At 33.9% G+C, this 144,179-nt stretch overlaps 5 protein-coding genes, 2 long non-coding RNA genes and 1 pseudogene across 14 annotated transcripts; 3 read left to right on the top strand and 5 right to left on the bottom strand.

The window, feature by feature from the left end:
• The window catches only part of LOC123705372, a 22,506-nt pseudogene extending 8,268 nt beyond the window's left edge, over positions 1-14,238 (bottom strand).
• A 14,344-nt stretch (positions 14,239-28,582) lies between these two features.
• On the top strand, positions 28,583-32,903 carry LOC123705377. The gene is made up of 2 exons (XM_045654121.1): positions 28,583-29,420; positions 32,216-32,903. Exons 1-2 carry the CDS (start codon positions 28,583-28,585, stop codon positions 32,227-32,229), a joined length of 852 nt encoding a protein of 283 aa, XP_045510077.1. The 3' UTR covers positions 32,230-32,903.
• An 8,664-nt stretch (positions 32,904-41,567) lies between these two features.
• On the bottom strand, positions 41,568-53,732 carry LOC123705596 (peptidoglycan-recognition protein LE-like). 3 transcript variants are annotated; one of them, XM_045654460.1, is made up of 5 exons: positions 53,251-53,732; positions 52,301-52,456; positions 50,710-50,904; positions 48,710-48,861; positions 41,568-42,749 (listed from the first exon to the last, which is right to left on the bottom strand). In XM_045654460.1, exons 1-5 carry the CDS (start codon positions 53,630-53,632, stop codon positions 42,339-42,341), a joined length of 1,296 nt encoding a protein of 431 aa, XP_045510416.1. In that variant the 5' UTR covers positions 53,633-53,732; the 3' UTR covers positions 41,568-42,338. The 3 variants fall into 3 exon arrangements, with proteins under 3 accessions (XP_045510416.1, XP_045510415.1, XP_045510417.1); XM_045654459.1 differs by having other exon boundaries at positions 53,242-53,732; XM_045654461.1 differs by lacking the exon at positions 50,710-50,904 and having other exon boundaries at positions 53,242-53,732.
• On the bottom strand, positions 44,370-45,774 carry LOC123705602. The gene is made up of 2 exons (XR_006753319.1): positions 45,556-45,774; positions 44,370-45,281 (listed from the first exon to the last, which is right to left on the bottom strand). It is a non-coding gene; the product is annotated as an uncharacterized LOC123705602 (long non-coding RNA).
• Positions 53,733-56,565: 2,833 nt separating the features above from the next.
• LOC123705600 lies at positions 56,566-57,526 on the top strand. The gene is made up of 2 exons (XR_006753317.1): positions 56,566-56,926; positions 57,347-57,526. It is a non-coding gene; the product is annotated as an uncharacterized LOC123705600 (long non-coding RNA).
• A 309-nt stretch (positions 57,527-57,835) lies between these two features.
• Positions 57,836-74,607, top strand: LOC123705594 (RUS family member 1). Of its 4 annotated transcripts, none has more exons than XM_045654457.1 (11): positions 57,842-57,892; positions 58,304-58,367; positions 58,491-58,580; positions 58,710-58,871; positions 59,265-59,403; positions 66,577-66,734; positions 67,112-67,253; positions 68,281-68,483; positions 69,200-69,456; positions 69,730-69,895; positions 70,339-74,607. In XM_045654457.1, the coding sequence occupies exons 3-11, from the start codon at positions 58,514-58,516 to the stop codon at positions 70,689-70,691; spliced, it is 1,647 nt and encodes a 548-aa protein (XP_045510413.1). In that variant the 5' UTR covers positions 57,842-57,892; positions 58,304-58,367; positions 58,491-58,513; the 3' UTR covers positions 70,692-74,607. The 4 variants fall into 4 exon arrangements, with proteins under 4 accessions (XP_045510412.1, XP_045510413.1, XP_045510410.1 ...); XM_045654454.1 differs by having other exon boundaries at positions 57,845-57,892; positions 58,304-58,417; XM_045654455.1 differs by having other exon boundaries at positions 57,845-57,892; positions 58,304-58,417; positions 66,580-66,734.
• An 811-nt stretch (positions 74,608-75,418) lies between these two features.
• On the bottom strand, positions 75,419-109,470 carry LOC123705595 (probable citrate synthase 2, mitochondrial). The gene is made up of 9 exons (XM_045654458.1): positions 109,312-109,470; positions 92,943-93,104; positions 91,911-92,140; positions 91,304-91,460; positions 90,771-90,970; positions 82,421-82,553; positions 81,301-81,446; positions 80,333-80,495; positions 75,419-77,147 (listed from the first exon to the last, which is right to left on the bottom strand). The coding sequence occupies exons 1-9, from the start codon at positions 109,354-109,356 to the stop codon at positions 76,986-76,988; spliced, it is 1,398 nt and encodes a 465-aa protein (XP_045510414.1). The 5' UTR covers positions 109,357-109,470; the 3' UTR covers positions 75,419-76,985.
• Positions 109,471-114,487: 5,017 nt separating this feature from the next.
• LOC123705598 (m7GpppN-mRNA hydrolase-like) lies at positions 114,488-126,048 on the bottom strand. 3 transcript variants are annotated; one of them, XM_045654465.1, is made up of 5 exons: positions 125,936-126,048; positions 125,216-125,311; positions 123,868-124,030; positions 116,416-116,634; positions 114,488-115,282 (listed from the first exon to the last, which is right to left on the bottom strand). In XM_045654465.1, exons 2-5 carry the CDS (start codon positions 125,284-125,286, stop codon positions 114,956-114,958), a joined length of 780 nt encoding a protein of 259 aa, XP_045510421.1. In that variant the 5' UTR covers positions 125,287-125,311; positions 125,936-126,048; the 3' UTR covers positions 114,488-114,955. The 3 variants fall into 3 exon arrangements, with proteins under 3 accessions (XP_045510421.1, XP_045510422.1, XP_045510423.1); XM_045654466.1 differs by lacking the exon at positions 125,936-126,048 and adding an exon at positions 125,761-125,765; XM_045654467.1 differs by lacking the exon at positions 125,936-126,048 and adding an exon at positions 125,440-125,451.
• Positions 126,049-144,179: the final 18,131 nt, after the last annotated feature.

Raw genomic sequence — 144,179 nt, forward strand, 5'->3', positions numbered from 1 at the left:
ATTTTATGTTTTGAATCCCGCCGAAAATATAATTGCGTTATTAGAATAATTAATTACTATACCCACGATCAATTATTACAATATAGTCTCAAATGCATACTAGAGAAATATTGCAATTTGATTCAATTAAAATGCATAGCATACAAAAATAAATTCACAACACAAGAAATTCATCAAAATAACACGGTAGAAGGTCACCTTGCTCTCGAGGTCGCTGAGCCTGTGCTGAAACTCGCGCTGGCGCGTCTCGTGGCACGTGCACCACGAGCTAGAAGGAATGGAATGCTCTAGAACACGGTAGAAGGTCACCTTGCTCTCGAGGTCGCTGAGCCTGTGCTGAAACTCGCGCTGGCGCGTCTCGTGGCACGTGCACCACGAGCTAGAAGGAATGGAATGCTCTAGAACACGGTAGAAGGTCACCTTGCTCTCGAGGTCGCTGAGCCTGTGCTGAAACTCGCGCTGGCGCGTCTCGTGGCACGTGCACCACGAGCTAGAAGGAATGGAATGCTCTAGAACACGGTAGAAGGTCACCTTGCTCTCGAGGTCGCTGAGCCTGTGCTGAAACTCGCGCTGGCGCGTCTCGTGGCACGTGCACCACGAGCTAGAAGGAATGGAATGCTCTAGAACACGGTAGAAGGTCACCTTGCTCTCGAGGTCGCTGAGCCTGTGCTGAAACTCGCGCTGGCGCGTCTCGTGGCACGTGCACCACGAGCTAGAAGGAATGGAATGCTCTAGAACACGGTAGAAGGTCACCTTGCTCTCGAGGTCGCTGAGCCTGTGCTGAAACTCGCGCTGGCGCGTCTCGTGGCACGTGCACCACGAGCTAGAAGGAATGGAATGCTCTAGAACACGGTAGAAGGTCACCTTGCTCTCGAGGTCGCTGAGCCTGTGCTGAAACTCGCGCTGGCGCGTCTCGTGGCACGTGCACCACGAGCTAGAAGGAATGGAATGCTCTAGAACACGGTAGAAGGTCACCTTGCTCTCGAGGTCGCTGAGCCTGTGCTGAAACTCGCGCTGGCGCGTCTGCAGCGCGCGCTCCTCGTCCTGCCGCCGCAGCTGGTTTGTCGAAACTTGCACCTGGGTGCGAAGATCCATTTCCTTTGCAAACGGAATTACTGCCCGATGAATAAAATGAAAGATACGAAAACGACAGAAAATGTTTTGAACATATAGGTTATATTTTGGAAATACAAATACGTTCTGTATGAAATGTACATTCTGAGCTTTCTATGAGACCACTTTCACATTTAAGCCGCTATAGCATTGACAGCTGCGTGAGAACGACGATGTCAAAATTTCATAGTATAAACAAAAGCGCGGCAATCGCGCGCTGCCACCGCAGCCACCGCGTGCGCACGAGACAGTATTGTAATGCACGTAAATATAATAGTACTGCAAAATGAGCGAGTGGGATACCAATGTATTTATTTCAGAAATTCACATACATCCTGCTTTCTGGGACTCAAGGATCAACGTGAGACAATTATAACCCTGAATAACAAAAAAATACCGGCCGAATTGAGAACCTCCTCCTTTTATTATTCGAAATAAAGAATAAACAATTCGCATGAATTCTTTATTTCGAAAAATCTAATGAGTACTCATGTTGTGAAAAAGTAGGAGCAACAATGGAAATTTTGAAATTAAATGTGTCAATGAAGTTTGAAGGGATATGTTTCTGGCGCGGTACCTACTTAGGAAATGCATACATACACATACTACATTCAAGCTATAAAGGTGGCTTGCCTTCAGCCTAAGCTCCTTCAGTTCAGAGAGCGCCTCCGCCTCCCGGATCCTGGTGGTCATCAGCTCCTCCTCCAGCTTCTGCGTCTCATTGGTCCTGCCTTCCCAGGCTCGGAGCAGCTTCTTGGGCGTCGCCATTATATCGGATACCATGTTCGACTGCACCGGCGTAGAGGGTGCTTCTTGACGATGCTCCTATTAAACATAATATTCATACATTCTTCAATTGACACTTAATATTTTTTAAGGATGCATTACTCTTATCGATGGATACATTACACTTATTTTTATTCATATACTAGCATTCCGCCTGCGGCTTCACCCGCGTTTTCAAAGAAAAACCCGCATAGTTCCCGTTCCCGTGGGATTTCCTGGATAAAACCTAGCCTATATTACTCGTGGATAACGTAGCTTTCGAATGGTAAAAGAATTTTTAAAATCGGTCCAGTAGTTTATGAGCCTATTCATTACAATCTAACAAACAAACAAAGTTTTCCTCTTTTTAATATTAGTGTAGATTTACAGTACTCCAAAATTAATAATGCGCATGCAGATCTTCGCTAATTGTTGTATTTCCAGAAACACCCGAATCATTGAATCGTAAGAGCCCTAAGCAATGATATTCCATTTTGCACCTTGTCCGAAAGGAATAGGAGTCAATTCACAGTCATAAACAATCAAAAACAATTCGGGCGGTAGGCGGTGGTAACCTGTCAATCAAAAATCTGTCAGTCGTCTTTATATAGGTGACTGCATTTTTTATTTATGTCAGATGTCATTCATTTAAAATGATGCATATTAGTCCATTGAAAAGTTACATTTGGGGTCGCATTTTTTAGCGGACGCAATTTTATTTTTTTGATGTGTAGGTGCTTCTATGTGGGTGTTATGTTACCAGATATTGAAAATTTTCCCAAATTTTTCCCCGACTACGGAAGAAAGAGGGTTATGTTTTTCGAGTGTATCTATGTATAATATTTCTTGTCATTATATGCAGACGACACGTGTCTCTTTTACTTTGATAAATCCTTACATAACATTATATCATTCGCTCAAAAAGATTTAGACTTACTTTCTACATGGCTTAAATTCAATCTACTCACAATCAATATTAAAAAAACTTCATTCATGATATTTGCAGCAAAAAATAAACCTCTTCCAAATTCTACCCCAATTATTACCATAGATAACGAAATCATACAGCATTCCAACTGTGAAAAATACCTTGGACTCTGGCTAGACGATAAACTCATATGGACAGAACATATAAATCATATCAAAAATAAACTTACATCATTACTAAAATCACTCCATCGAGTAACACATTGTATTCCGAAAAAAGAACGTTTAATGATTTATAACTCCTTAGTTAAGACACATCTAGACTACTTAATTGAGATATGGGGATCAGCTTCCAGAACAAATTTAGAAACACTACAAAGAACTCAGAACAAAATTATAAAAACGCTTTTTAATTATCCGTACTTAACTCCCACAAAAACACTGTATTCATCAACAAAATTACTTAAACTCTCACAAATCTACGCATATTCCACATGCATCCTTATAAAAAAAATAACAACAAACGCAACAAAATCAAACTTACAGCTACATAAAAAATCAACAAAGTATAACCTGAGAAGCCAAAATAATTTACAACCTATCTCAACTCGAACTAACTACGGGAAAAAAACCATACTCTTTGAAGGAGCACAAATGTTTAATAAATTGCCAAACAAGTTAAAAAATTGTGAAAGTCTCAATGTATTTAAAAAATTACTTAAAAATCACATTTACTGTAATTTATAATAGTAAAGTAGAATTTATGCTTATTTTGTATAAATATTACATGATATTAACTAAAACTAGAGAAATAAGTTAGGTAATTTAACTTAAGATAGCATGTAACTCATTTTAAGTGAACAAACTGTTCTTATGAGTAATAAAGTCTTTAAACCTAAACCTAATATTTCTTTGGCACGCCCTGCAGTATAAACCGCTGAACCGATTTTGATTTATGAGGTGACATTGCAATCATCTGAATTATTATGGTAGTGGTGTTAGTGACGTTGGCTACATAAATTAGCTGTCAGGGTTTAATTTTAATTTTAATATAAATATTTGTTTATGAATTTTTTTTTAATATTGTAAAAATTTTTTTGTTACATATACGATAAATTTTTAATTAAATAAATTACATAAAAAAATGTTTCAAAATTACAATGATTACCTATATTATTTTTTATTTTCAAAATATGTATATGAATGCGGATAGCGGTAGTTTTTAGTCTGGAATACGGAACATTTTATTTTTAGAAAGAAAGAAGGAAAAACCATTTATTCCAATACGAACAAACACACAACAATAGCATTGTAAATTATGAATAATAGGTAATAGAAAACATAAATTTATGTATGGTTGCTTGCGCCACTCAGGATACCTGAGGCATAATACCTTAAAACTGATTTTCAGTGACATCTTACGACACCACATTGTCAGCTGCTTTACTGGATAATAAATAAGTAGATATAATTCCTGAATAATAATAATTTTGTCATATCCATCACGGAGTTCAAATGAATTAAATCGCGGGCGAAAACGACTCTGACGTTTATCAGCTATATAAAAGTAACAAAAAAAAAGTATTATGCTTATTAAAATTATCTTATAATGATCATGCACTACCTCGAAATTCTTTTAACCATTTTACCGTTTTACCCATAAAAATGGCAAATTCATTTTCAAAATACTGGCAACATACGTTGAAGTTTTGTATTCCTTCGTATATGTAAAATTATTATTTGTATACAAAATTAAATAAGCCAAATAATCTACAGAGAACCTGTAAAACGATATTTTATCTTTTTGTTTGTTTTCGGGAACAAATTTTACAGCGTTTTAATATCACAAGCAAGAAGCTTATATCTAATACACTGGAGATTTCGGTATGAACATTTGACGTGTAACAAGAAAATTGTTGTGTTTTATCACTTTCACACCTAACTTGGTATTGCCACTGTTAATACGAAGTTTTCCCAAGGCTACTATGTATGCCGTAATATTCTGTGCAAAAGGTTAGTTTTGTACACGAGTTTGTTGATAAATTGCCAACAACGTCATTCAGAAGCATTGTTGGATGAGACAATTATTATTTATGCTAAATAAAATAAGTATCTGGACCAATTATTAAAAAGCGATACTCCCTGATTATGGGTAGTTACCATAATAAAATTGTAGCAACTCTCACTTTGACAATATGGCATAAGTGTCAAAAAAATTGCGTCGCTTCGAATATTTAAGTTAATATTGTTGCGTATTTAATAAATATTTTCCGAATATAAATAATGTATTGCATTGTGAAAAATTGCAGAAGTGTTTGGACACCAAATTCTGGCATAGAATTTCACAGGCAAGTGTATATTTACGTTATTTACAATATTCCTCAATACTCCTGCATTTACCTGTTTAGAATCATTTCAATGGCAAAAATTGTAAAATTTTGCATCATTTTAGAAAGCAGTCATAATAAATTTGTTATTTTCCTAATACTTTATCATTTTTCAACAAGCTTTCAATAAACAAAATTAACAAGTAAGGTAACCATGATGACGAGTTTTTATGGATAGTGAAGAGAATATAATATTGTAATAACAATATTATGATGAAATTTAGAACACCATTTTCAAGATTTTTACTAGTAATGAAACAACACTCGACATCGGTATTGCACTCACATGTAGTTATAAGATTTTTCGTTTTTACATTGAAATTTATACTTTTTTAACTTACCTCATATTTTTTGTTTTAGGTATTTCAGCTTTCCAAAAAGTAAAATAAAAAGAAATATATGTGCCCATCAAGGGTAAAATTACTGAGGATTACGACCCAGAAAAAAATACCTTTTGAAAAATAAACTTTGTAAAGTTAGCTGAAATTTGTGCAAGGCGTTTATTATAAACAGTTTTTCTTTGATGATTTTGGCTTGAAATTGACCCGTCGAAGCAACGCGTTTAAAAAGAAGATCTGAGTAGCTTACAATTTGGTAAACAGCATCTGATGCAAAACACAACTTTCCTCTATTTACAAAGGATGTTAATGCTATATATCGGTTCATATCCAGGCTTTGTAGCCAAGAGTTATTTAAAACTATCATTCTATACCAATTAAAATTGTATGCACCATGAGATGTATAGACCATGATTTTTATTTTTTTCTTTTTCGAAAAATCCTGAATATACAAACCAGTGTGGTCACCCACAGAAAGAGACAAAAAACAACACTGACGTCATTCAAGGTTATATTTTCTTGTGACAAGTCAATGGTCATAGTGCAATCTCCAGTGTATTAGATATAAGCTTCTTGATCACAAGACATCATTTTTTTACTAAAATAACCCCAAACCCCTTTTGACGTATTGCATGACACTAGAATCGCTATAGCACTGGTGCAGCGACGTATTTGCTTTTGATTTCGTATTTTCTTTGACAAGGGCGACGGGCGGTTGTCGTGCTCCATCTGTATTTTATTTTGTAATCTAAGGGGGGGTCAGTGTGAAGCTATCACCAAGTTTGTGGGGTCGCCACCCTTGTCCCACGGCCGCCATCTTGAAAATAGCGGTTTAAATGGTTTTTACGGTATATCTCATAAACTATTTATCTGATAAAAAAAAATTGTAAGCATTATTTCTTGCAAATTAAATTCTCTACAACTTTGGTCCCGTAACTTTTTGTCGAAGAACTATAAATAAAAAAGTTATGAGCGAAAATGTTCAGAAATTAGAGCTATTTATATTTTTCAATAAAACTTTTTTTTTTATCATTTTACAAGAAATGATATCAGACCATTTTTACCCGACTACGGCAAAGCAAAAGGAGGGTTATGATTTTGACAGGCTATGTATGTATGTATGTTCATCTGTTCCCTCGTAACGTCTAAACTACTTATCAGAATTTGACAAATGACATATCATTAGAAGCGTCTTAATTGTCCGCTGGTTATAGGCTATATGGGGTTTCACAAAATCTAATGTGGCGTCCTCTATCGGACAAAACATACAGAGTAAAAAAAATAAAGTTAAGATAAATATCCCGTGTTTGGTATCATTTGAAAGCGCTTTCCTTGTACATTTTGAATATATATATATTACTAGCATTTGCTCGTGACTTTACCTGTATTCATGGGCTGATTGCATATAATTCACATCTTTTGTTCATAGCTTCTTTATTAGTTCATCAGTTTAACTTTTGTTAATATTATGCCCCCAAATACACTTTAACACCAAAATAGTACAAATAATATAAAGTGAAAAAACTAAAACCCAACTACGACAATAACCGGCGCTGAAAAAGTATAAAACAAGATTTCAGAATACTGAACTGAACAAAGTTGCTAATGTAGTTGCAAGTAAATGGACACAGTAGACTCTACCAAGATGCCTTCGTTGTAAATTGACAATAATGTCATACAATACTATTCTGAAGTATGCAATATTCCACTATGTAAAGATAAATTTTCATGTTTGGAAAGGCGTAGTCACACGTTGTTGAAGTGCTACGTATATATATAGGTATATTATGTAACGTGTGACTAACGTGCGCCGGTTATTGTCGTAGTTGGGTTTTAGTTTTTTCACTTTATATTATTGTAGATTGTTTTTCGAGGAACAACTTATAGCTACAACATTTTTTCATTAAGTAAATGGCTAAGGTTTTACAGCGCTCCGAAGTGAGTACTATTTTTCAGTACTCTTAACTATACAGTATATATATATTATGTGTGTACTAATCATAATTTGTCATCAGTAATTGTTTTTTTGTTTTGTTATTATAATATTTTTAATAATTAATTTTGCAATATTATTAACAATTAATTATTGACTCTTTTCCCGACCACCGAGGAGGAAGAGTCTGGAAGCGCGTTTTTTTTTTATGTCGAAAAGCAGGGCTGAAATGTTCTGCAGTGTTCTTCCATTGTTCTGGAGTCTGGGAAAAGAGCCAATAGCCAATATATTATGTATACTGTATAGTTAGAACTGAAAAATAGTACTCACTTTAGAGCGCTGTAAAACCTTAGCTATTGACGTAATGGAAAAATGTTGTACATAAAGTTGTTCCTCGAAAAACAATCTACAAAAATGGTCTGATACCATTTCTTCGTAAAATGATAAAAACAGTTTTATTGAAAAATATAAATAGCTCTACTTTCTGAACATTTTCGCTTATAACTTTTTTATTTATAGTTCTACGACAAAAAGTTACTGGACTAAAGTTGTAGAGAATTTAATTTGCAACAAATAATGCTTACAGTTTTTTTTTATCAGATAAATAGTTTCAGAGATATATCGTAAAAACCATTTCAACCGCTATTTTCAAGATGGCGGCCGCGGGACAAGGGTGGCGACCCCACAAACTTGGCGATAGCTTTACACTGACCCCCCCTACACATCAAAAAAATAAAATTGCGTCCTCTAAAAAACGCAAAGTTAGGCCTAAAAAATGTAACATTTCAATGGACTATATATAGATAGCATGCGCTAATTGCCGCTCCCCCGCACCCTGCATGTTGTCTGAAACGTATCTTCGTAAAAAAATAAGACATTAGATGTCTATTAGGTTATGACGTCGTTGTTAAGGATCAATCTAAGCTTGTTCCAGTTAATGATAGCAAGGGGCGAACAAACTGTCTATTTACGAAGTATTTTAATGTTTAACGTTGCAATTATTTTTGTTTAACTATAAATCAGTATCCGTTTTTCGGATTGACATTTTTCAACGAATTTTTTAATTTGTGGAATAGCGTAGTTAAATCACCAAGTTTAGTTTCCAAGTATTGAAAAGTTTTTTAAATAAAATATAAAATGATATTTAGACTAAAAAGATAATTAACTTACTTGCAAATGTCTTTGCCAACACTCAGACAACTCGGCTACGCGTTGGCCTAAATCCTTTAAGGAAAGGTTTGCTTCGGCTTCTCGTAGTTTGACAGCTATTAATTCATCCTGTTTACAACCAAATACATTAAATTTAACGTAACATCAAAGTGGATTTAAATATTGTATAATTACTACGAGCGTTTTACACCTTTTTATTATATTAAAAAACATAATCATGTAAAACGCTGATTCCCCATAACTTTCAAGAGAACATTGAATACAACTAATACGAAAACTGAGAAATGATTTAATCCACTTAGGTACATATTCCAATACTACTATAATTCTCCCATAAAAGACTAAAATTAATTATCATGAATAAATCCTTGGAAAGTAATTCAGAAGTTTGGTCAATTCGATAACAATAATTTTCAGCTACAAACACTGGTTATTTTGAATGCAACATTCGAATTATTGCAAGTGAGCCACATTGTTGTTGCCAGATTGCTTTCTGAGCATTTTGTTGTCACTTTCCAACTCGGCTATTTTAGCAGCGAACTCGCGCTGCTTAAGCAGGCGATTCTCTTGATGGAGACACATCAGTGTCTCCGTCAAGAGAATCAGGACAACAATATCGTTACGACCCGTTGCCGTCAACACGGTTATGTAGCAAGGGCGTGCGGCTAACTTCATGCGCCGTGTTGTTAGTGGTGTAGTGCACGCATGTTTTTCACGACCGGCAGTCTCCACACCAGTCAGCGTATCGCGCAAATGCGTGATCTATTATACTGTACTAGTAAAGTAAATAAGAAATAATCACATTTTTGTACGTATAGGTAAACCAGAATCTGATGGCAATTAGGGAAATCAAAATTTTGAGTGTGCAACCCTAGGGAAAATGGACTGAACGATCTTGATACTGCTTATTTTTTATTTTGTCCTCAATATCATTAGTCGTACATTACATAAGTGGACAATACTGTACATACGTAAATATTATGTAGGTACATACTTACATGTATACCTAATATACAATTATACATATAACTTTTATACAAGTAATACTAGTTCAGGATACATCCCCCATTTTTGCAAGTGACTACTATCAAGCTGATTTTCCGTTTGTAGCTTTATTTTGATGAGACACCGAACAATTTCGTGTACGAAACTCTCGATTGTGGTTTTTGAAATTTTGTTGAACGTGGAATAATATTATATTATATAATATAAATAACACAATAATGATAATGCGATAAAGCAATTATCGGTTACTATCTCGTTATTATGATTTGTATGATAAGCTGTATAAATGTGAAATATAGACTGAAGCATCTGGACATTTGGATTTGAGACAAAAAAAAAAAAAGATTGATAGAATGAACTAAAAGTACATATTTTATTATTCAGGATAATAAGATAAATTCATGGTTGTTTTGATGATAAAAAAAGCTGCTATAGTAGAGCCATTTTAATAGGCAACATTTGACAGTTCAACATAATTCAACAACGTAACCTAGTAACGACGACATAGGATAACATGATATTTCGTTTTGTTAGAACTGCACATTTGCTTAATTTTTTTCAATTACGATTACATATTTATAATAATAATGACCGATACAAGTTATTTTAAGATTTCATTTTACTGATAAACCATCCTAAACATAATAAACAATTTCTGAATTGAAGAACTGACGTCGCTACAATTTTGTGTCAATAAACCTTTTTTCTTTTTAAATACTAGAGAAGTTACTCTAAAAATCGAAATCTGACATCTAGAATCGAATGCATTGATTACTTGTGAATAAAAATCATCATAAATTAATAAATTCGATTGACAAATGTTTCAAATTCGTATCGATTAATACACTTTAATCGATGTTTTTAAGCAGGTTACCTCTCTTCGAAGATAAAATTGATAGACGTCAAATGTTGCCTATTAAATTGGCTCGACTATAGATTGTCGAGAAGTGTAATTTGACACCTGACAATTTTTAAGTTGTTTCTTTATTCTGTTTATAGAAAAAAATTGCTGTTTGATTAGACTTTTGTTTTTATAATATTATAAAGAAGTTAAATTTTCAAGAAGTGTATCAATACTACCCTTGCTATCAATACATTGCTCTTTTATTAAGTTATAGTATCCTTATTTGTACTTTTTTTGAGGTAGACAAAAAATAAATTTAGATTTTTGTTGTTTTTCACCTTCAAAATATTCTCCATATCCATAGACAGCATGTCATCTTTGCCCAGGGTGAGCATGGCTAGGGCCACCTTAAACACAATCTCTATCCCTTCAGACAGGAACACGTTCACAGCTGCTGGCGTACATTGATGTGCTGAAATTCTGTGGAATGATAACCAATTAAAAAGGAGATTCTCAATTTGACTGGGGAGATATTTGGAAAGGAATAGAAGCAGGATCTCAATTTGACGGGATGTGGTGAAATTCTGTGGAAACATTTACAAATCGACTTCAAAAAAGGCAGGATGTTCTCAATTAGAACATATTTCTTTCGATACCCACAGCGCCTGAGAAAAGAGCCGTAGGTTATGATTACAGTAATGGCACAGAATACATAATAGTAGCTAAACGCTACAGAACGGACACTCTCCGCCTCCCGCCAAAATTAAACACTTACCTCACCCCGCACGATCAGACATGTTATGGTACCCATTTCCCCGCAAGGACGATACCAACGACGTCTTAGACGAAACGCAACGAAGATTGACAACATTAATCAAATTGACATAAAGTAATTTTATTATTTTGGATTTGTGATTATCGTTTTTCGTAGAAAATGGTTAAATATTGTGCTGTTTACGGATGTATTTCATCAGAAAAACGCGAATTTTTTTTTACGCTAGTCACAAATGTGCCAACCATAAAGCGTTAACACACACATTTGCAGTCTCTACAGTGTGACTGTCAAAACAATCATTTTGTATGGAGTGTCCGGGGTGTGGTAATGGCTTAGTTCCGAAGCTAAATAACAATCATTTTTCATATAATGTTTAGTATTATGGAAGTGACATATATTCGACTTACAAAACGGACAAATTTTTATCTCTTTTAAAAAAGCAGTTCAAAACGTATATCCCATACCTGTGACTGGAAGTGCATATACAGATCCGGCAAAAGTTCCTGTACCAAGTTCTCCAGTTGGAACATTGCACAGCCCCAGCTCCGCCATGCTTGGCTTGAACATATCTCGCATTCTGTGCTGCTGCATTATCTTAACAAGTACTGCAAACGCTTCTTCTTCTGGCATCTGTAAACAATATATTTTGTTGCAAGTCTTGAATTTGATTTTATTACAAGTTAAAGATTTTAATTAATTTTTATATTATTTCTTTCCTTTGCTGTGCACAATAAAGCATTCATTCATTCAGTCATTTAACGAGAACTATGTGTCTCTTCTTCTGGCATTTGTATACATATATTTATTCTTGTTATATGTGTCTTTAGTTTGATTTAGGAAAAGACCTTAGAAGTTAAAGATCTCTATAAATAGAGCACCAAGTGTCTCCTCTTCCGGAATCTGTATACAACATTGCCTTGAGTTTGATTTTACGGAAGATCTTACGATATTTATGCTTGATCACATCGTATATTGTTTCACAATCGACAGCTATTGAGCTATATTTTATACAAGAAAAAAAGTAAAGCGCGAGCTATACGTTTACAAGCACAGATAACAAAAATAGATTTAATCTGTAAATGACGCGCGAGCTTCGTTTCACACACCAACACTTGTAATGTGTCTTGAGTTGGTCTTGAGTTTGATTTGACAACATAACATAAAAGTTAAAGATTTTAACGCACTCTGTGTCTGTCCATGACTACGCTTGTTGTGTAGTATTTGAAACATCCACAAAAATGAAACAGTACCACAGAATATATACTTAATAGTAGCTAACGCTAACAGTACATAAACATCGTCAAATACCCATTCATTTGCAATCTTTATTTTTATTTAATTATTGTTGCTGTTTATTGGCATCATAAGTAAGCGACTATTTAAGATATATATTATATGACCCATAATTCCGACTTTTATCTTAATGTCTCATTTTCTTTATAAAAATAATTTCCTTTATGTTTTAATTTATTGCTGTCTATATAACACATTAAAAGATGATTTACCTGCATCAACAGCAGGCCAACAATGAACCCGGACCCTTGGCAGTACCCAACTTCCCTGTCGTGCAGCTTACTTACTTACTTACGTTGAAGAGAGACTCCTGTCCCAAGCCATCTTTCTCTTTGAAGAAATCATGCTCCGGATACGTGCATGCTATGTCTCGACGTATCATCGCACGCTGATTTGACCTTCTCGCACGCTGATTTGGCCTGTTGAATTAAATTATATTGACTTTAAAAAAAAACATGCTTTAATAAGATAAACTCATTAAATTATTGTATCGTCATTCGTCACCAATTCTCGATAGGTGTACCTATAAAGTTTGAATTAAATATGTCCTTTGCAAGTGGATCAGTAGATTCAATTAACTCTTAAAGGAGTCGGTTACAAACAAACATACAGCTAATATAAACGTGTTAAAAATAGTAAAAAAGACAAATTTAAGAGGGTTGTGTTTTGCTATTTACTTATATTATCTATTCAATCATTATAACCCACAAGATCAAAGCAAGACCTTCGGAATATCAGATCAAGATAATTACCTTAATATACGAAGCATACAACTTCTTCTCTGGCGAGGAGTCCACTCCCGCCAGCAGCTGCCACACGATGCCTCTAAAATGATGTGGCACTCCCTGCCTCACGAGATCACACACGAACTGGTTGCGTTTCCTCCACTCTGTCTCCCAGTTGGTGACCAGCCGGCCCCAGAGGCCCCAGAGATCCTCCTCTCCATTGCTCCCAACTCTGGCCTCTTCATGGCTTGAACTCGTCGCTTTAATGGTCGTAAAATATAGGTATAGTTTATGTAATTTATGTCGATAAAAACTGATTGAAGTAATCGCAATTTTCAGAAGAGAAAATATAATAATTATATTAGAAGAAAATCAACTTTCAAACACTTAAGAACAATAAAAATATATTAATTTTTTATGTACATATAAATTTAGAGAGCAGGGCAATATCAGTCCATGACACAAGCAAGAGCAAAAACATGACAACATGACGTGTATGTTCCCATCTGCATCCGTATGGATTTAGAATAGTACCTAGAAAACTTATTTGATGGGAACCAAGCTGTGGGAACTAAGGCATTTCAATTAAAACAACTTCATACCTAAGACATTATTAATAACATTAGATATATAAAATTCAAGCACACTAAATAGTATTAAACCCGTAGTTATTGTCACTCATGCATCATCAATACATCAACAATCACATTTCTTATATCTTTATAAATGGATGAATCAGGATTCGCTTTCATAATAAGACTAATCAATTCAAATAATATCCAGAATAAAAATACTAAAATAGATAAATTTTTAATATACATTATATTAAACTTCACTCAACAGTCAAACAACAAACAACAAATCACTCATCACTGGCACAATATAATTAATAATATGACATTTACAATTGCTAGCTACAGCTAAAAACTAAAACTTATCGTTCGAATTACCTCTATTGTTCATAGCAACAAGTGCATTTGAATTGAAACGTTTCGTAATTCGTTGATTGATTTTGAGTTTGATTGATTTTGAGTAGTCGAATGCTTTAAACTTTATAGATTTATTGATACTAGAAAAATGTGTATCTCGTAATAAGGCTTCGCATTTAGAACGCATAAAACCCCTTAATTGATCATAAGACGGCAAGAATATTTTTCCTCAAAATCGCGGCGTAAATTCCTGTCTAATTTTGATAAAATATGGTAAACTAAAACGAAATCCCAACGATCTATTGGCAACTTCTTGATCATTTCACGAAATGGTCGCATTTCATGAAATGGCCAACATAAACTCAAAACAAACTCAAACATTTATTTATTCAATTAAACTTCTTCGAGAAGCACTTTTGAAACGTCAATACATATTATTTTTTAATATTTACCTACCACCGATTCGGAAATCAGTATCTATGGAGAAGAATCGGCAAGAAACTCCATAGTTGCTCTTTTAAATCATTTCAGTATTACAATTTAATTTTACAAAATATGTAAGTAAGTAAGTGTACGTATAATATTATATTATCATAATATAATCATAATAATTAGGTATGCCATAGTTTGATCATCGTTTTAATCGTCAATGTTTCACCATTTGGCCAGATCGTATAAAATATAGCGAGTCCATAAAATATTAAAAAATTCAGAATATTTTAAGAACTTGTTTATTATCATTTAAGTTAGTGCCGCGGCAGCGGCCGGCGAATGCCAGAAGCGAATGGTTTTTGCAATAGTAAACATTAGGTTAGGTTAGACTTTAATAAAATAATAATAGTAAACAAACTAAAAAACACGCTTTTTATAGAAAACCGAACTAAAAAATAGAAAATTTTATCAAATTAGTGTATTGTCATCAGTCCTCAATAAATCTACAGTTTGAACGAAATCCGGCCGTTTAGTGGGTCAAAATCGCGCCCAAAGAAGTCGGTTACAAACATTCAAACATACAGGTGAAGCTTTAAAGCGTGTAAAAACGCACGAGCTGAGCGAGCAAAGCGAGCGTGCCGCGGCAGCGGCCGGCGAGTGCTGTCAGCTGTGGCGAGTGCCAGAAGCGAATCGCTTTAAAAATGAAACAATTATAAATATAGTAGGATATTACGTAGGTACCTAAATATAGTTATGTGTGGGATTTTAGACGCATTTTTTCTTCAATATAAGATATCCGCATTTTCCATAGTACTCGAACCTCTTCGAAGTAAATTCTTTGCTATGACTTTCTTCATATTGTAATTAAACGAATTATGAAGTTTTTAACTGGGAATAATTAAATTTTCGCCAACGGCCGCCATCTTATCACATAAACACAGCGCTTGCAGCGCCTCTACAAATAATAATTAATGTAACTATTTTACGATAAGTAATATGATCAAATAATTTTGATAATTTCATGAATAAACCTCGCGTTTAGTTGGCCATATCGAGAAACGATTTCTTATCATTGATCTGCTCAAACCACTTCATGATGTGGCCAATAGACATTCGATCATTTCATGAAATGCGACCCTTTCACGAAATGATCGATCATAATATTTATTAGATAGATATAGATCATATCGTTTTTACAGTGTGTTTATGAAATTGAAACACAGGGCATGGTTGTTTTAAATTTTGATTCCATATCCAAATCTATTTTTAATAATTTTTATACCTACGTACTTTTACTACGGTAGATTCGCGCCGGTCCCCCGATCCCGCCTTGTAAATCACCTAGCAAGGTCGCTAGCCCCTATTAAGGCCTTAATCTTCGATGTAATTTTTCAAATAATGAAATAAAATGAAACAATGAAAATATTATTTCACCTTTACGCATATGAAGTTAAGGATGAAAATCGCGTGAAACGGTAATGTGAATGAATACAAATTATAATTTGCAATAACAAGTTATGTACCTATCTATGATGATGCGCTGCGCGGGCCGCTAGAATGTTCGACGTTCGATTTTTAATTTACCCCCGCGAGTATTAATATAAAATAAAATCATTTTTTATTAGGATTTAACCTAATATTAATTACGTTTTAATATTAGTTATGTGGTTAGGATAAACTGTAACGTGAATTAATTATCTTTTGGAATGTGAAATTACTATAGGCCGATGTAAAATAATTTAAGCACCGATGAAATATGTGATTGCTTAACTAGTTCCTACAATAATTAAACACTTTGAAGTTTGACTTGTACTTCTGAATATATATTAAGTTTTAGAATATGAAATTGTTTTAAGCCGATTGAATTTAAGCACCGATAAAATAAGCGTTATAACAATTTCCTACTTTGTTAAACAAAGAACCTACATAATACGAACGGATTTGATTTTAGATTATGAATTACGTGTGACCAGTAATACCATAAGCTTTAATTATATGATAATTGATAGGTACGCAAATTGCCGGGTTTCGGAACCAAAAATAATGTAGAATCGCACCAAGCCGAAAAGCGGGTGGCTCAGGGTGGCTTCTACTACATTAGGGAAAATTACGTTAACACAAAATATCGATGTTCAGTAATAGTGAGCAGCAAAACAATGCACCACGTACCTTAGAGATGCTGCAGCACTCGATGAATTTACGCCAATTATTCGATTTGCTATACACGTGTTTTCAAGGGCTCATCTGCCGTGCGCAAGCGCCGGCGCACGGCAGACGAGCGACCATGTCGAAGGCGGAAGTACAAGTTGAAGTGCACTGTGCAGTGTGCACATACAAGTGTCAAGTAGGGATGGCGATCTGAGATCGATTAATCGAAGAATCGATTTTTCAAGCAGAAAATATTGATTTTTTAAAGGCCGCTGCATACGTGACGGGATTTTACCCGGACGGGACGTGACGGGAAGTTTTGGAAACATCGTTGCATACAAAATGTATCCAAATACGCATATGTCACGGGAACAGCGACGGGACGGGAACGTGGACGGGAAAAATATCGTCGCCGACGATGTTTAGCACGTCCCGTCCCGCACGTGCCCCGTCCCGTCCGTGATTTCGCTACGTATGCACAGTCGCTCCGTTCGTGCCGGAGAGATTAATAGTGACGCCTTCCAAGTATCGAAAATGGACGACGAAAAACTGATCGAATGTGTTCGCTCATATCCAGCGTTGTATAGTATAGCGAACCCACAATATTTAGACACAAAGTATAAAAATTATTTACGGCGTAAAATTGCTGTGAAATTGTCATACAGTTAGTGTTATTTAATGAATATATTGTGGTATTCCTAACTATACTTAGTCCTTTTCACCTATGATGATTCCTGTGACACTTCATCGTGTTCTGAATTACGTATTTTATGTTTAAAATGCCAAAATAATTTTAGTGCATAATATTTTTGTTTTATGGCGGCATTATTACCAAAAATATAAAAATGAAACATCTTAAGCTTATAAATCAAAAACAGTATTGTTTAGTTTAAATTAATAAATAAATAATTAATAAAAAAATAAATAATAATTAAAGCCAATTCTTGAATTGAAAAATCCATCTTTCGTTGTTAACAACACTAGCACGTTAGATCCGAATCAATGCCACGGTACGTATGCGTTAGCACCACGTTCCCGTTTTGAACGTGGCAATCACGTGCCCGTCCCGCTCACGTCCCGTCCGAGGTATTTTCCCGTCACGTATGCAGCGGCCTTAAATCGATATGAAGTACTGTGTCGATTCACTGAATCGATATATTATATCACCCTTGAAAATCGACATTCGATTTTTTCAAACCATACAATTATTTGCATTTAGTTGAATGTGCCTGAATTATAAGAGTGCTGCCGGTTAAAGATTTAACTACTCATAAACTCGCGAGATGGCTGTATGTTTAGTATCCTTTACTCGCCTCTCTTTAATAAAAAAGTTACGTTTGTAGTCTTTGACTTTATGTATCTATAATCTGTGACGATTGATATTGCATTATTCATTTGTGTCTCTTACCTTATTTTTTACTTTTTTGCAATCAATAAAAACATTCAGTATATAAATACTTATTTTTTTTATAGTTGACCTTATAGTTTGATACGGTAATAAAAATAATTGTTATTTTTGAATTCCCTGATTTTATTGATAAGTTATCGTTAATTGCAATATTAATCTTGTTTTTAGTAAAATTGATACAAATTTACATTGTAAATGCAAACTTGAAAAAAGATCGATTTTTTAAGAATCGATTTTGTAAGCCTCGATTTTTTAACCGACTTCAAAAAAAAGGAGGAGGTTATCAATTCGGCCGGTATGTTTTTTTTTTATGTATGTACACCGATTACTCCGAGGTTTCTGAACCAATTTACGTGATTCTTTTTTTGTTCGATGCGGGATGGTGTCGAATTGGTCCCATAAAAATTTTATTCGGATAGGCCCAGTAGTTTTTATTTTATGAGCATTTTTGTCTGTAGGTATTTGTAAATTTTGCAAGTGCAAGTTTGAAGTCGGTTGTTTTTAACGCAGTTATTACTTGTAAACCGTTCAACTTCGTTCAATCTAAATGAAAACTTTTACGCATCGTGTTTTTATGTTTTATAAAGAATAATTATTATGTATAATATATTATACACAGTGTTGTGTTGTGTAATACATTATAATATCAAATTTTATCGTAAATTCATAAATTTATACGAAGCTACGCGACCTGACCACTGCGTCAGGAACACCTACTATTTCTCGTAGTTTCTATAAATCGTATTCTTACAACACAATAATATTATCACGTATTTTACTTTGTTTATCTCAATGAGGTAAATTCATGTTCAACTTTGTTCGCATCTTATCGAGCCCATTATAACTCACAAAACTTACGATTCACTATTGATTGACGTAACAAAGATAGTGAATTTAAGCACCTATAACAAAATAGTAGTATGTAGTACACCTTGAAATTCTGATAACCACAGGATAGTTCCACGTTCTTCTAGCAGCTACAAAATTTCTTGCCGGCTCTTCTCTGAAAAAAGTGATTTCTGGACCTATGGTATTTTTTTTTCTTTTTGACGATTCAATAGCGCTTATAAAATAGGTCTAGTTGAACAAATATATGAGTTGTTAGTCACCAGGAGATGTGATGAGATGCCCTGTACGTGCCTTTATGCACCTTTTCAAACTTATCGGTTTTAGTTAACCGAAATGGTAAGATATAATCTTTTTATTGAAAGAAGTAATTACGGTGAAAATAGATTACAGAAAGACAGTGAGCAAACATAAGAAGATTATGTTGGTAGACCATTTCACCCCTTTTCTAATCGGATTATATGAATATATAATATTTAAGTATTTACTATTGTACTACGGTAAATACTAATCCTAAGTGCGTGCATAATACTAGACATAAGGAATACAAGCCAATTTAGTTTCTTATTCGTGAATCGATTCATTAGACTACGATTCGAATCGATTTAAAAATCGATCTTTTTCGTAAAGAATCGCCATCCCTAGTGTCAAGTCCCGTCATGTAAGCAGGGGGGGGGGGGACACCTAGAACCTAAGAGCAATAAACCTATAGAGTTCTTATATTAAGACAGAACAAAATACATATTTTCTAATCTACTTACTCTTAGTCAATAACAGCATAAGCCAGATTGAGATAGCGATAGAGCATCTGCACTGTCTTCAAACGTAGCGCGCCGGCAGTCAGTTTGTTTTCCAACCAGCTGGTGGGCTCAGTGCGTCAAGTGTTTTTAACGAAATATTTAGAAAATATAAAGTGTACAGTGTTTCTTTTTATTTGTCAGTGTGCTAAAATAACTATTGTATGTTTAGCAACCGGCTATCACTAGTCGAATGGGAGTTTTGGATAAAAACAATGTAAAAATATCTTTCCATCGGTAAGTGATTTTCAGCAAATTGATAAATATTTATGTTTTAAGCCTATTTGAAGGTTTTATCAAGCGCTTTTTTGTAATTTTATGTTGTAACTGTAACATTTACCCACTTTATGGGGTTGTGGAATATAAAATAATGAATTAATTTTTAAAAAACGTCACAATAATATCACGTTTGGCATTTTGTTTACCACCGTAGTGTTGTAACACATCTAGCGTATATTATCGATTTATGACAAAAAATCTATTTCATATTAACGTTGATTTATTTATTTTGTTTCATAAATCAGATTTATATGTAGTTGTTGTTGCAAATAATAGATGTAAATTTTTTACCGCAGGAAAATAAAACATACCACGTGGTTGTTTTATTTGCCCTATGTGTTTTAGTTTTCGTTTGTTGTTTATTAATTTCTCTTTCAGATTATTAATAAATTCATTTTGTTTTAGATTTCCAGAGCTAAATAAAAAATGGGTATAAAACGTGAGACATGAGTTGATTGGACGCCGCCACAATTTGCAATATTGTGTTCACTACATTTCGAGCCTACGTGTTATCAAGATGGATACTCTAGAAGAATTGTGCAATCTTACGCTTACGTTTTTTTTTTGTTCCTGTAGATAATAAATACATTTGATTAAAGAGAGTGAATTTTTATTTTGAAATTTTTTACACATAAGTTACCTACTTTAAATGTGTAACTATGTGAAAATTAAACGGTTGATTAAATGACAGTTCTCATAGATGAGAAACTACTATTGAAATACATACTTAATATACATGCGTTTTCAAAGAAAAACCCGCATAGTTCCCATTCCTGTTGGATTTACGGGATCAAAAGTAATTTTTCCAAATTTCATTGTAATCGGTTTAGTAGTATTCGCGTGAAAGAGTAACAAACATCCATCCTCACAAACTTTCGCTTTTAGTAGGATGTTAGGAAAATGTTTTCATTAAGACTGTCCTTTTATTAACTTGTTAAAATGCTGCATGATTCCTTCATGCTGACTGTGCCTTTCTCCTCACTCCTTTAACTTTATCATCATTTCCTTCTTTATTTTAAATTACATTTCGAGTTTTAAAATTTCTTTTATAATGTACTAACTTTCCGCCCGCGTTTTTAAAGAAAATCCTGCACAGTTCCCGTTCACGTGGGATTTCCGGGATAAAACCTAACCTATGTGTGTATGTACAAAATTTCATTGTAATCGGTTCCGCAGTGAAAGAGTAACATCCCTTCTCACATAATGTCGCATTTATTATATACGTAGGATTAAACAAATAATGTATTCAACTGAAATTAATTATAAGTTTTGTTTTTTTATTATTTATTATTTCACGAAACCGTAAATGCAAAATACATTCACGATTTTATCGATTGAAGCACATCCCATCACTACCATCTTCTATCTATCTAAATACGTACCTATAGTAAAAATGGTGCCATGACTATGTTGAAACGTAGCTTGTTGTCTATAGCTGTCTCATTCTTTCATACGACGTTTTCTTTAGATAGAGAGAAACAAATATATGTAAATTGTATACGCTCGATACAAGTACTCTATAGGTTTATTGCTCTTAGCCTAGAACAAACTGACATTTATTAAAGAAAGCGACGCCATATACACTTTGGCGAGTAAAAACGTATTAAATCAGTTTATATTAAATCCCCAAAAGATGGCATCGCACATTCTAAAGTTATCAGAAATTGTATAAAGACATTTAAAATAAATGGCAGTTATTCTTGAAACATTATTTTATTTTGATAGATCGAATGCGAAGCTTACCTTATTTTTTAAATTCCATTAAATAATTTTGCGATTTTAATCGTTTCATATTTTCATATGGTACCTAACAAATTAATAAACTTGCAACATTTTCTGAAAGCTTCTCAGTGTTGTCGAAATCAATGTAGTAAAGACAAATGAAAACCTTTCTATATTCTTTATTTTCAAAGTTTAAATGAATTAGAACAATTATCTCAGATTTTTAATTCACTATCATATAGAACTATAATTCAGGAAAATATTTTACATAAAAAAATACTGCGTCTGATTTAATAATTACCTATATTGAAAACATTTTATTTATTGACATGAAAAGTGTAAAATATAATTTATTAATTGGTAACATTGACTAACTGAAAATATTTTGTTTACATCGCAATTCGCAGATCACAAAATATTATTTTGTTAATTCTATCCACAGACATCCAAATATAAGTCCTTCAAGTAATGTTTATATAACTGTGATTCTATCATAAAATGGCGGCTACTATAGGTCTACCCAAGAAGCTTAAGTATATCCTCTAATACACTGGAGATTGCACTATGACCATTAACTTGAAACAAGAAACTATGACATTCAATGACGTCAGTCATGTTATTTGTCTCTTTCTGTCGAGTGACCACGCTGGTTTGTAAATTCAGGATTTTTCAAAATAGAAAAAAACTAAAAATCATTTTCTATAAATAATAACGACATATATTTTTAACAGTTTTTATATTAAAATATTATGGTCATACTTTATAGGTAGGTACATACAATTTTAATTGGTATAGAATGATAGTTATAAATAACTTTTGGCTACAAAGCTTGGATATGAATATTATATAGCATTAACATCCTTTGTAAATAGAGGAAAGTTGTGTTTTGCATCAGATGCTGTTTACCAAATTGTTAGCTACTCAGATCTTCTTTTTAAACGCGTTGCTTCGACGGGTCAATTTCAAGCCAGAATCATCAAAGAAAAACTGTTTATAGCAGCCTTGCACAAATTTCAGCTAACTTTACAAAGTTTATTTTTCAAAAGGTATTTTTTTCTGGGTCGTAATCCTCAGTAACCTTGATGGGCACATATATTTCTTTTTATTTTACTTTTTGGAAAGCTGAAATACGTAAAACAAAAAAATATGAGGTAAGTTAAAAAAGTATAAATTTCAATGTAAAAACGAACAATCTTATAACTACATGTGAGTGCAATACCGATGTCATGTGTTGTTTCATTACTAGTAACAATCTTTAAAATGGTGTTCTAAATTTTCATCATAATATTGTTATTACAATATATTCTCTTCGCTATCCATAAAAACTCGTCATCATGGTTACCTTACTTGTTAAATCTGTTTATTGAAAACTTGTTGAAAAGTGATAAAGTATTAGGGAAATAACAAATTTAACATGACTGCTTACTAAAATGATGCTAAATTAGACAATTTTTGCCATTGAAATGATTCTAAACAGGTAAATGCAGGAGTATTGAGGAATATTGTAAATAACGTAAATATACACTTGCCTGTGAAATTCTATGCCAGAATTTGGTGTCCAAACACTTCTGCAATTTTGCACAATACAATGCATTCTGTGTGTGAGAGTTGCTACAATTTTATTATGGTGACTACCCATAATCAGGGAGTATCGCTTTTTAATAATTGGTTCAGATACTTAGTTTATTTAGCATAAATAATAATTGTCTCATCCAACAATGCTTCTGAATGACGTTGTTGGCAATTTATCAACAAACTCATGTACAAAAACTAACCTTTTGCACAGAATATTACAGCATACATAGTAGCCTTGGGAAAACTTCGTACTATTAACAGTGGCAATACCAAGTTAAGTGTGAAAGTGATAAAAAACATGAACTGGGCAATATTTTCTTGTTACACGTCAATGTTCATACCGAAATCTCCAGTGTATTAGATATAAGCTTCTTGGGTCTACCAGAATCTGATGGCATATTTATATTTAAGAAATAAAAGATTTTCATGTGGCAACTTATTTGACAACTATCAAATTGGTTGTCAAATTATTTGTCTTTTTTGCAATTGATGAATAATTTTTAGGATTTTGCCTAAAAATTCTTCGAAAATGTCGAAAAAACCGCTGCGATCACAAGCAAGAGGTGTTGTTTATAATGTGTATAGAAAAACATTCGATGAAGAAGGGTCAAACACATCACAATTTTCAATTTTGAAGATTTTATTGGTAAATTGGACTTACCCGTTTTGATACTTTAAATTAAAAAAGATTATAAGTAATATTTAGGTAACTATAATATTGTTTGTTGATTAGAATATAATTTTATGAAACTTATTAAAGGAGTTTCCAATACGGCTATTCGTCAAGTCCAAGCTGTCCAAGTCAATTTTTTTATGTGTGTATAAGTTAATGCTTTCGAAAATAAACATAGTTTTATTTTATTTTTATTTTATTTTATTAAAAATTATAAGCAGTTTTGATCTACATTAACATTATATCGATATTTTCACATGGCATACTGGTAATGAATATACAAATATAGGTATGTGTAAATAATAATATGTATTACCTGTTTAATAGTAATATGTATGTTAGAGCGTGGTTGTATTACGTAATTAAATACTGATATAATATTTCTTAGACATCTTTACTCGACCAAAGTCAAGACAAGAATGACTCGCAACTGCAGACGACCGTTATTTATAGGACGATCAAAACAACTATTCGAGTGGCGTGACAGTGTGAGTCAGCGCAGGTGTTATTTGTGTTGTTTTGATCGTTATTTTGAATACGACATGAAATATTATTATTACTCGATAATTAAATGATTGTTAATACTTTTATCCAATTGGTTATTGTTAAAATAATTAATGAAGTTAATCAATTGATTTACTTTTAAAATATAATTTTATGTTTAAATTAAACGCGCTAACATGTATAATTGTATATTATACATGTAAGTATGTACCTATATAATATTAAGCGGATATCTCATTATTAAGTACAGTATTGTCCACTTATGTAATGTGACTAATGATATTGACTGAGGACAAAATAAAAAATAAGCAGTATCAAGATCGTTCAGTCCATTTTCCCCAGGGTTGCACACTCAAAATTTTGATTTCCCTAATTGCCATCAGATTCTGGTTTACCTATATAGGTACGTGAAGTTTATTAACTTATTATTTAGTTCATTTTGTTGATAATCGTGTGAAGTAAGGCACGGACAGTTTTGTTTTAGGTAGGTATAGAAAATGTAATATTACAGTGAAAGCATTTAAAAAATAAAGTATTTATTTCTTTTAATGTCGTTTTCTTCATTATTCTTAGTAAGTACATACCTACTTCAATATGTTTTAAGAAATTTGACTGAATACAGAATAATATTTAGCACTTCCAAATATTTAGCACTTTTTATAGACTCCATAGGTAATATTCATTTAGTGAAACTAATTTATATACAAATGATCTTGTAATTATTATTATAAGTGAAAAGTTTTTTTTAAATCACCTAAATCTTTAAAACACCATCCATTTCGTAATCATTTAGATCTTGAGTCTTATTTCTTAAATGTTGAAAATAAATGATATTTCAGTTAGCTCTCCTATTTCATTAACGACGCAAATATATGTGAGCAGGCACATATTTTGAAGTTTGATTTCAATTTTCAACTATCAACATATTATCAAGTAAAAAAAAATAGGTAGGTAGGTATATAGTTATTAGTATTACGTATATGTATACGTAGGTATATAGAATTAGTTTTAACCCCAAAATCCAGAGGGCGCATTGTCGCATGTCAAAGTCTAATAGGTTTGCCTTCATATGTTTCAAGAGGGCTCTCTATGCCCTTTATATAGGTACATTATACTCTTTGCTAATGTGTCTGGTGTCAGTAAAAATATATTGATGATTTATGCAACGTTTTTTTTACTTATGTTTTGTGTTAGAGCGTTTTCACATTATCCGATCCGATATCGGATATCGGACGCCGATAGCCGATATCCGATATCGGAGGGAAGTAAAATGTATGAAATATGTACCTGTCTTTCACTTTCGGAGCCGACATCGATATGCCAGCGGCTATCGGACGATAATGTTCAGTGTTGCCAACTCAATTTTCGAAAAGGCAGTATACCAACAGCAAAAAAGCACTAGTTTGTGTATTTTCAGTCTTATAGGGCGCTAAATCTTTAAAAAAAAATCTTTACTTTAACCTAAAACCATTAAAAGAAACCTTTTTTTATTAAGAAAACACACATTTAAGTATTTATAGGCGTTAAAAATACGATTTATACGGCAGCTATTTTAATTACCGTATTAAAATATACGGCAATTGGCTGAACAGAAGTAAACAAAAATATATTGCGTTCTAAAATTCAAATATCTATCTTCGAAAACATTAGTGTCTATCATCTTTATTTTAACTCATTCTGCCTCGCTCCTCCTCCTACTCGGATGTTGGTTGTGCTGTATAATGTATTGTTATCATTGAGTGCTTTGTTTTTAACCGACTTCAAAAGAAGGAGGAATTTCACACCGACTTTATTTTTATTTTGAATTTACAACAAATAATACAAAGTTTGAAAACTCTTAATTCTACAATAATTGCTTATGACAATAAAATAATTTATGTACCTACCTTTACTTATACAACAATCATATTACAAATATATTTGAACGAAGTGAACGGGTGACAATATTATTTTAGGATATTACAGTGTAATAAGAAAAAGAAAAGAAAATGTGAACAAAGATTGTATCACTTAATAAATTTATCATAGGTAGGTACCTACTACATGAACTTTTATAAATGTATATAGTGAAAAAATGGCTAAATGACTAGGTAAAATGTCATTTAACATATTTTGAAAGGTATTTACTAATAATATGTATTACTAAAACTATTCACTAACTAATACTAGTAGACCGGGAGATACTGACACAAAATTTCGAGTCATTTGTAACAGGATGGCGGTTCTACAGGGGTCTTAGTACGCAATGACAAAATAACTGCGTTAAAAACAACCGACTTCAAAAACGGAAAAGTAAGAAATAAAAAAGATTTGATATTATTAATTACTACATATTATTTTTATGTGCTATTTACTAAAAAGGTTTGATGTCGGTGCATGGGCTTAATACTAAGTGCTTAGTGTTTGGCACCGACTTCAAACCTATTTAATAAATAGCACATAAAAATAATATGTAGTAATTAATAATATCAAATCTTTTTTATTTCTTACTTTTCCGTTTTTGAAGTCGGTTGTTTTTAACGCAGTTATTTTTATTTAATACTTTTTAGTGTATTTTTCAACACGAATCAAACGAGCCCAAACTCGATAAAGTTGAGTCAATATATTACTGAGTTCCTATGGCCACCTTCCGATTCCATCATCAGATCAGCTCCATGTCATGATAATGTTTCATCGCTATCCAATTTACATTCGTATACAAAATTTCAGCTCAATCGGTTACCGGGAAGTGAATCAAAGTTACTTGCTACATTGAAATTAAGTCATCGAGTACAGACAAAAATGCTCATAAAATAAAAACTACTAGGCCTAGCCGAATAAAATTTTTATGGGACCAATTCGACACCATCCCGCATCGAACAAAAAAAGAATCACGTAAATCGGTTCAGAAACCTCGGTGTAATCGGTGTACATACATAAAAAAAAAAAAAAAAAAAAAAAATATACCGGCCGAATTGATAACCTCCTCCTTTTTTTTGAAGTCGGTTAAAAAAGAAAAACGATGGTGTGAACGCTGGTACCGGCGGCTTAGTCGCGTGGGCGTTAGTCGAACTCGTCGGAAAATAGCGAAAGTCAAACGATTTGTAACAGTATGGCACTTATTTTTCCTGTAAGTTTGAGGATCAACGAATATAAATACAAAATTTCAAAGATCTAGGTGTTGGAAATCTTCACTTATATAAATTAATACTAAATTAATTTTTCAAGTATGACAGCACTTTTTCCCCCTACTAGAAGTATGGCAAATATAATAATGGTCACATTTTATCAAATACTCTCCAAAAATCCAAATGCAATACTGGTACAAAAAGTTTGGCGTAATAAAAATTTTTTGCAGATTTTCGGCGGTATGGCGACCATTTGGAATCGTCCGAAAAGTATGGCATGGCGATTTTCGTAAATGGCTGCACGACGATGGTTACCTGTGCAAAAGTTAGCCTGATACAAATGGTTGAATAATTGTTTTATTTAAATCAACACATTCGCGTCGGTATGGCGGGCTGTAAGTCACACCGGAAAAGTATGGCATGACACTACCGCCTACTTCTTTTTTATGGGCTATGGGTAAATTCTAAAATTTTTGTGTTACAAATCGTTTGACTTTCGCTATTTTTCCGACGAGTTCGACTAACGCCCACGCGACTAAGCCGCCGGTACCAGCGTTCACACCATCGTTTTTCTTTTTGTCATTGCTTATCAAATCTTTTTTACATTTTACTTTTCTTTTTTTGAAGTTGTTTTTTTTAACGTTGTTATTTTTAATGTATGTACAACTATGATCTATCATTTGATTTTTTTTTAATTTGTAGTATATTAGTCATATTAGTGAGGGTAGACACAAATAATGTCACCGATCGTGTGTCAGTTTGTTGCCGGTGAATAAAAGTGATTGCATCATCCTTGTGTTTCAATCTAAATTAAGCCTCAAATACCATAATTGGCGACGAGGAAATAGTAATTCACACGTGAAAAAGTGCAAAGAATACAGTGAAATATGTCGTTTGTTGGAAATGCGTCATTTGGCAGCAATCTCACGTTCGACCACCGCGCGCAAGAATGGAGTATATTCATTAGTCGTTTTAAGCAGTATTGCACGGCTAACAGCATTGATGACAATTCAGACAAAGCCGGGGTGAAGCGCCGCGCGTTGTTGTTGACAGCGTTGGTAGAAGACACTTATCGCGTCGCTAAAGATTTAGTATTTCCTTCGGATTTAGAAAACATCGAGTACGCTACACTCATACAGAAGTTAAACGATCATTTTATCTCGAAGAGAAGTACTTTTGCTGAAAGATATTTGTTTTATAAGGCTGAACAAAGACCGGGGGAAGTTTTAACTGAATGGGCGGCGCGAGTACGACATTTAGCGCAACATTGTGGCTTTAAGAGCGAATTGGACACAGCACTACGTGATAGATTCGTATTGGGTCTAGTAAATGCCAAAGAAAAAGAAAAGTTATTCGCGGAGAATATCGATAATTTGTCTTTCAACAAGGCGTTGGAGATGGCATTAAGCGTGCAGTGTGCCCGCTTGGCATTGCAAAGTGCTGATTCGGCATCATCGGCGAGTTTGCAGCCGGGAGTCGAACGCGGTCCGGTTGGTGTGTTCGCCGTCCGTCCCGGCGCCCCCGGGAGGGCGGCCCGGGGCTCCAACTTCAGTGAGAAAGTGTTATGTGTAGTGTGCGGTGGTAAAGGCCATTCAAAAGAGCAGTGTCGTTTTAAAAGTTATAATTGTAATAAGTGCGGTAAACAAGGGCATTTACAACGAGTTTGTAACGTTAATGTTAAGCGTAATAATTATGTAGAAATGCACGGCGAGGACTCTGAAGTTGGTGAGTTATTTAATATTAAATGTTTAAATGGAGAACCTATGCGTCTTTCGGTATTGTTGGATTCGATAAAGTTTATTTGTGAAATCGACAGCGGTAGTGCAGTATCCGTTTTGCCATATCTTATTTATGAAAAATATTTTAAACGTAAACGGTTGTTACAACCGAGTAGTGTGGTGTTTAATTGTTATAACGGGACTAGAATTAACCCATTAGGTTATATTTGTATGAACGTTACCTATGATAATATCATTAAACCGATTAAATTTTTTATTGTTAATACACACAAAAACCAACCGATACTTTTAGGCCGTGATTTTATTTCTATTTTTAGTTTGGAGTTTATTAGTTCGTGTAACTACAACAGTTTAGAATCAAACGGACTTGCAGATAATATTGTAAATAAATATTCTGTCCTTTTTAGTGATACCTTAGGTACGTTTAATAAATATAAAGTGACTTTAAAAATCAAACCAGGGAGTCAATTGAAATTTTTTAAACCTAGACCGGTGCCGATTCCATTGAAATCTAAAGTGGAGGCGGAATTAAATCGTTTACTTGATTTAGGTATTTTGGAAAAGGTTGATTACTCTGATTTTGCAACACCTATCGTTCCCGTTTTAAAACCCGACGGTAATATAAGAATTTGTGGGGATTTTTCAGTAACTTTAAACAAAGTGTTGTATATCGATAATTATCCTCTGCCTAGGATCGAAGATATTTTTTCTAAATTACACGGAGGGTTAGAATTTTCTAAGCTAGATCTTTCTAGGGCTTACAATCAATTATTATTAGATAATTCCAAAGAATTGACATGTATCAACACTCATTTGGGTCTCTTTCGATACAATAGACTGGTTTTTGGTTTATCGAATGCTCCTTGCATTTTTCAGCGTACTATGGATCAGTTATTGGTGGGTATTGAGGGAGTTTGCGTCTTTTTGGATGATATTTTGATAACGGGTCCTACAAAAGCATTGCATTTGCAGAGATTGGAGTTGGTTTTGAGTAGATTGCAGGATGCGGGTTTACGTGTAAAACGAGAAAAATGTAAATTATTTCAGACGTCTATCGAATATCTCGGTTTCATCATAGATAAAAACGGTCTACATAAATCAAAACAAAAGGTCGAAGCTATTGTAAATGCAAGTTGCCCAAAGAATGTTAGTGAGTTGAAATCTTTTCTAGGTATGGTAAATTATTATAGATGTTTCATACCAAACACGTCGAGTGTTTTGGATCCGTTACATCTGTTACTAAAAAAAGATACAAAATGGTTTTGGGGCCGTGAACAGAATGAGGCGTTTTGTAGAATTAAACAAGAATTATCATCGGATCGGGTGCTGGCCCACTTCGACCCCGAGCTGTGTACGATAGTGACGGCGGATGCGGGGCCGGCAGGGCTGGGCGCCGTGCTGGCACAGCGGCAGCCGGACGGCGCTGAGCGGGTCGTGGCGTATGCGTCGCGGTCGTTGTCGCCCGCGGAGCGTAATTATGCGCAGATTCAGAAAGAGGCATCTGCTATAGTTTTTGCAATAAAAAAATTCCATCATTATTTGTACGGTCGTACTGTTCCTTTCACTTTACGAACTGATCATAAGCCTTTGTTGTCGATATTTGCATCAAAAAAGGGTATTCCCGAACTCGCTGCGAACCGTTTGCAGCGTTACGCGTTGTTTTTATCGGCATACAATTTTAATATCGAATATATTAAAAGCAATAACAATGTTGCAGATTTTTTGTCTCGATCGGTTCTAGAAACTCCGTCTGAATCTGAATGTGATTTAAATACAACCGACTCGTGTTCATACGTTAATTTTATTGCGAATTTATTTTTAAAACCTATATCTTTTAACGAAATTAAGAGCGCCACTGAAAATGATAATATTTTCCTTAAAATTATAAATTTCATTAAGCACGGTTGGCCTAAAAAGCTTGCAGATGTAGATTTAAAACCGTATTTTATGTGTAGAAATGAACTTTCATATGAAGATGGTTGCATTATGCGCGGCCATAAAATTGTAATTCCTACCATTTTACGTGAACGTTTATTGAATGAATTGCATAGTTCTCATTTTGGAATCGTTAAAATTAAGAATGAAGCGCGCACTCGTATGTGGTGGCCTAACATCGACAAGCATATTGAGCAGAAAATTGGTTCATGTAGTATTTGCAATGTTTTTCGTAGCAGCCCCCCGCGCGCGCCCCTCGCTCATTGGTCCTACCCCGAGCGTCCTTGGGAGCGCATTCATTTAGATATGTTTTCGTTGAACAATAAAAATTTTTTAGTAGCAGTTGATGCATATTCTAAATGGGTAGAATGTTTTATTATGTCAACGACAGATAGTGAAGCTGTGGTATTGAGAGTCAGTGAAATGTTTAGTAGATTTGGTTTAGTTAAAGTTATAGTGACGGATAATGGAACTAATTTTTGTTCAGCTTATTTTGAAAATTTTTGTCAACGCAATGGAGTAAAACATGTAACGATTGCACCGTACCACCCAGCGTCTAACGGTCAGGCCGAAAATACTGTGAAAACATTTAAACGCAGCATTCAGGTGATTTTAAACGAAGGCAGCTCCAAAATGTTGGTTGATAAATTATACGAATATTTATTTAATTATAGAAATTCGGCTCACTGCACTACCGGTGTCTCTCCCGCAGAGTTGATGTTTGGCCGTAAGTTACGTTGCCGTTTAGATTTACTTTGTGAACGTAGTACGGTGGCTGGTGGCAATTCACCAACCTCAGAGTCTTTGTCAAGACGTGTTGTTATGGATAATGTTAATGCTAAACAGATTTCACAAAGTAACGCCTATGGGGGTCATCGTAAAATTATATTTAAAACCGGAGATGAAGTTTTGTTTAAACACTATTATAAAAATGGAACCAAACATACATATAAATTTGGTATAATTAAAAAAAACATTGGCTCAAGGATGTATTTGGTTTATGTACCAGAACAAAATGTCTACGTTCGCAAACATATAGATCAAATTTTGATTTTTAAGGGTTCTAAAAAATACAATGAACATGTGTCTGATGATGTGAGTTGCTTCGGGGACTACACTACTAATGGGGTGACTGAATCTTCAGTTCCTGTGGATACGGAACAAGATTCACCGCAATTGCAGGGGGTTCCTCATGACTCAAACGTCTTGTCATCGCCAGCTCCTCAACAAGAGCAGGTAGAGGAGGAGAGGAGTGAATCGGTACCAGTTGGCTCAGATTCTGAAGGAAGTTCTGTCGCTACTGGCGTGAGTTCTCCTTCCGCCGCTATAGACCCTCGGAGTGACGATCAGTTGACACCTCGTAGATATCCCTTGCGTATACGTAAAAAACGTAAATTTTTGTAATACCTAGTCATTAAGTTGTAACTAAAGGTGGAGGGATTGTAGTATATTAGTCATATTAGTGAGGGTAGACACAAATAATGTCACCGATCGTGTGTCAGTTTGTTGCCGGTGAATAAAAGTGATTGCATCATCCTTGTGTTTCAATCTAAATTAAGCCTCAAATACCATATAATTATACCTTTTTTATCAACTGGCAATTTAAGTTAGTTTTCTCTAAAAATTTCTGGCAACACTCATGATGATATCGGAACGATTTTATCGGACAATGTGAAAGGGCAAATTGTATCCGATATCGGATATCGGCTATCGGCGTCCGATATCCGATATCGGATCGGATAATGTGAAAACGCTCTTACTTTTACTTCAAACCGAAGCGTTTTATGAATTCGTTATAAAAAAGGCACTAGTAACTTTAACCAACTACTTAGACTAGAAAATTTAAAATAATGATGAGAAATATCTTTAAATTTAACAAGTAGGTACACCTGCAGGGCTATTGCGTATCTCATTTGACATTTCATAGTGATGATAACTTTGCACGGTGCTCAACGATTTCTTCACACATAGGTATTCATTACATTACTTACATTTTTATGTAATGTATGTATGTTTTTATGTAATGAATCTACCTACTTTCTTCCAATAAACTGTTATTTACCTCCAAATATCTCGGTAATGTGACGCTTTAGGGTAATGTTATTAGACATTTTTTGTTCGTCTATGTGTCCTCTATCCATACATACCACTTTAATCGTGCGCCGCGATTTTGAAAAAAAATCAAAATGGCGGCGGGTTTGATATGCCAGAAAGTTTCAATGCCCTTTATGTAGGCTTATTAGCTGTGAAGCGCTTCTGCGCGCTTCCAAAGACTCCATTTTAAAAAAGTTTAGCTTTTCCCTATAATTTGTAAGAGTATTCTTTTTGGTGATATAACTTAAGGCTCGTTTACACAGTGCGTGCTGCTGCCTGGCCAGTAGACAGCTACTCGGTTTGTCTACTCGTTCGTCACCGTCAGTAGCTCGGCTCGCCTTTGCTGTCTACACCACACCTAGCTACTGCTCAGTCCGAGTCGAGTCGCGATGTCGAGTGAACTTGTTTTAATAAAAAAAAAAAAAATGTTGTTTGGTTTTATGAAACCACGGTAAAAGTGAAACTTTTTTCACACTATAGACATTTTACTAAAAATTATCGTATTTGTACGATAATTATCGTACGTATCGTGCGTCACGCGACATGCGCTACACAGACCAAAAAGTTTGAGACGATGTAATAAAAACTTCACTTTAAAAACGGTGATACGCTCTATGACAGCTACTGCCGAACGCGTCCAAACGATGCGAGCGACGCACGAGCCGCTGTCATGTGCGAGTTGCTGCCGGGCGAGCAGGCGAGTGAAAACAAAAAATGTTGAAGTAACTCGGATGCGAGCTACTGACCAACTCGCACACGTACGAGTTACTCGTAAGTTACGTAGTCCATTGAAATGTTACATTTTTTTAGCCTAACCTTGCGTTTTTTAGAGGACGCAATTTTATTTTTTGGGTAAGTAAGGTTCAATGTAAAGCTAAAACCAAGTTTGTGGGGACGCCACCCTTGTCCCACGGCCGCCATCTTGAAAATAGTGGTTGAAATGGTTTTTACGATATATCTGATAAAAAAAATTCGTTAACATTATTTGTTGCAAATTCAATTCTCTACAACTTTGGTCCAGTAACTTTTTGTCGTCCAACTATAAATAAAAAATTTATAAGCGAAAATGTTCAGAAATTAGAGCTATTTAAATGTTTCGATAAAATTGTTTTTTATCATTTTACGAAGAAATGCTATCAGACCATTTTTGTAGATTGTTTTTCGAGGAACAACTTTTACATACAACATTCTTTCATTACGTCAATAGCTAAGGTTTTACAGCGCTCTGAAGTGAGTACTATTTTTCAGTACTCTTAACTATACATATATTGGCTATTGGCTCTTTTCCCATGCAGCACTGCAAGAACAGAACATTTCAGCCCTGCTTTTCGACGTAAAAAAAAGGTGCTTCCAGACTCTAACCTCCTGGGTGGTGGGGAAAAGAGTCAATAATTAATCAATGACCTATTATACTAGTAGACGCGGCATACGCCAACATCATTGCACTAAAAAACAGCGTAATTAATACATACCTACTTACTAACGCATTATCACCAATACAGTTGTTCTCTCTTTCACTCTCACGCACGAGACATAATACCTACATGTCTCACTCATGTACTTCGTAATAACAACTGCCGATTAAAATACAAAAAGAACGTCCAGCCACGACGCTGAATGGTGCGTGACTAAGTGAAACTCGGGCACTTACCTGAGTTTTTTCTTGCCAAAATAGAGAGCGGGTAACGTATCTAGCTCTTTTATAATTATATCATAGTAATTAATTATTAATAATATTGCAAAATTAATTATTAAAAATATTATAATAACAAAAAAAAAACAATCACTGATGACAAATAATTATTAGTACACACATAATATGTATAATATTTGTAATTTTTTTTATGTAAACACTTAATCTCTTTATTATAAATATTTTTTAAATGTATACTAATACATACGTAAGATTAAACATTCACATATTCTTGACATAATTCGTACATTTTAATCACAATAATATCTAATTTGTATAAAATACTTCTCACGAATATCACAGGCTTGTTTTGGTCCCAGGCGAAAATATTCTTTTAGAAAAAATTTTTTTTGTCCTTGTCTGCCCGAGGGCTTTATTGGCCGATTAAGGAAAGCTGGCATCTTCACAGTACTCACACTTATGCAATTTTACTATACAGTATGTTCAAAAATAAATACGATTCTAGTGACTTGAATTGTAAAATGGGTGCATTGTAGATAATATGAAAGCTCTGCTCTCATTATTAATATATAATAAAACGGGCCCATTTCGCCAGAGTCCGTATATTTACGACCAAAATATCACTGCTCGTTTAATCAGCTTTTTTATTTAATTACGCTGTATTCTACCAAAAATATGTTTATATTAGGCAAATAGTTAACTAAGTAATCATTTACAGTTTAATACACTTTATTCTCTTAATTAGAATTCCTAAAAATAATGTCCTAATTTAGATGAATTACTACCTAACATTATTTTTAGAAAATTGTATTGATGTGCAACGCCCATGACGACAAAATCCGACATGAGGGACGGGACATATGCCAAGATTTTTCGATACAAAAATAAACATAAATCAAAATATTTCTCGTTATACTGACTAATTAACTTTAAAACAAATACAGCAATTGTTAATAAAACATTTTTTTACAAATATTTGTGAGTATTTCATTTAATTCCTTTAAAATTAAGTAAATTTACATATGAAAATGTCAGCGATTCAATTGATGGTTCCCATCCCTAGCCTACACGTTCCGAAACTTACTTTGTTAGTACGCCCTGCTGCGCCCTGCGCTACGGTCGGATAAAGACGACCGCTTCTTACGTCATAAACGAGTGCCGACTTCTGGAATTTTCCATCAGTGTTGTGCTTGTGCATGAAGTTTTACGTTCGTATGTCGATAAATGTACATGATAGAAATGTATCATGACGAATACTGAAGAGTTAATACGAATTCTAGAAAGGCGATGAAAACAATTAATAAATCGTTCAAATTTTTAAACACTTTTTGTTTTACTGACTTGCGAAAAATGTCGAATAATTTCGTAAGGTACCTAAGTAGTATTCAAGTAGGTAGGTACCTATATCTCCACCAAGCTAAGTTTACACCTCGCTGGAATGCGGCATGTACCCGTATAATATAATGTTAAAAACAACAAATGCAAAGTAAAATCTAACAAACATTTGTTTACTTTTTTAAAGTCATAGCGAATCCTTTTTTACAGCCCGTACCTACCTAAGCCTCAGTGTGACGTAAACGACGCGAGGTGCAAACTTAGCTTGGTGAGATGTAGTTGTTAGTTAACGCTCGCAAATGCAAATGTCGTTATTAAAACGAAATATCGACATCACAAAGTTAAGTATTGCACATCCCTCTTTCTTTTAGGTATGTATTTAATTTTCGATTCACTGTGCCGGGCGCTAGGGACACGCCAACTGTTCTGAAGTCGGGCGGTTAAAAGGTTAAATTACATCACCCTGTATTTATAAACAATTGCAAAATAAAAACAATAATTGTCCCCTTCACTCTCATAAGCTAGTCTGCGCGCGAGAGAGACTGGCAGACTTTTCATGATGCGTATGCAATATGACGTCACGCCACGCGCGTCTTCACAGATACTACACGAGTGCAATATGTAAATGTGTTTACGTTCCAGCTCATCTTAATCGGCCAATACGTCTATAAATATTTGCTATCTCATACAATTTACATAAGTACCTTAAACCTAAACAGAAAATTCTCAATGACGTATCAAAATTTCTATTTAAAAAACATAAAACAAACATATAATTAATCAATAATTGTGTACATACATAGTTAAGTATTTATTTGCTGTCTTCAAATAATTCAAAATTACAGAAATGCTGTAAAAATCTACATAATATTATTGTTCATACTAATCTCATCGGAAACATTAAACAATAAAATACATAATTATAAGTAGATTTACAAATCATACAACAGTAGGCTATACTAATATTTAAAACTATGTATGAATGAATGAATGAAAACGCTTTATTGTATAACGCATTTCATTGCAGAAACGAATCCGCCATCCGCATCCGCCATTTAGGCGGCGCTTATCATTCCCTCTCTCTTACACACAAATTAAAAATAGGGAAAAAAATAGGGAAAAGTAAAATCACTAAAATGTATTTGATTTTCCCTATAATAGTTTTTATCATAAACTAGCTTTCCACCCGCGGCATCGCCCGCGCAGTCAAAGAAAAACCCGCATATTTCCCGTTCCCGTGGGATTTTCGGGATAAAACCTATCCTATGTCCTTTCTCGGGTATCAAAATATCTCTGTACCAAATTTCATGCAAATTGGTTCAGTAGTTAAGGCGTGATTGAGTAACAGACAGACAGACAGACAGAGTTACTTTCGCATTTATAATATTAGTATGGATTTACAATGACAATTATGTATTTGCGGATAGTAAATAATGTTTTATTGGGATTTGACATAATACTGACAATAAAGAACACTTTGGGAAAAGTTGTTCAGTTTTATGGGCTCATTACGAGTCGAGTATTATGGGGATTTTCTTGCATTCTATATAGGTACGTAAATATGATAATTCATATAAATACACAAATACCATAACAAAATAGTTTGACAACAAAAAAATTGAAATAATTTATAAAATAATTATCCATTTACGTTATTTTTATTTTCTTTTTTGTTGACCATAGCATAGTCAATGTAAGCTTTGGCCGCTCTTGAAGATACGTTTCTTTAATGAAACGTGTTATACACCATTACAAACAGGAAAAAGACATACATATTCAGAAGAGTGACATGCACAAATGACGGTTTTATGGCTTTAGTAGCCATCTCTTCCAGACAACCAAACGCAAGATAAAAAACATTAGAGGGCGGTGGTAAAGCTGTATTAGATTTATAATTAAAAAACAAATATTCAAACAACAATATACATAAACCAAGAAGCTTATATCTAATACACTGGAGATTGCACTATGACCATTAACTTGTAACAAGAAAATATGACCTTGAATGACGTCAGTTATGTTTTTTGTCTCTTTCTGTGGAGTCTCCACACTGGTTTGTAAATTCAGGATTTTGCGAAATAGAAAAAACTAAAAATCATGGTCTATTAATAATAACGACTTATATTTTTAGCAGTATTTATATTATAATATTACTGGTCATACTTTATAGGTACATACAATTTTAATTGGTATAGAATGATAGTTTTAAATAACTTTCGGCTACAAAGCCTGGATATGAACCGATATATAGCATTAACATCCTTTGTAAATAGAGGAAAGTTGTGTTTTGCATCAGATGCTGTTTACCAAATTGTAAGCTACTCAGATCTTCTTTTTAAACGCGTTGCTTTGACGGGTCAATTTCAAGCCAAAATCATCAAAGAAAAACTGTTTATAGCAGCCTTGCACAAATTTCAGCTAACTTTACATTTTTCAACAGGTATTTTTTCTGGGTCGTAACCCTCAGTAATTTTACCCTTGATGGGCACATAATATATTTCTTTTTATTTTACTTTTTGGAAAGCTGAAATACGTGAAACAAAAAAATATGAGGTAAGTTAAAAAAGTATAAATTTCAATGTAAAAACGAACAATCTTATAACTACATGTGAGTGCAATACCGATATCGTGTGTTGTTTCCACAGAACAGTAAGAACATAATAGAAGTGCTATAATGTCATAATTAGTATGAAAACCAGTGTCGCCAAACCCACACATTTAAACCGATAGTTATACAGTACACTACAAGTAAACTATGCCTTTGATTGGACAGCTTAATTTGAGTAAAAACCGACTAAGGTTATAAATTCAGCATTTCAATATGTACCCTAAATCACTATGTTACGGTTTATTTTAGTATAACATCCCTAGGTATATTAGCTGTTTTGTTTCTCTTTGCTCAGAAATTCCAAATTCGAAAACATTCAGCTACTCCACAACAGAGGGCGTTAATTTTCGATAGATATAACTTTGAACCTCAACACATAGAAATAAGGTTGAAATTTGTGTCACTCTAAATTAATGACATTAACTTGACATTAACCTGATGCTATGCTCTAAGGGATGTCAGCCTTGTTATCGATAATTCACAAATAAATATATTTTTGTGCATTTTTTTTTCTTTCTATTATATGAGTATAGGATAATGTGTCACATTTTGGAGTATGTTTATTACTACTAAGTACGTCTTTTCATATTATTATATTTAAATAAAAAACGGAATAGAATAGTATAAATCTATATTTACAAAACAAACAGAAAATATGCATTATTTTATCTTGGAACTGCCGTAGGTTTGATGTATCGGTGGCCTTTGTTAGACTGCTTATTGCTGTTCGGCATCCAGTTAACTCGTCACGTTGCATTTATTATCCATTTCTCTTTTAAATTAGGCTCTTTCGAAAATCTATAAATAAATAGGACAAATGAAAGCTAAGGAAAAATAGAATAAAATTTAATATTTATAATGTTTGTCTTTTCTAAAGTATCGATACTGTCGATATGCGCCACATGCATCACTAATCCAACATTCGTTTGTTTATTGCAATAATATTCCAGAAAGTCTTGTTTGCTGTTCAATCTATATTAGTACTTATTTCTTATGGATTAAGGTTAATTTTGACTTAATATTTTTATAAATTTTTGACAAATTATGACGAGCGAAGTTGTAACGTAAAATATATTTAAAATAAATTAAAATAAGACTTACCGATGGTATGAAATGCCTCGATTGCTGATATTATTTCGTCTGCTATCATTTTTCCACTCTAATACCGAACAACACGCTCTAAATAATGAATAAATATGGAAATAAGGTTTGACAGCTGACAACCGACTCGAATATTTTTCTGCGCACAACTGAGAGCGAGTTAGGTGATCTTACCTTACTAGTGACACGTGGGCCACGCCCACATCGCACTTCTATTATGTTCTTACTGTTCTGTGGTTGTTTCATTACTAGTAACAATCTTTAAAATGGTGTTCTAAATTTCATCATAATATTGTTATAACAATATATTCTCTTCGCTATCCATAAAAACTCGTCATCATGGTTACCTTACTTGTTAAATTTGTTTATTGAAAACTTGTTGAAAAAAAAATGATAAAGTATTAGGAAAATAACAAATTTAACATGACTGCTTACTAAAATGATGCAAATTTTTACAATTTTTGCTATTGAAATGATTCTAAACAGGTAAATGCAGGAGTATTGAGGAATATTGTAAATAACGTAAATTATTATACACTTGCCTGTGAAATTATATGCCAGAATTTGGTGTCCAAACACTTCTGCAATTTTGCAAAATACATTACATTCTTTATATTTGGAAAATATTTATTAAATAAGCAACAATATTAACTTAAATATTCGAAGCGACGTAATTTTTTTGACAAACATGCCATATTGACAAAGTGAGAGTTGCTACAATTTTATTATGGTGACTACCCATAATCAGGGAGTATCGCTTTTTAATAATTGGTTCAGATATTTATTTTATTTAGCATAAGTAATTATTAATTGTCTCATCCAACAATGCTACTGAATGACGTTGTTGGCAATTTATCAACAAACTCATGTACAAAAACTAACCTTTTGCACAGAATATTACAGCATACAGCCTTGGGAAAACTTCGTATTAACAGTGACAATACCAAGTTAGGTGTGAAAGTGATAAAAACATGAAATGGGCAATATTTTCTTGTTACAGTCAATGTTCATACCGAAATCTCCAGTGTATTAGATATAAGCTTCTTGACATAAACATACACATACATAAGTTCATAAAAATTAATATAAATAAAAACATACCTACACACATACATACAAAACTATTATGATAAGATTCTTAAGAATTTATTTTAAAAGAAGTATAGAGTTAAGTGGTACCAGAATTATTGATAAGCTATATTTTATAGGTAGGTTAATAATTATCGTCCCAAATTTAAAGCATTACCTTCTTGATATTTATGGTTTTATGGCATTCAAATCCATACTAATATTATAAATGCGAAAGTAACTCTGTCTGTCTGTTACTCAATGAACCAATTTGCATGAAATTTGGTATAGATATTTTGATACCCGAGAAAGGGCATAGGCTACTTTTTACCCCGGGTTTTATCCCGGAAATCCCACGGGAACGGGAACTATGAGGGTTTTTCTTTGACTGCGCGGGAGATGCCGCGGGTGGAAAGCTAATGATTTATAAATAGATAAAACTAGACCACGAGGCGGAATTCGAACCCGCATCTTTCACTCTAATCCTGGACGGATATTAAACCTTTTTGAATTACTTATGTAAATCCAACAGTATACTTTATAAACTTCATACACAAGTTCAATCTGTACCTATATTTTTATACATTTTTATAACGTTTTTATAATTAAAATACGTTATGAATTTAAACATTGAAATTGATTATTTGCTTATTATAATATGAAAACATAGCTAAAAACACAATTGGTTACGAACGTATTTATAATTAAAACAATAAAAATCTTAACAGAAGCCATAGCAGCTTTCTATAATTATGTATAATGTGGCACATTTTTGTTTTAAATACATTAATTATTTCATGTTAAATTATACATCGCTATGCTATATAAGCATAATATACTCATAATTATTTTTATTACTTCTAAAGAAGTAGAAAGTAGAAACTAGAAACTATAGTATACAAAAACGAATCTAATTACGTATATATTATATTCGTCATTTTATGCAAAGAGATAACAATAATTTCAAGTCTTAATAATCGTAAACATTTCTACAACAAAGCACCATCACAGAAAACAATATCTTCCACACAAGCATATCTTCTAGCTTGCTCATCACTGTACAGTTATCATTTACAATAACATTATATAGGTAACAAAAAAGTCCATAATCAATAATCCGGCAGCAGATCTTTAACATTTGTGAAATTACTAACAAAATGCGGCCACGTCTTAATAATATCGTAAAGTTTATCACCAGGGCTGAGGGTCGACATCAATTGTCTATGGGCGAGTAGTTTGTAGTCTTTGGCGAGTTTTCCCATTTGGACACCCCTAGCTATAAGTTTCTGGCATGCTTCGATCTGTTGTTTCGCGGGTTGGTAGTTATTGAATGTGCCTATGAAAGCTATGCCGATGGAGTATTTGTTGTAGCCCTGTGTATGGGCACCAATGTAGTCCCAACCTCGGCCATAGTACACGGAACCATCTCCTCCGACTAGGAAGTTGTATCCAATGTCATCCCAACCTCGCGATTCTATGTGAAATGTTTGTATTACGCGCACGCGTAGAACGCATTGACTCTGTAATGTAAAACATATTTATTGTAAATTAGGCATGTTTTTATAGATGGAGATAGGAGGTGGATTTGTTTATAATTTTCATATAGATTATGTCATATATGTACATTATGGAAAAGTTTAACCGGATAATTTGGGAGTAACTTCGCTCTTTCGCGCTTCGTAACTTTGGAATGATTTCTTAAAAATTGAAAAGACTGAAAATGGTAAAAGTCGGCCTCGGCTTTGGAAAACAATAATTTTACCTTTATAATAGAATGACATAGGTACAGCTATTTTACATCTACTAGAAATAGACAACTAAAGAATAAATATCGAAAAGATTTTTTTTAATCCACATATTACAATGAAATTGAACTGACGAGTGACCTCATAACCTTCCGCGGGCAGAAACTTTCCATATCCATCCCCTTGTATGTGCCTTGTATGATATAAGTAAAAACCTGTTTTGTTTTGCTCTTGTAGAAAGAATACGGATATTCGTAAATCAGTATAAGGAATAATTATTTCACTACGAAGGAAATAACAAGAACTGACCGTAAAGTGAAGTCCCATGTCCCCAAGTGGGGTAAGAGGCAGAGGTCGATTATCTTTAGGGACAAGTAGATGATCAGCCTTCTGTGTCCTGCCAGACCGAGACATTTTTTTTTTGACTCCACCGGGAATCGAACCCAGGACCCCTCGGTTCTTCACTCGCGCGTCAACCACTGTACCAAGGAGGCGGTCATGAACTGACCGTACGCAACGTTATTTAGTTTATAACATGTCACATGATGAATTAAAATTAATTATTTACTAACATTACTGCAAATTTTATATTGAAATAAATATACATGTATAAACTAATTGTTTCATTAGTTGCATTTAATTCCCCTTATACTCTGCACAGAGCCTTATCAAGGGCAATGTTTTTAAGTGACTCATTGTGTTAAGTAGCGCTATCAAATAAGTCCCTTGTAGAAATCCCCGAATTATTATTTATTATTTAATTATGAAATGTATAAATCGCAAATTATGCACCCGACAGATAACGCAACACTTTTTAAGTGTTTACGTTAGTTTTCCCGAAAATGTTAAAATACTTTTTATTATTAGTATATTAAGTACAAAAATTCGCAAATTATGCATTCGACAGATAACGCGATACATTGAATGTGTCTGTTTGTTTTATTAATTATTGAAATTTGAACACTCTTGTTCACCAATTCACAATTTTTAGAAATTAAAAGCTTAAGCTATAGTCAATTTTATTATGAAATTAGCACAAATTTTTGTAGATCTATGGTCGAAACCGGAATAAAGTTAAGTATGGGAGATTCCAAACAACAACGAAGAGAATCAGCAATTTATCATTCCGAAAAACGCAGTATATTAGGGGCGTTAAACCAACTAATAACCTAGTAAAATATAAAAAGCACGTATGCCTGTGTAACAAAGTCGAATATCCAATGGCATTCACGATACTGACCTATTCCACTTATCTCTGATGTTATATAACTGCATATTAATAGAAACTATACCTTAACCCTTAAATTGTCACCCCTAGATAACTTGTGTTTATAATGTCCAAATTTGGAGGACGTATTGGAATTAGGATAGAAAAGAGGAAAATGAAAAAAAAAATTAAAAATTTTAATTTTTTCTATTGTTTTCACTATGTCACATAAAACGGACATTGCCAATTATATGTACATGTTCGAACCGTCACATATAACGGACATTGTACATTATTCCTGCAACCGTGGTACATGACTACAATGCACATTTTCAACTCTGTAATTCAAAATTATTATCAAATTATAATTATGGAGGATCTAGAATAAGCTTTTCAAACGTCTGTCTTAAAATGTTGGTTAAAACTTTAACGATATCGTTAAAAATAATGGATTTTAAAAAACGACAGTACTAAAAATCACAGCCTAAGAATATGCTAAGAATTGGAATAGAAATAGTATTACATAGCCTGAGAACTTATCTAATACACCAAGAAAGTCCTCTTCCCATTCACTAAATTGTACAGTTTGAAATGTGTTTGCTTCATCGTATGCAAAGAAGTCGTATACCATGCCTGAAGTACCAAAACGAACAGGAAATTTAAATCGCTTTTTTTGGATTCTTTGGCATATATTATATCCATTGTCTGCCTGTTTTTTAATTTGTAAGGTATTATATTATTTAAATTTTCAAACATTGGGTGGTATTTCTGGTAAGTAACATGATGCTGTGGCTGAAGAACTACTGAGAAGTAGGGAAGATTCATCTCACACCTCATGTAATGGCTGTAATTCTGCAGCAATAATATTTTGTTGATGGTAAAAATTCTGACTTTTTGAATCTTCATTGTGTCTCAAATCAATATGTCGTATAATTCCGAAGGTATGGTGCTGGGGGTAAATGATTGACACTGTTATCATAGTGAAATCACTCCTGTAGGTCTACATTTCCTTCGAAATCGACATCTCAACTCAACGCCAGACTCTTCAGCTTCCGCCAGAGGTAGTGAGGGAATTTTTTATTGATTGCCAAGTCATGCTCCTGTAAAATATAATAAAAATAGAGAAAAATATATCAAAATTATTCCGTTGAAAATGGAGGGCCTTATTGGCAACGTCCGTTACATAGGACATGTGAAGAATACCCTAGTATATACTCCAAGTTGTCAACGTCCGTTTTATGGGACATCGTATATAAACGAATATTTGTATACCAAATATTGTAAAATATGTCAAAATTATGTCAAAATACTATACTTACAATCGTATTCTAACTAATAATATAACATTATAAGCAAAATAGCCAAAATACTTACAGATATTATCAATTTTATCAAAAGAGTCAAGAGATCCGTTTTTTGCAATTTTCAAATGGTCACCATTCGCGACTGTACATGGCTTTGGTAAAAAAACCTGCATGTACGCGAAGGACATAGCTAGTCTCTTCCCAATATACCGATTAGCGAAGCTTAGGTCTGCCATAACAGCGCCAGCATGTGTGTAAATACTATGTCTTTTAAAACGGACGAAATCAATTTAAGGGTTAATGGCACTTTATACAAACAAATAGATACTAAAGAAATAGATAAAAACAAATGGATGTTACAGATGAGGACATAATTATATTTAAGGAAAATTGTTATATGCTACAATTTAAATATTTTTCATTCACAATTATTTAATTTTATATGATTATCTAATCACTTTTTGACATTTTTTTTGTGTGGTGTCGCGGACGCGGGGTTGAACTGAAGGTTCACCCTAGTAGCGACATGCGCAAGGGAGTCCCCTCTTGACGGGGATCTCGAACCCTTTTTCACAAAGTTTTCACAAGTGACTACTTGTAAAGTAAGTATACTTTAATTATTTCAAAGTGTGTCTAAATCAACCTGCGAACCTTAACCTTATTTATAGATCCACACTAGAACTAGTATGATCCTACTAATCTTACTATCCTATCCTACAAATATTATAAATGCGAATGTTTGTGAGGATGTGTATGTGTGTGTTTTTTTTTTATTATAAATAGGTAGACGTTTGACCGCTATCCTGCCTGATGTAAAGCAGTGATGCGATCTATTTATTAGCACGTCTACCCAGAAGAAGCCTATTCACTCTGGACTTGAAGAGCTGGATATTGTAGTCCACGGGGAACACCGACGATGGAAGAGAATTCCATTCCTTCGCAGTTCGGATGAAAAAAGAATTTGCATAACGCTGCGTACCTACGTACATGTGTGTGTTTAATACTCTTTCACGCAAATATTACTGAATCGATAACAATGAAATTTAGCACATACCTATATAGAGGGTAACTTGTATTAACACATAGGATAGGTTTTATCCCGGAAATCTCACGGGAACGGGAACTATGCGAGTTTTTCTTTAAATACGCGGGCGAAGCCGCGGGCGGAAGGCTAGTCACTACATAGTATAAAACAAAGTCGCTTTCTCGGTCCCTATTTCCCTTTGTATGCTTAAATCTTTAAAACTACGCAACAGATTTTGTTACGGTTTTTTTTAATAGATAGAGTGATTCAAGAGGAATGTTTTAGCATACAGGGTGGAAGGTTAAGATGGGGCATGAAGGGCCCGTTAACCTTAACCGTTGTATCTACATGAAAACGTTCTTAGGAGACTATCCTTAAATTCTTGAGAAATTTTAAACTGCTTTCACAGATTTTTGAAAAAATGTACGGTCAGCAAGGAAATCGGCAGTTTTCAAAAAAAAAATTTTTGATGCCAAACGATCCAGTTTCTCATGGGGATCAAAACACTCTAAAAGACCAACTGAGGTATGAGTACTAGAAAAGTCAGAAATCGCGAAAAACTATTTTCATTCATGAACAAGTAAAAAGACAAAGGCACAGCAGTATAACATGCCAGCGACGCGGGGCGTGAGCGGGCAGTGGCTGGCAGCTCGTGCACGAGATGAAAAATTATTTAAATTTGAATATCGAACGAACACGTCACATTTTTATGGCTTATGTAAACAATAACACATAGAAAACAAAAGTTACCTACCAAAAGTTACTCTGTCTTCACTAAAAATTTCCTTAAATAATTTGGAACATTTAGATCTGTTAGAGGCTTACTTTTTAAATAATAAAAACCCAACAGTTGCATTGGAATGGTACAGGAATAAATACCCAATGCGACAGGTACCGACGCGAAAGGTAATTGCGAATCTAATAAAAAATCTAGCAGAAAGTGGCTCATTTAAGAGAAGCTTGACACTTGTTCACGCGTATTGAATGAGAATACGGTGATAGCAATTTTAGCACTTGTGGAAGCATATCCCGAAATTTCTTCAAGACAAGTTGCCGTCGAAGTTGGTTGTTCGCACTGGATAGTTTTAAAAACATGGAAGAAATACGGCTACAAATGCTACCGCCATGGGCGATTAGTCCAAGCATTGCAATCTGGGGACTATGCACGCAGAGTTGCATTTTGCAGATGGTTACGGGGCAAATTTAGTAGAGATAATGATTTTTTTTAAACTTTTTAAAACTTTTGTTTTCTATGTGTTATTGTTTACATAAGCTATAAAAATGTGACGTGTTCGTTCGATATTCAAATTTAAATAATTTTTCATCTCGTGCACGAGCTGCCAGCCACTGCCCGCTCACGCCCCGCGTCGCTGGCATGTTATGCTGCTGTGCCTTTGTCTTGTTACTTGTTCATGAATGAAAATAGTTTTTCGCGATTTCTGACTTTTCTAGTACTCATACCTCACTTGGTCTTTTAGAGTGTTTTGATCCCCATGAGAAACTGGATCGATTGGCATCAAAAAATTTTTTTTTGAAAACTGCCGATTTCCTTCCTGACCGTACATTTTTTCAAAAATCTGTGAATGCAGATTAATATTTCTCAAGAATTTAAGGATAGTCTCCTAAGAACGTTTTCATGTAGCTACAACGATTAAGGTACCTGCCCTTCATGCCCCATCTTAACCTTCCACCCTGTATACTTTATTAGGTTTTAGACAAAGCGGGCGCAGCCACGGGCGGTAAGCTAGAACATTGTAATGTGTCACGTTGTTTTGTCAAATAAATGTTTTTCGTCTTTATTTCTTACATTATAAAGTCTTTCTAACTATTAGTCTGTTCCGCTTTCACAGCTTAACGACAGGACTGATTTGCATGAAATTTGTATTTCATAATAATAGGTGACCGAAAGTAAAACATGGGGTACTTTTTCTGAAATCAACCCTAAGGAGATGCACTAGTGGTTGGTAGTTTTTGAAGTGAGACTTCTTTAGGCTCTTAGGCTTTATTTCAAGGTTGCGTCATGGCAATACCGTCACTTCATGGAGCAAGGCGACGAAAGAAGTAGAGAGTGTAAAGAAGTTACACTCCTGACACGTGTGCTCAGCACACACATTTTGTATTATTCATAGTTTTATCCATTCTTGCCACAGTTCTTACTCTAATGTCTCACAAATATCACTGTTATTACTTAGTCTTATACCTGTGTTTCACACGTTTCCGTGGCCGTATGGGTGATAATCACCCAAGGAATGGGTCGGCGTATTTTATCCAAAACCGCTTCCACGGGTTGGGCCAACCAATCCGACCGTGACACTATCCTGAGGTAGTCAGGAGATATGAGCAATGGATCCGCTGAAAATTGAGGTAAGGTTATTATAATATATTATATTAAGTAGAAAAATTCGCAAAATACATAATGTTTTCTTGGACAAATATTAGTAAATCGCAATGCTCACTAGTTGTTTTATAAGTTTTTGTAGCGGGAATTTATATACCATAATAAAATAGCCTAAAATGAACAGAAAATATACTTAGTATAAGAGATTGCTCAAATCGCTCTGCAATTTTAATGAGAAAAAATAAACTAAAGTTGACAAAGTATTGTAGAAAACCCTATTTATCTAATGATTCGACCCAGATTATACTTATTGCACCAAATTAATGGCCATGGTATACCGGAACTGATTATATCATTCGCATCGCATGCATTGCAGCCTTTCATTAGCATGACCTTAGACCTATAATTTTACAGTAATGTACACATGTAATATTCATTCGCAGCTGTATGGGTGGTAAATGGTAATGTTATATTTATTGGAAGTTTCCCAAACTTTTAAATTACACAGAAATTGAGAATTTATGAATTGTTTTTAAAGCTTAGAAATCTTGAAAAAACTTTAAGTTCCAATCTTGAATAGTTACTAAAGTGAAAAACTTTTCACTTAGCCAAATTGCAATTTAAGTTATAAATAAAAGTTAGTTAGGTAGGTAGGTATCTATAACTTCGAGTAATAATTGTCATTTTAAAATCTCGCAATTGCAAATGTAGATTATTAAATCACTAGGTTTCCGCCCGCATGATAATGATCGAGAACAGACAGACAGACAGAGTTACTTTCGCATTTATAATATTAATAATATAATAATAAGTATATAAGTATGGATTTTTGATAAGTGTTCGCATTAATAACTGCCAAGCATTACTTACAAGTTTCAATGATAAGTATGAAAATAGCTTTCGCAGCAGACTATATCACGCATCAAATCATAATTTCGAAGACACATAGGTACATACATATTTTAAAAGACAAATTGATCAGGATAACGTTTACAATTTACTAATATACCCAAAAACTTTTTTTCTTTGACATTTTTATGCACATCGACGTAACCATATCATGACCTGATCATTTGCAATGAAAGCGTCTGATTCACACGACCTATTTTAATCCCTTATGCATGTCTGTCAACTCCCAACGTTAAATGAATTAAAGTATAGGAAATCGCTACAATAATCTTCCTCACTAGCTATAAATGACGACACCAAAATTATCGTATCAAAATAAATATAGGTATGTACTTGTAGGAATTCGCTACAATAATCATAGTTCATACATACTATAAATGACGACACCTAGAACATCAAAGTGTCTCAACTCTCAAATCGGAAACATTATAGTTTCCCAAAGCCCAGAATAATCTACATTATAAAATCGATATGTGTATGTTATTTACACCTACACTTCTATGAACCGCACTTAGGGCGTCTATTTTTTATTTAATAATGCATAGCCGGGAATTCCGAGATATGTTGCACTGCGCGTTGCCAGGTAACTTCGTTTGTTAACAATTAACATGCATTTAGAACATAAACGCGTATTAGCGGATTTTAAACGCGATTTATTCATTAAATTATCAACAATAGATTTTCTATTGTGTCTGTGGTTGCGAGGCATGAGTTACTACCAATGCTATTGAAGATATCTGGAACTTCATCAATTATCAGTTGCTGTTAATTTTGTATTAATTAGATAATAAATAAAAAATTACCTCAACATAACACAAACATTAAGTATAAATAAAGTACTGGAAACCATATAAAAGCATGCAAAACATATAAGCATTTTACTCACAATACAATAGTTAATTATTCTGTTTTTTTCCCAAAACACAAATATGCAACAAAATCCCAAAACATACCTGTACCAGAACATATCTTGATAGCTTGCTTTTTATTCAGCCTATCATGCATTCTCACAATCTTCATGTTGTCAAGACCAATGTCCCTTGTTAGTAATGAATGAGAAATCAATAGAGATGTTAATAACAACATTATGACTGATATAACGATAACTTGAATGTTCTCATTACAAAATCCCACCACCGTAGCGTTAACTGAAAAAAAGTTTCACTATCAAGTTGATCGGCCGATTGAAGAACAATAGAACACCAATTATCCAAATTAACTGGGATCAGGTTCAATACGGATAACCAAAAATTCGGATAAATGGACATAGACTTGTATTTAAACCACACACACATACAATGCATTTTTTACGTTTAACAAACACAGTTTTACAAAAAGCTATGAAATTATCTATACATATAATAAATCTGTAGAAGGGTCAATTCTGTACATTGAAAATATTGAAAAAATAAATACCAGGGGGTGTTACTGGATCGATACCAAACCCAAATATGTGATTAAAAAAATTTTTGTCTGTCTGTCTGTCTGTATGTGAAGGCATAACGTGAAAACTAACAGTTCGATTTCGATGAAACTTGGTATAATTATACCTTATTATCCTGGGCGTAAAATAGGATACTTTTTATCCTGGAAACGTACGTAGAAAAAATTAATCTTAATTTTTTAGTTTTATCCATAGACGTTGTTCTGTAGAACCGCGAACACACGTTGCGCATTATTATAGGCCTAGCCGTATTTGGGTCCAATAGATATTTATAAGATGTCATTGTCAGTTACTCAAAATGGAGAAATAAACCATCCACGCGAAGACCGACATCCGCGCGGACGGAGTCGCGGGCGGAAGCTAGTACTATAAATAACATAAACGAAAAAGACTTGTACATGTTTAATTTTTGTTTCAAATAGTTAGAAATATTTATGCTTTTACTTTCTGCCTATACTTTTTTGTATTTTATTCCTTCCTGTTACTATGGAGTAACGAATTAACTAACTGTGTGCCTAGTGCGAGTTTTCATCGAGTACGAAACGTTACTATCGCGTTTGCGTCACAGCCGAATTAGTATGGGAAATCGAACAGCGCCCCTAGCGGACGTATGGGGAAGCTTTGAGCCGCTCATTCGCCTGAGCATGCTCAAGTGGAAACAAGGCTTTAGACAGTGTATAGTCATATAGTGTATGGAGTTATGATGACCTTATTTATGTACACAAATTAAAACTTGATAAGTGTCAAGGGTAACCCAAATGGAACGAAGTTTCTTTCTCTAAGAGAGAGAGAGAGTCAGACAGAGAAACACGCTACAACTTTTTGCGTTACTTTTTTCCGTCTAGCCTCCTTTCGCAACGCGCGAATAGGAACTTCGTTCCAATAATATGATCTGATATTTAATTTAATATAACTACCTTTATTTCTTTAAAAATAAAACTTAATGTAATTGATTAACAACTTAACAAGTCTTACGACCAAACATGCACTGTGTATGAGTCATACAAAAGTATGCAATGACAATTTTCAATATCACTTACAACAAAAATATAACTTAAAAACTACATGCTCCTATATTTTTTTATAGAAAAATAACTTACAACTTTCTGTAGCATAGCTAACAGATGTAGTTCCTTTTTGCTGTTCTCCTCTACTGGGCAAAATGAGTACTATTGCAATTATCCCTCCAATGATAGTCACACACACAGCGGAAAACGTTAATTTATGCCACGCAAGTATTTCATGCTTCTTCAAAGCTAGAAAAACAAATTTGTAGTTGTTATTCTTTGCATAACCTACACTTTCTTAAAACATAATGCTTTGCCAATGTCATACAAATAATTATGAATGACAAATCAATTTGCAATAAATTCATAGTTAACACTATATTGGGGGGGATATTACACATTATTAATCCATACTAATATTATAAATGCGAAAGTAACTCTGTCTGTCTGTCTGTTACTCAATCACGCCTTAACTACTGAACCAATTTGCATGAAATTCAGTATAGAGATATTTTGATACCTGAGAAAGGACATAGGATAGGTTTTATCCCGGAAATCCCACTGGAACGGGAAAGCTAGTTCATCATATTTTGTTTGGTTTGCATCATAATATAAAATTAAAACAAATATAATAGAATTTTGGAGCTATAATGTGCTACATTCTGAATTTGTTTAAACTGCACAGTATAAACTTGAAAATAAAACATTACAACAAGCTTTGATAAATGGTTATCAATCAATTTCTAGGCATCTGATAGTACTATCAAGATCAATAATTCAAAATTCAATTACAGTAACTTAGACGAGTAATATTTCACATAAAATAACCTTTTTTTTAGTTATTTTAACAATTAATTGGTGTATAATATCAACACAACATAAATACCTATGTCATTTTCATTGTGAAATGATTTTAAATCTAACTGAAGTTGTAGCCTTAATTATAAACCTACCACACTGGACACTGTGTAGTGAGAAAATGATATACAAGGATACCTAAAATAAACAATAAAACACATCAAAATACAACTTACGAATATCACCTATTTTTGTTCTTTGCGAGTATACACCATCTTTCGATTCATCCTCTTCAGTTCTGTCATATGAATTGTTATCAACACCAGATTTAGTCTGCACAATCTGTTTTATAGTCACTGGCCCATTAAAGAATGTATTATTACCGAACTGTACATTTTCTGACTCTACTATGGAAATACTACCAAATACAGGCACTGTTGAACTCTGCACTAGGGATGCGGGCAAGGTAGATATCTTATCCAGCGTCTTTGAAGAACTCTGCTCATCAAAAGTTATCTCATCTTTGTCTTCACCGTCGCTCACTTCGGTCACTTGTAAATCACCCAAATCACCTTCAACCTTTATAGCGTTGGTATTACAAGAGCTTTCATCGTTTTTCCGAGCCATTTTATTAACAAAACACCCTTTTATATTTTCATCTTACATACCTACCTACATTAAGTTTTTGCTACGAATTATTATTTAATGTCAATAAAAATTTCCAAAATTGCAGATGACACACAGAGCAAGTAATATGATGACATTCTAATAAAATTTACAGATCACCAAAATATTTTCTATAGGTACCTATGTAAAAATGCGAAATGCGAAATTGGTGAAGTAGCCTATTGAGTAGCCTGTACTATCAATTTATGTCAAAACGACACATCAATTTTTATCTACCTAGTTGTAGTGTAACTAATACTTAATCTGTGGTTGTAGTTACGTACCAACTTGCTCTGTGTTACGTACTACCTACTCTTTTAGTTTTAATAATTTTTTCATATTTGTTGTTGAATAAAATTTCGCAAATTCCATGGAAAAAAATAGCATAAAAAATCATTATTCGCATCATTCATTTATGATTCGTACGCTAAATATCTGTAAATTGTAATTGTTATTATAGTTGTTGTGATGGTTGTTGATAAAATATAGGTAGTATTGGTTATCTATGGTAGAAAATAAATGTCAAAATATGACAATTGACATTTGATATATTTACGTCTGAACTCTGAGCGTTTTCACATTATCCGATCCGATATCGGTTATCGGACGCCGATAGCCGATATCCGATATCGGAGGGAAGTAAAATGTATGAAATATATAGCTGTCTTTCACATTGTCCGGTCCGATATCGGATATCAGAGCCGACACCGATATGCCAGAGGCTATCGGACGATAATGTTCAGTGTTGCCAACTCAATTTTCGAAAAGGCAGTATACCAACAGCAAAAAAGCACTAGTTTGTGTATTTTCAGTCTTATAAAATCTAAATCTAAATCTAAGCTAAATCTTTAAAGAAATTCTTTGCTTTAACCTAAAACCCTTTCTATTAAAAGAAACCTTTTTTTATTAAGAAAACACACATTTATGCTTAAAAATACGATTTATACGGCAGCTATTTTAATTACCGTATTAAAATATACGGCAATTGGCTGAACTTAAGTAAACAAAAATATATTGCGTTCTTAAATTCAAATATAGCTATCTTCGAAAACATTAGTGTTTATCATCTTTATTTTAACTCATTCTGCCTCGCTCCTCCTCCTACTCGGATGTTGTTTGTGCTGTTTATTTTATTGTTGTCATTGAGTGCTTTGTTTTTAACAGACTTCAAAAAAAGGAGGAGATTTCACACCGATTTTATTTTTATTTTGAATTTACAACAAAGAATACAAAGTTTGAAAACTCTTTATTCTAAAATAATTGCTTAAGATAATAAAATAATTTATGTATCTTTACTTACAGGAAATTACAACAATCATATTACAAATATTATTGAACGCTGAGATTGAACGGGTGACAATATTATTTTAGGATATTACAGTGTAATAAGAAAAAGAAAAGAAAATGTGAACAAAGATTGTATCACTTAATAAATTTATCATAGGTACTACACGAACTTTTATAAATAGTTATAGTATATAGTGAAAAAATGACTAAGGGCTGATTTTTCAATCCTTGGTTAAAACTTATTCATCGAATAACGTATTAAACTACCATTTCAAAAATGTATTGTAATTGCCCGTATTTGACAGTTTCCAGGTGACATTTTAATATATTCGTGTAATACTTTATTGGACGGATAAATTTTAACCAAGGATTAAAAAATAGGCCCCAAATGACTACGTACGTCTTGCTAAAAATACATTTAATAGATTTTGAAAGGTATTTACTAATATGTATTAGTTGTATACGTAGTATATTATTATTAGTCTGTGGTATTAGGTACTAAAACTAATAACTTAAGTAGCCTACTCACGATTCAATTTCAGTAACAATCTGTTGACACAATCTGCAGTGAGCTGACAGATTGTGTCGTGAATAGTATAGTGGAGGGCACGTTGGGGGCGTAACCCAACATGTTGCGAATTAGATCGGCGCGGAAGCAACCCGACAAATTGTCTCAGCAGATTGTGTGCGTGTTGGAACGTGAGTATTGTGATTGCTCCAATCTCGGCTCAATCGCGCTGCGCAGTAATCGCAAAATGGCGGTTTTGAGATAAACGCGGGAAAGATATTTTTACATATTTGAGGAAGATGTTTATATTTTATAGCCGTTTATACTTTATAGCCCTTGAAATCTATCAATAAAATTGGAAAAAATACAAGCTTTACAAAGATAATTATCTTATATTTCATAAATTAGTATATCCATTAATAATGCGTATTATTGCGTTGAGGTTTAGCATCAGGCCAGGCATCAACGTGACGTGCACACGTTGTGGCAAGCAATCGCGGAATGAAATTGTGTCATCAGATTGAGGGTTGGATGAATCGTGAGTAGAGAACGCTCAATCGCGACTGCAACAAATTGTTTCAGCAGATTGTTGGTTGTGTTGAACCGTGAGTAGGGCCTTTAATACTAGGTTGTAGTAGGTATTGATATAAATTTATATAATTTATAATGTGTTAACATATACTATACAAATGACCGATATCAAAACTATTTATTAAATAGCACATCTAAATAATATGCAGTAATTAATGATATAAAATCTTTTTTACATTTTACTTTTGAAGTGAAAACTTCTTTAGCGGTGTTGGGTATAAAATCTTAAACTCGCGTCAGGACACGTGGCCTGATCGAAAAAGCGTAAGACGTAATAGTAGTTTCAGTAGTAGTAGTAGTAGTTTTCACTTCTGCCGGCACTCCCAGAGTGCAACCCGTCTTTTTTCTTTTTAGAAGTTGTTGTTTTTAACGTATTTATTTTTAATGTTATTTAAGTACAACTATGATCTATCATTTGAATTTTTTTTATACCTTTTTTATCAACTGGCAATTTAGTTTAGTTTTCTCTAAAAATTTCTGGCAACACTCATGATGATATGAACGCGTAGACAGAGTAACTAATAGACCCAATGACGATACCTTTCTCACTTACACAAGAAAGAGAGCGAAAATACCATAACAAATGCATAAGACAAAGACACAAATACCCAATTTTTTGTCCCTTAGTGTGTAACCTGTTTTTCAAGATCCGCAACTTGAGTTGCGAAACAAACTTTGACAGTTCGTGCCTTCATCGTGCTTGGTGTTCGAATTTTGGATATTATTTAGTAAAAAATCGATACGAGTACATTGAAAAGACGGTGAAATTATCTTAATATAGACATCGAAGGAAATAGAATGGTGCGTTGTCGTGTTATTGCATGTATAAGCGATAGTGAGAAGAAAATTGCCGGTGTGTCTTTTCACGCGTAAGTACGACTTTATTGTCCTTATTTATAGTTTCTCAGTGATGATTATTTATACTTTAGCCTAAAGTAACAACAAGTCGCGTTAAAACAAGGAAAATATTAGCGTAATATCGATTTTTACATTCAATAACCTATAAACATCAACAAGTAAGTGTTGCCAGTGTCGGGAAAAATAATACCCCGATCATCAATAAAAAAATATTGATTTGACAATATGGCGAAACTAGAAAGTAAATGAATATGAAATCCCATAATAACCCAGTGTTTCGGGAAGACTTCGGCATCGAAAACATATTTTAATTTATTATTTCTCATAGTAATAATTGTGATTGACATAAAATTACACTTATAATTTTAGAGAACCTGAACTACCTGCGAGCATTAATTATTATTAACCTATGTTTATCGATTTGTTTCCAGATGATCCAGACCTACGTAATTAATGGATCGAAGTGGTAGAAAAGATTGGATTCTCACAAAATATTGTAAAATATGAACAAGCCAATGAAAAAGTAAGAAATGTGTTTCGTCATCAATAATCAATCTGCTTATATTTTTTGTATCTACTAAATTGATTATAAAGACAAAAGAAAAATCTCATAACTGGTTTTATTTAATTGCTCCTAAAAATATTTACCCTTTCCAAAACATCCGGGAGCTCGGATACTTTGGCAACATTCAACTTATACATTGACAAACTATCTTTGTCTCAGTCGCGGTTACAGAGTACCTTTGTCTATTAGTTTCTCAGTCTACGTATGAACGATTCGGACAATGTGAAAAGGCAAATTGTATCCGATATCGGATATCGGCTATCGGCGTCCGATATCCGATATCGGATCGGATAATGTGAAAACGCTCTGATGTGAGATGTCTCACGTGGTCACGTCTACACTGTCTACTGCTGTCTACCGTCGTCCGTCGTTCTGTGTCCGTCGTCCTTCACATTGCGGCTGTTCGGCACCGGTAAGTTAAAACTTTTTTGATTTTGTTTAGTTTTAACTTTTTTTTACTTATATTGTGCATTTTTTCAATATTAATGATTAAATAGTAGGTAGTGATTAATAAGTAATAGTAAGAACTATTAATAAATTTACACTATATGACGACGATTTACTTCTTTAAATTTTTTTAAAGAATAAGTAGTTTATAACTTCTTTGCAGCCATTAAAGTAAAATTTGATTTCAAATATCTAAGTCAAATATTATAAACTTAGGTACGGCTACATGCATATACAAAACATATTACGTGATTTAGTCATTAGCTTAACATCTGAGAATATATAATGAGGGTAAATTTTTCCCAATACACGTGGAAAACGAGAGTCAAAATATGGCAACTCTTAGATCAATAAATTACAATTTCGCTTACGGCAGGTGACGGCAGTTTTGTGCGGACTGCGGACCGGCTTCCGGGGATGCACGGGACGTCTTTCTAAGGGTTTAATAATACATTTATTTAATAACATTGGGTTTTTCAAGCAGTTAAAAGCAAGTATCCTAGGAAATAACTAAATGAAATGGATAATCATTGGATAATTTAATTTTTTTTTATTTGTTTCAGTGGAGAGCTTTGATCCAGCACCAATGGAAGGAGAGTTGTTGCTGCAGGAGAGGTATGGAACCAGGCAGAGGTTCTACGTTCAGCCACCAGGTTTGTTCAATTTTTTTATTAAGAACTTTACAGATTTTTAAATTTTAACAGCGCTGCATTCAATGTCCATTTAAGTTTATTTTTTAATGATTGATTTGAGTAGATTTATTTAAATTTATATTATTTTAGGGCAAAATAGGATTCTTGTCTGTGAAACGCAGAAAGCGAATTGGATACTAGCTTGGCTGAAGGAAATATTCTTGCCGCAAGGGTTCCCAGACAGCATAAGCATGGACTACCTTGAATACCAGGTTTTCGACACAGCTCAAGCGTTTTGCAGCACCATCACAGGTAATTGAATTAAATTATCATACTTTTTAAAACAAGGTCCAGAAAGTTGGAGCGAGGAGTTGATGTCTCGATTGATGTTAAATTTTGGGTAAGTATAAGTTCGATACTACAATTATATATTAAATCTATCTCATATTTTGTGATTGCAAACAGTGCATTATAAACATAGTCACTCATTAACACATTGTTTGATTGGTAACTGATTGGGTTCAAACACTAAAAATGCTTGTTAAAAGTAATTTAAACACTATATTAAATTTCTACATTTTTCAACATATAACTTACACACACATTTTACTCCGTAACAAAATCAATATAGGAAAAATGAGTTCAGACATAACAATGAAGAAAAGAATTTAATTAAAGAAAATAAAGCTATTATTCCTTATACAGGTATATTGGCGACAAAGGAAGTTATGACAGGGGTGGGGGTGGGGGACATAGCGGCCACCCCTTTAGCTGCTACCGTCACATGGGTATTGAAGGATGGCTGCGGACACCTGGGTAGAATCCTCTTTGCTTACACACATGGGTAAGTCACTTTGTGTTGTACAGGTTCTGCGGCGTGAATGGGGGCTTTATAAAGCGCGACATGCAATGGTAATTTGGTCTTTAAATATCCTATTGAAATTATTAAAAAAAACATTTTTTATATGAGCAGCTGCAGCAAAATTTTGTAATTTTTTACTTGTGTTTTTGTAGTTACCTCAATTTTTTTGTAACTATAATATCAGTTTTATTGTTGATTTTTATTTATATTTAAAAAAGTATTCCAATGAACAAACTACTACTACTAATTTCAATACAAAACAGATATTTATTCCTTGTAATTCAAATAAAATATGAAAATATTCATAAAAAAAACCATTTACTTCAATCTTTTCTCACATAAAACTGTACACGCAAAGAAAATTTTAATTGCCTTCCAAATCCTAGCAAACTATTAAAAAGTATGAAATCGTCATGTACTTATAAATACAATAATGTTTACGATACCGTCAAAACATCTGTATAATTCGAAATCAAAGCTTACATTTTTCAAAGCAAAACGATGAATACCTAGCTTAAAGCTACGTAACAATGTTGTGGGGATTATCCGAGCCCGGAGGCTGTTAATTACATAGTTGCATTTGCGAACCCTATGTATTGATTTCATAACATTTGCTATGCGAATAACATGTTTGTGAGCCCAGACATCTCTCAGGCTCATGTATAGTAATTCAATTACGTGTTTATTATGTGTTTCATAAAATTCTCGTGTCGCGATGTTTGAAGTTAAATTCCTTCGTAATGATCTGACCGATTCTCTTTAAATTTTATGTTCATATCGGGTAGGTCTACGAATCGAATATCTATTTTTCATACTAGTGATATCATAAAGGAGAACATTTGCCGGTACAACTGTGTAAATAAATATGAAGAACGTGTTTAGGGACGTTTATAAAAACATATTGATTTTGGATTGCTTTTACAAAGAAAGGCTATATATAAACGACCAATAGGAGCAGATCATTAGCAAAACATTTTGAGAATAATTACGCGAGTAATAACGCCTAACACAATTCACAAATGTATAGAAGGGTAGTTATAATATTCTGATAACGATTTTTATACCATTCTACTCTCGCTGCGTATGTTTTTAATGATCACTTAAAAAAGGATGAACGTGAACAGAGAATAATGATGTTGTAGGATTGCTAAGCATCAAACGAATATTTAAGAGATAAAGAATCTTTGAAAGCAATACGTTACAAATATAGAACATCTATCGATTTCTATGATATCTATACTAATATTATAAAGCTGAAGAGTTTGTTTTTTTTTGTTTGTTTGAACGCGCTAATCTCGGGAACTACTGGTCCGATTTGAAAAATTATTTCGTTGTTAGATAGCCCATTTATCGAGGAAGGCTATGGGCTATATATCATCACGTTAAGATCAACAGGAGCGGAGCAATGCGGGTGAAACCGCGGGGAACTGCTAGTCATTTATAAAATGAAACTTTATTAGTACTTATACATTTATTTTCTTAACATTTACTTGTCTTGTAGGTAGGTAATTGGTGTAAAAACCGTTTTTAGGGTTCCGTAGCCAAAATGGCAAAAACGGAACCCTTATAGTTTCGTCATGTCCGTCTGTCCGTCTGTCCGTCTGTCCGTCTGTCACAGCCGATTTACTCGGAAACTATAAGTACTACAGTGATGAAATTTGATGGGAATATGTGTTGTATGAACCGCTACAAAAATATGACACTAAATAGTAAAAAAAAGAATTGGGGGTGGGGCCCCCCATACATGTAACTGAGGGATGAAATTTTTTTTTTCGATGTACATACCCGTGTGGGGTATCAATGGAAAGGTCTTTTAAAATGATATAAAGTTTTCTAAAAAACATTTTTCTTAAAGTGAACGGTTTTTGAGATATCAGCTCTCAAAGTCGTAAAAAGTATGTCCCCCCCCCTCTATTTTTATAACTACGGGGTATAAAATTCTAAAAAAAATAGAGGTGATGCATGCTAATTAACTCTTTCAACGATTTTTGGTTTGATCAAAGTATCTCTTATAGTTTTTGAGATAGGTTGATTTAACTGTAATTTATTATATTTGCTGCTACGGAACCCTTTGTGCGCGAGCCCGACTCGCACTTGGCCGGTTTTTAAAAAAATAAGAGCTTACGTGCTGTACTTAATAGGTTGTCAAACGTCGGCTACCCTACAGGCTACATCAATATTACCTACATCAATATTAAATGCATCGATTGCCTCATTACACGATAGCTTTGTAGCTTTTTTAATTAAAAGAAAATGTTTCATGGAAATGTTTATTTCGAAATAGTTTAAAAAGGAACAGACATCAAGTAAAAGTGAAAAGTTCAATCTTGTTTAGTATGTATTTTACAATGATATTGTGAATTTGGTAGTGCGTTTACAGAAGTAGGTATAAGAAAGGTTTAAGTCTTGTATGAATTTTAGTCTATATGTAAGTACATAATTATAATATGAAGTACATATTGTGAGATACAGACGGTACTACAAATTGGAGAAAATATATTGTGACTACATATATAGAATTATTGTCGTCCAGTTAATTGAGTTGGCTATTTAAACACGTCCTTACATTTTTTAAGTTCTAAAGCAATATTTTTTTTATACTCATGAATAATTTAAAGGCTTCCTAAAATAATCCAGATATATATTATTCATCAAGTCAGACATATTTATGTTTATAATGAATACCTAGTAGATATTTGCATAGTGTGTGATTAGCCTTCGAGCACATAATATGTTGTACCTTTAAAATAGGTTATTCAATTCGAAATTCAAAAGAAGTAGACAATCGTCTCGCCAATCATCTGTCTACTTACAGCGTTGCCTAGCAACGCCGCGCCGGCATCTTTCTTTTAATATTATCATTCAATAAGAAAATTTACCAGACTTAAATCTATAGGTTCTCTTATCTTTTTTTCAAATGCTTTATTCGTGATTTTTAGACTCGTGCGTTTATTAAAGATCTTGTTTCATCCAACCTTATTTCTATATTAATATACTATTATCTTATAGTATAAAATTAAAGAAGTAAACAGGTAGCCACCTTGTAACGACTTCATTCGTCGCGACGTTCAAACACGAATAATATTCTATTATAGAAGACCAATATGGGCTCCCTTGCGTATAATATTTCAATGCATTGCCGCTAACAATTCTGTTATTACATTACATTGGTAACTCAAAAGCATACGCAGACACGTCTCGCCAATCATATACGTAGGTAGACAGGTAGAGCGTTGCCTAGCGACGCCGGAAGCTAGGCTTTAACATCGTATAGATTGTACATGCCTAGGACACCCAGGGCTCTATTGATTTTAAATAACGAGATTGCGCAGGTTCGGATGCAGGGTGCAGAGCCTGCATTATTGATTTATGAGCCCGCGTTGTTATAACACCTGTACATAGCTCGCTTTGACTAGCGGTGCTTTATGACTGGCTGTTAATTAGCGATGGAACTACGATTTTAACAAGCTTTCATTTCGAGGAATTAGTTATTTACATTCTAGAATCTAACTTTTTGCTTTCGTTAGCGATCCTTGAATGTCAAAGGCTAACTTTGGATTCTATTCGTGATTTCTAACGCGTAAATAACGTCTTGCAATTTGAGATCGTTGTGGTCAATCTTACATCCTATACGAGGTGTGCTTTTTGATTTTAAGAAACTTAATACAGCCTTTCCTAATGCTATTGTCTTAAGACCTTTTCACTTGACAAAACAAATACCTACACAAGTAACAAGATAATTATTGTTGGTAGGTAGTTAGGTTTATTTGCGATGGATGTTTTATTTATTGTATTATTTCAATATTTGAATGATTTAATCCTGACTGCCGTAGAACTTACTTAGACTTTAGGATGCAGCGTTTAGGGAATGAATAATAGAATAGTCTACTCGAAGCATTACTTCTTGTTTCTAGATTCTAGAGGAGCCAGGCAGCTGACTAAAGTCAATCATGAGTTTCAAACTTTAAGAACTTTTCGTAGATTGTAGGAGACATTGTTTATCGATTATCTGCTTTTCCTTTGGCTGTCACAACTTAGTTTCTGATTGGTACTAAATATAGAATTAGGATGCATTATACCTACCAAATCGTGCATCATCATCATCATCATCATCATCAGCCCATATACGTTCCCACTGCTGGGACACGGGCCTCCTATGAGGGTACAGGCCATAATCCACCGCGCTGGCCAAGTGCGTGTTGGCGGATGACACATGTCTTCGAACTTTTTAATTCTTCGACATGTCGGTTTCCTCACGATGTATTCCTTCACCGTTCGAGCAAACCAAAATCACCACCACCAAATCGTGCATCTGTCGTTTAATCGTATTAAAAAAATTAAGGAATAAAATGATTTTTGGATGATGTGTTACAATATATTATAATTATTTCGTATATTCTAAATTTAGACACATCAATGGAGATAGATACAAAGTAGACTAGATAGAATACTTAGACAGATAAGTAGGAGTAAAGGTTATGTTGCGCGTGCACCCGCTGCACCGCCATGCCATGCCACTTTTAACATTATTTTTTACAATAAGACATTCTTTCGACGAACATTTATATGAAAATTATAATATGTATTTCATTTCGTATAAGTTATATATATAATATGTACTTTATACCGGATTGCTAAAGTCTTAAAGAGAAGCATAAAGCAGTGTAGGCGAATACTTAGTATTCGTGTTGAAAAAGTATTCAAAGTTGTAAGGTCAAGAATCCGAATAAATTTGTTAATCAGAAAAAGTTTTTATGTCGAGAATTCTTTATTGTTTTCTGAGAAAGTTGGGATTTTCAATGTGACTTAGGACTTGAAACCTTTAAGAGTCCATTGTTGATTATTTGATTGATAATTTAAATTAATGTTGTAGAGAAATTAAAACATTTTCTAAGTTCCGTACCGACTGCGAAATTGCGAATACTAAAAATCGGGAAATAATGTCGTAATCGGCAACGATTTTATGTTCGAAACTATAGAGCCTAGTAAATAATAATTAGTACCAATGAATGTATACATAAACCGCTTCAGATAGCACGTAGTTGGTTTGGTAAAGTGATAGCTATCATTAAAGAGCGGTATTTTTGTAAAAACTAAAAAAGCTTTTAAAGCGTCGGACCAGATATATATCGAGATACGATCTAGCCTTCTAAATATTCAAACCTTTCAACGTGGTCGTGTCCCATATACAAAAATAGCCCTTGCTGCAAGAGTCAGAATAAGTTAATAAAGATCGATACTGGTGATCCGAAAACTGACACCATTAGAACTAAAGAATAGCATTCACCTTGCCAATATTCATTTACCTATATATTTTTACAACTTAAACAAAATAAGTAGCAATGACAGTTCCTGTGGAGTGATTCAAGGTTCAATGAATAAATGACCCTAGCATTAAGAGGATTGTATAAACACCAATCGGAATGATTCTTGTATTATTTTGTTACACATGCATAAATAAACGCACATTGCATAAATATGATAATATGTTCCTTGTACCTAATGGAAAGAATAACAATACTCAAGTCAAGATAGATAATATGGTTGTTTCATAATATGTAGACGACTGTCGGAAACTTGGTCTTTACCTGTTTCATCTTTACATCCCCTTCATATCCTCCCAAGACAATCTCCTGAGAGGAACATGTACGAACTACGCCGTACATTTAGTTGTATTTTACAAGTTACGGTTTGCGATTAGTCTTACATGTATACGTAGTATATTATTATTAGTCTGTGGTCTTACTATGCATTTTATATAAATTCTAAGTTTAGTACCAATAAATATCTTGATGCGTACGGTTGGGGTTTTTTTGAGGTCATACAATAGTTACTATAAGACATATAGATACATATAATATCTATTGCTTATACTTTAAAAGTAAAGACTAAATTAATTATCGTTTAACTCCTTGCGAAGTATGGTATAATTAGTTTTAAAACTTAATAAACTTAAATCGATTAAGGAGTTACCAATAATTAAATGAGGATAATATCTAAGTACCAGACTAATATCTACCGCGTTTAGGGGTAAACAACTTATCGGGTTAGAGAAAATATAATTTTTTAAACTCAACTAGTTGTGCCCTAGGCTTAATCGTTACTGTAAATATAAGGTTTTATACTATAAGTCTATCAATTAATTAATAGACTTATATAATTATAAATTGTATTAAATTCAAAACTGTTATCTGAAACAAACAAAGCTGAACAAAAGAAAGACAAGACGGATATTTTATTCATTAATTCTACTTATTTATTCGTCTAACTAGCTATCCGCCCGTGGCTTCGCCCTCTTTGTCTAAAACCTAATAAATTATATACTAAAACCTTCCTCTTGAATTCTCTTTAAAAAAAACCGCATCAAAATCCGTTGCGTAGTTTTAAAGATTTAAGCATACAACAGGGACAGAAAAAGTGACTTTGTTTTATACTATGTAGTGATGTAACAATTATTTTTACATTCGATATTATCATCAACCCATTTTGTTCTGATTGCTTCACCGCTGGCATCTCTTGGAATTCTATAACAAATACTTTATACGTTATGATTGTTTATTAAAAAGTTCTTAATATGTAACCGACCGGCCACACACTCGACGAGTGGTATGGGAAGTAACGAGGAAACTAGGCAGAGACATAGTGTGGCCACGTTACTCGTCATGCCACTCGTCGTGCTCATCGTCCTACTCACTACTCCCCATTTTGTCGGTATTTGCGCGCGAGTCAAAGGACCGGCAATACGGGTGCGAATGCCTGGCCAGTGGCCACATACTCGCGCGATCGCAGTCCGCATCGCGCGCTCGCGCGTGCGTCTTGCGCGAGCGCGACGTATGAAAAATTGTCGTCGATGAATAGATGTGATCTACCATATCCGTTGGCGAAGACAACGACGACGATGTATAATATTTCTTTTTACTACATTAATATAATTAGCTATACTAAAAATGCATAGCGAGCACGCTGCCACCGTTTCAACGTCCATTTCGTGAGACAAGGCAAATGACAAGTGAGGAGCGACGCGATTAATCGCGCGAGTAGAGCAGTGTGTGGCCAGAGAGGGCAATGTCACGGCGAATACCGGCAGTGCGATGAGCAGCGCGAGGAGCATAGTGTGGCCGCGGCATAATATTTATACTAACCCACTGTTTTCAGAAGCCAGCTAGACGCCTATTGCAAGACGTGGCGATTGTATGCGGACATAATGAATGACGTTGCGATGGTCATTGAGCTGACCCTGCCGTTCTATTTCGAGTATACCACCGCTGCATTGTGCTGCAGTACCACCCTAAAGGCGATCGTGGGTGTAGCAGGTATGTGCGTAGCTTGGTTTCATCCCGTGACGTCACTCGCGTGGGAGTTGGATAGACAATATTAGGGTCGCCGCAAACGGGCCACCGACCACAGTATATTTTGTATAATCGCACCGCACACGTGTAGCCCGTGGCAAGTCGCTACAGAAGTGTCCGCGATGAAATATTCAGAACACGTGATTCGACAACTTTAGCAAACTCGTTGGCGATTTCAAAATCTTCAACAATTGTTTCACAGAATCTTCCGATTCTCTTAACTGTGAAGTACTTTAACTTTGTATTGTGGTAGTGTGAGGACCTATAAACACACTGCCACAAGTCTTTCCTGTTTATAATTTAAGGGTAGACTATAAGTATATGACATTTGTTGTGTTAAGGCGGCGCCACACGCACGGCGCTGACGCAGCATCACGCGAAGCGAAGCAACCTCGCTGACGTCACGGCCAAAGACGCGGCCCAAGAGACGGCTGTTAATCTATTCGCGTCTGTCATCGCTATACTAATACTTACTTATTGCGGGTGAGAAAGTACCTTTTGACACATTTTTTTTTATTTTGACAAAATATTTTTAAAAACAAAAATAAGTACAAAAAGATTTTTTTTTTCAAAATATTGTTGGATAATTTGATTTTGGTGAAATTGCTATAACAGATTACATTTGACAGACTATTCAAATGAAATTGTGCTTCACATTATATTTCATTATTCATACATTCAACACGTAAGTCTGTCGTTATTTGTCCAAATACTTTATGTATTGATTTCATAAGAATTTTAATAAATTTCATTTTAATATTCTCTTTTGTAATGTACTTATTATTATTATTATTATTTATAAACAAATGACGATAGACTGGAAACTACAGGACCATACTTAAGAATATTTTTATAGAATAGTGAGTACCTAGCTAAAGATTTAAGTCGTTAGGCACACCTTATATTGGTATTTTCTCTAAATATGCTTATACAAATGCAATAAAGAAGCCATGTTCAAAATAAATAAAATAATACAACAAATAAGTCTCTGTCTGTAAACAAATTTTAATTTTTTTAATACTCATCCACTGGTAGAAAAAAAATTCTAAAATGTTCTATAATATAGTTTGCTCAAGGCTATATGTCACATATTAAGATAAAATACACAAAATAAATAAGCGTATTATTAAACTGTTATTGTAACGATTTAAATCTTTAGATACAGCTATAATAATCATAAGTAGATGTTCTAATACTAAACGCTTTGGCGTTTATCGCAAGGGCTTTTATAACAGCGTTCTAGCTTATAGTTACACTTAAAATTTTAGATAATTACTATAGCTCATATTCATTCACTTTCTCGTTCTTTTTCCATTGAAAAGAACGAGACAAAAATAGTCATAAGAACAGCGACACTAGTAAGCAACAAACATTTGAACAGAATTAACTACAAAAATTCCGCACTCACACACAACCCACCAATCACGAAGCTTTATCACATTTATAATTACTTTAGTGAAAATTATGTTATTGTCATGAGATCAATACAATAATTGCATTTTTGTTTCAGGACCAGTTTCGGTCTATATCTCTTTTTGATTATGACGCACTTGGCTTGTAATTATTGCGCTGTGAAAGCAATATGCTTAGATACATTTAACCCGCCTCGATTCATGCTTTCTTTAGACCCTGTACTTAAACTTGAACAGTTCGCAGCAGTGCAATGTGTCAATTACACTGAGCCGTTGTTCCCCTTTTTTAAACCTAGGATGGGTAAGAGAGCTTATTTTGCTGACGCTACTTCACTGTATACTGTGCCGTTAATTGATTTGCTCAAATATGTAATCCATCATTTAATGGCACAGCCAGTACTAGATTTTTATAGTAGTAATCTACAATCGTGATATTGATTATTTAAAATTGAATTCAATGACATGCACATAAATACCACAATCGCTTGATAGCACATGACTTTGATGTAACTTTAGATTGATTTCATGAAATTTTATATCGAAAATAATTTATAATACAAATCATATATCTTTATTGATGGCAAATATTAAAAAAATCAATGATAGATAATTCTCTCTTATTAATCTGGCATATAACATATTTTGTGCATGTCTTATTACTGTCTGACTTTTTGAAAAATATAATGTTATTCAGCTTGAATTAACGAGTGCAAAGACAATTTTCAGAATTTCAATAAAACATTCAATTTGGCTGTTAAGCATTAGTTTACTAATCTTCTAAAGGCCTTACTAATAAAAAGTTAAACAATGTATAAATTTCTACCATTTTCTATCATAGCTGTGTCCTGATCTTGCTCACATGAAACGTCAATTATAAAAACAAGACAGGTTATTGCAATAACTAATCCATTGCAAAGTGAATTTTATTAGTAAGACCAAAAAAATCTGTCTAAACTGCGAATGCATAACAAAAACTACGAACTCAATCCAAACGTTAAAGTGCACTCTAATTTTTAGGCGAAATGTACTGTGGCTTCAAAATAAAGCTCGGATCGTCCGCTCAGGGGTCAGTGTTGAACACTACACCAGTGTCATATTTCAAGAAGCTTCTAGAAGCTTATAAGACGAAGCCGTTCGTTCCTTTCTTGAATCTGCCGGACCGTGTCATGAATGTATTGCTAAAGGACAACGCTAGGCCTGTGGATGTGTTGGAGGGCTATTACCATGGCATTCTGTTCATTTTGGCTACGCTTACTATTAACGATATTAGCATTGTGAGTATTTTGTCTTCATTTGTAATGTTTAAGGATTGTGATTTTGGTTTGCTAAATAAAATTGTTTTGTTTGCGTTTGCGTTTGGTTTGCGTTTGTACACATTATTTTAATCTTATCTGTACTTTATGTGTCTCTATTTCTTTTGTGTGTGCAATAAATAATTAAATAAATAAATAAAAAAATAACTTTTTCCAACACTTATCTTTCCTTCAATCCTTTTTTCCAATATAATATTGCATCTATTATCCTAATTTAATTCAATGAATACCCAGCCGTTCCCGGAGTTCGCGGCGGTGTTCAACGAGAGCGAATGGGCGTCAGTACGTGCGCGTCACGGCGGTTCGTTCGAGCGCGAGTTGTCGTACCAAGCGATTGATTTCCTGCAGCAATTGCTTAGCTTGGAGTGGGTGCGGGTGCAAGATGGCCTGGAGGTCATGGGTAAGGGGTGTTCTGCTTCTAAACTTTCCTGATTCGCCTATCCCATAACACTAGCTGTTCTTGGAATTCGTGGCGGTGTTCAACAAGAGCTACTGGGTATTACTTGGGTGGTGCGCGCGTTCGCAAAAGTAACAACCAACGCATTTACAATAATACCTTGTTGTTATTAACTATTGCATGTTCATTTGATACGAAGAAAATGGTTTTAATTTATAATTATACTAGGTTCCGCCCGCGGCTTCGTTAGTTCCCGTTCCCGTGGAATCCCGGGATCCGGGATTTAATTTAAATTAGCCTTTCTCGGGTATCAAAATATCTCCATACCAAATTTCATGAAAATTGGTTCAGTAGTTTAGGAGTGATTGAGTAACAGACAGACAGACAGAGTTACTTTCGCATTTATAATATTAGTATGGATTCATGATGATAATTTCGTATTCCAGGATGGAACGTACACCGCCACCAGATGCTAGTAGAGGAATGGCGTCACCACGCCGAGGAGCTGTTCGACGATTTCGCCCAAGAGGTGGTCGAACTTGAGCCCCCACTAACCCCCCCACCACCTCTAGCAACCCTGGACAACCCCATAGCCGCTAGAGCCTTTGTCAATGGTCGCTGGAACACGGCCAGAGCTCCCACTCGTAACAGCGATTACATCAGGGACTGGGTCAAAGAAGATATGAATGATGAGTACCGAGTGGTTACCGACGATGACTATGGGGTGCCTGGGCCCTCTGGATTACACCGCTACGTTTACACCCCGCCCTCTGATGATGATGACAGCTATTCCGATTAAACATTACGCTCAATGGAAATAAATTTATTGTAGTCGTTTTAGTTGTTAGTTGCGTTTTGGGAATTGCTCATTTGGTTCGTTTGAGTTTACTTTTTGTTCTACCTTCGGGTGTAACCAAAAGAGAGAACAGAAAGCAGCTAAGTGTCTGGGTACGGTCGTATATAAGATTTTTTGTTGATAACTAAGATATTGGTTTTTGATGATTTTATTTGTCGATCTAAACGTTCATTAATATATTTTAATTGAATTGTTATGCCGACCGTACTAAAAGTTTGCCGAGCGCAGGATCTTGACAGTATTTTTATGTATAATTAAATTTTGTTTCAACGATCCCAGTTACCATTAATAGCATTCCGTCTCGCATGATAATTTAATGAGTAAAGTTATGAAAATAATTTGAATGTTAAAAAATATTTCAGAGTTGAATTCGTTATATTTGCGTTTACTATTTAATTATTTATTCTGTTAGTTCGTAGTTCTACGGGATTTTTTTTAATACAAAAAAATATTACCCGTTATACATAATATTATTTCTAAAGTATTTACGTTAAGTTTTTAATATTATTTTAATTAATCTTTGTTATAAGGCATGATTTATTTTTAATACATTTATTATCTGTATATTAGGGGGTGAGGTAAGGCGCAACAGCGCGGTAAAATGAAATAGTCTGGTTTGAATCGAAGTGTGAAACGCTACTTTCAACTTGTATTATTTGATATATTTTTTAGAACAGGTGCATTTATTATTGTATATTTTTATGAGAACTATTTATAATAATACTTTTATTTATATCGTTTAAAATCCTACGCATAGCGCTTCAAAATGAATTCCATTTTGTCGTCTATTTTTCTATTTTTATAACCCTAAAATTTATATTTTACGAGGGAAATGGAATCTTCAAAAACGAATTAAGAGGCGGACTCAAGAATATGGACTTTTTACTGTTAGTTTTAGAATTTAAGCTCTCTCCCCCTGGTTTTGGTTGGAATGTAAACTTTCTGATAGTTTTTTTTTAATATAATTTAATTTCGATTACATTAAATACTCCTTCACATTGTCTTACTGACTAATACTTTTCTCATAATTTTCTCCTAACCTTTACTTTCACCAGTATTTTGCTCTTAGTTCGATGTTTCGGATTTGTACATCACGCCCACTAAAAAATGTCGCCTGCTTCGTCATTGTTATTAAAATTTCACTAACACCTTCCAAAGCACATTATTATATTTGTTCTCGTTGCGTTTACTCGCTCCTGGTAACTTCATCTCTTTCATATATGTAGTTACCTAACCAGCCCGTCTTTCACTTTCTTTTTCGTTCAAAAATAATCAATTATTTATTTTCTCCAATCTTCCTTCTAACTATGTGTTAATCTAAAACAACTTAAACATTTATTTTTCATCAGCTTTCCGCCCGCGGCGTTGGCCGCGGGCTTTCTATAATTTAACATCTTATACACCTAAAAACTTTCGTCGCTGTCCATTTCAGAAAATGTAATGAAAAACGGTGGACTAGTTTTTGGTTCTATCGCGATCAGACAGACAAACTCGGCGAAGGAATTAGTTATAATGTGTAGTGTTTTATAATCTTGATGTGAATTAAATGTTGTAGATTTAGAAACGATTGCTCAAGTCCAGTCTGTTTACATTCTAAACACATTCCACGGGCTTTAGAATAAAGTCATTTCTATGTGTGATAATCCCCACGAACGTACTTCACAGGAACGTCGTATAATATTTAATCGAACTACGTTGCTATTGCTTATGGACGGCGGTTGGTGAACACCTAACATCGAGGGATTTGAGACAAATGGCATGGACGATAGTTCGCTTAAAATTCGCCAATTGTAGAGCTTTCAATGACCGACGGATGGTTGGATGACCAATCAAAATTAAGCGAAACCATCGTTCGTGCCATCTGACTGAATGACATTCTTAACCAGCTGCACCAACAAAATCCTTGAATATCTTGCAAGTTTTCTTTTGCGAGACCATTTGGTCACTTAAAAATTATATGACGTTACTGAGAAGACCTTGCTATTACCATATACTATATTGACGTCGATAAAATGCCTAGATGCACTGATAGTTTCAATGCACGCACAAATTCTGCCAAAGAGAACGTTTCAGGTTTCAGGAACGTATAAACAACCAGTAAACTAATCTCCTTACGAAAAGCTATTTAAAAGGCACCTGCATTTTAAATAAACTTGGTAACATTAGACCTTGCATCAGTGGTTTTATATCGATGTCCTTGGATGTTAGGGTAAGCTCAATGTTAGATGTTGTGGGCTTCAGCGCAAAGCGCAATGTGCGAGCTTAATGGAAAAAAAAATTCGATGTATTTCTGGGGGTGCGGACATATTGTGAGCGTTGCTAGCGCCAGTTAAATAAGCGAGCAGTGTTCATACTGTTCTACAACTTTTGATGTATGAATTAAGAACAACTGTGCAAACAACGATTTTTCGAATATCCAATGTGATTCTATAACAACTTTGAACAACAGATTAGTTTCCAAAATCTGATCTAAAGCTATTTCAATTTATGTCACATTGAAATACAAATAGTTAGATGGCTGATAGTTGATAGCTTGCAATGGAACGCGCCCCTAACTATATAGTACTAAGTGTTTTTTTTTATCTGTCAAAACGTCCGGGAATTAGCTTAAGATTTATGTTGCCAATAGCAATCGCATCACTACAGCGTCAATGTTTTTCAAGTTAGAAGGGTACCCTATTTGCACAAGGAGAGGTTTGTTCGGTGATAAATCCTTTAAAACGGTGTATTCTAGACGTCATTTTTGATGGAAGAATATTCACTACTATGATTGAGGATGTCAGTCTGCTTTGTTATCACCAGATGGCGAATGGTTATGACGTTGGATGTATTACGTTGAAGCCTCTAGAAATTGGGAAAGGAAAACTTCCTCCCTTACTTCTATAGAAGGAACAACTCCCAACAGTCATTGCCCCATTAACGCCGTCTGCGTTGTACTTTGCGTGAATCCTCTCTCCTTCAGATCATCTGAGCAGAAAACGGTCCTAATAGACCTTCTGCCACGAGCCGTATTTGAATGTTTGTCACTTAACCTCTCGTTTATTGCCAGGTGGAAGTTCCATGTATCTTAGTTAAGTTTTTGACCCTTCTACTACTTTGAGAACATTGGCTGACGATTCTCGTAGTATTCAAATATTCAGAAAGATTGTTGTGATTCAACGTTGAATTTTCGAGCCACGCATGTGATACCAAGCTTTTGTGAGCAAACGTTCGCAAACTCGTGAAGTTTTAACACCACTTTTATTGTAACTGTGATATTTTTCCAAAGATAAAAACGTTATGCAATAGTGATTTAAACACTAATCGTTTATGGTACATTATCTCTCATATTTTATCTAGAATCATTAAAAATAGTTTTTTATTATAAACATTCTACCTTCTCCTTTTTTATTTATTTTCATAAATGAATATTTTAATAACTCTCTGGTGTTAGAACTTCACTGACGCTAGCTAGTCACGTCCATATAGTGACATTTATATTTAATCATCTGTATTTAATAAGTGTTTAGTGTAAGCCTAATTATGCGGTCTGAGAGGTGCATGAAATCATAATCACCGTTAATATCAAAATGTTTGGCAAAAAATCATGAAAACAAGTCTGTTTAAAACGTCAAAATTTCCTAAATAGGTAGTACTACTTTGAAAAGATTGAATTAAGCAGCATTTTGAAGGAGTTTACTGAATTAAGTCACATGTTTGCAACGATAAAAGTCACCATATAAAATTGATTATAATAATAAAACCAGAATTTCAAGTAATGTATACGATAACCCCTTTCAGGCTTTGATATTTTCTATATTGTGTAATCATTCATGTACCGTTCTACAGGTAACATTGATGTATTAAAATATGTATGTAACAATGGCGTTTTATTTAATCCCAATTTCCCAACCTATTACTATAATATTAAACTTAATTACGGGAACGATTTAGCGGATTTTTTCGGATAGGCCCAGTAGATAATTTTTTTTATGGATAGGCCCAGTAGTTTTTATTTTATGAGCTTTTTTGTCTGTACTCGATGACTAAATTGAAATGTAGCAAGTAACTTTGATTCACTTCCCGGTTCATTAGCAATCGGTTGTTTGAGCTGAAATTTTGTTTACTTACGTATGTAAATTGGATACCTAGCGATGAAACATTTTATGACATAGAGTTTAGGCCATATAGGAACTAAGTAATATACATATATAGCTAGTTATTTATATGTGCTATTTATTAAATAGGTTTTTGAAGTCGGTTGTTTTTAACGCAGTTATTTTTATTATTCTTTATAGTCAACTAAAACATACTATTTAATAAAACAGGATTAACTCTCAGTACAAAGGTCTTTATTTCAATAACTATTTCAATCTTGTGCTCATAGACTTGCAACTTCTATTGCAATATCTTCCGCTCGTTGAATCTTATATTTTTCTTGATGATTCCCAACAATTCTTCCTTCAAATCTGTTAAGACATAGACTCATGAGAATATTGATAAAAAGTCTTGGTATATTGATAAACCCCTAATTGGGATAAGAAATTAATTCCTATTTGTGCTTATGGGCTGAACTAAAGAACCATAGATGCTTATCTGGTTTGTTTGTTGTTGAAGTCTCATAAGACTACTAATAAAAAAAAACTTAAATATAAAGAAATTCAGGGACTATAGAAAAAAAAACACAAATGTCTAATGTACTATATTTATTTTATTGTATTGTCTGTTAGAATCGCCGCTCGGCGTCCACATTTACGCAACACCACTGCTAACTATGTTATCATGTACAGTGGACTACACTAGTGAAATCACCTTACATTGTCAAAATAATACAGCTGTTTAATTTAAATGATACCCTCACAAAATGATACAATAAATAGTCAATACTTTGGTAACTTGGTAATAAATTAGGCTACAAGCGTTGCGAAATAAATAACATGAAATGATGCATACATATGTGGATACGTATATAGCATTTCATTTGCCTGAAACTAAGTACGATGGAAATTATAAATACTGAGTAAGCGACGTTCTCGAGTCCGCGTGTATATTTGTAAACAAATGAGAGAAAAGTATTACGTATTGAACTACTGACGCAGACTGACCGATATGCACAGCACTCGGCTTTGCCTGAATAGGATCACACTACACCATATCAATTTTGGTTTAACCACGCCTCAATATACATCTAAAACGCTTTCCCATAATCACAGACGTAAGTACAATAAATCGAAACGTAATCCGTACTCTTAATGCTAACAAAATAAATATTGATATTGTAGTGTGATGCGGTGAAGCGCTATACTACTGATTTTACCCTAAAACAAAAATACCTTCGAAATGAACAACGAATTAACTTTTGCTTACACCCGACGATTCGTAACTAAATGACGATTTAGCACGCAAGCGCTAAAATATGTCATATGTCATTGCAAATCAGAACATTTTGAATTATTGAAAAAATTACAATATCAAAAATTGAATATAATTGTATTTCGTATTTGTATTAAAATGATTATGATATGCATTCACATACCGAGTCAAATTGATTGATAAAACATGATTTATTAAATGATTTCAATAAAATTTTACCGCAATACATGTAAATCGCCAAAACGCAACATTTGTTCGTCTGGCAGTGGCTACATGAGGTTATGCTGTATGATGATGTATACCCAAACTCATATAAGACAATTACTTGGTACATTGCTGGTGACCTACTCATTGTATGAACCGATCAAATAATCAAATACTACTTTTCAACGGTAGTGGATGTATTGGTAATTTCAGTGTGAACGATCAATTGTCACTAATTCGATTGGATCAGAAGTTGCAAAACAGAAATTATCAGTTTAATCAATGAGTGATTAATTAACATTGATAACAAATACTCTATCAATTGATCAATCAAGTAATCACTGACAATTGTCAGTTGATATAATTATATCACCCATTAATTAGTTACTGATAATTTCATCATCAACTTAACTTAATCGGCAACAATTACATCACCAATCATATAACTGACAATGAATCCCTGAGAATTACACTGTCAATTAACCCAGATCGATATAACCTTTGACAATCAATCTAAAATCATCACCAATCACACAATTGGCAACAATTACATCACCAACCATATTATCACTGACAATTAACCGAGAGAACTCATCACCAATCACTTAATCGGCACCAATGACATCACCAACATCCACCACCGCCCCACTCCCACCAGCACTACACTGCACAACACAACACTTATTTGCCCAGCTGCTTGATGAGCGCGTCCGTGCTGAAGGACTTGGGCCGCTCGATGGGGAAGCCGAGCGCGCGGGACCACACGAGCTGAGCCAACACGCCGAGCGCACGGGACACGCCGAACATCACCGTGTAGTAGTTCATCTCTTTGAGGCCGTAGTACTGGAAAGGGGTGGTTGTTGTATATAATAATCCATAATAATCTTAATATATATAAATCTCGTGTCACAATGTTTGTCCTCAATGGACTCCTAAACCACTTAACCGATTATAATAAAATTCGCACACCATGTGCAGTTCGATCCAACTTGAGAGATAGGATAGGTTTTATCCCGGAAATCCCACGGGAAAGGGAAATATGCGGGGTTTTCTCTGAAAACGCGGGCGAAGCCGTGGGCGGAAAGCTAGTATTATATATGCGAAAGTAACTCTGTCTGTCTGTGTGTTACTCAATCACGACTAAACTACCGAACCAATTTGCATGAAATTTGGTATGGAGATATTTTGATACCCGAGAAAAGACATAGGCTACCTTTTATTGCGAAATATGTACCACGGGCGAAGCCGGGGCGGACCGCTAGTCTGTTATATAAATCTTATATATATCTGTCTTAGATTACAAAATAAAAGACAGATGGAGCGTTGCCGAACTAAACCGAATAATTTATCGTCATTTTCAATAAAGCTATGTGTGCTGTCATTTCGCCGCTGCACTGTACGTACACGGTGCTTCTGTGTGCGTGTAATGTTGCCAGATATTGAAAAATTTCCCAAATTTTTCCCCGACTACGCAAAAAAGAGGGTTATGTTTTTCGAGTTTATGGATGTATGTATAATATTTCTTTGACACGCCCTGCAGTATAAACCGTTGGACCGATTTTGAGTTGTGAGGTTTCATTGCAATGATCTGAATTATTATGTTAGTGGCGGTAGTGACGTAGGCTATATACATAAATGAGAAGTCAAGTTTTAATTTTTATTTAAATTCTTTTATTACATAAAGTACCTGCCTACTAAAGTTATATATGGACAAAAAAATTGTATTCAATTTTTTATTAAATAAATTACATAAAAAAAGTTTCAATATTAACTATAATAATTATATAAATTTTTTTTTCATAATATATGAATACGAATAGCGGTAGTTTTTAGTCGAGAATACGGGACACTTTATTTTCATCATATCCATCATGGAGTTCACATAAATTAAATCGCTAGCGAAAACGACTATGACGTTTTTAAGCTTTATAAAAGTAACAAAATAATGTATTATGCTTATTAAAATAATCTAATAATTATCATGAACCTTTAGTGCACTATACAAATAATCACATTCACGATCGAAAAATCCAACAGCATCCCTGAAGATCCTTTAACCATTTTACCGTTTTTCCAATAAAAATGGCAAATTCATTTTCAAAATACTGGCAACATACGTTGAAGTTTTGTATTCCTTCATATCTGTAAAATTATTATTCGTATTAAAGAAATAAATCAGCCAAATAATCTACAGAAAACCTGTGAAACGATGTTTTATCTTTTTTTTTTGTTTTCGGGAACAAATTTTACAGCGTTTTATTATCACAAGACGGCATTTTTTTACTAAATTGCAAACCCTTTTTGACGTATTGCATGACACTATATGCGCTATAGCACTGGTGCAGCGACGTATTTGTTTTTGATTTCGTATTTTCTTTGACAAGGGCGACGGGCGGTTGTCATGCTCCATCTGTACTTTATTTTGTAATCTAAGATATCTGTAATGATATATAAATCTTTTATATCTGTAATCATGTAATGGTGTATGTTTTGTAAGTTGCCCTAAATAAATAAATAAAAATAAATAAATATTAAAATTACTACATAGTATAAAACCAAGTCGCTTTCTCTGTCACTATGTCCCTTTGTATGCTTAAATCTTCAAAAGTACGCAACGGATTGCGATGCGGTTTTTTTTAATAGATAGAGTGATTCAAGAGGAAGGTTTTAGTATATAACTTATTAGGTTTTAGATAAAGCGGGCGAAGCCGCGGGCGGAAAGCTAGTATATAATAAATGCTATATATTGTTGTAACCTTGGAATGGTTATTGGTAAAGTAAGCATGTAGTACTAGAATGAGAGTAGTATTGTAAAGAATGTTAAGAATAATTTGTTTGCTAAAATATATTCCTAGCTGTGGAACGCAGCTTCCCCTAGAGTACAAGAGTCGTACCATTTCAAAAACCTTTGGGAGCTCATTGATAATACTGATGAAGATGTAACTTGATCAAATGCCAAAACCCGTTTGTTCATGCGGCAGTAGCTACATGGATTTAGAAATATATCTCTTAATGTAAATTATAAGTTGTTTATATTCTTGTGTCACAGCGGTAGTTACTATACTCTTTGAAATGGCTTGTCTGATTTATGAAAAAAAATCTGTGTATAATTGTTGAAATATGACTTGTTACACAACATTGATACGTTAACCCTAAATCATTTCAATCAAATGCAATATAAACTGTAACAGTATTTATCAAGTATATTATATTCATTATGACCGGTTTCCGTGGCGTGCCATGACTGAGGCCTATGTCCAGCAGTGGACAAGTGTAGGCTGACAGTGATGATGATGATGATATATTCATATTATAATCTGTATTTAAGTTAATTTATTTTTCTATAATATTTTATGTTAAGATTTTCTAATATAAAACATTATTCAAACTCAAAACATCATTCTCACTCAACCTCACAAACTCACATAATCTCACTCACACACATAACATTCTCACACTCTCTCACAAACACATACCTGCACATTTTTGTCTTTTTAAATTTGTATAAATCGTCTTACTTACTTTTATCATTACTTTGTGTTTCTGTTTTGGAGATATGAATGTTAAAATTTGGTTAGTGGAACTAATAATGTATGGAGGCGGGCGTTGGCACCTGTGCCGCAGCTTATTTAAGCTTTTATGGGTGCCATCGTGCTTAAAGTTTTTGTATAATGAGTTGTTGTGTTCCAAATAAACAATTTTGATTTTTTGATTTTTGATTATAGTATCTTAAGGTATCCGGTATCAGCGGTCTGACCATCATTTTTCTTTTTGTCATTGCGCACTAAGACCCCTGTAGAACCGCCATCCTGTTACAAATGACCCACAAAATTTCGGATCATTTGTTATACGGGATGGCGGTTCTACAGGGGTCTTAGTACGCAATGACAAAAAGAAAAATGATGGTCAGACCGCTGATACCGGATACCTTAAGATACTATAATGTTTTATATTAGAGTATCTTAACATAAAATATTATAGTATCTTCACCGTGTGTGACGCGCTTTAAAGTCAGACTATATAATTACCTGCAGCAGAACACCGGAGTGGGAGTCCACGTTGGGCCATGGGTTCTTCACTTTGCCCAACTCAGTGAGGATGGGCGGCACCACCTTGTACACCGCAGCCACCAGCTTGAACATCGGGTCGTTGGGAAGGTGCTTCAGTGCGAACTCGCGTTGGCAGGTGTACCTGTTGTATAGGTATTTAGTATGAATGGTTGTGGATATAATATGTAAAAAGATTATAGTAAGGCTGGTTGCAGAGCTTGACCGACCATCAGTGCGTACGTCAGTCGCGCTTGTCATATTATGTATGGAAATTCATAAAACCGTTCATAGCTAGACCGACCATACGCACGCGTATTGTCATGCGTAGTGTCATAGTCATACACATTGTTGATGCGTATCGTCAGGACCGACGGTATGCACTGATGGTCGGTCAAGCTTTGCAACCAGCCTAACAGTGATAATATATAAGTTTTTATTTTACATTTTTATATGTAACTAGCTGTGCTCCGCGGTTTCATCCGCATTGCTCCGCTCCTGTTGGTGTTAGTGTGATGCTATGTAGCCAATAGCCTCGATAAATGGGCTATCTAACACCGAAAGAATTTTTCAAATCGGACCAGTAGTTCCTGAGATTAGCGCGTTCAAACAAACAAACTCTTCCGCTTTAAAATATGAGTATAAATAACAGAAACTTATTTTAGTATGAAGTACTTTATAGAATTTTATTAAAAGTGACGTTATAAAAGAGAGATTTACTTTTTAATACAGCTGAGTGTTTTAGAATAGCGATTAGAGAGATTCGTACAGACTACCAGAATCCTGGCATCAATTTCAATAAACATTCCTTGTAATTTAGTCTAAATTCTTTATTCCAGGCTCGTATTTTTTACTTTTTTTCACTGTTATGTATATATTTATACATGTCTATTTAAAGACGACCATCTTCACTTATGAATCCTGCCATCTTGCAAGTGAACACTACTTACCTAGGATCAGTCTTTCTGAGCACAGCATGTCCATATCCGGGCACCACTTGGCCGGACTTGAGTGTCTTCCAGATGAACTCCTTGAGACCTTCCTCTGTGAAGTTGTCGCCCACTTGCTTGCGGAGCTTCTCCAGCCAGATCAAAACCTGTCACCAAGGAATTGATGGGAATATATTAAGATTTCGGCCTTAATAACTCAGCCCCCCGGAATCACAGACAGAATAGAAAATCTATCCTTAATGGACTCCTAAACCACTTAACCGATTATAATAAAATTCGCACACCATGTGCAGTTCGATCCAACTTGAGAGATAGGATAGTTTAAATCTCAAAGCGTTTTAGAGAAAGCGGGCGAAGCCGCGGGCGGTAAGCTAGTTTATTATAAATATGTAGTGATAGAAGGACACTTGAATAAAAATTAACAAATATAATTTTATAGTGGAACAAAACTTTTAAAAATGTTATAAAATATTATTTAGAACAAGAAACTAAACAAGTCAAGGAAACAATCCTATTTATCCAAGGCGTTTTGAAAATATTTTCATGCTGCATTAAAATCACTAAATCACTTCGATGGTTTGATAGCCAAAGTTAAAAATTCATTTATGGGTCTAGGTTATACACTTTTACAACAGAATTCCATATTGTATTAAAGAGTTTGGTAGTGCTAAATTTAAAACTTATGTAAAAATATATTAGTTCAGAGAGCCATTATAGCATTAAGGAATATATGGCAGATGAAAATCCATGGAGGGTTGTCGCGTAAGAACCACTGGACAGTTCTTTGGCATAATATGATATATTATGTAGTTAGATATAAGTTACATATTATGTAATATTGACATGATGTTAAAAGAGCAACTATGGAGTTTCCTGCCGATTCTTCTCCACAGATACTGCTTTCCGAAACGGTGGTAAATGTTAAAAATACTTAAGTAATGACGATTCGAAAGTGCTACTAAAAGAAGTCTAATTGAATAAATAAATGTTTGTTTTTGAAATAAAAATAAATATCTACCACTTGCTTGTAGTGTCTATCACCTCCAGCTTATTTGACATTTAACTATAGACCTCCAGTATTTCTATTTCCTATTTTATTATTTAATATCAAACTACTGACCTCTTGGTTAGCCAATCCGTGCAGAGGTCCAGCAAGACCGTTGAGGCCAGCTGCGAAGGACAGGTAGGGGTCGCTCAGCGCTGAACCCACCAAGTGAGTGGTGTGGGCGGACACGTTGCCTCCTTCGTGGTCACTGTTGACAAATAGAGAAGATATTAGATGGGAACAACAATTTGCTAAAAATAGAATAACAAAAATACTGTCAGGAAACACAAGTAAGTATAGTTTTGGTTTGAGTAGTGCGGACGACCATTTTGGTTGAGGTTATCAAACTTGGGTCTTAATATTAAAATCTTAACAATAATTATTTGGTTGGTTTATTATTAGTAATTTGTAATTGACTATGTATATTATTATTTGAGTTATTTCCACTTGTATATGAGATTAAATTCTCGTGGGTATAATTCAAATTGACATTTGTATATTTTATTCCTGACGAGGAATAATAAGGAGACAATTCAACGGTCAGCGATGAAAATGAATTCAAGCTTATCACATTGCTATTTATATTATGCTATACTTAGCAGAAATAGTTATCTAAACAAAATTAATTTCTTTGCACTGACTTGTTCTAAGAACTTAGATTTGTATATAATTCCGTCTTGAATGTCACGACATATATTATTATGTAATTAAACTGACTGCAACATAGTAATGACTGTAGCTTAGTGACGTGGTTCAATACATTTTAATATTATTTAATTAGATACAGAATAATCTGTTTTTGTAAGTGACAAAATATATTTATTGAAAAATTTGAAAATGTGCAATAATTTGACTTGTACTCTTCATATTATTATGATTACGTTGAAGATAACTACCTACCAATTAATTGAATTTTCTTTTTTAATATAAATAAATCAACGAAACTAATAAAAACCCATTGTTTTCAGTAGATACTCTCAAGAATTACATAATTACTGCTTAAGAATTACATAATTTGGAACAAACTGCCAAAGTCTGTATTCCCGAACAGCTTCAATATGGAGGCCTTCAAAAAGAGAGCTTATGACTACCTGAAGGGCCAATAAATTAAGCCACTCCCTGATCCACTGAAGCCTTTCCCTTAATATTATTTTCCATTTTATTAAATATCCTGTCCCTCTCCCTTTACCAGTAGGCAACACCCGTAACCCAGTTACGGTAGTCTATGGGCGGCGCACTTAGCTTACCATCAGGCAAGGCGTCGGCTCGTTTGCCTCCTTCTACCATAACAAAAAAATAAAAAAAAAATAGTAATTACTAATTACCATAGTTATTTTGATAGAATTAAATGGGCATTAATTGATCTCAAATACTACAAAACATTAACGATGTGCGAAATAGTATAGATAATATAAATGTATCTTGGCGTAACACCTTACATAACCTCAATGCGTGAGGCATCATATGACTAACGCCCACTCATTACAGTAGCAAGATATATTATCATTTTATTGTTTTAAATAGCCAAATTATATAGAACAGTATTACTTATTTAGCTGACTTCATTAATCTATACTAATATGTATTAAAAAGAAGAAAAGGTTTGTAATTATGTATGTATGTATGGTTTTCACGCATAAACTATTGAACCGATTACAATGAAATTTAGCACACATATAGAGGGTAACTTGGATTATCACGTAGGTTTTATCCCGGAAATCCCTCGGGAATGGGAACTATGCGGGTTTTCCTTTGAAAACGCGGGCGAAGCCGCAGGCGAAAATCTAGTTATGTAATAAATTGATGTCTTTATTTTGTCTTTAATGTAGCAAATGACTTTTTGTCATTTAAAGCCTATTTCATTTGCATTTTAAAAGCATAAAACACATAATACGAATATACAAAAACATTTCTTCATAGCCTTAATACAAATACTACTACATAGTTAATAAAGTTGAGAACAACATACATATACCAATTCATCAATTTTCAAGGTAATAGATAACGATAAGATGTGAAACACTGACACGTCAATGTGATACTAGCTGATAAGTATGCAGACAATTTATCAAATACACGGCAATTTTATTGTAAATGTTAGATATCGCATATTTATTATTTAGCAAACTTCGCTTAGTTTACTAGTCCATTACAATTTGTTAGTTATACACTCATGTGGTTACACCAAGGGTTTATTATTATTTATTTATTTATTACAAAGAACATGTTACATGCGTTTCAGTAAGATATATAGGTACATAACAATTATTACACATAAACATAAGGCATATAGGTACATAACAATTATTAGGTACAAACAAACATACTTCCCTCCGTGCTAGTCGCTGACGCCACTGTGTTACAGCAGGAAAGTTTATTATTATTTTATTTTAATTTATTTATTTACTTATTTTTTGCAAAATGTACACTACGGTTTATATAATATTATAAATGTTCTCGTTATACAAGTTCTGATGCACATATAAAACTAATGAGTATAAATAATAGTACACATATATAATTCAAGGGTGGATCGATTTTAATGACATTTGCTTTTGAGCCTTTGAACTGGAATTAAATTATGTATTTTTTAAATCCATACTAATATTATAAATGCGAAAGTAACTCTGGCTGAACCAATTTGCATGAAATTTGGTATAGAGATATTTTGATACCCGAGAAAGGACATAGGCTACTTTTTACCCCGGGACATAGGATAGGTTTTATCCCGGAAATCCCACGGGAACGGGAAATGTGCGGGTTTTTCTTTGACTGCGCGGGCGAAGCCGCGGGTGGAAAGCCAGTATATTATATTAATTACTATTATTTTATAATAGACTACTTGAAGCACTTTTAAATGGTGGTTCGAGGTCGCGTAAGGTAAGCATAGCATGGCGATTAACGAGACATTTGATACTTGGAAACATCCAAAAGCTAAACACACTGTTAGTATTAGCAGTATTAGTTACACAAACGAAAAAGTAACTATTTATCTCAACTTATATTACAAAGAGGGAACATTTCTTTTTTATATGTATGATTGAAATGTTTTACATAAAAAAAGACGCACTCGGGGACTGCTGCGGTAAAGCTATTGCATAGTATGCCTTCAAGCCACACCTCCGAGCCCGTCGGAGTGGGGAGCGTGAGGTTTTTTCGTTACGGAATTTCTCGATTCGGTCCCCGCGCTCATGGCCCGCGATAGAAGCTATGCAATAGCTTAAAAATTATTGGACCGATTTCAAAAATACTTTCACCACTAGAAAGCTACATCTTTACCGAGTAACATTATTATATAATATGTAGTTGTTATTTTATATCAAAAGAAAATCAGACGGATCCTGGGGAAGCGGCTAGTTAAAAACACACATCTTAGTGTCAAATCTTACACGTGGTTTAGTGTCCTGCGTCGCGTTTAGAGGAAACACCGTTATTGGTTACAAGGCCAGTAAAATTATACGATCGCGGTGCAGAAATTAGCGAGGCACGACATTATATAAACTTATCAGTTACAGGTAAGCCTATAAGCGGGTAATTACACGTGAAATAGCACATAAAGAGTTATAATAAGACCGGTTACACGGACTTTTGGTTTGTTAGATTTGTTTTTACTTGGATGAGGAGAAATGTTAAATTTCGAAGTTGTAAAATATTTAGTTACAAATAACTTAGCAAGGGGAAGACGAGGCAAGCAGTTTGAAAAGTGGGTTGAACATTTTGCTACATAGATTGTTTCAATCTTTTGCATATGTTGAGGAAAATTATGGTATTTTCTTAATCATGCAATTAACTAGAATATTACATAGTATAAAAATTTAAATCTAATATATAAAATTCTCGTGTCACAGTTTTCGTTGCCATACACCTCCGAAACGGCTGGACCGATTCTCATGAAATTTTCTGTGCATATCGGGTAAGTCTGGGAATCGGCCAACATTTATTTTTAATATGTACCACGGGCGAAGCCGGGGCAGACCGCTAGTATTATAATATTTTCATTAATTTTTTGAAAATCTAAAAATTCACTACAATAAGTTATTGATATATTTTGTTCTAATACCAGGTTCTATAAAGTTAAACTAATGCAAAAAATACGTATTTATATACATTGCAAAATATATTTTACAAATGCAATCATAAGAATAGCTCACGGATACAGACAGGAGGAAATACGTTGGCTAATGGCACACTCTTCCTCATCCCTTCCCATCCAAGATTGATCCCAACGAGTTACGAATGACGCATCGCTTTTGCTAACGTAATTATTTCTGTTATATGTTACTTCTATTATATTACTTTTGATATGCTTTAAATATCTAAGATTATTAAGAAAATTATTTTTGAAATCTTTTTTTTTTTTTGTTTAAACTTAAGATGTAAACTAACTGTATTGTAAGTACTAACTAACTGCCTTGTTTGTTTTCATAACCGTTTTGTTTTTCTTTTCTTTTTTTTTAGAAAAAAAAAGATCTTGCATGTTAGCCTTTAAGTAGCTGTTGCATTTATATAAGTTATTTTGTGTTCTTGTTTCTGTATGTATGTGTTGATGTAAACAACTGTTGGCTGACCTTAATTAAATAAATAAATTAATTAATAAATCTATAATAGATAACTATATAATATTTTCTTTAGGTTTATTGTTAACTAGCTGTTGCCCGCAGCTTCGTTTGCATGGAAAAGATAAATTTTCATGGTATAAAGCTTTCATTCCCTAGTTTACCCCTTTAGGGGATGAATTTTCTAAAATCCTTAGGGGACGCCTACGTTATGACATCTACCTGCATGCCAAATTTCAGCCCGATACGTCCAGTGGTTTGGGCTGTGCGTTAATAGATCACTATATCAGTCACCTTTTAGTTTTATATATAGATTTTCTGGTGCATTGTATAATAAAGTGTATTTATGTTTAAATATGGGTACCTACTACTAATTTGTTTTTACTGTTCTGTGAATATTATAAACGCGAAAGTTTGTGAGGAGGTAGGTTTGATACTTTTACACGAAATATCTACTGGACGGATTTGGATGTAACTGTACAGTAATATAGGTACATACCATATTAGAAAAACACATGAGGAATAAAAATACTTGATTTTGAACCGCGCCACACAGCTATTTCGGTATAATAGGGACATAGAAAGCGACTTTGTTTTATACTATGTAGTGAAATAGCCTATATAATAGTCCAGATTAGACAACCCAAGAAAAAAGTATAACTATATTCAAAGGTATAAAACTCAGACACGGAACCAATTACATTTAAACATCAATAAAATTCATTCATTGTCAAATCAATATCGTTATATCTCGTGTATACATATTTCATTTTACTATAACATTTTATTGAAGCAAATCGCTAACAACATTGAGTCGTACCTTGATCAAGTGGCAAATTAGCATTTATTGGCACGGTATAAAAATTTAGTTAGCCGTTGCTGTGCCGGCCTATTTTAGTTCGACTATTTTTAAACACATCTATCGATGTTATGTTGCATACATCACTAGACAGTCTTGCAGTGGGCCAAATGCTAGATTATATTGTATCGTGGTATAATTTTCTATTATGCTAATGTATGGTTTTATTTAAAATTTATTAGTCTTTCTTTTTATTCGCATGCTGCATTTCATTATCGAAATCAATTATCTATACTAATATTATAAATGCGAAAGTAACTCTGTCTGTCTGTCTGTCTGTTACTCAATCACGCCTAAACTACTGAACCAATTTGCATGAAATTTGGTATAGAGATATTTTGATACCCGAGAAAGGACATAGGCTACTTTTTATTGCGAAATATGTACCACGGGCGAAGCCGGGGCGAACCGCTAGTTTAATATAAATTAACTATATATTTCACACTAGCTGTTCCCCGCGATTGCACCCGCTCCTGTTGGTCTTAGCGTGACGGTATATAGCTTATAGCCTTCCTCGATAAATGGGCTATCTACCACCGAAAGAATTTTTCAATTTTACGCGAGTAATTATACATATAAAAATTAAATATTTTAACGTATTCACAGACTAGTCTTCCCGAAGGGATTATAGTTCATACATATAATGAATAAATGCGTTTAAAATCCGTTAAAATCTTTAATGTCTCAACTTATTAACCGACTTCAAAAAAAAGGAGGAGGTTATCAATTCGGCCGGTATATTTTTTTTTTTTTATGTATGTACACCGATTACTCCGAGGTTTCTGAACCGATTTACGTGATTCTTTTTTTGTTCGATTCGGGATGGTGTCGAATTGGTCCCATAAAAATTTTATTCGGCTAGGCCCAGTAGTTTTTATTTTATGAGCATTTTTGTCTGTACTCGATGACTTAATTGGAATGTAGCAAGTAACTTTGATTTACTTCCCGGTAACCGATTGAGCTGAAATTTTGTATACGTATGTAAATTGGATAGCGATGAAACATTATCATGACATAGAGCTGATTTGATGATGGAATCGGAAGGTGGCCATAGGAACTCAGTAATATATTGACTCAACTTTATCGAGTTTGGGCTCGTTTGATTCGTGTTGAAAATTACACTAAAAAGTATTAAATAAAATTAACTGCGTTAAAAACAACCGACTTCAAAAACGGAAAAGTAAAAAATAAAAAAGATTTGATATTATAAATTACTACATATTATTTAGATGTGCTATTTATTAAATAGGTTTGAAGTCGGTGCCAAACACTAAGCACTTAGTATTAAGCCCGTGCACCGACATCAAACCTATTTAATAAATAGCACATCTAAATAATATGTAGTAATTTATAATATCAAATCTTTTTTATTTTTTACTTTTCCGTTTTTGAAGTCGGTTGTTTTTAACGCAGTTAATTTTATTTTAAATGCTATGTTGTTACCCTTTTAATAAAAACAAGTAATCTCAACAATCATCTATTTTTATCAGGCCAAAAGGATAAATATTTCTTGTCTAAAATAACAATATATTTGATGTATTAACGCTGGTGTGATAATAGGCGTTCTTGAGAGATCGTTTATTTTTTATACGATGTCGTGGGACTAGAATAATCTTACTAATATGTAAAGTTAGGTCCGTAAGTTTTTTATTCAGTCACACAAAAAATAATGAATAAATTGTAATAATTATAAACACTACAGTGAATATAACATTAACAAAACTAGTTATAATACTTAAAAAATGTTATCGTTAAAATAAATTACCATCAATATCAACCCTAACGAGGAATAAATTGACAATGCGCGCTTAATATGGAATTTTATCACCTATTACGTAAGCACATAATCATTTGTACGTTCAAGTCGTTGGTGAGTTCGTGACGTCATCGCGCCAACCGCGAAACGAGCAAAGAAATATATATCTTTGTTTATTTGATTTCATGGTGAATTGAACCTTCATTGCTTCCTTTGAAATTATTCGAATTTAAAATTAAATTTGCTATAGTGAGAATTTATAAACGATAATTGGCTTATCTGTCTAAATGACATTTCACGCATATAGCCCGCCATTTTTCGTTTACTAAATCGGTTTAATAAAAATAGCAATACATATAATGTTAAATATAAAGTTCACAATTTCCAACGCAATAATTGTTTAAAATAAATAATTAAAAAATATTAGTTACAATCAACAAACAGCGTCAACAAATCCCTTTTCACATTTTATGTAGAAATTAGGTATCATATAATACACTTGAATACACACATGAAATGGCAATCGCATTAACAGACATACACACAAACAAGAAATTCGCATCAGCTAAGCATGCATGGTTATCAAGCAATACATTCGCAATGCTAGAAACTAAAAAGCAGTTTTTGGGAAGAATTCTATGTTGTAAGTCTCTTTATAAATTTTGAAGCATTTTATTTCATAATGGAATGTATGATAAAAAGATTAAACGAATGTCTGCATACTTATCACTATAGATATAATCAACTTAACGCAGTGTCTGAAATTTTTAATAATTGGTTTTTTATATAAAATTCAGTGTCACATATCAAGTTTCACCTAGTAAATTCACTACTAACCGTACTTTTACGTAAGCTCTTTTTTAATATTTTTATGATACCTCAACCAAAATGTCCTTGAACTTCTATTTTGATGTACCTATACATGGTAAGTTACAGTCACATATTAAATTTTATCTGGGTCATTTTTTTTTTTCATTTTGTTTTCCTTTCCCCACTCTCCTACAGCAAGGTAGAGCTCAGTGAGCTGCGCAACACTCCATTTAACAAAAATATAGAATTTCCCCAGTCCACCTATTTTCCCCAATAGTTTTAATATCAACTGTGATATCCCCCTTTTTTAAATATTTTGTTTCTTTATTTTTTGTTTCCCCTTCTCGCCTTGAATAGTGAAGTACAGTCTTATCACTGTATCCCAAAATTTTCCCGAATGTTATATGTCAATTTCCCCATCCCCCATTTATTCCTTCCACTCACCTATGAATAGTGAGGTACAGCCTCATCAGCTCAGTGAACTGCGGGTCCTCAAAGCCGAGCATGGTGCAATAGTTAGCGGACCAGTCCTTCGCCTCATCGATGGCTCCAATACCCTTGCCGTCGCGGTACACGTTGCGGTAGATTGTCGCCGCGATGACGGGTAACTTGGCGATAAGGTTCATCGCGTCTTCGTATACGTACTGGAAGTTGGGAATTTTAGATATTTTTTTTGTAGGGAAAAAAGGTTATTACGCATTGTAAATGGGGGTAAAACTATTATTTTTTTCTATAGGAGCGCGTCTTTGTGAAGTTATAATGGTGAAATAAGAGAAATGATTTTCCTTTTTTACATTTTTTTTTTATTTACAGCATCCCTTCCTCCCAGTACTTAGACTTGAGGTTTACCTAAGTCCTGGAAAATGGCGGTAACATTATTTTTTAGTTCTCTGTGAGCCCCTTCTTTGTGAAGTTGCTATGACGAAATATTAGAGGAATGATTTTCATTTTTTTTCTAAAAATCGAGTGTGACCCACCTCCCAGTACTTAGACTTGTGCACGCCCTCCGCGTACGCCTGCGCGAACTTGGACTCGCTGTTGAGCGCGGTCACGGCGGCCGAGAACTGCGACATCGGGTGCAGCTTGCTCGGCATGTTGTTCAGCATCGTCACCACGTGCGCGGGCAGCTCGGCTCTGCGCACCAACACGAATTATAAATAAAAAAAATATCTAATATGAGTCGAACTCACGACATTGAGGATACAGTATGTATGGTATTCGCGAAAGAGCAACTCCGGTACAAACATTATAAATAACTCATAAGTAAACAAAATCGGTCTAATGTGAGTCGGACTAGAAGGATACCATACAAGAGCAACTGTAAAAAGTTGGTCACGCATCCAATTGATGGCCGTGCTAACCGTAGCTTAACCTTGACTAAATTATTTGTTGTTATAGAGGCATCAAAAATAAACATTTTCTAAAAATTGCTTCCGTCTATCTATCGTGGTTCACGAATTCAAGTCTCATTTCATCTGTCCTTAAATAATAATCAGCTTTGAGCCGATACATCTTTCTAGATGGCTAGATGACTTCCAAATATGCATTACACTAAAATAATTTCACATAGTCGTCATTACCTACCTCTGAGCCCATTCCTTAGAAATGGCCTGCACTTGTGCGTCGGTGGGCACTTCGCCAGTCATCAGCAGCCAGAAAAGCCCCTCAGGCAGCGGCTCTTCCCCGCCCTTAGCCTTGGGCAGCGCCTTTTGGCACTCCGGGATCGAGAGCCCGCGGAAACGGATACCCTCGTCCGCGTCCAGCACGGAGGTCTCACAGATCAGACCTTTGATACCGCGCATGCCACCGTACATCTGGGACCGGGTGTTATTGTCATTGCATTGCACGGATATAATAGGAAGGAAAATAATGATAATTTAAAATGGACTTTATGATATCCTTTGTAATACTCCTCTATCCCTAAAAGTTATTCAAATGTGATTCCAAGATAAGTCCTGTAAAAGGGATAATGTTTTTCCCCTGAAAATCTATCGTGAGACCGAAGGAACTCGAAACATAATCTTCATCTGTACGATACAATGAACCCTCAAATTACTTATTGTTATAATTATACGAATACACTCTACGACAGGTTATTGGCGGTTCAACAATCTCCAAATAATAACCATTATCTTCATATTTGCCTTTCAATTTACAACTTAATATTAATATACCTACCTACATTTAAATGTAAAAAGTATAACCTTCCATAGATGTTAATTCAATTGACAATATTACAGCTCGAAATGCGATACCTCGGAGTTTAGTAAATATTTTTTTATGATCAACTTCAAAGAACTGAATCGTTGACTTTGCTTATATTTCATTTTTGCCTACTAGAATTCTCATATGCAAAGGTAGTATTTATAAACATTGGTGACAACATAATATATACGTATACATATACATTATACACATTCAACCCCCGCAAATGTTAAATAAATAAACGCTACACTAGGGCTGAATTGACTATATAAAAGGAAATGTATCTCCCATAAATGAAAACAAAACCTAAGAACTTTCCGAACTGGACGATGCTATAAAGTTTACCTTTATAGCAAATTTTTATAACATGTATTTTTTTAAAGACTACAGACTTAAGGACTGATCACTCACCATGTCAACGGTGACCTCTCCAACTTTGGTGGCGCCATGTTTCTTGCGGAATTCGCGGATCTTCTCTTGTTCCTTGGGAATCTTATCTTGAAGAACGCTCTTCAGGTTCGTGTTCTCCGCACTCAAGTTGCGGAGCAGAATCGTTGCCGTTGGGCATATTTTCTATAAGACAAAAGAAAACATATTATGTGTTGGAATGTTCCAAACTGACACCATGGACAATGGACAATAGTACAGTAGTATGCAAACATAGTAAAAGAATGTCTGGTTCCAAGCTGATACCTTGGGCACTTCTATAGAACTGTAGTATGCAGATAGTATACGGATGTCTATTTTCCCAATTTTTATACCAGGATGATAAACTTTTGCCATATTTAAGGATAATCAATACGAATACATATTATAAATAAATGAAATGAAAATAACGAGAAATCTCGAAGACTAGAAATAATATTTATGTGTACATACTTTGAAATTAGTCGGATTTTCCTTACGGAAAATAAAGTACTTAGTCGTTCTATTGAGTACAATGAAAATAATATAATTTCTGAAAACCATACTCTGGAAAAGAACCTATGTTTATTATCACATACAAAGTAATAAAAAAATATATATTGTGTAATTAGAAAAGTTTAAACACTAATCCTAATGTAATAATCCTAATAAAATCTTAAGTTGTACCTCGTGGTCACTAACTACCTAGTATAAATCGGAAACAACTACTATTATAATTTACACGTTTCTCGGTCACTATCTATGTAGGGTAGAATAACATACACAATGAGTCGTTATAATTGTACATACACAATGTTTATACTTCCTCTAATTGCGGATTATTTCTGTATGTGAATACCAATATTTACGTAGCCAATAACCATATGTTATCACAACTGAATCCAAAAACAGGTAAATTTTGTTTCAAGTTCAAAGCAATGACATGGATGTTACATACATACGATTATCTTTTATAATTTCATAATATTATTAACTAGCTTCCGCCCGCGACTCCGTCCGCGCGGATGTCGGTCTTCGCGTGGATGGTTTATTTCTCCATTTTGAGTAACTCTGACAATGACATCTTATAAATATCTATTGGACCAAATACGGCTAGGCCTATAATAATACGCAACGTGTGTTCGCGGTTCTACAGAACGTCTATGGATAAAACTGAAAAATTAAGATTAATTTCTTTTCTACGTATTTTTAGAGGATAAAAAGTATCCTATTTTACGCCCAGGATAATCTATAATATAAAAATGAATCGCAAAATGTGTTGGTAAGCGCATAACTCGAGAACAACTGAACCGATTTCGTTAATTCTTTTTTTATTACATTTCTTGAAGTACGAGGATGGTTCTTATGGAGAGAAAACGTAAAAATGTACCACGGGCGAAGCCGGGGCGGACCGCTAGTAAGTTATAATTATACCAAGTTTCATCGAAATCGAACCGTTAGTTTTCACGTGATGTCTTCACATACAGACAGATAGACAGACAATTTTTTTTAATCACATATTTGGGTTTGGAATCGATCCAGTAACACCCCCACACCCACATCCCTGCTATTTATTTTTTCAATATTTTCAATGTACAGAATTGACCCTTCTACAGATTTATTATCTTAATATATATAAATCTCATGTCACAATGTTTGTCCTCAATGGACTCCGAAACCACATAACCGATTATAAATTATAATAAAATTCGCACACCACGTGAAGTTCGATCCAACTTGAGAGATAGGATAGTTTAAATCTCAAATCGTTTTAGAGAAAGCGGGCGAAGCCGCGGGCGATAAGCTAGTATGTATATATAGATTAGCTGTGGCCCATGGATGTACCCGGACTGCTGCGTTCCTACCGGTCTTAACGTGACGTTATATTATAGCCTACTGCCTACAGCTGGATTATCTAACAGTGAAATGATTTTTCTAGTCACACTCATGAGTCCTGAAATTAGCGCGTTTCAAGCAAACAAAATCTCCAGCTATATAATCCATATACGTTATAAATGCGAAAGTAACTCTGTCTGTCTGTTACTCAATCACGCCTTAACTACTGAACCAATTTGCATGAAATTTGGTATAGAGATATTTTGATACCCGAGAAAGGCCATAGGATAGGTTTTATCCCGGAAATCCCACGGGGACGGGAACTATACGGGTATTTCTTTGACTGCGCGAGTGAAGCCGCGGGCGGAAGGCTAGTATTATATAGATATAGTTTCATATGATCAATGAGGACCGGGTAATGACACATCGTAGTAACAAAGGCACTGGCCTAGAGCAACACCGGTTTGTTCAAGGCGGTCAACTTAGATAATACCGGATGAAAAATACAACATACAACTTATTAGGTTATGAGGCCAAAGTACAATCGAAGGAAATTTTTATTTGGATAATCCATCGTTTAGGTTTCAACCTTTGCTTGTTTCCTTGAAATCAATTTTGTATTGAGGAAAAATACTTCACTGCAAGAGTACAAGGGCATAATGTTCGTAAATTGTTAATGTACGTAGTATATATCTGTCAACTGTGTTGTTAAGTAGAGGATACACTTTATAGCTAAAACTTAACTCACTTAAGTATTTTTAACCTTTATTTTATTTTATTTACAGGAAAAAAAACTCATCAAAAGCACTACCTTCTTCACTAAACATTAAGTACCTAAGTACTATTTATTATTTAAACAGGTCGAGGTTTAGCGTGCAGTTACCGTATTGTTTGTAATTTAACTGCATTTTATCCGTGTCGCTTCAACTGCGGTAAAACGCAGACGTATATCCAAGACAAAATTATAACATAACTAATAACTACACTTCCTGAGAAGAGTGAACAGGTACCTAAAGATTCACGCTCTATCTAAGACCTCATCTACGCTAACAAAACAAGATCTCGGCTAAGCGTTTCCTATAGTACGAAAAAAATGAGCGTGTGTGCACACGTGGCAAATTATTATTAAAAGATACCAAAATCGTCGCCTACGATGACGTGACGGTATCGCTATGACGCGACCTCGAAATTTTACTTTCAATGCGCCTATAGAAGATTCAATTAAAAGATCCACATAACAAACATCTACCTGCAGCAATGAAACAAAACACGGCCACAATCTCGCATAACCTATTACCGAAGGCGATAAACGATCAGCAGCCGGGTCAAAGGAGCAGAGTTTAAACAATTGACATTGTTGGAACACAATGACTTACTCGACGCGCCTGTAATTGATTAGCTGTGTCCGCATCCGTCCGCAACTATTGCTGACAGATTCCTCAAATTGCACGCCAGTTATTGTAATATGATACTTGCGTTGTAACTTGTAAGGTTTCTAGACTTTTCATTTAGACGGTTAGTGTGAATGGATGTCGTGAAGAAGCTCTGCTGTAACTTGTGTAAGAGTATTTTCAACAAGGCTACACAGATTACTGAATAATTACGAGACAATTTTCTGAGAAAATGAACAGGTAGGTACTTTGCGACGTCGCGTCCGTTTATTAGATCGATATTTACGGCTATGAAAAATGTGTCACAATATGGTCACAATAATGAAAAGACATTGAAACATTTAATCGTTGTAAATATTCTTATTCTAAAGTCATACATAAAGTAGGTACTTAGTCATTATCAAATAATTAAGAACACGTACCTGTTCTAGTTAGCTCGTATGTTAAACAAATGAATCTATTTAAAATTGATTACAAATACAATTTTAATTGGCTAAATGGAGGATTGATAGACCTTTTAATTAAACATGCATTAAGCCATTGATAATTGCAGTTTAAAGTACAAATGATTAAGAAAACTAATTCAATCATTTTATTGCCTTCAGATTATTTTTATTTTCTTTTGTAACATTTTCAAATTGATAGGTAGTTAGGTACATTTAAAACGATGGAATGAAAATATTATGTACATCAAAACAGAACATTGAATTTGAATCAGATCTACGGTTTATAATATATTATTATCTATTATCTAGTTATAATAAAGAAAATAACATACACCCAAATTATTAGTTTTTTTTTCTGTCAGAAAATTAATACTTCTCACGTTCCTCATTTGTAGGTCAATTCGGGCCCCGGGGAAACCTGGCCTAGGTACTGCCATCAACCTGCTAAGGAGAGGTGCTTATGGCGCATGCCCGCTGAGATAATATTATATTATTATATAATAGAGTCTTGCTTCTTCGTGTTATAACAACTAATTCGATTATTCGAGAGATATTTGATAAGTTGAATATAAAAACATTACAAAAAATGCAGAGAAAAAGTAAAATCATTTGTATACAAAACGCTGTGTAAGAAAACGTTTCTATAAATAATATTTTATTAAGTTTTTTCGATGAACAATTATACAAATGAAGTCTTATGAAGAATAAATTTTTAATTGACCCAAAAATACACAAAATACGACAATACAAAAGTCGAGGAGTAAAAGTATTAAGTTTTTTTTTAAACTGTATAAATAATTTCTATTCAGCGACATTTAGAATCATGTACCGTAAAAACCTTATCACCTACATATACAATGTGAGTTGTGACGAAGTTGAATAAACCCGATTACCATACGTTTACACTTTACAGTCAATATCTTAGGGACACGAACACATTATAAGGACTAAGGAGTATTATTCTTATCCGAATCTAGTATTATTTGGGAAAAAATGTAATAATTGAATGTTTAAATTATATGCTGTTCTGCAAATTCTGATCTAGAATATTCTAGAAGAAAGATCACCAAATCGTTTTCGTTTTGATTGTGTTTCGTTATGAGTTTTAACTTTTACCTGTATCTACTATTTATATCTATTCTGTGCTTTTAAATAACATAGGTCCTCCCACCTCTTTAAAAAACAAATGTTATTTTTCAGTTATTTAAACTATACCTAGGTAAGAAGAGAACTTAACATTAAAATTTAAAAAAACATAGAAAATATTTTTTTCATACTACAGATTTTTTTCAGATCACGATCTCAAATCAGGTAATATTACATCTAGAATTTCAAGCGGATTTCTATAAATAGGTCAATCTTAAGTGCCAATTATTTATAAGTAGGTAGGTGAAATGATACAGCCTATAGAAACGGGGAAAAGTAAAACAGGCCATAGCGCAAGCGCAATGTACATCGAAAATGGGTCTGTAAAAAATGAAATGAATTCTTTCAACCTTTCATATCTTTTGCTTTATCTAAGAGTAATATATTTCTGAATAGGACAGCTTTTATATATCGACTATATACTGTAAAACATGCCTGCAGGCTGCAATACTGAAAGATAGCAAAGTTTCTGTACCGTTTTCTACTCGCAAATCATTTTCCATTAATTACCTATTATGGATTGCAAACTCCAAAAAATTATTCCAATTTTATTTTGCTTTACCGTATTTTACTTAGGTATATTTTATCATTCTTTTTAATTTGCTAAAATCTAGAGCAGAGGAAGCCACCTCAAAATCTAATTTGTAAACGGTTTGTTGGCTTCATTTGTTTTGCAGATTTTCGCTTTTGTTCCGACACTGGCAAATGTCTCGGGCATTATTAAATATACAAATATTCCAGTATGTTCTCGAATGATTATCCAAGAAAAAAATGAATTAAATTACAGTAATGAAGTTACTTAAACGATGGTATTATTGGGCATAACCAAAACAAAAGTAAAACAAAAACCAATATAGAATTGGCTTCTTCCTCGTAACATTATTTCAAATAAAACGCTAGAAAGAATGGGCTCACAAACACGAATGAATATCGACGTCAGCACGACAAAATCAGGCGCCAAAATATTGGTAGCATTGAAGCGAGAATAACCTTGGTCGGGGCACGTAGTTACGCAATACTGTGTAATACAGCGAACACTATCCACTATCCAGTGTTCTACAGACAACACACGCACGTCTGCCGTTATATTATAAAAAACTAGCTTTCCGCCTGCGGCGCCCGCGTTTTCAAAGAAAAACCCGCATAGTTCCCGTTCCCATGGGATTTCCGGGATAAAACCTAGCCTATATTACTCGTGGATAATGTAGCTTGCGAATGGTGAAATAATTTTTAAAATCGGTCCAGTAGTTTATGAGCCTATTCATTACAATCAAACAGACAAACAAAGTTTTCCTCTATATAATATTAGTGTAGAGTGATGTAGACTAGCTGTGCTCTCGCTGTTTTACCCCCATGGCTCCACGATAATTATTGGTCTTTAAGGGTGATCATATAATTATAGCATATAGCCTTTCTGGATAATTGGGCTATCAAACATTGAAATAATCTTTAAAATCGGACGCCTAGTTCCTGAGATTAGCGCATTCAATCAAAATATTCAGCTTTATGATATTAGTAGGTAATATGGATGCATATATACTGCTACCTTATAATTAATATGTTTTACTTTTACAAGAATCAAGTGATACGTTGGCTACATTATCAGGACATTACATTTGAAATAATATATACTTGATAAAACATGTGTTTCACAAAGTATCCTATTAAAAAGTTGTTCAAATTTTAAGCGTTGAATGTTTTTAAACATTCGTCATTATAAAAGAAGTTCTCATATCGAAGATTCTAGTTAATTATAATACATAATCCCTAGATATTCAGAATAATATGTCCCTAGGGACAACTATTGCATACTATATAAAACCACAGGTCAGTTCTTTGGCATATTATGATATATTATGTAGTTAGATATAAGTTACATATTATGTAATATTGACATGATGTTAAAAGAGCAACTATGGAGTTTCTTGCCGATTCTTCTCCATAGATACTGCTTTCCGAATCGGCGGTAAATGTTAAAAATAATTATGTAATGACGATTCGAAAGTGCTACTAAATAGTAGTCTAATTGAATAAATGAATGTTTGAGTTTGTTTGAGTTTACTTGATATACATATTCAAGGAGTTACAATAAATATTAAATGTGTTGTTGCCAAATGTTATATCAATCGATCAACAAAAATCCCTGATTTTGACATAGATATTATTAGATTCGCCGAAGCGAAGATAGCGATTTTCTAGAATGATCCACACAATCATATTAACATAGAATGAGATATAGATTTATTTTATTCAAAATAACTGGTAATGAAATAATTTCGCTCCATTTACATAATGGGCGATTGTTCTTTACATAAAATGTACACAATTGCGCGTAATACGTAACTCTTATCCTGTCTCGCTGGTCATGACCATGTAAAAACAAATTGATAATTGTAACCTTAGCTTGTAACACATAATCCGAAATTACATTTTAGTAGGAGATTGATATATGTTCAATTATATCCAAAATATTGCTTTATGGATGATTACTGATTAGTGCTTAAATTTTATATTTTTATTTAGAAAAAATAACGGCACTCGGGGAATGCCGCGGTAAAGCTATTGCATGCTATGCCTTCAAGCCACACCTCCGCCCGTCGGAGTGGGGAGCGTGAGGTTTTTTCGTTACGGAATTTCTCGATTCGGTCCCCGCGCTCAAGGCCCGCGATAGAAGCTATGCAATAGCTTAATATTCAATCTGCCGGTTGAGCTAGTCACGGAATCGCAATGAAACAACTTTATATGTTTTAAATTCAAATTAAATTCTTCAAAATAATTTCGACTAAAAGCTATAACAAAAATGTTTCATCAAAATCTATATATGTAGGTACCTATGTATAAAATGTGTGGTAACAATGTTATAAATGTGGCGTAAATGTTTTATCGCGTAAATTAAATAATATAGGTATGTCTTTGGTTTATCGCAATGCAATGCGGTGAACATTCATGTTGATACAAATGTTTATATAGATATATAGATACTGATACATAAATGATAAAAACTTACCGCTACAGTCTGAAAAGCATACGTCAATGAAAAAAAGGAAAGTTTTTAATAATTATTTTTAACTAGGGGTCCGCCCCGGCTTCGCCCGTGATACATATTTCGCAATAAAAGGTAGCCTATGTGCTTTCTCGGGTATCAAAAATCAAAATATCTCCATACCAAATTTCATGCAAATTGGTTCGGTAGTTTAGGCGTGATTGAGTAACAGACAGACAGACAGAGTTACTTTCGCATTTATAATATTAAGTATGGATAATTATTTCACCGACTTTTTTTAGTATCGTATTGTTTATTATTGAAAAACATATTTTCGCGAGAAAAAAACATTTTAGGGTTCCTTGATAACACCTTGGATCTATTGATAACCGATACACGCCTATACTAATCCATGCTTGAAATAAGATGGTGGTCTAAAACGACTGTTCTATAATTTCCACTACTTATCTTATAAAAGGTTTTAAGACCAGTTTTATCCTAACGATATAAAACATATTCCCACCTATTCAGAAACATTCTTGATCCAAATATATTTATAGAATAGTCCGTGGTATACAAACGTTGTTTATTTTGTTTCAAGATCAATGCTTGGGACTGTATCATAATGTTTAGAAACTATCTACTACCTAGGTACTAGCTTAAATTTTTAACCGACGTTCCCAAAACAAATATTCACAATTCAAGTATTTTTTTGAGTTTGTTGTACCTACGATTACCGATTGACGTAATTATTTTCGTGTTGGATACAAGATAGAGACATTTCTGGATCTGGAGTTGAACTTGTCTCCTAGCCCCTAGGGACGACATTGACCTTCCTTGCACAAAGCTTTATTAATGTTCATCTATAATATAAAAATGAATCCCAAAATGTGTTGGTAAGCGCATAACTTTAGAACAGCTGAACCGATTTCTTTAATACTTTTTTTTTATATTCCTTGAAGTACGAGGATGGTGCTTATGTAGAGAAAACGTGAATATGTACCACGGGCGAAGCCGGGGCGCACCGCTAGTCTATAATATAAAAATGAATTCCAAAATGTGTTGGTAAGCGCATAACTTTAGAACAGCTGAACCGATTTCTTTAATTCTTTTTTTATTATATTCCTTGAAGTACGAGGATGGTTCTTATGTAGAGAAAACGTGAATATGTACCACGGGTGAAGCCGGGGCGCACCGCTAGTCTATAATATAAAAATGAATTCCAAAATGTGTTGGTAAGCGCATAACTTTAGAACAGCTGAACCGATTTCTTTAATTTTTTTTTTATTATATTCCTTGAAGTACGAGGATGGTTCTTATGTAGAGAAAACGTGAATATGTACCACGGGTGAAGCCGGGGAAGACCGCTAGTTCATAATATAAAAGTTTCCTTTTTTTATATGAACTTTATAAATAACGATGCCTGTGCCTACATAATAATCTAGATCTAGAATATCTTGAAGACTTTATCTCAAAAGGGACACAGAGGACGTGAATGTCGTGAACTTTGACGGGCTTTAGATAAATTCATGCGCTTATTCGATAAGGACTGTGATATTATATCGATACTCGTTTGATAGATAATACTCGGATGCAACAGCACAGAAACAATAAAACAATTCAATTATGAATTCAATTTCATGGTGACATTATGCTATCGGCGTAGATTTGGTAGAACGTAACTTTTAATTAATGAAAGACATCATCTTTAATGGAATAGAAATGAATACGCTAATAAACAGGAACAGAAAACAACTCATTCTACATTACTCGTATGCTTTCAATAAAGGTCGATTCATATTTCTTACACGTCCAAAAACCACAAGAACCTTAAGGCCTTTTAAAAAGTAACGGCATAAGACATGCTGTGTACCGTTAAGGGGAGTCCTTTCAGCGAAGCGGAGTAAAATTGGTTTGCAAGATCAAATTTTTCATGTATTTGCAATTATATGACGCTTCTAGAAAAAATAATCAATACACTTCAAGATATTTCCTAAAAAGTGTGCTAATTTGTTACACAACCACGTGTATTTTGGTCGATCATATAAAATCATAAAAATAGGCTAAAATAAAGATCGAAAACGAATTATTTATTAATGAAATTTCTGATTTTGGAAATAATTTTTATATAAGGATATGTATTTTGATGTACTGCAGAAAACGTGCTAAATTTTGGTTTTCTACTGAAGCCCTGTAATTATTAAATACATATTATATCTCAGAACTTAACGTTGCCCAGCGTTTTCTTTACAAACCGCGCTGCCCGCTACCCCGCCAGTCCTGATCAGGCGCTTGCTAACGTAGGACCTGTGTCAAATTATCTCCGCTCGATTTTACGTTTTGAGTAACGATAAATTATTGAAAATGGGTAACAAAACAAACAAAATTCTGAAGAAAGCAGTGTCAGTATCAAAAAAAAGAGTAAACTATAAGAAACGGTATGTAAATTGAGTAATATGATAAAAACGTAGTTACTTGATGACACAGAATAAAAATATCAGTTGGTCATAAAGTTTCACCTCGTATGCTTTTATTTCAAAACGATAAAAGCTGCGTTACTGTGAAATAAGAGTTTAGTTTATAATAATTTGTTTTATATATATAATACTAGTGGTCCGTCCCCGGCTTCGCCCGTGGTACATATTTCGCAATAAAAGGTAGCCTATGCCCTTTTTCGGGTATCAAAATATCTCTATACCAAATTTCATGCAAATTGGTTCAGTAGTTTAGGCGTGATTGAGTAACAGACAGACAGACAGAGTTACGTTCGCATTTATAATATTAGTATGGATTATTATTACGTAATTGGTGTATTATTTGCATAATTTTGGGGTATTATTATTAATTACAGTTGTTTATTTTAAGGAAAAAAACAATAATGATTATTAGTTAAAAAATAAATGATAATAGTCAAATAATAATGATTATTGACTTATAATAATTATTAATCACTACAGTAAAAGTTCCTTATTGGCGGGGTATATGTTCCATAAAATATATGCCTCGAATACAGAAACCGTAATTATTAGATATATGGGATTATAGGTTCTACGTTATACGTTCCTAGGTGACGATTGAGATTTTTTTCGTGTCTCATTTTTTTTAGTTGACATTATAAACTAGGAAGAGTGCAGTAGACGTTACTCGATCACAATTGTCCGTATTTAAGCAAAAAGGAACCAACCAGCAAACATGCACTTCTGAGATATCAAAGGATTTACAAAAACATTTGCAGCTCTGTTAGATGAAGTAAAATTAATATTTATTTTATTTAAATTCATTGATAAATTACTTATTTAAGTATGTGTATATAAATTTGTTCTGAATACTCTAAAACTTTCTAGATAATTAAGAAAATGTGCATGTGGTTCCTTTTAACATTTATCAATTGATAGGTTTTCTCTTATACAAAAAAGAACCACAACCCAGGGATTTAATGATATAAATGAAACTATGTATTTATAATATCGTAATAAAGCTTTTATTAAAAAGATATATAAAATAATACATATAGAGGACGTTTATTCGACGTTATCATCAAATTGGATTTCGAAATCCACCGTGTCTAGTCCATCTATGTGGTCTTCTATTGCATCATCACTAATAAGATTGTTATAAAAACTCGGTGCATATTGTGGAATGAGATGTAATATGGCCTGAATATCGCTTGAAGGTGATGAAAGCTTCTCCAGAGGCATCGACGTATCTTCTGGTTCTTCGTTATCTTCTGTAATAAAAAGAAAAAGCTTTAAATCAAAACAATAAAGCCGCGTGGCTTTTATACGTAGATATATGGCGACAGCAAAATATAATTAGTTCTTATAAAGCCGTGTCCCTACTAGACGGCTAAGTATGTTGTAGGTACATGCGCCATGTACAAAAAACTGGCTAAGTGCGAGTCGGACTCGCGCAACGAAGAGTTCCGTACCATTATCTATAAAAACGGCAAAAAAATCACTGTTTATTGTATGGGAGCCTCTTAAATATTTATTTTATTCTGTTTTTTAGTATTTGTTGTTACAGCGGAATCAGAAATACATCATCTGTGAAAATTTCGACTGTCTAACTATCACAGTTCATGAGACAGAGGGACAGACAGACAGACGGACAGCGGAGTCTTAGTAATAGGGTCTCGTTTTACCTTTTGGGTACGCAACCCTAAAAATCACACGCAACAGTGACCAAACCTAAAAAAAAATTAAATAAACTTGTTAAAATTTTCAATTTCGCGGGCTAGGGCCTTGTTTCGGTCAAAACAGTGGCAGCGCGACTTTAAAAAATCAAACAAATTATTATATGCGCTGAATGTACTGTACTGAATCTAGATCATCGACAGTTGTTTTTAAAACAGGGTTTAGTAGTTTCATCTCACAATGACAGATGAATCGTAACAAAATGACTCTTAATAATTTGACTCGCCTTCGTGAACAACAACAGTGTCGTTAAAATACGTAAATCCACACAGGATTCCTCTTGTACTTACCTACTAATTAATGAACTATCTTTTTAAAATCACTCCACAATCGGGAATGAATCAAAAGTGGATAAAGCGTACATACCTGCATCTCATAGATTCAATAAGTACTTAAATGCATTAAATAAAACTAAGTACTTACCCGTTGTATCTTCATTATTATCTTCGGTATTAGTCTCCAATGCTTTTCTTTCCAATTGCTTCCTTATTTATTTATTACTATACATTTTCACATTTAATTTTAAAGGTAATTAACAAAAACAATAGAACTTACTTCGCGGAGAAAAAAAACGGCCGTCACGTATTCGAAATACTTCGCTGAATGTCACCTATATTGACAGATGTTCGACGTTTTACTTTAAAAATTGGAGTTTTGCACTTTGAGCTATTTAGACGTAATGAAATACGTTGCTTAAAGATGAGAAGCATTCTGCATTGTGCACAAGTCAAGGCATTTGGTACCGTATAGCGATGATGGGTTTCAGGATGATTTACAATATTTATTTATGCATGATAGAACCGAATGCTTGTGGTTTTATTTTGCAATAAAAAATTACAATTAAATTATGAATTTATTTTACGCATAACCATACCACAGAAACCTGGTTCCATTTTGTGTATTAAAAATAATTGTTATTAATAGAAATATGTGTAATGTATAATGGTACCAAGTATCTGCGGATCTGTTTTGTATATAATGACATGATAGTAATATCGTTTATTTGTTTGAACAAAGCAGTCCCGTGGTGCTGTGGTTCGGTTTTGCTTCATATGTATTATTCGTTGTTGCTGGTGGTTCCTTTCTGCTTTTAGTATACCTTGTTTCCAAGGTAAAATTCATGTGGTTCTTGTTTGTATAAGAATTTAGACCACTTTTAAATGAGTATTCTTCAAGAAACGGAAAAAAGCAAATTTGTCGAGTGGTTCCATTTTGCATAAATACGGACAATTTTTGTAACGAATGTGAAAGACGAAACAATAAAACACGCAAAGCGGCTTTTACTATAAACGGAACTACATTTAAAAATATACTTTATTTATTGAGTTATAAGGTTGCTTCCATTCTGTTTATTTACGCTCCTTCTATGTCTCGTTTCAGCACCATACTATGCCTGATTAAATAAATAGATATTAGATAATAAATACAAGGGGAGGCGGACACGCGCAGGCTCGCTCGCGCACCCTTCGCACACCTTACTGCCGCCACGTGATCGTAGTGATGTGACTTGACCAACGCTGTACTCGATAGTTTACAAGAAAAACTATATTTTAACATATTAATATTTGACTTTAATATTAAAACTCTTTTAAAAATATATTAAAAATAATTTTGTGTTGTGTTTTGTATCATACACTTTCTAATATTATGAATGCGAATGTATTATAGTGTAAATGTAAAGTATGTAATGTTACGATATTATATTATAACCGCTAAATTGATTTTTGAAGGTTTTGGTAGGTATAGAATTGATATATATTTATATTGTTTATTATTTCATTTTAAATTATTAATTAATTCTTATTTTTATTTAACATTAAATACTATTATTATTTGATTTATTATTAAAAAATAGTACTAAACCGGATCTTTTATTTTCTTAATTTTAATAGTTAAGAAGTCCACACGTTTTTTCAGATATTTCAATTATACATTTTTTTTAAACTACTTATAATTAATAGAAGACTTTACATTATTATTTAAAATTACATATATTTATACTTTCTTCATACATTTCTCCTTTAATAACATATTGAACAATATATTTTCTTATGTTACATATTTATTTACATAACTTATCGATAGCTCAACACGCAATTGATACCTACCCATCCCTATTTGTCACACACACATTTATATAGTATCTATAGCTCATCTGCCTTCGATGCGCACTAAGCAATTTGTGCAATACACGCGCTCTATACTATTCTAATATTATAATACTCTAAGCTTCTACTGGTAGCAGCAAGTAATATTTATTAGTTACACCAAGTACTTCCATAATTATGTTGTGCTAATTAATAAATTCCTAGTACCTACTTATCTCAGTTTATAAAGTTGTAAATGCTTACTTTATTTACTTTTATATTTACAATCTGACACAAACACTTTTACATTGCTTACATAATAAAAATTGATCACAATTTACTTTTGATATATTTTACACTGTGGCATAGCGCACGTTACGAAAAACAAACGACGCGAGGAGCGCGAGTCACGCGAACGGCCCCCCACACTTCACATCCTAAAATCTTGCCTCGCGTTGAAATACCTCGCGTTAAGGCCCGAATTTTGTTGCAAGTTACATAAGTGTACAAAAGCATTTCACGTGATTGTTCAGAAGATTATCACGCAGACGGCCTTATCATGTCGCCTGATTGCTCGACACACTTTGATTTTAAGGTGAATTTTTAAGAATTACGATAACTTTGGAATTTGCTATTTTTACCCGTCAATCATAATATTCATAACAATTCAACTAGGTAGGCTACCTATCAAATTCCTCTTCGTCCAACCAAAGCTGCATTGGTTGCAGTTGAAAATCCTACATGTTGTAAGTTTTTTACTAGGTACCTAGGTACCTAGGTACGATGTTAAATACGGAGGTTACTGTTCATCGACAACTTCTGTTCAACCTCACCGGGAAGTACGTAGGTATTCACTACATATACGTTTTTACGTCAAGGTTGCATAAAAGTAAGTACCTGCAAACCTACAATCCACAATGACGATAATGACGTTTAATTTCAATAATATTCACAATATTCTATAATCACGGTACGTTTAAGTTAATTATGGTCAACTGTACCTATGCATTCTGCATTTGTGATTTTACATACCTAGGTATGCTAGGTATCTACAGTCTACAAGCATAAGTCTATGCTATGGCCTATGACGATGTTCTATGATTTAAAAAGAAACAGCTGACATGGCTAAGTACTGTGGAATTCTTGGTGGAATTCTATAGTAGTGGTAACGTATTGTCATTATAAATTAAAATACATTATAGGTATTTAATAATAAAACGAAGAGTACCTAGGTTTTAACGATTTGATATGGAGTAGGTACTTGTTACGTACTTCCTATTTACCAGAAATCATATAGGTAGGTAGGTACCTAGGCGAAGTCGAAAATATTTATGTTTGGCGTGGATAAAGGTTATGCGAACTGCGATGTTCTCGTATTATTTTCTTGCCACTCTGCTGGCGTAGGTACCTACCTACTTTAGTTTTTTACATAGGAGAACTACTAATCTACTAACTAATCACTTAAAAAAATCCATCATTTGTGTATTATATAATGCCAAATTTCTTTGAGTAACTATCCTAAAAAAAGCCTAACAAAGACGCTTTCTTATGAAATAATAACATTCAAAAATTTAAAATTTCAATTCTTATGTAAGTTCTTATGTATTGATTTCCTTCTCCTCGATTCCAAAAGCATTTGATAAGCGTCACTTTGACTAGGTATGAAATAAATGGAATTGGTTTACCTACCTATACCGAAGAAAAAAAAAGTATTAATAACAAACTTTTATGTAATCATACCTATATACCTAGGTACCTACTACCTATATTATTTTGAGAAAATAAAGTCAGTTTTCATTGAAAATATTTAGTACAATAAGGTTAACCAATGCACATGCGGTAACGAATCCTGATTTTATTCATCATTACTAAGACAGTTGAAAAATTTGTTAGGTTATAATAATGCCCTCAAAAATACTGAGTAGGTATAACTTAACCATTAAATAATTACTACATAATAGTCTGAAATATAGTAAAACAATTGGAATGATTTTCTGAATTCAAGAAATAATTCACAGTCATGCCCAGTTAAGGCGGTTTTTTTCCCTCCAGCGACTGAGCATAAAGTACTTAAAATCATTAATCAAATAATATACCAATATTCCCGTTCTATTTTTAGTACAAGAGATGTTCTGAAAAATGCACAGTAATTAGTGCACTTTAATCTTAAAATAGTTTTATTCTTATTACATAACTTCAAATTCGAAAATGTGACTGAAAGGTTATGTACTAGTTCCAAAGTATTGAAAATATTTATAGCAAAGAATTACACTAATATTAAAGATTTAGTTACCTGTATTTCTACTAATTTTGAAGTGGTAATCTTGAACAGAGCCATATTTGAACCCACCGAACGCTAACCAGCACGCACAATCTAAGTACTCGTACACCTCGCTATCGATCACATTCGCGAGTAAAGGTTGGCAGTTGGCTGACTTGCCGCTTATCTGATGGCCTGCCCAGCCCGCCGACCGCCGCGCCGCGCCGACCGGCATTCACCTCGGAACATTGATATCTCGGTGTGTAAACAGAGGGCGCTAAAATAAATTGTTTAAGATTGAAAAGAGTACGCGCCACGAAAGGAGTCCCGTAAACTCGGCGCGTAAATCGCCAGTGTGGACTGTTATTTAGGTTAGGTTATTTCATTTTTATGCTATGCAAAAGTGTCAAAGAGATATTATTCTATTAATAGCTATTAACAATAGATGGTTTCCAATAATTAGTAATTTAGCATCCATATTTTAGACTAATTGATAATTTCGATATATAAAGTGTGAATTACCCACAAACGTATTACCATGCAATCACAGACTATACAGAATCCATAATTTTTCCACATTTAGTTCGTACGGCGTATCACAGGTTCATACCAAAGACGAACTAGTATAATAATAATTGTAATATGATATAATATATTAACTAGACAGTGCACCAAAAAATATTTATTTTGAAAGTTTATAGGACATACCTAGTCTTTATTGCATTGAGATACACATATATGGTCATAATTTCATCGCAGGGGCTTAGTTTCCTAACTGTATGTACTTGGTATGTAGATATGTACGTAGGCACATACGTAGGTATATATCTGTCAACTGTGCCTGCTCTGGGACTAGCCCTTGGACTACTTGGACTAGCCTGGACTAGCCCGGCTATTTTTTTCTGTGCCCGCGACTTCGTCCGCGTGGAATAGTGACTGCATAGTAGTTACTAATTAACTTAATTATTGAGTAAACACGTACTACCATAAATAATTAAAAGAACTGATAGTAAAATTTATTACCGAACTGTGCTAAAAAATAAAAAAAATAAATGCCTAATTAATTTTCTATGTATTTCTTTTACATTATGTCATATTATTTTTAAGCTCCAGGGGGGAGGCGAGCAAATTTCTTCCTTCCTTGTATGGATGTTATTAACAATGTATCGTGCAGCAACTGATCAGCTTAATCGATACTCAGTTCTTATCAAATCCAGCACCAAATCCAAATCAGATCTTTCCTGTCTCACGCCTGTAGTAACTAAACCGTTTAGACCGTGCAATAAAAATTAAATAAAAAAAACCCAACGCAACGAAGAAAAGTGCATAGAAAAAGGAATAAATAATTTCACAAACTTCCCGACGATCTTTAAAAATAAATACCATTTTAAATATTTATAAAAAAAACAAAGTCGTCGGGGCTGCCATGCCAACATTATCATAATATACTTAATATCATATATCTTAATATATATAAATCTCGTGTCACAATGTTTGTCCTCTATGGACTCCTAAACCACTTAACCGATTATAATAAAATTCGCACACCATGTGCAGTTCGATCCAACTTGAGAGATAGGATAGTTTAAAGCACAAAGCGGGCGAAGCCGCGGGCGGAAAGCTTGTACCTCTATAAATATTTTTTTTTAGAATGGTACTTAATTTTTAAGATCGTCGGGAAGTTTGAAAAATGATTTATTCCTTTATCTTCGTTGCTTTGGGATTTTTTTTTTAATTTTTAAATTTTTAAACTTCTGTTTCTTATTTTCATGTAATATTTTCAAGTGAGCGAGACCGAGGGTGTGGCTATCCTCTCGCTCCCATATCTCCTCTTCTTTCACAGATTTTTAACCCTTTCCTTTCCACCCCTAGTAAATGGCAGAACCGATTTTGATGTAAACCATATCTATACGTAATTGTACCTATATGTACATTGTACACGTCATATCCTGTCGTTTGATGCTCCATTTGGTTTATTTATACCCACTGTCGCCCCTTAAGTGCCCTAAATGTAATAAACGGATGAACCGATTTCGATAAAATATGACTAATTGTAATTCACACTTTGCCCTTTCATATGCCCCGCTTGAGTATATTATTTGACCACATTCGATTATTGTTCATTTCCACTTTTACCGCTGTAATCTAATAAATGGATTAACCGAATTGGATAAAAATATAACTAACTGTACTTCACCCGTTATGCACTTTCATATTTGACAATATTCGTTTTTTTCATTCCCACTTTTACCCATATATAGGTATAATAAATGGATGAACCGATTTTGATTAAATATGTCTAATTATACTTTACACGTCATGCCCTTTCATTTGATATGTCACTTGAGTATATTTGACAAAATTCATTTTTTTATTACCACTTTTATACCTATATCAAATAAATGGATGAACCGATTTTGATAAAATTTGACTTATTGTTACTTTCATTTGGTCGTTCACTTTCATTTCACTTTTACCCCTATATACCTAGATATAATAAATGGATGAACCTATTTTGATAAGTACACTTTATCTAAGAACCAGCGTCTGAAAATATGCTGCCTAACAAAAAAAACCGCATCAAATTCGGATTACCTGTTAGCGAGCTACGGTAGCACAAACATGTATTATACACATATAGTTGTCAAACACTCATCACCCATCTTTTTGCGTCGGGAGTTAAAAATATAATACGACAATCGACATAATTTAAAGGACATTTTATGTATAAAATTTACCTAGAAAAAACATAATTCTAATTTGACCCCTTCCCCCCTACTACTTCAGCTTACCCCTCTCCCCCCACCCTTGGGGACTTTCGATATGATCACCTGGACATTTATAGGAATAACTGTAACAGATAACTTATATCGTACACTGTACAGTGTACAATAAATAGAATGCCTTAGCAAATGTTCGCCGTGAATACTTAAATGGTTATAACTTTTTTGTTTACGAACCGATTGACATGAAATAAACACTAAATGTTAAATGAAGATTACTCCAATATATTAGTGAAAACCGCATCTAAATCGGATAAGCCGTTTCTGAGATTAGCGTGCACGAACATACAGACAAACAGACAAAAATTTTTTTAACTACAGTTTTGGGTTTGGGATCGATTTAGTAATAACACCTGCTAATTTTTTTTTCCATATTTTCATTGTACAGACACCGCTTTTCTAGAATTTTATTATATGTATTGATGTAGATTATTGAGTAATTACTTATTATTGATATTTTTATATTTCCTTTAATTAATTCCTTAAATTAGAAAGTGTTCTAATCTATCTCATAATAAACTACATACCTATATGCACATTCCGTATTGTGCTGTGTGAATCTAACTGCAGATTGTAAATTCGTAGTTCGGAAATAGTAGGTAATTTGTTGTTTGGGAACATTACACATTGTAAATAGACATTGTGTTATAAGCGACTTGTTTTGGTGTGTAGGTCATAATATTTTATATCCCAAAGCATAAAATATATAATAGTACTACCTAGTACCTACTGGTACTACCCTAAAGTTTTATTTTACCGCCCCTGTTGATAATAACGAGCAAATAAACACTTCGTGATTTTGGCCTATCTCTGTAATAAAACATCCGGCCAAATGCGAGTCGGACTCGCACACGAAGGGTTTCGTACCATGGGTATTTATATTTTATATGTATTTAGTATTTGTTATTATAGCGGCAACGGAAATACACACCATTTGTGAAAATTTTTAGCTATCACGGTTTATAAGATACAGCCTAGAGACAAACAAAAAAGTATTTTTAATGATTATAAAAGTATTCATCACAAGATACCCGAAACAATTTTAATGAAGAGTTTTCGCGCAAGTTTATTTAGGTACATGATTGATTTGAAGTTTATTATAATATATATAAAGAAGTTTATTATTACATATATAGTTTAGACTATCTCGCAAATGGTAAAGCTAATAAAATAATGTTGTATGATTACTCTACCTTATTAAAAAAAAATAATTCAACCACACTTTCCATGTATTTAAGTATAAGTACTTATATTATGTACTAGCGGTCCGCCCCGGCTTCGCCCGTGGTACATATTTCGCAATAAAAGGTATCCTATGTCCTTTCTCGGGTATCAAAATATCTCCATACCAAATTTCATGCAAATTGGTTCAGTAGTTTAGGCATGATTGAGTAACAGACAGACAGACAGACAGAGTTACTTTCGCATTTATAATATTAGTATGGATGTCGTGGCCACATCGAAGATTGGCTCATTTCACGAAATAATACGAAATACGAAATGATCAAATCAAAAAGGGGTAATGTTTATTTTTGTATTTTTTAAATTGAGATTTGAGATCTATATCCAAAGTATCCTTAAACCAAGATACATGCAAATCGGTTCATAAACGTAGAAGATATTGTGCTGTGACAGACTGGGACAGACGGATGGACGGACGAAATGAACGATCTTATAAGGGTTCCTTGTCGGACTACGGAACCCTAAAAATGAATCAATTTGTTATTTTTTTTATAATATTCCTTGTAACAAATTCAAACATTCATTTATTCAATTAGACTACTATTTCGAATCGTCATTACATAAAAGCGGAAAGCAGTATCTATGGAGAAGAACCGGCAAGAAACTCCATAGGTGCTCTTTTAAAATCATGTCAATATAACATAATATGTAGCTTATATCTAACTACTATAATATATAATATTAATATGCCAAAGAACCCTCCATGGGTTTTTACCGTCCATATATTCCTGAATACAGTACGCTCTCTGAACTTGTACATTTTTTATATAAGTTTTAAATTTAGAACTACTAAACTCTTTAAAATTATGAGGAATTCTATTGTATAAGCGTATACAATGTACATACCTTGACCCATAAATGAATTTTTAACTTTAGCTAATCGGAAAAATGGCATTTCAATTCTATTTATTATGGAGAGTAAACGTAAGCATGTACCACGGGCGAAGCCGGGGGGACCGTTATTTTCATTATAAAAAGTGCTGCATTGGAGTCAAAGTATTGTTTCATTCAAGTTCAAAAGTTCTTCTTCAAAAAGAAATTATTTCTTTCTTTCTTCTTTAAAAATGCAATATAACATTATGTAATGGTTTGCCTTTTGTTATACATGAAAATTTAAAAAAATAACTATAATGTGACTTTTAAACGTAGCTAAGATCAGGTTCAAAACAAAAAAAAAATATATATATATTTAAAATGTATCTTTATTAATAACGACAAAAGAGGCGAAGGAACAATGTCCAACATAGCTTAAGGTTTAAATAATTTAACTTAGTATACTTATTCTCTAGATATTATAATTAAATAGAAATGTACATTGTACATATTTACATCTAGAATTAAATTTAACAATTTTTAATTTCATGTTTGATACAGAAGTTCAAAAAAAAAAGTTTTCTAAATATAAATTAATAAAGAATAGACTCGAACCCGCATCCTTTCGTGCATGCCTAACCAAGTGACCGGGTTTGAGTCCCGCCTCGTGACGATTTTTTTTTTATTTTTAAAAATATTTATAAAAAATTGAATGCTGTAAAAACTAAAATATAAAATGCAAGAAGTTTTCTACTATTTATCATTTTGTGGTGTATAGGTACAGTTGACATTTCGACTAGGCCGTTTTTTCGTTTTAAGGGGACTAGTAGAGCTAAAAGCTATTTTACTCTATGGAAATGTAATTTCCCACGATTCACTTGGACCCACATCCTGATCTGTTTAATAAACGGTTGTACTGAATAGAAATACTTATAACAGAATCCCATTTTTACTTTTTTCGTCATGTCATATCTGTTAATTGGAAAAAAATCGATTGGGAACCATTCAATGGCTTTTATTTCGTGTTGAGTTCGTGGGATAAACTCTGTGTTACGAGGTATATTTGCGACTACATACAAACGAACGCGGTGGGTATGTATGGTTGCTTCGATGTAGTCTGCCTTATTGATAAGTGTGCTTATGTCCAGACCTGTTTCTTCAAACACCTGAAAAATTGTTACAAGTTAATTAGAACACACTATACTTTTGTACAATATAATATTATATTGATGATAACATAGACAGTAAATATGGGGATAATATTATTTGATCCTCTAAAAACGATTACGAACGATTATACATAAGATCTATTAAGAATAATTATTATTGATGTATTTTTTTACATTTAATCTACGCGTAGATTATCAATATATACACATAATAAAATTGTAAGTGATGTCTGTACAATTAAAATATGTTAAAAAAATAGCAGGTGTTATTATTAAATCATTCCCGAACCCAAAACTTTAGTAAAAAAAATTGTCTGTTTGTCTGTATGTTTGTGCACGCTAATCTCGCTATGTTTGTCTATGTGTGTGTGTGTGTCTGTCTAATATGACACCATAGATCGCTAACGGGTAATGCGAATTAGATGCGGTTTTTTTTGTTAGGCAGCATTTTCCGACGCTGGTTCTTAGAAATTGTGTATCAAAATCGGTTCATCCATTTATTAATTATTATATACATATACTAGCTGTGCCGCGCGGTTTCCCCCGCGTGGCTCCGATCCTTTTGGTCTTAGCGTGATGATAGCCAATAGCCTTCCTCGATAAATGGGCTATCTAACACCGAAATAATTTTTCCTGAGATTAGCGCGTTCAAACAAACTCTTCAGCTTTATATTATTATAAAGTAATAAAGTATAGATTGGCGGAACACAGTTTACGTGTAACATGCGCCTTAGTGACCAAACGTGCACAGAACTTGTAATATAAACATGAAGTTAATGTTCATTTTAAAAGATCGCTACGTGTATAAGCATTGCGATGTGGCAACGCGGTCGGCGGCTTTATGAGCACGACTTTAGCGAATTTAGCATTGTAGAGTAGTGCAGTTGACATCTATGCCGCTGTTTACTTATGATACCAGTTGAATTTTCATCCAGATTCAGAATATGAGTTTGGAAAAGGCCGAATAGTTAGTCGTCTACGGCGTCCTCATATCAACGCGGGTTAATGTTAAAAAAACAACACCAAAATCCGTTGCGTAGTTTTAAATATGGACGGACATATTATAGCAACGGTGACTTTTTTTTGTTTTATGTAGTGATTGTGAATTCCTAATAAGAAAATGAACTTACTTCTCGAGTTGCACATGTCCATGGCATTTCACCTTCATAAATTTTCCCCTTAGGGAAGCTCCAAGTAGGTCTGGAAAAGAAAGACTGGACCAGCGCTATATGTGTGAGATCTGAATCCAACAATATGGCCCCAAACCGCGGTATTAGCTTCTTAAAATTTCGCCAGTTATCTATAAATTCATGTACTCGGTTCAGGTTTTCACGGAGGTATGGCACATACTGAAAATGGAAATAAATATAATATTAAAAAATAGCATAAAAAAATCTTAATTACTATGAAGCAACCAAGGCATAAGGTACATTGTGTTATTAAACATAGCTAAATTATCGGAAATTATCCTTTATAAGCGAAAGGATAATATATACAAACATTTTATATAATATATCATCATATGTATGTTCCCACTGCTGGGACACGTCACACGGTGGCCAAGTGCGGGTAGACAGATGTCACATGTCGGCGATATAATAAACTCAAGAAATTACAGGTCGACATATATATTTACAACTCTTTTATTAAATCCCACGAAGATTATCTTGTACCTATATGAGGGAACACCCACTAAAACAAACATCAACAAAGTACACATATAGACCAAAATAAATAGCTAATTTACTTCTACAATACTTGCAATATGATACGAAAAATGCTAAATTAGAAAATTCGTACAGACTTCACTTTCGCTTTCTAGAACATGCAAGACATTTCTAGAACATGCATTAAAAGGAATCAAAATTCTAATCTATAGGTATCTACTAAGTTAGTACCTATAGATTAGAATTTTGTTGTAGTTAGTACTACTACTACAGATATAAAAAAATAATAATATTAGTATTATTAAGAAATAAATTAAAAATATTATTACTTCCAAAAAATGATGCCTTAAAAAAGAACTACCTATAATTTATTAAAAATATTATTACTTCCAAAACATGATGCCTTAAAAAAGAACTATAATTTATAAATAACTGTTATTTCCCTAGGTATATACGGTATTATTGACTACTAGGTTTCCGCCCGCGGCTTCGCCCGCGCAGTCAAAGAAAAACCCGCATAGTTCCCGTTCCCGTGGGATTTCCGGGATTGCGTCATTTTCCCGGGATAAAAAGTAGCCTAAGTCCTTTCTCGGGTACCAAAATATCTCCATACCAAATTTCATGAAAATTGGTTCAGTAGTTTAGGCGTGATTGAGTAACAGACAGACAGACAGAGGTACTTTCGCATTTATAATATACTAGCTTCCGCCCACGACTTTGTACGTGCATTCTCGTTTTTCCCCGTTACCGCAAGAATTTCGGGAAATCGTTTCTTAGGGGACGCCTACGTTATGACATCTACCTGCATGCCAAATTTCAGCCCGATCCGTCCAGTGGTTTGGGCTGTGCGTTGATAGATCACTATATCAGTCACCTTTGAGTTTTATATATGTTACCGGAAATGTATGAAATCAAGGAATTGTATACAATTCCTAGGAAATGTGTACAATTCCGATACCATTTAGGAAATGTATAAAATATTGTTTAAAAAACTATTTAATGCATGCATATCCTAGGAAATGTATAATCTTCCTAGGAATTGTATACAATTCCTATATCGTATTAGGAAATGTGTAAAGTAAATGCTTTCTGTAATAAAACACGTTGTTATTTTTTTTTATTATAGCTCTTATTGATACAATCGGGTAACAGTCATACCGTAAAATTGTAATAATATTATGTCCATATTATTATCTTCGATCGTTCGATCTTCGTCGACGGAGCCCCGCTTCGCGGGGCTCCTATTTCTGTGTAGTTTTTTTTTAACAAACCTAACCTAACCTAACCTAACGGCTAACCTAACCTAAACCTAACCTAACTTTGAGGGCGAATATCTCGGCTATTTTTGATTTTAGAGAAAAGTTGTTCCTATAAAACATGCTTATATAAGCGTAATCTTTACGATAAAACAATAATAAATAGGTGTTATAATGACACCAACTCCATCAAAAATTTTTTAAGTCCTGCGCCCCCTTTGCTTTAGTCCAACCCTTGCCTGCGACATATCAATATCTTAAATATTTTACATTTCCGATAGCTATTTAGGAAATGTATAGATTTCCTAGGAAATGTGTATAAAATAAATTATTTCACACATTTCCGTACGATTTTAGGAATTGTATACATTTCCTAGGAATTGTATACAATGACGGATTACATACATTTCCTGTAACATATATATATAGATAGATTCGTATGGATTGTGTATACAACTTTAAAGATAAATAAATATAAAAATCTCGCATAGATTAAAACATTATATTAAAAACTAACTTTCCACCCGCAGCTAACACACATATACACTTCCCAACCCCCGCCACATGATGAGGCTGAGCATCTTCTTCTCGAGATCTCCCTTTCCCATTCCAAAATCCTGCTCGGTGTTTTTTATAGCCATGACCTTACTGTTAACTTCTTCCCTTCCTTCGACCTTCTCATTGAAAAATTTGCTCCCTCTTATGACCACGTCATATTTATGGGCGATTTTAACACGTGTCTTTTAAAAAATGATCATCGTTCTAAAAAACTACTCTCCATTATAAACTCTTATAATTTCCACCTTCTGCCATTAAATCCAACTCACCACCCTCCTAACTCACTTCCTTCCCTTCTTGACCTCATCATAGTTTCCTCTCCTAACCACGTTCTGAAGTCTGGGCAATTTCCTGCGGACGGATTCTCTTGCCACGACTTATTATTCCTTTCCTATAACATCCGCCCTCCTAAGCCCAAACGTAAAGTCATTATGCAGCGTAACTTTGGGGGTTTGAACAGAGAATTGCTTTATAACGACGCGGAACAAACAGATTGGTCATCCGTAGTTAACGCATCGTCGGTAGATGAAAAAGTTGATCTGTTCAACTCGCTAATTGTTCAACTTTATGATAAGCATGCACCGCTACGTCCAGTAAAACTGAAGCACCTTCCCGCACCTTGGTTAACTAACGATATAAAATCTGCATTAAATAAGAAAAATCGTGCTAAGGCAAAACTTAAGACCGACAACTCCGATATTAATAGAGAACGGTTCAAGGTGATTCGCAATCGCTGTAATACTATGTGTAGGGATGCACAACAGCGCTACATCCACAAAACGATTGAAAACGGTGAGCCCGCTAAGGTTTGGAAATTTTTGAAATCATTAGGGATTGGCAAATCGTCTCAATCTAGTAGCATTAATACAAATATTGATTTATTAAATAACTTTTTCTCCAATGCTGCAGTTAGTATGGATGCAAATACCAAATCTCACACACTACGCCTCCTTTCATCAAAATCGGCCCCGAACCTGCCACCGTTTAATTTTAGTCAATTCACCGTTGATAATGTTAAGAGGAGCATTATGTCCATTTCTTCGAAAGCCGTTGGTAGTGACAGTATTGGTCGTGATATGATCCTCCCTATCCTTGAAGTCGTAGCTCCTATCTTAACTCACATCCTTAACGAATCCATATCCTCTTGCACATTTCCCAAAGCTTGGAAAGAAGCTTTCATTATTCCTCTTCCAAAAAAAGTTAATCCTTCATCCTTCCATGAGTACCGTCCTATATCAATACTGCCTTTCCTCTCTAAAATCCTGGAACGACTTGTTCAACAACAGTTGTGTTCATTTTTAAACAAACAGAACTTATTCAATCCCTTCCAATCCGGATTCCGCCCAGGCCATAGCACGACCACTGCACTCGTTAAAGTCACCGACGATATTCGCCAAGCAATGGACAACAAGCAGCTCACAATTCTCACGTTATTAGATTTTAGTAACGCATTTAACTCGGTCGATCATGATATTATGCTGGGTCTGCTTGCTTCTCTTAATATTTCATCGGCAGCTATTGAATGGTTCCGTAGCTTTTTTCAGGGGCGCCGGCAACGTATTAAAGTTGATGACGTTCTGTCGTCGTGGTGTGACTTAAGTGTCGGTGTCCCTCAAGGTAGCGTGTTGTCACCAATCCTTTTCTCTATATTTATTGACTCAATTTCCTCTAATTTAACCTCTCCCTACCATATGTATGCAGATGATTTGCAAATTTACTCGCATACAGCCATTTCCGAAATTTCAGAAGCCATACAACGTACAAATGCTGATTTAGATACTATAGCTACCTGGTCACACAATTACGGTCTGACTGTTAACCCGGCTAAGACTCAAGCCATCATAATTGGTAGCCGCAAAATGACAGCCAAACTAGATTGGAACAGCTTACCGAAGCTAATTCTTGGTGGATCACACATTCCATTTAGTGAGTCTGTCAAAAACCTTGGGCTCCATCTTGATATGAACTTGTCTTGGAATGTGCAAATAGAGACGTTACGGAAAAAAATGTATGGCGCTGTAGGTTCCATTCGTCGATTGCGCAATTTTCTGCCCATTCCTACTAGAGTATCGCTTGCAGAGACTTTACTCCTTCCTATCCTAGATTATGCTGACATTTCCTATCCTGACCTTTCCGTACAGCAACTTGACTCCCTTGAGCGACTCCAAAACGTATGCATACGTTACATATTTGGACTACGCAAATATGATCATGTGTCCGAATTCCGAGCCAAGCTCAAGTGGCCTCCCATCCGCGTCCGCCGGAATGCTCATATTCTGCATTTGTTGTACAAAGTTTTATTTGATCCTAAAACCCCATGTTACCTTAAAGAAAATTTTAAATTCCTCGGTGAAAATTGCCTTACCCTACGTTCCTCTAATCTACTTACCTTAAGCATTCCTGCCCACAAATCCAATTTCTTCCATTCTTCCTTCACTGTGTCTGCGATCAACCTTTGGAACTCTATTCCAGAATCGATAAGACGTGCTCAGTCAATAACTGTTTTCAAAAATGCATTAAAGCAGTATTCAATTGGAATCTTAATATGTATATTAAAATATAACTATCTATTTTATTTAATTCAATTTATTCCTTGCCCATAATTAATATAGTTTCACATGTATGTATGTATTTATGTATATATTTATATATAATATATAATTAGGTATATATTATAATGTATTTATATATTTATTATTTATGTATATTTATTATAATTAGGTCATAATTATATTTTATATTTATTTATTTTAGTTAAAATCTGAATTTTAAGTTTGTAATGCACCACCACCTTAAATGTAATCCTTCTAAATTTTCGGGTTGTCTGGCAGAAATCGCTTACAGCGATAAGACCGCCCTCTGTACATGTTATTACTTGTATGGCTCTTAGTTTATAATCCTGTATTAATTGTGCAATAAAGTATTTTTCATTCATTCATTCATTCATATACACATATTGCTTCGTTCGCATTGTCTAATTATTGTTGACAAATTATATACCCTTCCTCAATAACTACTCTATAAATATAAAAAAACACATCAAATAATCCATTGCATAGTTTAAAAGATTTGAGCTTGCATAGGAAATAGGGATAGACAGACGACCGAGATTTTGTTTTATCAAACAAAGAAACAAACTCGAACATTTATTTAATTGAATTAGACTAATTCTTCTAGAAGCACTTTTGAATCGTCATTACATTGCTCTTTTTAAATATCCAAGTTTCATCACTGGCCCATACAAAAGTACCCAAAGTACCCTTTAGAACTACTTAACTTTTAATATTATGAGGAATTCTGTTGTAAAAGCGTATACCTTGACTAAGTGAATTTTTAACTTTAGATAGCCGGAAAAATGGCATTTCAATTTTATTGCTGTTCCTTGTGTCATAAGTGTCTATCTCCTACTCTTGTGTGTAAGTAAGCGTTATTGTGTAGGTAAATGTCGTGGCCATATCGTAGATTTGCTCATTTCATGAAAAAACCGCGTGTTTAGTTGCCCATATCGAGAAACAATATCTTATCATTGATCTGCTCAAACCACATCACGATGTGGCCAATAGACATTCAACCATTTCATGAAATGAGCAAATCTACGATATGGCTACGACATAATATACATAAAATGTACTGCGACGGTACAGTAAGGATACCAGTGAAATCTCTCGACTTCTCGAGCACGTAAATTATACATTTATGTATAGAGCGTTTGGCTCTTTTCTGATAAATAAATATAGTTCCTATATCTACAGCCCTGCCCTGTATCGTCACATCATAGCATAAGGTAGTGATAATTTAAAAGTAAAAAAACTGGTACAAAAAAATAAATTAATAATATTCAGAGGTAATATGTTGCATATTTCATAAAAACTAGTTAATATACTATTTTAAAATAATTATATTTCAACAAAAACTAAAAGCATCAAATTGTCACAACTAAATCAAATTTTAATCAGAGCGAAGGGAAGCACCGGCTTTCAAATAAAAAAGAATTATTAAAATCAGTTCACCTAGTTGAAAATTCCGAGGCAACAAACCAAAAAATTTGTTGAAAATATAATTGAATTGAGAATCTCCTCCTTTTTAAAGTCAGTTGAAAATATCGTAATACAATTTAAAAAAATAGTTAACAAACTACTTTAACTATTGAATAGTTAGCTAATAAACTAAGTAAATATTTCCAATCATAAATACTTAAAAAACTGACTATGAATATTTGTATTAGTTAATATATTCCATGTCATTCTTTAATATACCTATATAAATCTCGTGTCACAATGTTTGTCCTCAATGGACTCCTAAACCACTTAACCGATTATAATAAAATTCGCACACCATGTGCGGTTTGATCCAACTTGAGAGATAGGATAGCCGATAGTGTTTTAGAGAAAGCGGGCAAAGCCGCGGGCGGTAAGCTAGTACCTATTTAAATTCAAACTCAAACATTCATTTGACTAGGCTTCCTTTCGAAGCATTTTTAAATTGTGAAAAAATAATATAGTGTAATAAATAACACGCGAGGCCGGGTTAAATATTAGTCTACTGCGATTCTACACAGCTACCTAATTGATGTAGGTAGTTGATAATAAATCGCAGCGAGTCATCGACTATTAGTAAAGTGAGGGTAGTTGGGTCAAACGAATACGCCACGAGACAAAGGAAACAAAGGAGGTATAGTATTCGGCAGCTAAGCATGTTCAGACATGAAATAAATATTAAAGCAAAAGTTACGTTTAACAAAAGTATTTACCACCGGTTGAGAAAGCAGTTACTACAGAAGAAAGATTAGAATAAATGCATTGTAAATTCTTTGGTATAACTTCCTCTAAACCTAAATTATTGTATTTGTACCCAATCCTTGATTAATGTACATTGATAAGCGCTTTTTTTACAACCAGTCAACAGTCCATACAAACATGCAAACATACACATACAATCATACAGGTAAAGCAAATAAAAGTGTGTTAAAATCATGTTCCCAAATTGTTCCCCAAAAAAAACAGTTTGCAGACTATAACTACACATTATTTGATTATTTGCCTTTAAGTTACTCTTGACATCAAGTTACATTTACCAAAACTGCCTTAGAATAGAGATTTACCTGAAAAACATGTGTTGCAAATATCCTTATACCGCATGGTCGCAGAGAAGAATTTTCCATGGCGCAGTAATAATCTAAATAGAACCAGTGAGCCAATTCCACTTGTGAGCAGATTCTCATCATATTGTCCTTATACAGTTGTGGCAAGTCGATTATGAAACGACTGAAACATAAATATTCAAAAATTTTGTCTAAATTATAACTAGGTACTAAATCATCAATATTTTTCTATAAATGGAAATTTACTAAAATGTTATGTTTTGATTTCCAGTTTTGAGGGTTGCTCGGTTGATAGCAGGTTCTATTCAAATTGTACATAATTGTATTGAAGATGCACTCTGAGAATACACAGGCTCTCTTAATTTATTACAAGAGTACATAAAACATATTATAATGTTAACAATAATTGGAATCCATATCCTTAAATTTCCAATCTGGCTATCTCTGGTTATTGTCAATATTGATTTTTGATGTTAAAATAAAAGTTCAAAGTACACAATAAGTCTGATAAATCAAAATCAAGCTTATCCCCAGTAAACAGTGGGAAAAAACTATGGCTTTACTTCAAATGTGGCCTATTTCATATCATTAAGCGCAAGGTCCATTTGATCGATATTAATGTATCTGCAAACAACTATTTTCAGCATTTCACACTATAACATGTTATTTAAGTCAATACCATTGCTTTTATATGTAATAAACCTTAAATAAGATGCAGCTGCAATGTAAAATGAAATTCAGTATTTCTACCGAGACACAATTATCACAGGTGGCCAAAACCTTAATACACAAATCAGAAAGGGCCATATCCAAATATTTCTTTCATTATTCAATTAGTTTACAACTGTCCGCATAAATAAATTATTAATTTACAATATTGTATGGCATACCAAAACACACATTGATCATAGATCTTTGTTTAATACAATTCATCTTACTATACACTATTGAAATTTAGCAACCCATATAAAAACCTGTGTTTATCCGAGTTTCAAATTCAAGAAGATGTATTGTACACCCCAGAAAAAAGTACAAATTTAACAAGCAATCTGTCAACAAAAGAGCACAACAGGTGGTCTTTATTGATATATTAATACTTATTGAACAAATGTTTCAATGTCTTTAGTATCAATATGTAGTTATTATATCAATATATAGTTTAGTATTTAGTAGAAATATAGTCAATGTCAATGACACATTAGTATTCTTAAATATTAATTGGTTGATAATTGCAATTGGTTGATAACCCATTAAGCCCCGAGCGGTCCGATCGGGCCACGACACAATAGATTTTCTATTGTGTCTGTGATTCCGGGGGCTGAGTTATTAAAGCCAAAATATGGTTTACCTGCATACATCATGTAGAAGCATCATGGGCATGTGATGCTCATACTGGTTAATGACTACCACTGAAACCATTGCTATAACTTGTAACTCTGCTGTTCTGAAAATGTAACAGATTTTACTATGAAGGTAAATTTAAAAAAATTACAAGTGATGATGTGGATATTGTGCATTTCTTCAGAATTTAGTTTGCCAACGTAATTGAAGCATAGATATAAATACTACTACCCTCATTTTGTTGGATTATTCTTAGGAGCAAGTTTATTAGAAAAATATATATCTCTAATATTAAAAAATGTGACTCCTATAACTAGCTGTGGAACAATAAATAGGAAATGAGATAGGTGCAACATTTGTTAATTCCATTCACATAATATTATAATGTGTTACGTTAGTAATTTGTAGCCAAAAAAAATTATTTCACTTAATTTTATTATCACCCCCAGGCTACGCGCGTATTTGTAAATATTCATGTCGGTATTGGATCATTGAGATAAGTAAATTTATATATTTATATCTAACTAACTACCTTTCTACTAACTAACTAACTTTCCGCCCGCGGCTTCGCCCGCTTTGTGCTTTAAACTATCCTATCTCTCAAGTTGGATCGAACTGCACATGGTGTGCGAATTTTATTATAATCGGTTAAGTGGTTTAGGAGTCCATTGAGGACAAACATTGTGACACGAGATTTATATATAATAAGATAATTATAGGTACTCACCAGAAACTTAGAAAAATCACGCACGCACAAGTTAACTCTAAGCTGGCCAAAACGGAAAAGACTCACAGTAGGTAACAATGAAAAGCAATTAATAAAATTAATCAATAGACGGTAGAAAAAAAAACAACTTACTTTTTTACAGAGTTTACCGCCAAATGAATTGTCATTTCTTCGACGTCATAACTTTTTTTTGCCCTTTTTGGCAACAAGACTGACCTTTTTGCCATTGTAAAGTTTTAATAAAAATGACTTCTCAAAATATTCCTAATCTTTGAAAATTATAAAAATATTAAAAATCTGCATTTTGGTACATTTGGTAATTAATTGGTTTCACTATAATTACTATTCATGCTCTAATCTATTAATCTAGCGTATCACTGTAATGAGTGTTATCTAATATTGTTTGTGCATATTATGTATATTAATAATTTGAAGCCATTGAGATAATAGTAGGTACTACTTGTATACGTAGTATATTATTATTAGTCTGTGGTACTACGTATGGAGGAGACACCACGAACAAAATCTGTGCGCCATTTTTTGCTCTAACTACGTTTTAAAAATTATTATCTAGTTAGTACTTACTTACCGATGAAAGTTATTCCTTTGCATTTTTCCGTATTATTTGTATTATTTGTGCAATATCGTAACACACACGATATTTGAGGCGTTTCACTATAAAACAAATAAAAAATGAGCGTGCAGTTACGCCATATGGCGTATGTTGAGCGGAACATAAGTGATGTAGGCGGTTTCGTCTCCATATGTATATCTTAATGTTTGAAGCTGCTTCTCTGATTACAGGTACCTACTTGTTGTTAAAATTATTCCAGACTTTAATTACTAGTAGGTATCGATGCATTTTGCGAGCGCATGCGCGTACGATAAATCAATTTTATTAACACTATTAACAATTTATAATATAAAATCAAAACGCAAAGAATGCAGACATATAAAGCCGTCTCAGTGCCTAAAATGCCTAAATTGTCAGAACAAGGCGGCCTTAAGGTGATTGCTACGATCTGTTCCCAGCCAATGTCCCGCTAGATGGCGCTGAATTCTACATTTCTAGTTTATTTGAGTTTTTGCGTAATTGGAAAAGATTAAGGTCGTAGGAATAGTCATGGCGATTACTGAATATTATATTTTATTTAAATATGTCATATCATTGCCTTAAAATCCACCCAATTCGGTAAAACCATGCGTTTTAACATCTGTCATTGCATACAGGGTCGTTTACACACACAGACGTATACAAGAATGATAAAGATTGAACTCTAGATGGCGTGAATGTAAAACAAGTTTGGCGTGTATGTATTTGAGTAGTTAGTAGCATATTATATTCTGAATTTCTGATCCATGCCTATTCACTCAAAACTACCTAATAACACTAATGATTTGTAACAGTAAATTATTTCAATAGGTAGGTATTTGAACATTTCCCAACAAGACACAAGATACAATAACAAATCTAATACACTATTTATTATTTTATTATTTACTAGCGGTCCGCCCCGGCTTCGCCCGTGGTACATGTTTACGTTTTCTCTCCATAAGAAGTAAGAACCATCCTCGTACTTCAAGGAATATAATAAAAAAAGAATTATCGAAATCGGTTCAGCCGTTCTCGAGTTATGCGCTTACCAACACATTTTGCGATTCATTTTTATATTAGACTAGCGGTCCGCCCCGGCTTCGCCCGTGGTACATGTTTACGTTTTCTCTACATAAGAACCATCCTCGTACTTCAAGGAATATAATAAAAAAAGAATTATCGAAATCGGTTCAGCCGTTCTCGAATTATGCGCTTACCAACACATTTTGCGATTCATTTATATATATATAAGATTATGTGAAAATAACCAGGAAGGTGAAAAACATATTTACGAAAACATAGTAACATATGGCTGTCGCTACAATAATTATATTTCAATTTTATCTTTTTATACCTAGTAGAACTGGCCGACGAATAAAAAAAATCGTATAATATATTACGGAACAAAAAAAGGATTGTAACTGAATTAGGTAGGTATGTTTGTTTCTGGGCGCACCGTTTTCGACGACGCGACGCGACGCGCGACGTAAGCGTATAGGTATAGGTACCTACTTTGCTAAAACAAACTAATAAAATTGTGTGTCTGTCTGAAAATTCGGAAAAGCATATTTTGCAAGTTTGTGATTACTTTGATAGTTTACCGATTTATAATAATTGTAATTGTAATTGTATAATATATAATTTGCAATGTGGTGAAATTTCATAAAAATCACGGGCCAATTTTTTGTTTTGAATCCCACCGAAAATATAATTGCGTTATTAGAATAATTAATTACTATACCTACCCACGATCAATTATAACAATATAGTCTCAAATGCATACTAGAGAAATATTGCAATTTGATTCAATTAAAATGCATAGCGTACAAAAATAAATTCACAACACAAGAAATTCCGCGCGCAAATCATAGCGCGTGTCAATGAAATCAAGAATGTTTTATATCAAGCCGACGCGGACGATCGACGACGCGACGCCGAACAAAAGTACCTACGACGGACGACCACGCTTCGAGTTGCTAAACACACAGCCAAACAACAATAATGAGTAATAAATTGTTTACAAAAAAAACAAGTTTTCCATTTTTCTGTATGAGTAGACAGAACTTCAAAACGCCACCTGCTACGGTTTATATTATGAACGATGGTTATAAAAATAAAAGTTATATTTGTTGGTGTAAACTATTTTATTGATCAATAATTTTGGAATTTAAAACTGTCAACATTGATTACAATAAAACGCAGTTTTATTTTATTACACTATTGTTTTTTTATCAAAACATGTATTTGAAGTACCATATAATATTATGCTGATCCAAGCATTTTCACTCAAAACTAATATCACTAATGATTTGTAAAAGTAAATTATTTCAATATACATTTCATAACCAACAAGTAAGAATAATTATTATTATTCCTACCTACAACAACAAACCTAAAACACTATTTACTATGGGAAAATAACCAGGAAGGTGAAAAACATTATATTATTATTTACGATTTCGACGCACTCGACTTTTAGTAAAATATAGTAGGTAAACATAATATTATGGTTTTGATTTTTGCTACTAGTATAAGAAAACTGCGTGTTCAAACTACTTGTTTGTCTGTCTGAAAATTCGGAAGTACTTTGGTAGTTTACCGATTTATAATAATATTGTATATATCGTTGTTTAAAAAATATTCAAACACAATAAAATATGATATACTGATTTATCACTGGTTTCAGTGATGAACTGATGAGTCAATGTTAGCCACTATACTTTCGTCATACGTGTGTTATGTGTATGATTGATGTGATTTGCAACGTGGTGATATTTCAGAAAAATCACGGGTCAAATTGTCCCACCGAAAATATAACTGCGTTATAAGAATAACTATACCTACGATAAATTATACATAATACAATATAGTCTCAAATGCATACTAGTGAAATATTTTATTTGAATCAATAAAATAAAAAAAAAATAAAAAATAATAATAATACAAAAATAAATTCACAACACAAGAAAATCCGCGCGCAAATCATAGCGCGTGACAATGAAATCAAGAACTTTCGAGCCGACGCGGACGCGACGCGGACGACGAAGGAGCCTAACAAAAGAACCTACAATCATAGGCGGCTCGTGACAAAATTGTATGGCCGTGTTCACTTGAAATAAAACAACGAAAATAGGTACCTACAATAGCGTTAGCAGTACAAAAAAAATGAGCACCACATTATAAATGTCTATTTAATATTTATACACTAAAAATTATAGAGTATTTCAAAACGAATTCAATTATTATTTAGCAATAATTAGAAAATCCCCGAATTTGCATTCGTGATCGTATTCATAGTGTTTGTCTACACTAATATTATAAAGAGGAAAACTTTGTTTGTTTGTTTGATTGTAATGAATAGGCTCATAAACTACTGGACATTTTACCAATGTTTGCAAGTTTGTGATTACTTTGATAGTTTACCGATTTATAATAATTGTATACTTATATCATTGTTTAAAAATATTCAAACACAATATGATATAGGTACTGATTTATCACTGGTTTCAGTGATGAACTGATGAGTCAATGTTAGCCACAATACTAATCACTTTCGTCATACATGTGTATGAACTATGATTGATGTGATTTGCAATGTGGTGAAATTTCATAAAAATCACGGGCCAATTTTTTGTTTTGAATCCCACCGAAAATACATATATTACTAATTGCGTTATTAGAATAATTAATTACTATACCCACGATCAATTATTACAATTTACAATATAGTCTCAAATGCATACTAGAGAAACATTGCAATTTGAATCAATTAAAATGCATAGCATACAAAATTAAATTCACAACACAAGAAATTCCGCGCGCAAATCATAGCGCGTGTCAAATGAAATCAAGAATGTAATTTATATCAAGCCGACGACGACGCCGAACTAAAGTACCTACAGTACCATTTACCTTCAGTGTACAATACAGTTTACAGACCTACGACGGACGAACAATAATGAGTAATAAATTGTTTACAAAAAAAAACATAGTTTCTAAGGTCATTAGTTTTATTTTATTTTATTGTTATTTTCTTTGAACGATTGGAAATGAAATTACTCAATTTTTACACAGAACTTTGATTTATTAGAATTATGCTCATTATGTATAAGATAACGAACGCGAATGCACGACATCTAGCGCGTCTTAAGTCTAAACATCGTCTTTCGTTTAGACATTGACGCGCTAGATCTGTAATAAGTATATAGTCTATGCGCTAGATGTCGTGCTTTATGTCGTGTTTCGCTTGGCAAAAGTCACGCACACTACTGTAGAAGTGTCAAATTTTTCCGGTATTTTACTGTTGTTTTTCTAAGTAAATATTGTAAATTATTGATTAAAAAGGTCGAACGCGCACACATTTCATTATAGAGAAGTGATAAAATGATTAGTTTTAAAGAAATAGTGTCTGTGTTAAGTGTTTAGAGGTAATCAAAAATGTATGGAGGGACGGTCGGAACATCCACCTATGCGCTTGACCACCTTTTTGCCTGATATGTAAACGGTAAGCTAAAATTTGACCTGCATCGCTACACGCTACATTTTAGGACCTAAATAAAATAGTTAGACCTAACATTATAGACGTATTGAATTATGAATAGGGTCATTTTTATCTTAAAACTCCTCCGACGGGGAACTAAATTAAACAGCTCGTATGTATTAGACCTTTCCCAAAAAGATACGTACGTATGTTTATGAAAAAATCCCGTTTAAGTTTATATACGTCAAGGAAACAATAAAAATTATTTTTACAGATTGAATAGCCGATAATCTGCAATCATCTTATGTAGGTATTGTATACGTAGTATATTATTATTAGTCTGTGGTATTAGTAACCGGAAAAATTTAATAGCAACTAGTGACATCCATAATAAATAATGTACATTAAGTCAATACATTTATGTTTACGGCTTTTTTTCGTAGATGTCACTAAAATCAAATAAGTTACCATGAAATTAACTAAAGATGTCGCTACTGATATTATTCCTTGTTAGTTTTCAAAAAGTTTTTTATTATCTAGTAACTTAGCTTTTCTCCCCGGTTCGACCCAAGTTCGACCCAATAGAGTTTAGACATTTTTTTATCAATTAATTATGACGAGACAAATAAACCGCCGTAATTGAATTATTAAAAAAAAAAACGCAATAGCAACCTAATTCCTACCAAGTTCCATACCACGAAACAAACTATTATTATTATTCGCTAGTCGCATTTTTTAAAGAAAATGACGTGAGCCATTAAGAAATCAATTTGTTATACCTATTTCCCGCTTTTCAATAGAAACTACCTAATAAGAAACATTGTCGGAAAATTTAAAACCCGCTTAAGTTTAAGTAGGTTTGTAATTATTTGCAGGTGTAATAATATGTATGTTTATCTATACAAAAAATAAATATGGAGCGTAAGTTATTTATATTATAATAATCGATTTTTCTAATTTATGTTATGTATATGGATATGGATATTGGATACCTATACATATCTACACCATTTACATAATAACTCAATGATCTACACGGTAAATATACGAAAATAGCATATTACATTTTATTTCTGTTTATCTTATTCACGCGGTTTTGATGGTCGAATCAGCTAAGTATATTAATTTTTTTTAAATGCAACGATCGATTTTATTTGGTTATTTTCTTTCGAATGAACTATTCCAAGTTCTAAAACCTGAAGCAAAGAATGGACATAAAATTAATAGCAGACGAAATCTAGCCAAGATTTCGTCTGCGCCCATAGTTTAGTAGAACTTACAACTTACAAAGTTCAATCTGTTCAAGTACAGACCGAGAGAACCTTGTTTAGAAACCTGGGTCAGAATAAAGCCTCAATTTTATTGTTATTATAATTTTTCAATTGGTAGAGATGTTAGTTCCGGGCAAGAGTCGTTCCTGCGTATAATTCAGGACAGTAGGTATGGGCATGGGCAATGGGCATATTTATTATTTTATTTTGTTAATGGTATAAGTAATGTACTACTATGTAACGTTTTGACAAGTTGTTCCTGTTTTTGTGTTGTATTGGTTGTTGTTTTGAGGTGAACCTTGGATACAACAAAAAACCAACACATTGGGTTTCGCTACATATTTCCGTATACCCATCAATGATCAAGCGTTCTTTACCTAACAAATAAATTAATTTTTCGGTACCGAAGGTCTAAAAAAATTAAGCCTTTAGTATGATTTTATATTATACGAAGAAAACCGTTGGTACAAATTATAATGACGTTGTTAAAACAGTAGCAGAGGGGGGAATATCGCTCATAAGTCATAGCTTCTATAATATTTTTTCTTTGAATTTTTCAGTCATTCTTGAATTGAGAGTTGTATTAACCGAACCCATAATATATAACGCTATATTATTGGTACTGTGACGTGTGCAGATCCCCTGCACATAACTAGATAATTGCTGGGGGAGACGGGCCTTGAAGCAACTAAAGCAACTAGGGACATCCGCACCGCCCGGTTCGCATCTAAATTAGTTCAGTAATAGTCACTTAGCCTGATACCAATCGAATCGACCCGACCTTTCGCTTATGCCACATGCACTAGTCTCATTGTCAGAGTGCTCTTCAGATTAAGTTACTGCTAATTTTTTTGTTCTTACCTGTCACTAGCCATAGCCCTTATGCATCTGCTCGCACGCTGCTTGGTCGTTAGGTAACGCGCATGATTTTGCGAAATGTCAGTAGCTCGTAAATTTGAGCCAATATATTTTGGAACAGCATTGCACAAGACATTATACGTTGGACGAACTATGCGAGTTCACTAATGCAGTAGCTGTCTACTAAACAACGGCGTCAGCAGTTTACATGGTTTGAGCTTGCCAGGCGAGTAGAACTACCAGCCATGCGAGTACACAGGCAAAGTACTGTCACTTCAGCTGTTCGCTTGTTGCTATCCGTGGGTGCTAAGGTGGGTGCCTATCTTTTATGCTTAGTAACTGCCCGTTCCTGTTTGGTGCGTGTGGAAGAATTTTGGCAGCAATACTTGGTCTCAACCAAATATCTTCCAATAAACAACAAAAAAAAGTCTCGAATTATTATAGGCATTAGTCATATAACATGTCGTATCTAGTCGACTTTGACACGAATTGCTTATTTTCCTCAATCCAAGAGAATATGGCAGTGCAATACGTTTATTAAGTACTAGGTTTCCGCCCGCGGCTTCGCTCGCGCAGTTAAAGAAAAACCCGTATAGTTAGTTCTCGTTCCCGTGGGATTTCCGGGATTGCGTCATTTTCCCGGGATAAAAAGTAGCCTATGTCCTTTCTCGGGTATCAAAATATCTCCATACCAAATTTAATGAAAATTGGTTCAGTAGTTTAGGCGTGATTGATTAACAGACAGACATTTATAATTTTCATTTGCATTTATAATATTAATAGTGGTCCGCCCCGGCTTCGCCCGTGGTACATATTTCGCAATAAAAGGTAGCCTATGTCCTTTCTCGGGTATCAAAGTATCTCCATACCAAATTTCATGCAAATTGGTTCAGTAGTTTAGGCGTGATTGAGTAACAGACAGACAGACAGACAGAGTTACTTTCGCATTTATAATATTAGTATGGATTATATTAGTATGGATTTACTTTGTCATTATTTTCTGTCACATGTCTAGCCATTACTATTGTGGAGAAGTAAATTTTAGGGCCGTAAGAATATCAATGACCTGATAATTCTCCTGACCAAAATTCGGTCACTGCGGAAAGTATCGATTAAAACTGTTAACTACCCAGGAGATAAACCTAGTTTATATAGAAAATTACAGTTTTAATAGTTTGTCTTCCTTTTCTTCTTGCTCGTCACTACCATGCTCACGTTGCTACTTTTGAATCCTGTTCGCTGTCACTGTTCACTTGATATTTCCTTTCCAACAGGATGCCTGGCAGAGATTGTTCTGTAGCAATAAAGACGTCTTTATTAATTATTTTTGTACAATGAAGCGTCATAAATAAAATAATAAAATCGTTTGTCAGAAGATCTGTAGAAAATCAGGCGCAGCATCTGTCTCTCGGTCGATCGATCGGATCTCTAAGCTATACCTACGGGTATGCTTGCATAGTTGATACCCCATATACCCATACACATTAATCTAGGGATCCCATCATACTTCGATCGGCTTTTGGTATCTAACACTGTATGGCCTGTATGACTATCGAGGCAAAATTAGTTAGCCCTTCTGCCTTCATCATCACTACATACACATAGTTTAGAAGAAAGTCGCTTTCTCCGCCCCTATGTCCCTTTGTATGCTTAAATCTTTAAAACTGCGCAACGGATTTTGATGCGGTTTTTTTAATGGGTACAGGGTAGAGTGATTCAAGAGGAAGGTTTTAGTATATAATTTATTAGGTTTTAGACAAAGTGGGCGAAGCCGCGGGCGGTAAGCTGGCGGTAAGTAGATTATAAATTGTATACTATATTTCAAATTAGCCTTATCTGGTGTATTTATGTATCATCTACATACAAATTTAAGCCATCGTTTCACCATTTAGATATCTATGGTATCACACTTTTACCGTGTGATCCCATATCTCCGAACTTTGAAATTGCTGCATAAATATTAATGCGTCAATCCAAGGTATTTAAGATATTATGGAAAGATAGCCCAAATATTTTATGTGAGTTGATAAGTAGAGGTTAAATGGATAAAAAAATACACCATCAATTTATATATTACACCATATTAATAAACCGTTATGAAATTCAAGAATAGTCCAACTACATAGGATTGATGGCTACATAACGAATCTAGTCATTAAAATATATCCTTTCATACGGTTAATTGAACATAACAAGTAAAGTATAGAGTATTTACTATTATAATGACAATAGTGTCCTGTGCATGTACTATAATAGGTCAGCTGTAAGTGCATAATCGTAGCATGCACAAACAATCACCTATATTGTCTACACGCGATCTTAATGCAATTCGAGCATTCGCTACTTTCAACCATAATTCCTCTTAAATGCAGAAAATAAAAACCTCAAATGTGATTTTTAAAACACATTTAAATGATCAGAATCGAATTTAAATCAGGAAGGCACTAACTTTCTAAAAAGAGAATCGTTAAAATCGAATGACAGTCGAAAATTCTGAAAGATATAAAAAACCATAAAAAACCCTAAAAAAGCAGTTTTCTAAAAAGGAGGCCAGAGAATATAAAGGATATGATTTAGAATATATTGTTATTTTGTTATCGTAGATGCTTTTATATCTCAGTTCCTTTACAAGTAACTTCTGAATAAATTTATAAGTTTTGTTTTTGTATTTTAAACACAAAATCATTTACCTATACTTGACCTTAGCCATGTTCGTCCTAGAAGTTTGAGCATTAGGTATTATAAGTAAGAATTTACCGGTATCGCTACATATTATTTAATTCTTGGTCACCAAAAAAAATCATGGCCAGTTTTTAGTACCATCTTATCTCTTTTATTACGGTTTTTCTAATTCCTTGCTTTATCAATCGCTTCGAATCTTGTGTATCTTTTATTGCGCATTTGGTGCGTTGCAGAACCGAAAGGTCTTAGTTTGGGGATTAATTAAAATTAGGCCTTGTTTTGGTAAGACACAAAGGATAAAGCGTACTTTACGCGTAAAAATGGAACGTGAAACAGACGCGAAAATTTATTTCCCCTTACACAAGTTGAGTCCAAATTAAGATCTTATACATACCTATTCGGTTTTATGTGGTAATGTATTTTGTTTGGTAATGTAACATCTACCAATCCTAATTATTGACCAACAGTACAGATTATGACCTAAGCCTATAAGGTCTAAATTATTCCAGTGAAAAATATGGACTGATGACTCGCAGAGAACCGCATTTACCGGTTTATTGCACTTTTTTATGCTTCTCTGTAAAAAGTTGCGAAAACAGTGATGCAAAGAACTTCTTCACAACACTTAAACTTTTTGGCAACCGGTAGGTATATGTAAAATAAGACCTGTGACTTCACAAAAAAATATTTATCAAGGGTCATAATTATGACTTCAATACGTAAGTATGCATACGTGGGCCACACTGAAAGTTTTGCGTAACTAATATATAAAACAATTTATTTGTCTAATATTATATTTACTACTTTTTAAAGTATTCTCCGTTACGTTTAAAACACTTTTTCATCCGTTCAAACCATTTCTGGGAACATGAGGACCATTGGTCCTAGGGTATGTTTTCTGCGTGCTGTTTGAAAGCAACCACGGCCTCTTCTGGCCACGTAAATATCGAACCACTCATTGAATCATAGATTTTTGGGAAAAGGAAGAAATCGCAAGGTGCTAGGTTGGGACTGCGTGCGGCATGGGTCACGTGCTCTATGTTTTCAGAAGCAAAAAATGACTTTGTTTTGTTCGCGGTGTGCGCCGAAGCACTGTCATGGTGCAACAAGATGCGACTTCTAGGTCGCTTTTCTCTTATTTTTTCTAAGGCATTGGGCAAACAAATAATGGTGTATCACTCGGCTTTAACAGTCTTTTGTTACTCAAGTGGGATAGTGCAGACAGGATTCGTCTTAGAGAAAAATAAAGCAATTAATTTTTTGCCGATCCTTATCGCCTGCCTCAATTTGGTTGGTTTGCTGTCACTATCAAACACCCACAAAGAATATTGGTGTTTTCTTTTTGGAATATAACCATGTATTCATATTACACATCCTGTCACGATATTATACACGGCATTAGAATGTCCGTAATTGTACTTTAATAGCATTTCTTAACACCAATCTACTCGATGTCGTTTTTGTTCTGGAGTGAGTTTGGTAGCAATCCACCGGCAACCAAGCTTCCTAACTTTGAAATGTTCATGTAAAATTTTCTGAATTTGGCTCATACCAATTTCCAAATGTCCTCGAATCTCCTAATAAGTGAAATGGCAATTTTCTTAAATTAGTCGTCCGACGGTAGCCATATTTTCCTCCGTGATCGCAGTTGAGGGTCGACTTTCACAAATTTCATCATGGAGAGAAATACGAACGCGATGAAATTTAGCATATCAATGCCTTACAGTTCTCAAATAAGGTGCTTCCCTCCCAAAAGTATTTTAAAGGCGAGCAGTGCAAGCTTTCGGAGAAAGCGAACTTTTAAAATCATCAAAAATCATCGCCCTAAAATTGTTTCGTACTAGTTACGTTTTTGCTACGGCCAACGAACTTCAACTTGAGATAAAAAAAAAATTGACAAGCGCTTCCCGCCAAATTTTTTTCCCTCAACTTATGAGACTTTATATGTTTTTAAAATATAACATTCGAAATTCAAACCTTTATGGGTGGCCAGAAACGCAAAACTTTTAGTGTGCGCTAGGTACTTATTTAATATTTATCCAACGAATATTGCTATAAATTTGGAACTATTTGAAATTAAGTTAATACATCATTTAGTTCAGGTAGAAATGCAAAATGAAGACTCAAATCTAAATAGCAACTTTTCAAAATATCTTTTTCAGTCTATAAGTTAGACGAAAGGTGGGGTCAAGCTTTCAAAAATTAGTTTCTTTTAAGCGCGGTAACTACTTCGTTCGTGAGGCGAAAAAGAGAGTGGAGACCCACCTTTTTACCAGTCTTTATTTTTGAATTCATGTTTCACGCCTTCGAGTAAAGAAGGTAAGTTCAAATTGAAGCCAAGTTTAGGTGAAATTCTAACAATCTATTGCTTGTAACTCCGAAGTTTATCAAAAGAATCCATTATTTTATTCCCCACTGGTTGTTATTTATCAAACAACTGATAATAGGTCAAGCAATGCCAATAAATAAATTGACCGAGCTCCAGTGTGCTCTAATTTTACAATTAAAAGTGGTGATAACAATTGAATTATCGGGAGGTGACTATTTTAGGTGTACGGTGACGCACGGCATTGATCCCACGACCCAAAAGATCACACGAATACTACAACTAGACGGACGTCGGTGTTATTGAGTATACTTTAGTTCCGTGATCGTTATTTGAATAATCTATAGTAGGTATATGTTTAATTGAATTTTTTCGGCTGAGCGAGAAAAAGCTTGGTCTCTGATAGATTATTAAAATGTATGTGTACCTAACATAAATATCTACTAATTCAATTTAAATGTTTTGTCTCTTCTAGACGAATCATTAGAGGTATTATTTTAATTAGCGCCATTGAAATAAAAGAGCACTGCATACTGCATAGGTTCATTTGCATACGAATTTCCTTTCATTTCGTGGAGAACACTCGATTCTCTATAGAATATAGTAGTAGTTAAGAAATACCTACCTATTATTGTATTACCTACTATTATATTGATAAAAAGAAAAGTTCATAATACAGATAATATGATGCTCGATAAATAAGTGCATTTAATTTTTGCATTTGCCTTTGAACAATGGAAACCGCAAACGCAAATCGAACATTATGCATTGTCTTTACAGAGAAGAGTGTTTGTTTTAAAACTATTTCTTGTCCTAAAGTTTATTGAAGTAAATGAATACCTAGTTTCCGTATCTATATTATCATCTAATAAGTAAAACTAATATATTATAGTTTCTGTAACGAATTAACTTCCAAAAACATTATATTTCCAAAAGTTGAAAAAACTGGAATATTATTTACAGTTGCGAAAGAAGAGTTATTAAGAATATGTAACTATTAAATAAATAAATAAATAAAAGTATACTTACCTAAGTGGAGTTATTTCCAATCACCCCTTTTCACAATTACCTACATTGACCCTATAGAACGAATTTTGATATGTTTTCATTTTATTTTAATGGAACCACTACAAAATATTTCCACTGCTACACGTGTGTATTTTTATAAATACTTAATCGCTTTTAAATAGTAATGGAAATAAATCCTACTTATTCATAATTATTACATAATAATGAACATAATTGTAATTAATAGATGTTTTAGTTGCTAATCAATCACAGTAATCAATCATGATAAAAACGGCTCTATCTAGTTTGATAACAAGAACGAATAAATTGTCAATTTATACTTTATATAAAAAAGAACGAGCAAAAGAGTTCACTGGTTTCATTTATAACCAAATAGCTTTTTATCTTCTTACGCGTAACGCGATAGCAAAGTAATTACACTAAAAATTAAACTTCAAAATTATTTTTTAAAATATTTATTTTTTTATACACATAATATATTATGTATGTATCAATTAATTATTTATTATAGGTGTAGGTACACAATATTCGCAATAATACCACTTTTCTCTAATCTCCACCAATAATATAAATAATAAGGGCGTAGGGATGTGACGACCCCATCGCCCACGGTTGGGATATCTATTGTTTACGTGATAATAGATATTCCACCCGTGCAATCAGTCAACCCGCAGGACACCTTGTGGCGGGGTGTCGGGGAGTAGCGACCCCGCGGGAACCGAGTGCTCCCGGGGAAGGCCCCTGTCTTCATCTCCGGCTTGCCTTCACCGGCCGGTCGGAGTGAAGCCTGACGAGGACAGGACCCCCACCTCTGGCTTGCCTTAACCGGCCGGCCAGAGTGGAGTCGCGAGAGCTTTTAGCTCGAAGGGTGGATGCGAAGCGTAAGTGGCGAGTGGGCACGTGATGCTGGACCCTCAGGGAGCGCGTGATCGGAGTTTAAAGTCCAGGGACGCCTCTCCACCCTTAGCTGCTCACAATATGTTGCCCCCTTGTCGCACTATTGCAGCGACTTATTTCGGGGGCCCATATAGTGAGAGGGCGAGTCATCACTTGCCAACATATTTTTACTTTCTTTTAGTAGAAAGGAAGGTGCCATAGTTTCCCATAGTCCCCAGTACCAGTCCATTTAGCATCCCAATCCATAACCCAATTATTAAATTTCCATACCCTGCAATAGTCCTACATCGGCCGCGGACTGCCTAGGGCTGTATCTCTATAGTGCAGTCATGGGCAAGCTGCGGCTGGTGTCCCACAACACATTAAAAGTCTCGAAAGGGCCTCTGCGTGTTGGATCCGTGTCCCCACGTAAGCCTTCCAAAGATCCGGGTACCGTCCTTCTGGTGGTACCCGAGTATTATGGAGAAGAGAAACATAATAATAAGTAATAACACGTCTTGAGTTACAGAAATACATCATCTTACCCACGGGTTCTTCGGTCCTCCCCTGGTGAAACCGCACGGTAAAACTAGTGTTATGTAAATTCCATGAAAAACTAAAGTAAGAATTTTCCATTTTTCAACAGTAAAACTTTTCCCTTCAGAAACTTTTCCTTCAATCATGTAATGCACATACAGTTTTATGTATATCGTGGTGTGCTCTGAATGTCCCTACTGAGGGTTAGACTTAGAAGAACTTTCAATATTGCCTTTAAAATAGATTTTGTTAAAATATACCAACGGATGCAGTTGTTGTTGTGAAATAGAAACACAATTTAAAAGAAGAATACTCAGCCGCATCTCATACAATCTATACTAAATACTAATATTATAAAGCTGAAGAGTTTGTTTGTTTGAACGCGCTAATCTCGTGAACTACTGGTCCGATTTGAAAAATTCTTTCTGTGTTAGATAGCCCATTTATCGAGGAAGGCTATAGATTATAAGACCAACAGGAACAGATCACTGCGGGTAAAAAATAAAAAAATAATAAGACTTTTTAAATAGACGACTGTACATAGACAGAGTGCATACAATAATTTAAGGAAGGTATGCTCGGGTACCTAATATATTTAAAAGAAGATATACTTTTTTAATTATCGGCGTTCATAAAACGGCTTGTAAGGATTACAAGTTAAAACGGCTTACAAATTTTGATCCTGTTGCCTCATAGGCTAGAGGTACAGATAAATCCTCAATTAAGGAATCTTATTCCAGCGCCATTAGAAATGGCATAATTTTTTAATTTATTCACGCATCATTAACCAAACATCAAATAAATGTTTATTAGAGTATTTTTAAACTAATAAATAAGCAAGCAAATAAAATCCTTCACGACGTTGTTAAGTTGTTCCGAGATGTATGAAAATTTTATTTTTCGTGTGAAAATTTAAAGAGTCAATGATAAATCATGAAAGTCCGCTAAACATATTAATTATAATATCTAACATAAGATTATTGCAAAAATCGACCAAGCAGTATGAAGTCTGGAAATTTCCTGTAAGTACATGGATGTCATGAGAAGTTTGTCGAAGTAATTTTCGAGACATGTTTGATTTTGATACAAATCACTGGGGTCAATAACATCTAAGTAGTATCAGATCAGTTGATCGAGTCTTAGATCCGATACGAGCTAATCGTTTTGGTGAATTAATTGTATACCTAGATAAATTATAAATATAATTACGTTCGTACGCGTTCAAAGATACTGTATGAAAACACTAGGATAGCTTCATTTCCAAACTGTGCTTGCGTTACCCGCAGACAAAACCGTTGCAAAAACTCATCTGGGGTCGATTAAAGAATATCAACCTGTTTCAGGAGTTAGATTTATCCATTATAAATTTTAAATACTTAAGTATTAATTAAATAAATTCTTTAAAAAGTATTATGCAAGTAGGTAAGCAGTAAACGAATTCCAGGTAAAAATAATACCTTTATTGATTTGGATTTTTAACCCGAATAAAGTTATGGGCTAGTTCAAAGAAATTGTTTTAATTTCACCTGCAAAGGATATATGTGTAAATATTATCTTAATCCACACATCTATCCGATAATAATCAATACAACGTACTGCATTATGCAATCCCATCATAAAATATATAAACCATATAATTTATGACCAAACTTGAATATAATTCATACTAATCAAAAATGATAAACCTTTATTTGGTGTTTGCTCGAACCACGTGTAAACGATTAAAGATATGTGAAAGTATTTTTTTTTAATTTAAAAGTATAGGATTGAAACCCATAAAGACATGTTTTAAATTACTTTGTACTCGTCAATCATCCTAATAATATTGCCTTTTTTATACTATTTTGCAGTATATGAATGTAGGTATACTTTATTAGGTTAACAGAAGGTATTCCTACTTCTCACTAACTTAAACCATTGTCTGCGAATTAATCGGGCCAAATAAGACACACGTCAAAGATAATGTAATTGACACGAGTTATTACGAGCAAAAGAGTATTATCAGCATTGTTCTCAGCGATAAGGGTATCATCTGTTGAAACGTCTTTCTGTTTCGAGAGCAAAGGCTATCCAATTAACAATTGTATCTATTACGGACCTAATTCGGATGTTAGTTATACATATATGCTTCACTCGTAACTTCCTTACACGTACGGTGAAGATTTGGAACGATTTATCACCTGCGAGATTCCCGAACAATTACAACATTGGCCTTCGAGTAAAAGAGCGTATGTTATGCCTTCGTTTCTTAGGTTTAAATATATGGGTTATTTCATATTTGAGGTACAAATTTTTTGTGGCTGTACAATTGCTACAGACTACATAAGACCGCTGAGGCACTTGACACACCAACAGTGTATAATTTAAAAGTTATTATATTACCGATGCGGTGACCACTATCGTCAGGTGCCCCACAAGGTGCCCCAACTGCTTATTTGCATGCTTTGCAATACAAAATATGAATTATGAATAGTGATTCCGGTCATTAGGTTTTGGGCTTAAAATATCTTGTAAGAGCTTTTTAAAATTGAAATAGACTTACAGTAGGTTAATACACCTGAGGCAGATTGTGCACAAAGGCAATGGGATCTAGCCTCACTTTATGGAATATTCTTTTATACGCGGATCAGCCTATTAAGCTTCAGTTGATGAGGTCGAAGCCTCTCGCTTCCCTACTTATATTATTCCATTTATTATGCAAAAATAACCCTGTAGGTATGTCTGTTCAAAGTGAAGGGGATGTCATGAAATATGCCTTTACAATGGTTTGTAGATGGATTTAATTTCCTTTCCAGTGGTCTACGACTGTGAGGAAATAGCAAGACTTCTAGGTGAGACATACAAACACGATCGGTAATAATATCACGAGATAATGTACCCATGTTTAAACGCATAAGTAGTTACTTAAATAAGAGATATTAATTAGAACAAAAATATCCTAAATAACCAATATTATAATTTATACTAATATTATAAATGCGAAAGTAACTCTGTCTGTCTGTCTGTTACTCAATCACGCCTAAACTACTGAACCAATTTGCATGAAATTTGGTATGGAGATATTTTCATACCCGAGAAAGGACATAGGCTACTTTTTATTGCGAAATATGTACCACGGGCGAAGCCGGGGCGGACCGCTAGTAATTAATAAGACCAGAACGATCAGGACCATTTTAATCAAATTTATGTATTAATAAGTTATATTTACAAATTAAAAATATTTGATATCGATAAATGTGAATAATGGCGTGGAGATGAATTATTGGTGCGATTTGAAATATTATTTTTGCGTTGTATTTATTGAGGAAGGCAATAGGTATTATATGCATTATGCAAGCAATATTTACGGCGTAGGTGAAACCGGGTGGCACAGTTAGTAAAATATTAACTGTACAATTAAACATTAGCACTGAAAATAAAAGGTTCATCAAATAAACCATTTCCAAGGTCGCTAATTATGACAAAGCCCATAATTACCACAAGCATGTACCTATTTATAAAACATGAAATAAATCATTAGTTTTTTAGGTTGTTTAAAGCAGCTCACGCATCAATTATTTACAACCGCATCCAATCTTAGTTCGCCGGTC

Source organism: Colias croceus, chromosome Z (genome assembly GCF_905220415.1).
Source record: "Colias croceus chromosome Z, ilColCroc2.1".
Classification (NCBI taxonomy): domain Eukaryota; kingdom Metazoa; phylum Arthropoda; class Insecta; order Lepidoptera; family Pieridae; genus Colias; species Colias croceus.

Bases quoted from the DNA above. Each gene is read 5' to 3' on its own strand.
- LOC123705377 (XM_045654121.1), top strand. From the start codon at position 28,583: ATGTCGTTTGTTGGAAATGCGTCATTTGGCAGCAATCTCACGTTCGAC.
- LOC123705596 (XM_045654459.1), bottom strand. From the start codon at position 53,632: ATGGCTCGGAAAAACGATGAAAGCTCTTGTAATACCAACGCTATAAAG. The intron at 48,862-50,709 runs GTATGTTTTGGG...CTCAATTTTCAG, and splicing joins CAAGATATGTTCTGGTACAG to CGGATCCATTGCTCATATCT. The intron at 42,750-48,709 runs GTATAAGACTAA...TTTACATTACAG, and splicing joins CGGAAACGTGTGAAACACAG to AGTCAATGCGTTCTACGCGT.
- LOC123705594 (XM_045654454.1), top strand. The intron at 58,872-59,264 runs GTAATTGAATTA...TTCCTTATACAG, and splicing joins GTTTTGCAGCACCATCACAG to GTATATTGGCGACAAAGGAA. The intron at 59,404-66,576 runs GTAAGTCACTTT...CACTGTTTTCAG, and splicing joins CTCTTTGCTTACACACATGG to AAGCCAGCTAGACGCCTATT.
- LOC123705595 (XM_045654458.1), bottom strand. From the start codon at position 109,356: ATGGCTCTGTTCAAGATTACCACTTCAAAATTAGTAGAAATACAG. The intron at 92,141-92,942 runs GTGAGTGATCAG...ACCCGGTCCCAG, and splicing joins GAGAGGTCACCGTTGACATG to ATGTACGGTGGCATGCGCGG. The intron at 81,447-82,420 runs GTCAGTAGTTTG...CCTTGGTGACAG, and splicing joins ACGGATTGGCTAACCAAGAG to GTTTTGATCTGGCTGGAGAA.
- LOC123705598 (XM_045654465.1), bottom strand. From the start codon at position 125,286: ATGGTTTCAGTGGTAGTCATTAACCAGTATGAGCATCACATGCCCATG. The intron at 124,031-125,215 runs GTAAACCATATT...TTTATGTTTCAG, and splicing joins CTTCTACATGATGTATGCAG to TCGTTTCATAATCGACTTGC. The intron at 116,635-123,867 runs GTAAATCTCTAT...TTCCATTTTCAG, and splicing joins TTGCAACACATGTTTTTCAG to TATGTGCCATACCTCCGTGA.